The sequence below is a fragment of the Drosophila pseudoobscura genome, chromosome 3 (genome assembly GCF_009870125.1).
Source record: "Drosophila pseudoobscura strain MV-25-SWS-2005 chromosome 3, UCI_Dpse_MV25, whole genome shotgun sequence".
Lineage (NCBI taxonomy): Eukaryota > Metazoa > Arthropoda > Insecta > Diptera > Drosophilidae > Drosophila > Drosophila pseudoobscura.
In genome coordinates this window covers 5,976,154-6,078,846 of record NC_046680.1, presented here as the reverse complement: position 1 = coordinate 6,078,846, position 102,693 = coordinate 5,976,154, and the positions used below count along the sequence as shown (strand labels likewise).

Sequence of the window (102,693 nt, the reverse complement as noted above, 5' to 3'; positions counted from 1 at the left end):
AAGTCAAATAGATTAAAGTTTTTCCTCACAGAAACTAGGCATTTATTCGAGAAAGAGAATATCCAAGGCACCAAGAAACCATTCACAGAAGTTGAGCATTTGAAATCGTATGCTGTTGTGGTTTAATTTGTAAGAAAAACAATCCAAGCAAAAATCTTAAATCTTCAACACCAAAGGAGATTTCTGGAACAATTAAGGACACAAAGCCGTAACAGGAAGCGAAGCCAACTCGGCTATGCCCTGCCCCATTCTATAATCTGAGGTGACCCATCGCAGATTTGGGGGGTTTTGGGGCGACCTTTATGACATCTTTATGACAAGCGTAGAGCTCTGGACCCATGTCTTGTGTCCGTGTCCGTGTCCGTGCTCTTCGCCTTTCGCAGCCGATGGGCAGCATGTGTTCTGTGATTTGGGTAACTCCGTGTTTCCGTTTAAACTGTTTCTTTTGTGGGTCACGGAACTGTACGATTTCCCGTTGTATGCAAATGACAAGCCGCTGCCAGCAGATCTGGTTTGAGGCTCGGGCTTAAAGTTTCACTGCAAAAATACCTGTTTCCCCCGGAATGGAAGCTGGAAAAACAAATTGGAAAGATGTCGAGCAAATGAATTCTCCGCCGATTTGTGTGCAAATTCAGTACACGTTTGCGTGCACGCGGGAGAGCGAAAAAGTGCAGTAAATGCTTCCCGCAGACAGAGAAAGAAAGAGGAACTATTGTAGGGCGACTCCCACAGTGATTTGATGCAATTTCATTTCATTTGTGCGAACTGAATATTTAACAGAACATTCGCTACATTCCTGCCGAGGGTGTGGAAGCACGCGCTCCCCCTTTGATAGGGATTTTACATTTTGATTGCATATGCAAGGGCTCTCCTCAGTGCAGATCGAAGGTCCTTGGAGCCTGCTGGGAAACTAACCTCTCTTAAAGTCGGTGAATGTCAGGCTTTAAGCCTCGCACTCTTACCTGTAGCTCCAGCGCCCTGACAGTTACCACCTGACATTGACATTCAGCTTGGAGAGAATCCTTTGACAAAGTTTCAAGCTCGTTGAACAGGCATTTTCCTTTGTCCTGGGAGTTGCATGCGCTCTCTAATTGGCCGTAATGTGGCTGCCACACGCACACACGGAAGCAGCGAGTGGAGGAGCGACTTTCAAGAGCTGGAGCGGTACCAACATAGCAATGCATTTCATTGCAAAAGCATTTTCAGATGCGAAAACTTGCTTACTCAGTTATTTGTTGTTGCCACAACACAATTACAGTAGTGTGATGGTCGTAGTGCAGGGGGTGTGGCATCATTACCATTATTGCGAGACGGCTGCCAGGCCCATGACTCCGACTATTAGTAACAAGGCGGAGCAGCGGCCATCGGTTGCCTTACGGACAAACTTTCTCCCCACTTGGCAAAACAAAAGTTTTCGAATTGTTCGTTCGGTACGAGTATTCGTGTTTTTGAATGCGTATGCGTGTGCGTGTGCGTGCTGTGCCTCGGGCAGTTTTTCTTGTCAGGAAATGCTTTCCATACATCCCCGATATGGCATATGCAGTGCAGCTATTTTCCTGTCGTCTAACATTATTGGGTTTGGGGTTTCGTTGTGGGCTTGTGGGTGTTAGGTACAAGTGGAGTACAAGTATTTGGTGTCCGATCTCCTTGCAGTCCAGTGCTGGCTCCCAGAGTAGCTCTGTTCATGGCGATAATCTATTGGCAGGAGCTAAAGCTTGCACTTTATTTATAGCATGCCCCATTGTGCGGTGCTCTACTCTCCATTATGGCCTTTAACCACAAGAGAACACCTGCTGCCGCAAACAGAGGCACACAAAGCAGAGGGAGAGTCCTGCTACTGTCTCCCCCTCCCTCTCTCTCTCTCCGGGGTCACTTAATGGTGGCGCCGACCGATCCATGTCCGTGTCCATGTCCATTGCAGTGTCTGCCTGTGTGTCAGTGTGTCAGTGGCTGTGGCTGTGGCTGTGTGTTTGCTTAGAGTCTAGAGTCGTCTCCCCCGGCCCCGCCGAACGTCTGTCATCAACGTAATTATGCTGTCAACAAAAAAAAGAAGAGAAAAAGCACAGCGTGAAAACAAACGGATGGACATCGTCATGGACATGGACAGTATGCGGACGGATGGGGATGGGGATGGGGATACAGCGGAGGTCCAGGTCATCGTCATCATTATCAGCTGCTTGTCGTGTCTTGGGATTCCGATTCTCGCTCGGTTCTAACGATGTGCGAAGGTATTAAATGTTCAGCACGTTCCACTGCCACTAACTACCCCGCTCCTTCTCTCCCTTGTGCCTAGCCCGGGCCTCAAGCTGTTTTGGATTGTCTGCCTGTCTATCTGTCTATCTGTCTGCGTAAATATTTATTTAATGTTTATTGGCACGCACTTTCCACGTCGTCTTCTGGTTGACTGCCCAATTGTGCCGTTAAGCATTTCATAGTTTTTTGTATTCAATTTGCAGCTGCTAAAAGCCAAAGAAAGCGTACAAAGGGGTTGGCTAATGAATAGATTAGAGGGGGAGCAAAGGCCGTTCTGCTGTACTGCTGCACTTTGCTGCTGCCAATGGCAATAGGAGCGTGCCGGGCCTCTCCCTTGGAACTACTTATAACTTGAGATTACCCCCACAGCAGTAGCGGCGGTAATTGCTGTTTTGGGAACAAAAGAATCTCCATCTCACGAATTTACATGCAAAGTGAAAGAGTGGAAAATGGTTTTAAATGTGTCTCTGGGCCACAGTACTGCCATTCCGAGATACACAATGGATATTACAAGGATTCTGTGCGACTCAGTGACTGTCTGCCTCCTGGCTTCATCGTAATCAGCCTCGAGGTTTATTATACAGTATGACATACTGTACTGTGCGAACACACATGTTTGTTTGTTCATGCTGCTGCTGTGTGTCAAGTGCTGCAGTAAACACAGTGATGTATGGCAGGGAGGGGAAAGGAAAACTTATGCCAGGCAAAAAAAGGCAGAAAGTTTCCGGCCTACTACTCGAAATGATGAATGTGCTCCTTGTGTCCCCGCATTCGCAATTTCATTCGCATCAATTATTTTGTTTGTGCCCTTCTGCTTGTGTTTTTATCTCGTCCTTGTGGCTGAAATTGGCAACATATTCCGTTTGTTTAAAGCTTTAATTTTGTCCTTACTTTCGATACCTGGGAATGGATATGGAATTCATTAAAACCCTTCACCGAAAATTTGAAACCTTCTGGCCGGCAGGCAGGGGAAATACAATAACGAAATTCATGGAAATGTATCAACGAATGGAAGAAGCTAAGCATCTTAAGAATTTTCTTATGAAATGTCGTGCAGCTATTTCCATCTGCAGCAAAACTTCATAAGCCTCTTTTCGAATACGGGAAACCCCAACGGGGTCTACATCGCTGTTAACAGAGCTCTGTTAGAAAATTTCCCAAAACAAGAGATAACAGCAGCATCCCGATGCTGCCACAGGACACCCGACTCCGTGTCGTGGCCACAGCTCGGAAAATGCTGCTGCTGTTAGTCTCAGACGCGATTCCACGGCGAACGGAAGTCCTGCCCTGTGCGGTGGGGAGAAAGTCTCACAATAACTTCACGCAAAATATTCGGGAAAATAATGAAAAAAAATATTACCCCTTGGAGTGCGAAAAAGTTGTTTAAATACTGAATAAATTAAAGCAAATATTTAGTGCCATAAAAATGATTTGTCAAATTATTAATTCAAATATTTCGATATCGGATTAAAGGAAATACTTCCTGCGGCTGGCCTAAGTAAGTTTCGAAGTGAATAATTCAAAATGCAAAGTGTCTTTCATCGCCGAAGCAAGTCCGAATGTATCACACGAAATGGCAAATTTCCTATCGGCCAAAATAAATGCAAAGCCATAAATCTCGGCAGGCCGTAGAATTCCATCTAGCGCCGGCACTTTTACTTATTGCTTTTGTTGTGAAACTCATTTGCACCGACGAGTTAAATGCAACAATGCTGATTTATGACAATTTCCACGCCCTGGCAGGAGCCACAGGGCAAGTCGGGGGCCAAAGGACCAAAGGGCCAAAGACCAAGTGCGAGAAGGCCAACAAGGCAGCGTGGTGTGTTCCGCCCCCTCGTTGCTGGTGTGCCCTGTGACAAATGTGGCAGAACAGAAGAGAAAATTAATTTCCCGAGCCCCGGCAGGAGATCTAATAAAATTCAATTATTCGTCGAAATAATTGTGTTTACAGAAAATGCAAATTGAAAGCAAACAAAAGCCAAAGTCGAATTTATATTTGGAGTTCAGTTTTCAGTGGCATACAAATTTTAATGGGTTTCCTCGATCCCCCCTTGAAGCTCCTTCAAGGCCGCGCCAGTGTTATGGAACTCCTTTCTCAGATACTTCGCCGAGGAGGGAGATACTCCCATGTGTGGCGCTGCACTGCATGATGTAATTAGCCGTCCATTGGACCAACGCTTCCGCGTCATTTGCTGCCCTGCAAACTTTAGTGTTATTTATTTTACATCTCCCCACCTTGGTGGCCATTAGTGGGACTCTACACAGTGTGTCGGAAACTTTTGGCTGCACTTACCTGCCGCACTTTGCCCCCTACCAACCAGGATAAAGTTTATCGCTTAACGCCCTGGGATCTCCCTGCCCTATCTGACCCGGAATACCGAAAACAGGGTCAAAAGAGCTAAGTTGTTGTCTAATAACTTTAAACATCGCTGCGGCCAGACTATCGTCCGCCTAATGTGCGTGTGAAAATGAGGACCCCTGGGGTCCAACTAAAAATATATTATAGTTCCCCTAAGAATGTTGCACAAGGTTTTCATTTGAGGGAAACATTAAGTTGACAAATTCCAGAAGTCATCCTTTTTAAAGTCGCTTTAAGCCCACTGGAGTTTCTTAATTAACATGCCCTTCACGGCGTGCCTCTGCTGCTGCATTGTGAAGGCCTTCCCTCCTCCCCCCTTTCTTTTCCTACTCATTTTGGAATTCTCCAAAATAAAATACAATTTAATCAGCATTTGCTGAACGCGTAGGATCCGAGAGTCTCTGATTATAAAATGCTTTTTGCTAGATTTTCATGCCTGAAGAACTTTCGGTGAAAGAGAGTTCCAAGGACATCCCCAAGAATGTGGCACTGCCCCCGAAGGGATTGCCAAGTGAGGCATGACTGTGGCATGCCCCACCCCCGACGTTGTAGTCACACTTTATGCCCGATTGATGCTCGGATGCGGAGGCCTCCGCATCATAAATTGAATCATTCCAGAGAGGACCACTCGCCGGGCTCGGGCTTGGGCTTGGGCCCACGCAATGCTTTTGGCCCATAGCTTTAATTAAATTTTCTATGAGCAGATTAACAACAATAAGTGCTGGAATGCAAATTATGCCCATGGGAAGGCGAGCGCGAGTGCGTGAATAAATAAATATTTTAGGAGCGAATAAAAAGAAAGTTTGGCCCCCGCGCACCACCGGAATGAGGTCTGCCGCAGCGCGGAAACGGAAGTGGGAGGAAGCTGGCGGGGTCCAGACTCTTCCGCCATTAATATTTATCATTTCAGCCTTCTTTGGCTGCTCGTTTAATGGCTCTTTAAAGCCGTCTATCCGTTAGACCGTATCCGTATTAAATGGCAACTTGTGTCGGATTAGCGCCAGGCACTAGCAGCCACCGAGCTGCTTACGCTCAGTGCCAGCAGGTCCGGCTTTAAGCCTTATTAAAAGCAGCACTTTCATCTCTTTAATCTGCTGAAAGGATTTCCATTTCGAATAACCATAATTTTCCTGCTTTAAGTCTTACCATCCAGCAGAAAGTTCTTCCGAACAGAGAAAACTTCTGGATTGCATTTGCATTTGGATTGTAATAGAATAGCTGGAATTTGGGGGGAACCTTAACTCTGGGCTTGACTTTTGGTAGTCATCAGCTGGAGGACAAGTATTCGGCCATAATCAGCTGCCGTCTTTTTTTGGGGGTCAGAATTAATTCGAATTAAAGTGAATTAAAGCCATGGACAGTCGATTTATATGCTTGATCAAACAATAAAGAGAGGAAAGACTGGACTGAACTGAACTGGAGATTGGTTTTGTGTGTGTCCGAAAGCAGCCCAGAAACCGAGTGTAAATGGCAACAACTACTATCTGTCATCATTTGCTCTGTTCTTTGAGCCGTGTGCATGCAGAGTATTTGCCCATAAACTATGCAGTTTGTCTGCATCTTTCCATGAGCGTCAGTCGCTAAGTAATCAAGATAACATCCCCCTGGTTGGTTTCTAGTATTTTTGGGGACTTGCCAACCAACTCGAGCACGTCATGCTTTCCGTTTTTCATTTATTTTTCCATGATACGCGTATCACACATTTCTGATTGAGTATCTCAACAATTTTCAAGTACTTATCTAAGGAATCCCTTCAGCGAGTGCTTAAATTTGCATTATTCATTTATGAGCTTGTCCTTTGATTTATGGAGCTGCTCCCCTGCCACTTCGCCGTTTACCATGCGAGGGTGCCCCCATTATTTGCTCATGGCACACATTCATTGTATGTGGGATTTGGGGGGCATTAGCCAGGCCGCACTCCATGGATCCTAACTCCGCAATCCTTGTTTTTTTCCAGCTTTTGCTTGTGTTTTATTTATCGAAACAGAGCGTGTTTGTTTGTTACGCGTACGAGTGCGAGATAAGTATACGCACTCGATAGACTTGAATAATACGGCTAATTATAATCGCAGGAGGATGAATGATGATGGGGCTATCGATGATATGTGTGCCTCCGGAATTTCAAGTCAGTCTGCCTACCCACATGCCACGTAATGCCACAACTAGTGCTGCTCGCATAAGGTCAGAGCTCATTTGCCGGGCTTAATTAATAGAAACCGTCAGACCATCAGGCTATCAGGCTGTCAGGCGATTGGCGATTGGCATGCTTCAACTGAAAGGTCAAGCAAAGAGCCAATAGCTTTTCCATGGAGATATGCTTCCTAATTATAGTTTTGATGGGGCTTTGATTGGAAGCAGTCCAAGTTCTCTTCTGGAGAGCTGCATCCAATGGAACGAAATCGTCTCTGGGTAAATTGAGTGGAATGAGCGCTGCACTGAGAAGTGAACAAAAATCTCGCTCCTTTCCCTCCATCGAAATGCCAAGCGAATTTTCATAGGCGGCATCTGTAGCCACAGGTGGAGACTCATCTTTGGGGCTCTCGTTCGCCCGTTTTGCGATAAGCAAAACATCTCCAATTACGATGCTCACATGGATGCAGAGGACACAGCAGCAGCCGCCCAATTTCAAGCACAATCAACTTTAACCTCCTCCTGCATTTGTGGATAGCTCCTGTGGTCTGGGTGTTCTGTGGTTTCTCGTTCGGTGGACGGGGGACGGGGCAAATGGAAACGAGCAGACGATCCGCCATCCGCCATCAGACGATGATGCTGTGTGCCACAGTTTGACTTTTATGCCAACAACATTGTGTGCCTTCTCCCCCCACTTCACTGTTGCCTCTGAGCAGGAGCCAGGGCTCCGACTCTATCTAATGCACGCATCATTTGCTTTCCATACGTACGTACGTACGTACGTGTACGTGTACGTGTACGTGAGAGCGACAACATTAAATAATCCATTTAATGTGGCGTGCATATCATATCAAATGCTATCCAATGACAATCTCTATACAGGCCTGTACACCCACCATCCCGCCTTCTGGAGCGGTTTGGGGCCCAGCTGAGCACAAAATCAATGACTCCCAACTTTTTGGGGAAGTGGCATCCATTCATCCTACTGGGAGTCTTCCGAGCAGACGAAAATTAAAACCGAGACCCAAATTGAGAATCGTGTAAGCGAATTTCGATGATGCTACCTTTCGGCGTGTCCTGCCACCGGCACATCCGTTAACTTCGCCTTCTCCTGGCTTTTTTAATTGATGCCTCCCTGTAGAGGTTCACTTATTATTTTGATGAACTGAAACTGAAACGGAAGCTGGGAGTAAGCCGAAGGGCGCGGGTGTGCCACTTCGATGGGTGTGTACATGCGAGTGCGATTCGCAAGGCTGCCGCGGGCGTTTGTGTATGAGTAAAGCAATTTCCGTAATGAGTTTCTCTCCTGCGAAGCACTTAAAAGTATTTCGCGTATGTTCCTTTCGTTTCCTCCTCGTCTCCCAGTGTGTGTGTGTGTGTGCGCCTTAAATTGCTTTTGGGCCTCTTGTTGCTGCTGTTTGTTGTAATGCGATTAATTTTGATTAATTTGTTGCCCCTTTTTCCCACAATCTCGTAATCCACTTATGAATCTGGATTTTGAATACTCTGATGTGGATTTTTCTTTGATTTGCACTCGTGCGCTGCAGCAGGTCCATCTTTGGTGCTGCTTTCGAGCCCAAAAAACAAATTAATTAACTACAAATATATCAGAGCACTTAAGCGGTGAATAAACGCTTTGACACAGCATCAATTAACCGAACTACGGGGGCTGTCGACACCGACCCGACACCCACCGACACCGAACCGCCCAATCGAGTTAATTACTTAATTTATGCGCGGACTCCTACGACCCTCCAGCTGGTCCATGCCATGGTCTCACTTTCAAAATTGGATTAATTTGTTTGTGCCACCGAGTCGAAAAAGCCGCGAGGAATGCCGCCAGTGACGCTTTTGGCCTGCAAAACTGTCACGGCCAATGTTCCATGGCAGGGAGGTGGAAGTGGGAGGTGTGGAGCGTGGTGCGTGGTGTGGGGTGCGCGGTGCGGGGTGCGGGGTGCGGGTTGCGAGTGTCGATGCGTGCGTCGCATATTTTGGCGCCATTGACCAAACAGCTTTTCCGGCTGGAAAAACTCGAAATAAAATCGCATGAAATTGGTCTACGGATGAGAGAAGAGTTGAGAGCTCTTGCGATTGACCATGGCTAATGCCTTTCCTGTCCTCCGCCCAGGCCCACCCCTGACTACTTTGATGGGTTCTCTGGAGTGCCGCCAATAATTAATGCACCTTTCCCTTTTCGGATCCCCATTTCGCGTTTGGGGTTGACAATGTGACATCCACAGATAGTTGCTCTGGAAGATATATGATAGTTTCACTAATCGTTTTTCTTCATCGGAAACAGACGGATATTAATAGACCGCCGAGAGCCAAGGACCTGCGTCCTCTCTTTCCACTAATCTGCGAGGATAACTAATTTGCCTTTAAAAGTGCGTTTCGCTGATGCGTGTTGCATGCTACTACTAAAAGTTTCCATCGAAACTTTCTGCACATTTTGCGTGTCGCCAAAAAAGGTTTTTGAAATTTTTGCCCCGGCGGAGCGCCAACGGAAACGAAAGGCGAGCAACCACGGCAACGGCCAACGCCAGCGGCAGCGGCAGTGGCAGCGGCTACACAATGGAAGCGCGTAAAATAAAATTAATGTGCAAACTTTTTAATTGGCAAAACAATAAAAAATGATAATAAATGGAATTAAATGACTCGACTGCAAAGCAAAAAAAAAAAGAAGCAAAATGTACCGAAAAACTTTTGGGCCCAGAACCTAAAGTGTCCCCCAAAAATGGTTGACCAAATTGAATCTCAAATTTCATTTGTTCTGCTGTCAAATAAATTTGTGCTTTAATTTTCGGCGGGTTGAATGTTTTATCTGTAAGCAATTTCCTTTAAAAGAATACATATGGACCTACGGGAAGCTTGACCTTGGGCCTAGTTTTGTTGCAATGTAGATACATTTCTGAAATATTATCAATGCATTTTTTATTCAATTAAATTAAATAACAGCAACAGCAGCCTTGAGCACCAATTGAGGGAGTGATTTATGGCCTTATTATGAATTTGAGCCACTTACACAGACACACGTTGCGACGTGTCGGCTGACAAATTCACCAACACACGCACACATTGCAAATATTTGATGGGAATTTTCGACGTACATGTGAGTTGTGGATTGCATATTCATTATAGATAATCACGATTTAAGTGGACGGTCGGTCATCATCACTCTGCCTGCCGTCACGTGCCCGCCATTAGGCCGGAGTCAAGTCGTCGTCCAGCTACAGGATAATAAATAATATTTTAATAATTGAGCGGCGAGCGGGAATACGAGAGCTCGGCCACCACGCCCACAAGCACACGCCGGTGGCTGTGGCGCTTATTAATTTTTCATTTCGCTGCAGACATTCGGGGCACAGCGCCCCTTTCCGCATTTTTCTGCTCCAATGAACTTTCTGCATAATTCTCGCATAAAAAATGATGGCATGGCCAAAACTGTAACATGAGCATTACCTGAAACGGTTATCTCTACGTGTGTGTGTGTGTCTGCGAGCGTGTGTGTATGTGTGACCATAAAACAGTATTTTGGGGCAGCCGAAACGAGCTAAAAGGCAAATGCGCTTTGGGCCGCAAAACCTATAAGGCTTAATGTGTGCCTCCAGGCCCGTGGCCAATGCGATTTGGCTGAAAACAAAGTGAAGCTTTGCTGATTTGCTGACAAATCAAAGCGATTAAAAAGTTTGCAAATGTCAAACAAGAGTTACATATGTACATAGGCGGTAGACCCTTTCATATCATTCACTTTTATGGAATTTCCGATCCATTTGGACTCGCCCCAGCGGCCCACAAAACTGTTTACTCAGGGCTTTCCGCCACCCGTCGAATGGATCTGTGGACACACAAAAATATGAGCAGGCATGCAAAATGCCTGTCAATGAGGATATCCTGTAACTGTAATGAAAAAAGGAAACGCCCACACTTATAGATGACAAAATTTAAGAAAACTCCCCAATGAATGGGACGGCCGTCAATGGCCATTCGATGGCGCCTGGCTAAGCCGGAAATCGGGTTAAATGGAACATCTTATCAAAGTATTTTCATTAATTACGTCGATTCAATTAGTTAACAGGGCGGCCTGGAAAAGGCATCACTTCAGCTCATTGGAAGAAGTCAATTAGCCACATTGTCGCTGCGGTCTATTGGGGGCACTCTAACGGGCCTTCGATGGACGCCCATAAGGCTGACGAAATATGTATCTAATAAATATAAGGGCATTACAATTTATGGCAGCTTTAAACGACTCTTAGGGGCGGCCTATGTGGCGTATGCTTAATATATTGAGTAAAATTCCATCTTCCGAGAGGGCCCTGTCGACGGCGGTTCTTTAATATTTCTCCACTCATCTTGAATGCCGGAAATAGTTGGTCTCCTCCCAAAACATTGTTGACCCGAAAATAGCTGTATATCGTCCTGAAGGTCGTACAGAATTGGGGCACAGGACTCTGGAAATAAGTGTCAACTGGCACGGGCAAAATGAACAAAATGGTTGTGCTGCAGAGTGCTGGGGAGGCCCCAAACTGTCGAAACGTGGCCATAAATTTACGTGCAGCGTAACTAATGAAAACGTTGCTGCCGCCGCCATCATTGTCCTCCTGTCTGATGACCGGAATGCAGGCCAAAACTTAATTAATCTCATCAATTTGGGGACTCGTTTCCGTGGGGATGGGAGAGAGCGTAGTAAATTTATAGGGAAAATAACCCATTTTTCTGCAATGCATACATCAGGCACTAATCCCTAATAGACAAAGGTAGAGAAGCCAGCATATGGCCACATACCACCTACTACTACGTCCAGCCTGGAATGGAATTCCGAGTGTGGAGGGATAGAGCAATCGGTGTAGCTATTTTGTTGGAACTTAAATTGGTTTCTGCTTTCAACCGATCTTTCAACGTGTCTGTCTTAGAAGGCACGCACACACAAAGAATACATTTGTTCAGGTAAAACTATGCACTTTTTTGTAAGCTCCCGTCGTTCTCTCCACCAGAAAATCAAATGAAGATTGAGAAGTCCCTGGGATAGACCCGAGATACTTGGTGCTGTTAAGTCACGTTCTACTCGGAGCGTTCGAAAGAATAGCTAGTCTGAGAGGCAGTGCCTCAGTCTAGGAAGGCCGTGTATGCGATACCACTTTTTTGTCGGTGGGCACAAGATGCGCGCTAAGTTCCTTCTCGGGGAGTTGTAACCAAAGACCTGCATGCGGAGAGCGTTCACTCACAGTCCATAAGCAACTTCCTTAATTTGCGTGCACCATCTCTAAGCTGGATGGCTGGTGGGTGCAGGGGCGGCAGTCGGGGGGAGTGTGAACAAGGCAAATTCAACACGGATAGCCGGCGGGGGAGCTTTGAGTTTTGGGGCAGACAGACAGACAAATGTCTGCTCATTTTGATGCACACTTTTACTGCTCATTAAATTCGCTTAAGTACGTACATTTACAATTCACGTCCCCTCCGTTTCCTCTGCTGTGTTTTCCCACCGTACAATTTCCCTACCCCACTAACGGAAGTTTCCACTTGTGTTCCATTTTTCAGTTCTACCGCAGAAGAATAACAGTGCAGCAGTTACGGCCGCAACAAAGTGTGAGACCGAAACCGAAACCGAGACCGGGACCAGACCTCGCCATAAACCCGTTCCCCGTGCAGCAGAAGCCGGGCGGAAATTAGCAGCCACATCAATTTCCAGCTCGGACTTAATTAAACGCGTGCTGCCAGTGCCCAGCTACGTTCCAGGACGAATTCTCGCCGGAAATTAATTGAAATTTACAGTCCGCAACGACTGGCAACAGGCGGAAAACAAATGCGCTCACCATCGTAGTTCCAGCAGCTGCTGTCGTGCTCGGTTGCGCCTGCGCTGTCGTTGTTGCACTGATCCGTCTGATACATCCAAAAAGTTTGCGGAGAAATGGCTGGGAGAATACAACAGGCACGAGGCGGCCACACCACCGTCCCAGCCACCACCTCCGCCTCCGCCACCGCCACCGCCACGCTTTTGATGCTGCTGCTGCTGCTGACGAGCTGCGGTAAACTTCAACAGGCGTTGGGCCACACTGTTAATGGGGGCGAGCAACTAGCGGGGCCATGGGGCGAGGGAGCAACTACAGCTATGCCAAGGACGACACTGCCCTCTACGGCTTCAAGCGGCAATTTAAATTCCAAATTTGCAATGGAGCCAGCAGCAGCACCACCCACCGAAACCATAAAAACCATAGAAGAGCAGCAGGTGACAGCCGCAGTGGAGGGCGAGGTCTTTCAGGTGACACCAGCAGGCGCGGGAAAACCTACAGCAGGCCAATTACCTTTAAGTATGCTTCCGACAGCCGCATCAAGTGCAACCGGAACTCTAGTATCCACAACAACCGAAGAACACGAAGCTTCTGCTAAGTATTTTTTGTTCGGCATCCAGCAGCAGGATATAATGATAGATGCGGCAATAACAGCAGAAAGTGCTACAGAAGCAGAACCGAGAGCAGCGCCAGGTGTGGCAATCGAAAGTGCTGAGGCCACGGTTGCAATAGTGGAGGCAGCCGCAGAGACCGGGGGACAACGGATGCCAGTCATGCATGCACAAGACGCAACAGAGACACTAGAGTCAGCAGGGATTCCCTTACAAACAACAGTTTTATCCGGGGAAAATGTGCAACCAATTGCCTCAGCAGCAGTAGTAGGAGTGGGTGCTGCAGAGCCACAGCCAGCCACAGAAATGTTGAAAGCATATAATGAAACTACAGCTGGAACAGCACCAACAGCTCCAATAAGAGAAATAAAAGGGAAGCGCGTGGCGCCAACGACACCCACACCCACACCTACACCCACACCCACACCCATGCTGACAGCAACAAGAATAAGGGCGGTGCCACCGCATGTAGAAAATAAAAACGTTGGCCAGCCTGGAATCAAATTCAATATGGAGATGTTGACTGCCACACAGAGCTATGCAAATGCCACTGGGGCCGGGGCCGTGGACGGGGACGGGGACGGGTCGGCGTGGGGCGAAACACAACAAACAGATCCAACGACGATATTGACAACAATAGAAACAACGCCTCAGACAGCAGCCCCCCCGGGAGTGGGGAAAACCGTGCCAGCACCCAGATTATTGGGAGGAGCCGGTATAATGTTGCAGCTCCTGGCCAATTCCGTGGGCAGCTCCTCTTCCTCTTCCGCTTCCGCTTCCCCCTCACCCTCACCCTCGCCAGCTCCCACATCCGTGTGGCCAGTAAAGCATGCGGCCGTGCTGGAGGGCGACGTCATCCTGGGCGGCCTCATGATGGTGCATTCGCGGGAAGACAGCATCACCTGTGGCCCCATCATGCCACAGGGCGGCATCCAGGCACTGGAGGCGATGCTGTATACCCTGGACCAAGTGAACAAGCAGCAATTGTTGCCGAACGTCACCCTGGGCGCCCATTTGCTGGACGACTGCGACAAGGACACCTACGGCCTAGAGATGGCAGTGGACTTTATAAAAGGTGAGTGTGCCGTGCAGAGTCCATCCATTTATCGAGTTGACCTTGCGCCCAAGGCGATTACATCTGAAGATTGCAAACATTAAAATGGAAGAGCAGGACGAAAACATGAAAAAAGAAGCCTTAGAGCCAATGAGAGTTTTGAAACATTTTGCTGATTCTTCAAAAAACTTTCGGTGGGTGGGGGGTGCTTTCTCCGCTTTCCCGTCCTGCGTGCTTTACCAACGGCTTTGCTTTTTAATTTAAATTACATTTACTTTACTTTTTATGCAGGGCCATAAATTGCGGGAAAGTTTTTTAGAGGGCCGGCTTATAAGTCCGGATAAAACTCTTGGTTGTCGGGAAAAGCCTGTAAATGCTTATATATTTTATGTGAACGGATGAATGGATAAGTGGATTGCTTCTATCCATCCTCCTTCGCTCTCCCCCAACCCTTCCCCTCTACAAAATCGTTGCGTGTATGCAGATTTACGCCCACCCAAGCGATTTATTAGCTTATTTTGCTTTATAGTGTGCATTGGTTGTCCAATTTGTAATTCAAATGAGAGTTTGGCAGCTGCGAATGCCCCAATGCTTGTACTCTTGAAGAGGGTATACTCGAACTGGGCAAAGGTATGCCAGCTCCACAGCAGGAAACTGCCCAGGGCACGCCCGAGGCGGCAAGGAAAAGAGGAAAAGAGTCAGTTTGGGGTTTTGCAACATACTGCAGTTAATCTCGCCTTTCTTCTAGGGTATTTGGCGGGTCGAACATTCTCTCCTCACCCTTTTTTCCGATGTGGTCGCCACACCGTGGTTTCCCCATTTGCATTGCCACCTGCGGTAATGTGTATGTGCACTTTATCTATACAAATATTGAAATATTTTTTATATGGCAAACAGAGCCACTCAAATTTTTTTTGTTTGCTTCTTTAACAAATTTATCGAGCGGGTGAGAGGGTAGGGGGAAAAATAAAGAATTTAAAGGCAAGTGCGAAATGAAAAATGTGTTTCATTTAAATGCTTGCCGTCCTTTTATTTCGCTTTGTAAGAACTTTCAAAAGACCGAATAAATAAATCATTCTGTGCGAAAGCAATATTTAATGGTGTCCGAGGTGCATGAGTCCTGCGAGAATTAATCGACCAGATGCCGTTTAAGGAAGCCGCAGAATACGGCGCTTAAAGTGCAGTGTCAGGGTACAGGAAGTGGAAGCCACGTTTATGCATGGTGTAATGCTTAGGTGTAAGGCCACTTCCGGCCGGAAGCAAGAGGAGGAGGATAAGGGAGCTGCCCATTTTGGCTGCTACGAGCCGCCTTTTCTCAGAAAGGGATCATCATACATTTAATATAGGAGTAGATTCTTCTTGGAATGACATCTTAATCAATTGTGCCTCCCTAATGATTTCATTACCCTCTATTTGTCAATTTTGTTTTGCTCAACAATAAAGCCAAAAGAAAACCCCAAAAACCACAGAAATAGATACCACAAATAAAATACAGGCTGATGGGGTGTAAGAAGGATTCTTGCACACCCAAAACCGAATTTCGTTGGCTTAATCTCCCTCCTCGACAGTCAGGGGGGCATTTGCTTGGGTTTTGGAGCTATAGCCAATAATCAGCCACAGAGATGCGGCACAGAGTGCAGGAGTCTATTCAATTCATGCAGATGCAACAGCCAGCAGAAAGCGGCGGCCATTCATTTGTCTTCATTAGCGTCCTGATTCAGATCTAGAGACTTTGAGGGCAATGGGAGCAAACGGATTTCGTGTGGAGACTTTCGTGACATCAGCTGAAGTTTTTTTTTCAAAATGTGTCCATGTCGTCTCTTTTTACCCACGTAAAATATAACAAAACGAGGGGGAACGTTCTGAGTTGCTGCGGACACCGCAACTCTACGGTTATACCCGATACTAAGTCAGTATGGCTCTCCTCCGGCAGACGCCGCTAATATTTAACGACACGACAAAGAGTGCGTGCGAGAGAGACAGAAAATCAGTATGAGCGTGACGTCGGGCGCTGCGTAGCCACTGCAAATTGATTTGTTCCTTTTGGCTATAAAAATGATCTGATCTGATCCAGATTCAGCAACCGGATAGATATGGTCATTATCTATGATTCTGCGTTTTTAGTTTTCTCAAATCTGCAATATTGTGGATGCAACAGATTTTCGTCCTTTGTGGGGGCGGATGGGGGTGGGGCGAAATTCTGAGATATACGTTTTATAGTGACATCTTAAAGGAGTGTGTGTACCAAATTTGGTTACTCTAGCCTTAATAGTCTCTGAGATTTGTGGTTGCCTCAGATTTTCGTCCTTTGCGGGGGCGGAAGGGGGTGTGGCGAAATTTGGACAGGAAACGGTCAAGGTCCGATATCACAGGAGTGTGGATACCAAATTTGGTTGCTCTAGCTCTTATGGGTTCTCAGATCCTTGAACTCATATTTTGCAATTGGCAAAACCGACCATGAAACCTGTGTGTTAGAGTGAGACAGAGCGAGAAAGAGTGAAATTGTTTTCGTGATTCTGGCTATAATAATTATACGATCTGGTTCAGATTTTGCACTCTGTAAGATATAGTCATCTTCTACGATTCTGCGTTTTTAGTTTTCTCGTATCTTTAAAATTGTGGATGCCACAGATTTTCGCCCTTTGTGGGGGCGGAAGTGGGCGGGGCAAAGTTTTTAAATATTTTTGTAGCAGTGACATATCACAGAAGTCTGGATCCAAAACATCGTTGCTCTAGCTCTTATAGTCTTTGAGCATTAGGCGCTGAAGGGGACGGACAGACGGACAGACGGACGGACGGACAGACGGACAGACGGACGGACGGACAGACAGACAGGGCTCAATCGACTCGGCTATTGATGCTGATCAAGAATATATATACTTTATAGGGTCGGAAACGATTCCTTCTGGACGTTACACACATCCACTTTCACCACAAATCTAATATACCCCAATACTCATTTTGAGTATCGGGTATAAAAACCTAAAACAACCGAGCTAACATTTATGTGGAATCTATGTATGTGGACTTTATTGGGTGCTAAGTTTGGTTTGTGTCCTCGCTAGTGCATGTAAAATCCATGCAGAAAGCATGTAAAATGTCGCCGTCACATATACGCATGTCGTATGTATGTGTAGAACGGCATCAAAGAATAACATTTCTGTGGAATCTATTTATGGGGATGGTGCTTAACATTTACGGAGCTTTGGGTGTTATCCAGTCTATCACGATGTCAAATATGTGTAGGATCTTTGCAGAAATCATGTAGAGTTTATATTTGGAGCCTCATTAACCATTTACCTATCATATATGTATGTATCTCATATAACATATTTGCATCAACAGAAATAGAACGCGAATACCCATTATATTCTATCTCAAATGCCTCTCTAGTTAAAAGGCATGTCGATATGTATCATATCCCTTTGTTCGGCATTATATTCATTCCTCGTGCATTATAATCCCAGAATATAGGGGACTCTCTCATTTTATGCTGCCATTTCTTTATTATAAAGCATAAATCCCTGAAGAGACTGTTCAAAATATAAGTTCGTATGTGTGTATGGTTTGTGGGAGGGCTCAATGCCCAATGCCATCGAATCAGAGGCGGGCCCCTACTGACCCAGTTCTGTGGCAAATTGAAATTTTATTTTGGCCATACATACACACGCATATCCTGGTCCTGTGTCCTACCACGCACAAGGCCCAACGCACGACGCACCCTCATCAAAGGGCGCATAAAAAAATTTATCTACCATGAAGCGCTGTGTCAACCCTGACCGCCGAAGTTGTTTTTGTCCATTCCCAGTGATGCTGCCACTGCCACTGATTCTGATGCTGCCACTGCTCATATCATTTTAATTCGATGGGAAGCCCGCAATCTGCTGCCCGCGTTCGTCTGCCGGCTCGGCTGGTCGTTGTTGCTGCTGTTGCCACTTAATGGAATTTGCCGCTTATGCGTTCCGCATGCCGCGCATTATCCTTTCTACGCCTGCCTGCCCCTCCTGGCCCTCCTGCCAATCCTCCTTTCAGCCATTTCCTCTGAAATCTGAGCTCTTCCTCGCCCGTTTCCTTATTTTTTTCCGTGCTCAGTGCTGTGTGGCTCTGCTGTCGGGCCTTCCTTCAGTTGACATGTTGCCTGTTTGGCAGAAACTTTTTTCCCTCTTTGTTTTCCTTGTTGTTTCTTTTGGGCCAGCTTGCGCCCTCTGTGCGGCTCACAGCCTCTTTGGCTATCCCCTAGACTCCTCCCGTCACATGTGTGTGCCTTTCGGGTGCGTGTGCGGGTACGTCTCTGTCTTTTGACTTTGACTTTTAACCAGATGCTATTGGGGGACGACTGCTTTGGCCATGAAGTCTGGCTAATTTAAATGCCTTTAAGCGGGGGCTAAGCACTGCATTACTCGTATATTCATTCACGCACTTTGCTTGACATTTTATTCAAATTTAAACAATGACTATAATTGCTGTGTCTGTATCCATGTCCGTGTCTGCCTCTGCTTTTGGCTGCCACAAATAAACGTTTGTGGGTGTGTCTATAGATATGTATAGGGTTTTGTGGTGTCTTTTTGGGAAAAGTTTCAAATAAAGCCATCCACAGGGCGTAAGGTCCTGAAAATAGTCAAAAAGCCAGTTAAACTCTGGCTTGCTTCATTTTCAGGGGCATGTTTGTGGCACTAAGCCTGTAATGTTATATGCCAATTCTATTATATTTGCCTCGCCTTTGGGGCATGATACTTAGCAGGAACGAAATTATAATGGGGCTTCGTTGAATGCAACACAATCCACCTGACGATGGCCGCCCCCCTCCGAAGCATGACCCTGTTTTTGTTTTTCGCATCGTTTTCATTGATTTCATTGTTGCGAATCCTTGGCGACTGCCCTACGGCATCCGACTGTTTACTCGGCTTACAAAGCTGCTGCTGATGCTGTCTGTTGGCGCTGCCACTTCCACTTCCACAGCCATCTGATTTCTGCTTGCGGCACTGCTGTCCGCTTAGGCGTTGCCGCATTATTAACATTGTCCACAGCGGTGGGGTCCTCGTGGCCCAGCTTCCTTTTAAGTTATAAATTTTGTCAGTGATTTTTGTTGACTTAAAAAAACAGTAGCATTACGTATACGCCGCGTCAGACCCTTAGAGGTTCGCCATGCATTGCACAAAACGCTCCACTTGCAACATGCGGCGCATGGCGTCGAGTAAATCGGAAACAAGTTCGAAGACTCCGTGCACGGGCAGAAGAAATTGTACGTGGTCTTTGCATTTGATTTCCCGGAATCCTCTGCATAATGACAGTAGGGGTCCTTTGTTCTGTCGTGTTCCCCTCCGAGTATAACAGATATAACAGTTTGCCAAGTGGCACAGTGTCGGTAAAACAGGGGCCTAGCCGTTGCACGCAAACAAGTGTTTGTTCCATTCATAAATCCGACCGACGACACGAGCACGAGCACCAGCACGAGCCTGAAGTGTCCTACAATTTTAGTACACTCCTTCGTGTGTCCTGGCGGCTGTCGCTGTCGCAGCCATCGCCAGGGACTTTCAGTTGCACGCCGGTTCTCCACCAACGCAGACGCTCGCGGAAGGTAGTCCTTGGAAGAGCTCTAAGAACAAAATCCCTTATCAGACGTAACATTCATCAGCTGAGGTGGTAGCAAGTGAAACGGTTTAAGTAAGTCCCGGAGAGACTTTACCTGGCGAAAACCACAAAGATATGTTTAATGGAAAGACAATACACGAAACAATTAAATAAAAACAGTTGTGAGCTAAAATACTAAAAATTTACATATATTCAAAAAGTAATCAAATGGAGCACTTTAATTCAAATAAATACACATCCCGAAAATAAAACACAAGAGTTCTGAAAATGTCACAGCAAATTATCAAGAAATGAATATATAAAAAAAAAAATAAAGGTCTCCACGTCAGACAGCCAACGACTTAGTTAGTATAGGCCACTTGCTTTGACCCCTAATTAATTAAGTTGCAACTGGCGTGGCCGCCGCAGACTAGTAGATATACGGAGACGTCGCCTTCCAGAAACATAAATCTTATCAAGGCCTAGAAATAATTTTGTTATCAAAATATAAACAGGGAAAGTGACTCCGCAGACGAGGGATTTTGGGCCACAAAAAGAGGACAAAACAAATATTAATTAATATAAATTCAAAATAATTTCAAGCGGAGGCGGCGGCCCAAAAGGGAACGTTGGGCCCTGGCTCTGGAGCCACGAAGAAAAAGTTGTAGAAAGTTTTGTGTTGATTTTGATTTTTGCTTTAGTCCCTTACCTTTAATTATAAGTTGTTTTTTTTTTCTCTACATCGGAAATAGAAAAAGTTTGATGCTCTGAATCTAGAGTTGGAGTTTAATTAAAGTGAAAGAGAGAGGCAGTGGCAGTGGCAGTAGCACAGGCGGAGATTACACTCTCCTTCCACTCCCTCCACTCCCTATATTTAAAGAACCAGGTTTCGGTATGGTATCAAATGTAGGCCTAGCCTTGTAAGAACCGACTGTACGTAAATCTGTGTAAATTATTATGCATACGCCGCGTGTGACGAGTGTATGTGTGGCGCACGTGGTGCTCCGATAAACTTTGATGCCAGGGCAAGGCAATTAGGAGCATTTGAATGTAATTTGAAAATTATGCCAACATCACAGCCAGGCAGGCGTCCGATAAGAGGGGAAGTGGGGATGAAGTGCTTTAGAAAAGTACAGCCAGTATGTGCTGCTTTCAGGTTGATTGCCATTTTCCGTCGACCCCCAACGACTATGTGTCTGCGTTTGTCTGGCCACAGGATATTCAATTTCCTCCTGCTGGGCTGGGGCTGTTGACATTTTGTAATTTTATTTTCATTATTTTCGCACTTCCTGTCGGCATCCGAGGCACACCGCTTGAGGGATGGGATGGGATGGGGTTCTGATAATTAACAAAGTCTCCCGGCGGCTCCTAAATTCTTCTCTCGGTCTGTCAGCCCTTAATGATAGTTTGGGGACCCAATGGAAAAGCGAGTGGCAGCGCACAAAGCTTTAGTCACGTAGCTGTGATAAATGTCCTAACCAAAGTCCAGGTCCCGGTGCCGATCCTGGTCCCGCTGGTTGTTTGACCTTTGTTTAATTAATAAACCAAGCGATTAATAAACCGCTTCCTGTCGAACTCCCACTGCACGCATTAACTCAATTCCGTCGACAGATTTCTAGCGTGGTCTGTATATTTTAGATTTAATCAGCACTCTGCTCTGCATTAACATTTCCGAGAAGTTGGAGCTTAGCTTATCCATCATCTTTACATCTGCAAGCCAAGCTGCTTTTCAGAAATTTAAATTAAAATGGAATATGGAATAGCTGTATGCGTTTCACTGGAAAATATGCTGTAAATTAAGAATTTCCACAAATTTTGTGCTTTCTCTCGACTAAATTGATGTTTCAAAGCAAAAACTTTCACAAGGAATTCATTCAAATGAGTTTCACAATTTGCAATGAGTTGTAATGAGCTGCGGACTGCGGACTTAATTTGAAACAACTATCTTTTGCGCTTGCAACGAAGTATAACGAAGTTTTCCGACGCAACTCTAATGAGCAGTAAGTGGCATGTGACGCAGAGTAATTGGCAAGGCAACCATTTCATACGGATTTCCCGCGTTCTGAGGCAACTCGACCCACGAGTAAATAAACTGCGAAAACTTTGGGTAGCAGACGGTAGAAAAACAAGAATTAATTATGGAAGCATGCAACGCGGGGCGTTGCGCAATAAATATAATTAATAAACGGCTCTTAATGAGGGTGCAACGCGATGATTCCTCCCCCCCTGGCCACACACGGCAGTCCCTTCACTTAGTTATGGCGTGGCAGAGTCATAAATGGCGGAATGATTGTTGCTACCTGTTGCCTGCCCCACAGACAGCCACGGCATAAACTCTCATGAGGAAACTAATTAGAAACTCAAATGGCAGCACTACCGACTCTTAGGCAAATACGGAACGCAGAGAAGGGTAGAGCTGGACGCAAGGGTGGGTGCTGGGGACGCAAGGGCGTCATTGTGGCCTTTCCACCGAAACGGAAACCGAAATGATGCAACTGCATCAAAGTTTAGTTCGCGCGTAAAGTTTGGGCCATCAAAAGTTTCAGCTTGAAACATTGCCTGCGGGGGGAGGGCAGGAGGTGTTGCAAGTGTGAAAACAGGATGTTCCGCTAAGGGATCCCACTGAAAGCAGGCAAAAGTTTGAGAGCAACTGAGTTGCCGAGTCGGACAAAAGGAGAAAAACTGAGATTCATAAAAATTACCATGAAGTATGACTTAAGTTGGAAGCTATCCCTCAGTTAAGGGAAATTCACCTGGAAGGGATTTCCGCGAAAGTTTTTATCCAGCCAAATGTTGCTGAAAAGTTTCCCCAAACATTGTTGGTCTTTAATATTAAAACCTGTGGTTATGACCCCGTGGTTATGAAAGAGCCACCTGGACAGCGATTCACCCTCAGATTTCGAATAGTGCTGGGATCCGAACACCAAAGAATCAGAATCCTGTCCTTCTTCAAACTTTTGCTGTCGTGGCTGCTAACTTCTATGATGATTAACTTATGAATGCCAGGAGAAGAGGGACCTGAGCGAACTACTGTCTGTCGGGTTGGAAAAACGGTGTTTCCTCTAGAGATTGGAAAATATAATACCACATCTGAAGCGTTTTTTCATGTCGGTGCTTTAGGAACAATTCGTTGGTTTGTTGGTCCAATAACTTGCCAGATACGCCCCACTAATTATGCAATTATATCTTTTCACTCCCATTCCCACTCCGATTCTCTACTCCACTCTCCACCAAGCTCTTGCGCAGGCTTTCCTCTTGTTTTTACGACTTTTTTCGGCTTGACGGAAACTTTGCCAACTGTGCGGGAGTTCTATTTTTTTATGGCCACGACCAGTGGCACGACAGTGGTCAGCGCTTTCATTTTAATTGTATTTAGATAAGACTTAATGGCGTTGGCGTTTGGCGTCGGGTGACTGGCTGGTAGCTGGAAGCTGGAATTTAAAAGTTAATCAAAAAGTACAGCAGAAATATGCTAATTTTCCCAGGAGTTAACTTTTCGGATTCGCATCGCTGCAAATGACTCATTTTTGTTGGCAAGTGACAATCGCAAATGATTTGTTGCTCCGCTATACATACAAATACATATACCCGAAACGTGTGATATTTGTGTGTGTGTGTGTATGTTTGTCCCTGCAGAAAAGTGTGCTATAAAATATTTAGTGCTTAGTTGTGCGGCCTCGGCGCACGCCGTACATTTTCACCAGTTACGCTCAGGATTACGGTGCGGAGGAAACCAACGAAAACGGAAAGAATGTGAGGAGCGTGGCGGTAGAAGAAGAACGAGAGCCAAGCATGCTCGAAACTGCTAAACAATAGACAATGCCACAGCCAGCAGAAGGCACAAGGCAGAGGGCAGAGGGCGCAAGGCAGAGCGAAGGCAGCCCATAATGATCTTTTTGTTACACATACGACTGCACTTGTGTGTGCGTGGGGAGGCAGAGCAAACAAGCAATGACACACGCACATTTCAAGAACAAGTGCAAATATACACACACACACAGACATCGAGAGCGAGATATGGTGGGAGGGGGGGAGAAGGAGAGAGCATTTATTTTTGTTTGTCATGACTTTGCGCTTTCGCCATGAGGACAACACTGGGGCAACACACACGCCATTTTTTCGGGTCTTTGTCTGTCGTTTTTTGGCCCCGTCGATGTTTGCATTTGTTAGCATACTTATTTTGGCTAGAGACAACGTGGGGCACGAACAGGGTGCAAGGGGGCAGTATTATTTTGTCGCTACAATAAACAAAAAGAATCCTGCAGCAGCACCGCCTTTTGACAAATGTGTGCGTGTGTGCACGATCACATGAATTACTGTATGCATACGAAATAGGGAGGAAAATGGGAAAACGTGAAGGAAAAACAATATATGTACATAGTTTTTCCTCTCTACGACGTTTTAAAAAAAACGCGATTTATTTTTTGAGAAATGGTTAAAGGAAATTTTCGTAGCAAAGCTTGCCTATTTCCCGCACAACAAATTATTTTGTGGTCATAAACACGTCTCTATGGTCAGGCACACACGCAGCCATTTGATTGGGAGGTGGGCGAGCGGCGAGGAGCGACGGGGCGACGGGGCAGTACGAGTAAGTGGCCAATGGATTTTTTCAATTTGCGTTACTTTGCAAAATGTTATGCAAGTCACGCGTCCACATCTTCCACATACACAAATACATATTAATACACACAGAAGTAAGTGTGTACGTATATATGTATATATATTTCTAGATGGAGAGGCAGACTGTAATTCACAATATCATGTGCTCAATGGGCTGTGAGCCATGGCCGGGGAAGCCAGGGGCCGCAAAGGCGGCAAGTGCGGCAAGGAAGGCAAGGGAGGCAGCCAGGCAGATGGAGAGCTATGCAATAGCTGGTAACTGGTACTGGTGCTGGTACTGGTGCTGGTGCGGTTACTGGTTCTGGTACTTTGCTGCTCTTTTGATTTATGCGACATTTCCACACATTTGCCTCCCATTAACATTCTGCTTCGTCTGTCAGCTTGTTTTTGTTTTTGTTGTCTTTCCCCCCCTCTTCCCCTACCACCTCTTCCTATTTCCATTTCCTGTTGTTGTTCTTCTTCTGGGGGTGTCAACATTTCGTGTGTGTGCTGGCTGTTTCTTGGCCTTCTGATGGAAATTGATTGCCCATACTTGCAGTTGCAGCCACATGTCCTTAAAAGCCACTTCCCTCACTCCAGCAAACAGTTGCCAGCAGCTTGGCAAATGTGCTTATTAAGGGCAAAGGCTTGATGTAAAAACAGCTAGGGACACTGCAGTCCCTGCAGCTGTCTGCTTGCACAACACGAATGAATAATTAACAACTTTTCTCACACTGCTGCAACACAGAATAACCGCAACTTTTCTTGGCTTTGGTTTCGGTGTTTTCTGGATGTTGGGTATTCAGGTTGGATTGGGTTGGGTAGTCAGCCGCGCCACAGGGCGTATGTGTAACGCAAACGTGCACACAATTAGATCTACAGAATATATCAAAACATTCCCGGAAAAACCTCTTCCCTCTCCTCTTGCCCCTAATCCTCAAAAAATACTAACTAGCCATCGCATGATGGCACGATTAGTGGGGGAAGCAGCTTTTAGAGCTCACAGAGATTCCCCCAAAAATTCGAGGGCTTTCGGGCCTGCTGTCATGCGTGGCATGTAAGAAAATGTCTGAGTGGTTGTTGGCAGTCACCCCTCTGTCTGTCTGAGGGCGAGAGCTGCTCTCTGGCAGCCCCAAACCCATGTACGAACAATATTTACGCTGAAACTACAAGCATAAGCCGAAAATAGAGCTGAAGCTATCCCTCTTCCTGGAAAAAAGGTGCAGAGACCCCAGGTGGGCCAAGGAGGGGAAGAATTGAAATTTATATTTACGCAGCCCATAAATTTGTCGGCTTCTTGGCTTCTCGGCATGCTGCATGTTTGTGTTAGTGTTTATATTCGTAGTATAAATATGCTTGCCTGTGTGGTGTGTCTGTGTGTAGCGGCAGCCGCTGACAAAGATGTGGCACACGGACTCACGGCACGTCATGTTGGGGTACTGCTTCTTTTGGCTAACCCACGCACGTCTGCCCCCAATGAAGAAGTTTGGGGCCCGCCCCGAGAGTGTGCGTGTCTGTGGCATGTAATCAAATTAAAAGTTGAAGCAAGAAACTGCTTTTAAAGGCATTAAGCTGGCGTCAGGTCTTCAATGTTTAATGTGTGACTGGAGTCGGGGAGGGGCAGAGAGGAGCAGGGAGAAGGTACAGTGAGGGTGAGGAGGGTTGGGGTCCTCATTAAGTGCAGCCAAAGGACGAAGCGAATTCTTTACAGCTTGCAATTTTCTCTCAATTGACAGATGGCGCTCCTCTCCTGCCCCTCTCCTGGTGTCATGTGCGAGAGTATTCGAGTCGAATGCGATGCTGACACGCAATCAGCCACAGGCCGCGGCCGCGGAGACTCCCACAAAAGCGAGACGAGCAGCGGCAAAGTAACTGAGATAATAACTTAATTACATTTTTGTGTGTGCTCCCACTCACGTTTGGCGCTATTTTTTGGCAATTATATTGCCCAACGCTGCACCTGGCCACCGCTCCGGCAGACCCGAAACATGTGTATTATCAAACGACAGTCATTAGGCGCCCGGCCCCATCCACCTGCCCATACACACTCCCCATTCGCTTCACCCATGGCTCCATCTATATATATCCACCCTAGGTCCTGGTGGCCTGGATGGATACCTGAAAGCCATGTTAGTTGTCATTTATCCCGTGAATGTGGTGCGGTCTACACGTGTACACAGACACTAGAGAGAAACAACGGAACCATATGATGACAGGTGGCTGATGGCATTGGGGGGGCATGGCTTTGAGGTGGCCCTAAGCGAAAATAATTAAGCCACGTTATGCGAAGAGCATGAACATCCCAAAACTACGATGTAGAGAAGCAGCAACTGCCATAGATGGTAGCTTGACGCAGATGGAGGGAACTATGCGAAAACCCCCCTTCTGTAAAAGGATTCTGAATGAGCTCCCACTCTAGAAGCACCACCTACCCGCTACCCGCCTCCCGCCTCCCGCCTGCCTCCGCTTGGCCACCTTAATTGCCCCTCGACAGCCATGTTTATGGCGTCTGCTGCTTGGCTTTTACTTTCACTTTCGCCCGACGCCATTAGCCGCCACAGTTAACTGAACGTTGGCCTGGCTGACAGACACTCCACTCCTTTTACCACATTCCTTGCGGCACACACTGTGTGCCTCATGTCAGGGATCTCTTTCTGTGTGTGGTTGACTGCCAAAACGGCATTTACGCTCGTGTTGCGCTCTGTGTGGGTAAGCGTCCGATGATTATGCATATTTAGAGACGTCTGCGCCGGCGCCTAATTGAATATATATGGAGCGGGGTCTGTGGTTCGGTTCGGGCTCTGACGAGCGTGTCAAGTGCGGCGTAGGGGTAAATTAATTGGCTTTCAAAGGCAGCTCGAGGACTCTTCTCGCCAACCGCAAAGGATTGCCAAATTGCCAGAACGTCAGCATTCACTCCCCATCCACATTCTCCGAGTAAAAGCTCTGCAGACAACTGCAAACGGAAGTATCTTTTTGCTAAGAATAATCGAAAATCGGCTGCCATTGACAGTTGCAGCATTCCATGGTGCATCAGGCGGGGAAATGTACTATGGCGTACGGCGGTGGGGCAGACACAACTCATGCGAAGAATTTGAAAAATTCAATTTACAAATTTCTCATTCGGTTAGCAGCTACTATATATTCTTCCTCGTGTTGCATGCTGCATGCTGAATGCTGCATTCTGCAATTGATGGACAAAGACAAGCGAAGCAATCAGTGCGCTCTGGAGGGCGAAAGTGCTTTGCAGAGCTCTGCGGGATTCCAGCAATTGATTTCCCTTTGAGAGCATATATGGCTGGAGCAGAGACGTTGAATCTTCTTCAATCTGCTGCTCATTAACTTAAGTTTGATGGCTCAATCAGACCGCCAATCAGAGGAAAGCAAAGTCGATTTTGATTTCCATTGAAAGCAAAGCGAAATCACATTAAAAAGCCTCGCATTGAGTACTAAGAAAGCTCCTCCCTTTGCTGCCGCTTTGACTTCCTCTTGGAAGCCTAATTAGAGCGATCAGAGAGGCCCAGCCAAGCGGGAACTCGAACTGCTTTCACTCTTTGCTTTCTTTTACGGCGTGAGCTTTTATTAAAAGTGAATTCACGCTTGGTCTGGGACTCTGCGGAGACTGCTACTGTGACCTTGTCGCCGCTGCGGCTCCACATCGAAAGCCGACATTGGCAGCCTTGCGGCGTATTTAAGCCATAAAGTACAATTTGGGGACATGGACTTAGACACGGCCACGGACACAGGCACGGAAGGAACAGCAGCACCAACACCAGTAGCACAAAGTCAGGCAACAGCCGAAAGGGAAAGGCGGAAACGTGCGACACATTTGACCCTTTTTCCTGGCCCAACCCTGTCAAATGCCACAATGAAAATTTACGCACATGCAGCTGCTGCCGTTGATTTTCCCCTTTCTGTTTTTCTCTCGTTTTCTATATTTCCTCCTTTTATTGGTTCCATATTAAAATGGCCTGTCAAATGGCTTGAAAACTGCTGCCGTTTTGCATTTGTGCCCCGTGTTTTTGTTTGTTGTCTCACATTCCGAAAATCGTTTTCAAAGTTATATCTACAGTGTCGGTACAGTGCGTTTCACAATGTTGGAGACAGTGCTTCCAAGTGAAAATTCCCCTTTAAAATTTTGCTGCATAAACCTTAATAACTACGTAGTGATCTACATATATAATCTATTCCTATAATGTGTTCTGTATGACTTCCTTACTGCTTCCAGACCTGTACGTTTTCATTGGTGAAATCCTGCGAAACATGCCAGTTATTTTAGAGCGAAAGCCTTCTTTGGAATGTTTGCCTGAACAATCCCTCTCTTTGTTTGTTTGGTCGCTTTTTCGGTAACAATTTAATGTGCTTAAAGAATTTTGACACAATTTTGACAATGATATCGGAAATGGCGACCCTTTTCGCTCGGGCTATCCTTTGAACCCAGCACGGAGTCACAAGTTCCCGAATCAGCAGTTGGCGAGGTGAAAGGGTTCTGTCCTGATCTTCGCCCCCCCCTGCCTGGCAATTATACATTTTCCGGGCATAAACTGTTCTTATTATTGCCCCTCACAGAGCTTTTGTCTAACGAGTTTTAATTCTCGGTTGTTTTTGGGGCGGGGCCATTAACGCCTTCAGAAGAGCAACTATTTGCAGCTGCTGTATGCATAAAACGCGCCAAACATCGGGGAACGAACCCAGGACTGGCTATTTTGTCTGTTTTCGGTTGGTTTTCCCAGCGTTTTCACTTTCGCTGTCGCTTTTCCCTGCTATCTGGCGTATCGTAAAAATAGAAATAAAAATATTTATGCAGCTCGCTCTCTTCGGCTACGTTTCGGGAGATTTTTTTATGAGCCCGCGCTGCGAGCTATTAAAAGCAAACAAAAAAGAGGGAACCATATTTCGGAAATTGGCCACCGAGCGTAAGGAGTAAGCAGGCTCAAGGTCGAGCATAGATTTGGACCCGGGACCGGGACCGAGACCGGGACAGGGACCTTTTTTATTAATTCCAATACATTGAATCCGCCTCTCCATAGACAAAGAGCGTGCTTTAGCATGGAAAGCCGATTAGGCCGTAAGGCTGGGCTGTGAGTAAACCTTAAAGCCTTTAAAAGGCTTACAAAGTTGGCCAGCAGGATGGCTAATAAATATTACATTTAACGCCGGCTGCTGGTGCGGGATAACGGGAGCGGAAATGCCGAATGCTCCAGATGCCGTGGGACAAGATGCCGCTCTGCTCCTTGTCGTCGACATTTTTATTTATGAGCTGGCAAATTATGCGCCATCAACGCGACAACGCGAAAGCAAGGACAATTAGAAGCTCAATTGCTGTGTCGGGGTTGGGGTCGGGACCCCCTGCTCATCCCCTCTATGCTTCAGCAAAGGACATCCTGAATTCCCCGTCAGCTCGGGCTTAACAAATTACTTAGCATAGTTTTTGCAGCGTCCATGGCCATGGCATTGTGGCATTTCTGAAGGAAGAAGAATTTCTTGGGCAAGAGTCACCTTTAAAAAGAATACACAGAAAATTTTCTTTAATTTTATGGAAAATTTAAAAGAATTTTTTGTTGCGCGCTCATTAATTCTCGGCTGTTTCTAGACCACAGCCCAAATCATTTTCACACTCACCAGCTGCCGACTATTTTCGCATGAAAAACTTTAATGGGTAATTTTCCCACAAAAAACTTTCTGCGCAGCCTCTGGATGCCCCCAAAAAGAAAAAAGAAAGAAGAAACCCTTTTACGATGCACTAAATCCAAACACTCGCCAAGTTCTGTTCGAGAACAATGAGCGGGCTTGTCATAAAAGTTGAAAAATCAAAATGGCATTTCCCCGACACCATCAAAATGGCATTTCACATCACTCGCCGCTGCAACATGCTGGCAGCACTCTTAGCCGGAACAACCGCAAAATGCGTGAACATGAGCACGAGCCTGAGCGTGAGCATGCCCGTCCCCATGGGGCCTGGAGTGTGTGTCTGCTGTTAACTCATTAAAAACTGCCAAAAAGAAGAGATGTGGAGTGGCAACTGGCAGCTGGCCGGGAGACGGGGACAGAAGAGTGTTGCGTATGCGTAACATTGTTGCCGCTTTTATTGCAGATGCTTGAAGCTGTCAGCCTCGTTCGTGATGTCTAATCAAAAGCGTTTTAGCTGCCTTCTGAAGATAAGCATAGCCCCAAGTGCCACCCACATGCTCGCACATATGTGGGACTCTTGTGTTGTTAGGTAACTGGGGAACGGCGACTCGGTGACATCCCGACTGTTTGTCATAATAATAAAAATGCCAATTTGTTTTATGGGCGACAAGTTAAGCCCTCGTTCTCCCCTTTCCCCGGCTTCCCCTTCCCTGCGATGACTTTGATGTTGATTTTTGTTATATTACGATGTTGCTGCCCCAAAGAGCGTCCTTAGCCCGTCGCTTTCCTCCTTTGCACAGAAAAGGGGACACGTGCCGCTGCTTCGTCTGCACCCCTCGGGCGGTCAATTGGTTGCCTTCCGTGGATCGATTTTCACAGCTGCTTCAATTATTTAAAGTCAAAGTAAAGTACAAGCATCCACTACATCGGACCTCTTAAAGTTCGAAACTAAGTTTTCTAAATATTTAAATTCAATACATTTCCAAGCAGGCAGTCTGATGGGGTCATGTGAACGGGTACCTGAACCAATTCCGAAAAAAATCTGAATTGAATCCGTCCATCAGGCAGCTGGACAGAAGAGCAGCACTGGGCCATATGACACTCTGTGGGAGCCCCACTCTCAGGCCATAAATCAAAATTTGCCAAGCCATCGAGTCTAAAACCACAGACCACAAATACATACATGTGTTGCCTCTCGCCTTGATTTATGGCTCCATGTTCAAAAATGTTGAAAGATTTTATTTAGGTTTCAGTGCTCTTTAAATTATTAAAAAAAGCAAAACAATGGACACGTTTTTATGGTAACAAAAAACTCGGAAAAATCGCCTTACCTGTGACCTAAATACAGTCGAATTTCCATGTAACGAATCTAAATTTTCTTCTGTTTGCTGTTACTCGTACCAGAAATGTGTTTCAAATGGGTTTCTTTTGGACTTGTTTCTCATTAATTTCACACGAATCGAGCAAGGTTGAATCTCAGGAAATTGTAAATATTTTTCCAGTGGAAAAACTTAAATGGACTTTTCATCCTCTCTGTGGCATCGGCAGCAATGGTGCATAATGTATATCTGTTTTTTTTTTATTTGTTTGTTAGTTTTAATTTAACTTTGATTTTGCATATTTAAAAAACGAAAAGTTGTAAAAATCGTAAATATTTGACAAGCATCAAAGTTTTTGTGGACAATGTACATAAATTGACGCTTTTCCTTTATTATTTTGGGCTTTTCTGTTTGGTTCTTTGTTGCTTTGTCAATCTCTTTGTTTTTTTTTTTGTTTTGCCCGGCACCCAATTTGAATTATTGATTGGTGAGCGTTGCCCTCCGTCTGCTACTGCCCCGGCCCCTGCCTCTGCCGCCCACGTCTAACGCTGGAAAATGTCTAAATTTATGTGTCACCCATCAGGCCGGGCCTCGCCTACCTCCGAGGCACCTCCGACCCGCACCTACACTTAATGTATGCTCTACAGAAAAAATTGGCTTTGCAGGCAATTTGGTTATTCTGCGTTTATTTTTTGTGTTGGAAATTTTCGCCAAATATTGTTTTCCCCGAAAGCCTTTGTCTTTTGAGCCGCTTCTGTTGCTGCTGCCGTTGCCGTTGCCGTTGCCGCTGTCTTTACTGTGGCTGTTGTTGTATTTGGCTTCCGGCTGTTATCAGCCATCGACACTCGGGACACACTCATTTGGGGCACGTTGTCTGATGTTGGTTGTTGGTTGTCTCCTGCTCTGCTCCATGGGTGCGCCGATAATGTAATTTGGATGCCGGGGAATATTTTCAACGCTTTTCTGTTTGAACTTCAACTCCTGCTTGCCCCATGGTTGCCTGTGGGGCATGCCACGCCTCCACTTCCCAGGGGTGTTGACTTTATTGAACCATTTTTTTTTTTTGTTTCATTCCGAACTTGATTGACTCGTTGCCTGTTGTTTCTCCCGCTTCTGCTGCTGCTACTTCTGCTTCCTGCCGCACGTTCGCTTGCCACAAAATTTGCTTTAGTGTTGGCTTTAGACACTTAAACTCAGCCGCAGACCCCACCACTTCGTCCTTCAGCATATCAGTCAATTTTGAATGTCAATAAAATGGAAATTTTATAATTTTACTTCGCTCGTAGTGCCAGTGGCAGAGTGGCAGAGAATTTCCATTCCCGAACCACTTGGCGGGCGCTCTCCTGCGGCGCCTTCAGCTTAATGAGATTTCATTTATTGGCTGTTGATAGCGACTGTCAGGTTTCAGGCTTCAGGTTGCACGTTCCAGTGCTGGCTCCTGCCTGATGCTGGCGCTTAATGGCTGCTTCAGTGGCTAAAATTTGGCAAATAAAAGTTTATCTTTCATCGATACACCCATCCGATTGGATCATCAGAAGCTGCTGTCTTATATCTCAGACTTTAATTACGAGTAGGGTAAACCTCCTCCTCCCATACATCTATAATGTACTTCTGCTTTCATTGCACCAATATACCCACAAAATGCGAATTTAATCTTAAAGATATTCGATGTTTCTAGCTGTGATGTTCTCTCGTGTGCTTGTCACTTTTTGTCCCCTTTGTGTTTGCTTTAAAAATCACTCATACGCCCCACATGCAACCAGTTATTCCATTTTCTAGCTCCCTATCTCTTCCTTGCTTCGTATATCCTTTATCTGCCCCCTCTTTCTGTCTGTCAATGAAATTCTATCCGAAACCTGAATAAAGAGTGAGTTTTCTTGACCATCAACACATTTCCTTCAGTTTGATAGATTGATATTTATGCGTCTGCCTTTTTGATTTTATTCCCCATCTCCTGCTCCAGCTCTGTGTAAATATTCTGGCAAAATGTATCTCCATTGGCCAGACCATGGACAGCTTGAGAGAGAGAGAGAGAAACCGAAGCAGAGATGGAGACTGTATTGAACGGAAAGTTTCACAGTAACCACACGGGCCCTGCTTTAAATATTCTTTCGAAGACTTTCACCAGCATGAGTTTGCATGATTTGCCAAAGTCCGGATACCGGCTGGGACCTCGCAGAAGGTTGCTTTTCACATTCTTGCTGGTTGTTATCTGAATGGTTTCCCCATTTATGACGGCATTTAGTTTTTATTTTGAGTAAGCGGGACACAGAAATGCCGAGTGGCACGTACCACAAATACTCGTGTGCACATATGAACCTCTACCCCTACATACACATAACTTTTAATGACAGCCCACAAATGCACAAATGAGTTTTAATTAAAAAGCAGAAAAAATAAATGAGTAAAAAAAGGAAAACAGCAATTTTGTTGCACTCTTGCCGCCTCCATATGCATATTAAATGTTTCCACGACAAAACCCGGGCACTTTTGCATTTAAAGCAGCTTAAGTTAAATGGATGCTCGAGATCCCTTCGGCAAGCGATGAAAATTAATCGAAACCCTATTGGATCAGAGTATTTAAATCATTCATGCAAAGCCGCAGGTACAACGCTTATTGCCTGGTTCAATCAGGGCTGTTCACGCCCGGCCCGGCAGCTGCCACTCTTCAACCAGAAACCAAAATCGAGCCTACCTTTGAACAGTACTTTTCCAACGCAGACTCTCGAAGGTTTCACTTGATCTGTTTTTTAATATACTATTAATTAATTCCCTCGAAAAGGGACAGAAAAGTAATATCCCTTTGCGCTGGTTACTTTTTTACCTGGAAACAGCTGTCGTCAATACTTTTTGCAGCACTTGCTAGTGGCCAACGATTGCTACATTTTCGATTCACTTTCAATTTCCTTTTGCTTTTGGCAGGCACTATTAGTTTTCCTCTGGCAGGTTTTCTTCGGAAAATGGCCAACAGAGATGAGGTTCCTTTTTGGCAGACTTTGGGCTTGATCTTGTAAAGTTTTTTATTCGCTTGGCTTGCCAAAAATTAAACTTATTCGCTTAATGGATGCTGAGCTGCTTGGGAATGGCAATCCTTAAGCGGAATCTTTAAATTCACTTTGCGGCTTCCATTGCGATGGAAACTAATTTCGGCAAAGACCCATAATGATGAGGTTTAGCGAAAGTTGGAACGGCACGCATCAAAAATTAGTGAAATAAACTTTAAATGCGGAAGTTTTTGCGTTGGGAAATTGTTTTTCCGAGCACAACCAGACTTTTGGCCATTTGGCAGCAGCTCAATTGTTGGAAGTTAAATGGGATTTTAAGGGGAGGGAGGGGCGAAAGGAGCGCGAGAACGGAACGGACAAAGCGCGCATGTTTGAACAAATATTCAAGCATTTGGCCATTCAAGATTTTACAGCCGTGGCATCAAAAAGTTACACTTACATACGTCTCTTGAGCCAGCAGTCAAGTTAAATTTTATTTATACACAAAAAAATAATAAAAATGCATCGACTGCTTGCTCAAGTGTCTTGGTCTTGTCACTTGTCTTGTAACCGTCCTCGAATCCGGGAAATTCGGGGAACCGAATGGGCTCCGCCCAGAGCTCTAATTATTTACGAGTCGACACGAGGGCGGTAAAAAGTTAAATTATACGTAATATGTACATATCATAAAAAATAAATACAACATTTACGTGTGTGAATTTAATATGCAGTCAGAACATAACTTCTGCAGGATGTTCTACGGCGTGTTCCGACATTCTCAGGCGCCAACAGTTTGCACCTAATTCCGTAGGGGCTTGCTGTCGGCCTTTCGAGTCTGTAGGCGCCCCTGAGTGGCCACGTGTTGCCATTCACACCCCGTGCTGCTGGCTACCCAGGTGGAAAGAGCCCTTCAAATATTCATGCCAGTCGGTGGACATGTACGGACGGACATCGCATGATGCACCCAAGCGGTTAGCATCGGCTCTGGGAAAGCCCATTTGCTGTTTGCTGCACATTCCGAGGCGTTGCATTACGCCAAGTATACACAGTATCAGAGGGGAAGAAGGGCCGAACGGTGTGTATTGCTCTCAGCACTTAATCGGAAAGCATGATACATTTGGTGGTACTCTCGAGGTATCATTTTCCCAGCGGCACTTGGGCGGACTCGTGCTCCATGTGTGCGATTTAGTACATCAGCGATTATTTGTCCACACACACACCAATTACTTGGCCTAAATGAGCCCCAGATTCTCCACTGACTCCCTCGTTACCTTAAAGCCCTTGAAGAAGTCCACTAAAGGCTTTGGCTTTGGCTTTCGCTTTCGCTTTCGCTTTGTGGTCGGCACACTTGACTCTGCTCGAGTATGAGCCATTGTTAGCACCATTTTGCTGCAGTTTTCAATTTGCATTCCGTGCAACTTTTCACCGATACCGGCAATCCATTCTCCTCCATCTGGGGGTGCTGCTGCATGCCCCGGGCCGTTAAATTTCAAATTTGGTGTGTGATTTATGTGTGGACATGCGAGATGGGAGATCGGAGTGCATGTGTGGTTTAATTAACACTGCACACAGCCGTCAGTTTGCAATGTTGTAATTTCCGCCAAATGGACTCTGGAAACTGAGCACCGAGAGCAGCGAGGCGCCACCCCGCCATGAAAATATACTAGTTTTAGTACACTCGTCGAGTAGAGTATCCTTGCTGGGTGTCTGTCGTGCTGTCCTGCGCTGCTACTTTGCATGCTGTCCATTTCGTTTGGCCAAGTTCATAAAAATGTCATAGAATGCCGGCGGCATTCAGAGAGCGTAACAAGCATCAAGCAATTGTGTTTTGATTCTTTGTCAGCATTTCTATTTATATTTATATTTCTATTTTATGTTTTTATAGCTTTAACGTGTGCAGAGAGTCGTAGTCATCTTCTGTCTGTTTGTCGCTCAAGATATATGCATGCAACATTTTTCAACAGGACAATAAGAGCTGAAGTATTCTCAAATACTTGGAATACTCGTGCTTTGTTGAATATTTGCATAGAAATATTTAGCGAATGAATGTCAATTCAAATGAGTGCATAGCCAGGCACTCCTCGTCGGTTTCATCAGATTTCATCGTGACCCGTCAACCAATATGTAGTTTCTGGGGATAGCCGCCCCTGCTGGCATTTCTGGGTGTTTACCGATATTGGGGCACCCAACCACTCAGCCCTCCACCTGTGCTCGCTGGCAAGTGGCAAGTAAATATGAAATATGTGGATTACTTACAGCAAACACAGCAGAAAAGAGCAGTCTGAAGCCCTCTGATAAGCACAGATGGAGAAATTGGCAGCTAGGGGTCTGAGCTCCTGGTGCTCGTGGGGCACAGACTTGCGAATGTCAGTAGCCAGGATTATGACTTACAGGTGCCCTGCTAAAAAAAAGTGCTGTGCATCTTGGCCCAGATTCATGCAGTTAGTCAAAGAGGAGAGTGAGAGGGAGGGGAGGAGAGTGGAATATGGGATATGGGATTCCTACGAATTCCATTCCCCTTCGTCATTGAAATATTCATGGTAATACTTTTCATACTCTGTTTACTCGGCTCACAAACGAAACAAACCAATAAAATGCCACAAATACTTTTGGGGCAATATTCCATTAGGGCCAAACGGAGGACCGAACGGAATTCAATTAACCAAATAACCAAATGGCAGCGTACACATCGGATTTTATAGTGAAACACAAAAGAGTGCTCCATGCTAAATAGGGGATACTCGTGGCCATTGCTCGGCCACGGCATCAATAATTCAGCTCTCATATGCAGCCTTCGGCTCTCGACCTGGGCCAAGGGTGCGGTCAACGCCACAGATAGACCCTTGGAGTCCCCGTCTGACTAGAACACAGTGCCCCCTTAGGTATGGGGATTATTGTGTGCGTAGCTTGAACTTTTCCCGGATAAATGGTGCCGCGACATGCCAGCCGGTCGGAGGTGACCCGTGGCGAGGGCGGCACACAAAAGTTAATTATGAAACATTTTAGTGCCCAGTGAAAACAAAGTCTGGCTAATTCGTTTATGTGGCATGCAAAACTTAATTACACCTGAAAGCAGGAAGATATTGTATCTTCCGCGGAGGACATTCAATTAACATTCTGTCGGTCAATTCCGTCGCCGGATGGCCAGGTGGCACTCAGTGGAAGCATCTCATTCTTGTGGCGTTTTTCCCGCTCGATTCCCCGCTTCCATTGAACAGGCCCCATGCTAGAACACTGGACTGCACGGCACTTGATTGAGCTTGAGGATCGCCTGCAGCTGCCATGTGAAAGGAAACAATTTGCTGCTAAATTGCTACATGGCGTCGCCTGTCGATTTCCTGTCATCGGTTTTGCTTTAACCTTCCGCCTTTTCTCTTCCTGCTTTTAATTCCTGCCGTTTCCCCTCCTCTCACACCTGCCACTATTCTGCTATCCGCTCGCTAGTGAGTGTGTGGCGTGGCATGATAATTGTATATTTGATTGACACTGCCGCTGCTCTGATACCTTTATTGCCATTTGATTGCCTTTTATTATAATTTAATTGCACTTTTCAATCGACGGTTAATTAAATTCGCTTTAAAATAACATTATTTTCGACTGCGTTTGTTCTGCGTTTTATTCATTAACCGGCGGCTTCTGTGTGTGTGGATTGAATGAATGGACATTCACACTTCACTTGATTCGCTTCAATTGAAATGTTGCCTTAATCCGGTGGACATTAATTGATGTATCTACAATATTACGCTGCAGTAACCGTACCTTTAATTTGCAACCCAGGCAACGTCCTCTTTCTCCTCTTCCTTCTGCCACACTCATTTCCATTAGGGTCCGTAAATACATAAAAAGCATCCGCAAATAACAATAAAAACCACAAAATATTGATACGAGCATAGGGCATAGAAATTGCCTTGCGATAGAGTGGCAGTGCCTGTGGCAGTGGCAGTGGCAGTGGCAGTGGCAGGCAGCTTCACGTGTCTGTAGACCCTTGACTCTGATCCGCCAGAGAGCTGAACTAAGCAAACATGAATGGGCCTGCCCTGCACGCTTCGGGCAAACTAATATTCAAAAAACAAATATGCCCAAACTTTGCCGCAGAAACTTCCATCTCGAAATACTTTAAGGCAAACTTTATTAGCCACCAAATACCTGAGATTTCGCCCCGGTACAAAAGTAAGCAAAAAGCCTCCGAGTCTTACGCCCGACGAACCATTAAACAAAGGGCATTCTTTGGCCTGTGAGTAGGGTCCTGCCTGCCTGCCGAGCCGCCTACAATGGAGAAATGTAATTGATTTCATGTGTTTGACGCGCTCAGCCCCTGGGGGCCCCGTGCAGAAGGTCTGCCTAATAATCCTATCTAAGGCACGCAGACAAACAAGCCCCCCGATACAGGAGGCCGGTGGCAGGAGGCACGAGGCAGGAGAGCAGACACATCAGAGCATACCGAAGCCGAGAAAAACCCATTCAAATTGCTCGAGCTGATTGCTTTGTGAGGCGAATACCAAAATGTGACTAAGTTTCGCCGCTCTGCTTCTATGCTCGAAGTTATTGTTGACTTAGCCTTCGGTTCGTCATAAATCTGAGTTCCTCCACGCCTGTCTGGATCTTATTGCCCGTTTGTACGATAATCAAATTAAAAATATATTCTCGCACAACTGTCAAAAACTCAAAGGAGCAGGTGCTCCTCAAGTACACGTGAAATTTGAAAGCTACAGATTACCTGCGCGGCGGCTGTCACCTCCCTGTGTTTCTGTCATGTCAACGAAATTTATCACACATACACCCACCCACCCACATCTGTTGGTGAACCCATTTGCATATATGTATGTGTGTATGGATGTCGCGCAGTTTTTCTACTCTTCCGATTTATTCATTTTTTTGTGTAGCATTTTTAGGGCTCCCCCGCTCCATGAGCAGAGGGCCCTGCTATTAATTCTGATTTTTTGCGCCAGAAAATTGAAGGCGACGCGTAATCTAGGAGAGTCGGGAGCGGGGGCCAGGACATTAGCTGCAGCCCAAGCTCTCAGGCTGAAGCCCTCTGAATGCGGGCTACATGCCACATACAGGGGCAGGCAGTTGATTGAATCTTATTTGATGTGAATTTTTCAAATTTGCTTTATTGTTTGTGGCTGGCACACATGTAAATGTCACATTTGGGTGTCGCCACATACTTTCCAGATGTCAGGAAAAATCTCTGTAAATGGAATGTGAAATGCGAGAAATGCGAGAAGTGGGCGGAAGAAAAGCTTTAGAAATGTACAGTCTGAAAAGGTCCCACAGTCCCAGTTTGGCCGCTATCGAGGACACACTTCCCAATCATTATATTGTATTCTCCGTTTGTGAGCTGAATGATAATTAAAAGTGGATATATTGTATGCATCTGAAACAAACCACTCAACATATTTGCTGTGTGCAAGTAGCATTTCCTTTTGAGGAATTACAAGGAAACTCAATTCGTGAATGCTGTTGAAAATGGCAAAAAGAATTCCCTGCACAGGCTCGGTCGTGTGCATCCTGCACGTTAATGGCCCAGTCGTTGATTTCCTCTGAATGGCCATCGAGAAGTGAATGCATCAGGATGGCGGCTCTGTTTATTTTGTTTTCACACAGCTGAGTATTTTAATATACTCATAGTCCATACCGTACTTTATGAGTACGCAATGCGGGAATTGCTAGCAACTGTCCTTCTGCGTATACTCCCGTGTACCGTGTCCCGTATCCCGTATCCAGTCGACAGTCTCTGAAATTGTCAATTTTATGCGAGTGTAAATCTTATCGATGGAAATCAATTTGCGCAACATTGCAGCGGAAGCTGGAAAGAGGAGAAAAAGAAGCAAACAAATTGATATCTTCTGTAGTCGGAAATTCTGCCGCTTTTAAAGCCATTTCAGCCAGCAATACACAGCATTTCAGCAGGACAATATTTCAACGTCTGGGCCCAAACAAACCAAAAAAAAAAAGGAAAACATGGAACAGTAGAAAATTCAAATCAGCGAAAAAAGGACAGGGAAAACGAACAAAATGCTCAATCAAATCAAAGTCTCTTCTCCCCCCCACAGAAAATGCAAAATAAGACAATGACAAAGCGGAATCAAATGGGATGAGATGGGTGGATGTCGTGGATGGGATCCAATGGATGGGAATATTCCGTAACATGGCGTGTACACAACAGTAGAGTCCAATAAAAACACATTGAGGCGAGTGTCAGTGACAGACTTTGTTATGCAAAAGATGTACAAAAATACAGCAGGAGGGTCTTGACTAAAGTAAGGAGAGTGGAGAGTGGCTCTTAAGACCCAAATACGTGAGGCGTAACATTAGATATTGCCATGATAATTAGTAGGATACACAATCGATAGATGTATCTACTCACTATCAGGCCATCGCTTTTCTTTGATGATTCCCCAGGAATATCAAAGGTTTTCCATGCTCTATTTAGAGCTTAGCTCTCAAAAGTGTCTGATCTACTTTTGTAGTAAACAAAACAAACAGCTTGACTTTATTGTAATACCCAAACCAGGACGAGCCCGGGGGAGAGAGACAGACAGCACACAACTGAGAAACAGAGAGTCAGAGCGAGACAATCACTGACAGAGCCTGACGAGAAATGTAATCAAAATAAATTACGAGCGTGTAAGCTGCCTCCGGTGTCTATTAAGCGCAATAAAAAGGGAGAACACCATTTGTTTAAGGCAATCTCATTATTAGAGGTGTCCCTGCCCACACCACCCAGAGGCCCGCAGCCTCTGGCCCCAATGCTGCTGCAAGCCCTGAATGTGACGGACCCCCTCGTGTTACCTTTTGGCGTCGTCGCTGCTGCTGTCGCTGCTGCTGGTGGCGGATAATGCCGCTGATTACGCTGATGATAAGTAATTCCGCAAACTCGAACTGCAGGCCATGTCTAAAGTGGCGTTAACGCGTTTGTTGATTAGTTCGCGGTGCCTCTGAGGGCACTGGGTAGAGTGGTTCAGGGGGGGCTATGACAGGGATACAAAGCAGCCGCTGGGGATGGGGGGACAGGCCGACAAGCTCATTACGGCGCCAACAATTTGATTAATTACGGTTTTGCAGGGTTCCCATTTTACGTTACTTTGCGTTTTCCCTTCATTTTGCCGCCCGTTCCCCCTCCAAAGCAAAGGATTTCTTGCAGTTCTTTTTCCTTTCAGCCGCCGGCGCGCCGACTCTTTGCGGCGGTGGCATACAAAATTTTATGCAAATTTAATTTACCTCAGGGCAATCATTTTTATGGGCAAATGCCCAAGGGCCACGCCCACTGCTACCCTAAATCGGGAGCGGTGGGGGTGTAGCTTGACAGTTTTAAGCCCATGGACCCTTTGGAGGCTTTACATTTTTTCTGGCATTAAAATTTTGGTCTGATTACGAAACAATTTTTGTAAAATTTTAATGAAAACCTAACTGGAAAATGGTCAAATTATGCATGACTTGGAATTATTTACTGTGACATTAAACAAAGCCAGAAAATGTGTAAAACTAACATTAAGTAATAAATGTACACGTATTTATTAATGAATAAATATGAGAAATAGTGAGAGCACAAATGAATATAAAGCGCTTTACAAAAAAAACGCTTTAATTCCGATTGAAATATTTAAACGAATCAAAAACAAATGGATTGCATGAAGTTGATTTTGTGCGGAAAATCACGAAGGTGAAACCTCAATTTTGTCAATTAAAATCGTGGAAAACATAAATCGTTTTCGTTTTCGTTTCCATATGCAGTTATTAAAAATGATAAAGCGTAAAAAGTATCCATAAAATGTGAGAGACCGAAGCAACCGAAAGCCACAACCACATTCAAAATGTGTGCCGCATATCAGGAGGATGAACAGCAGCCATCGAACTGTGAGCAATATCGGAATTTTACGAACCGAAATTCATGCATATCAAAATAAAGTCCGATAATTCAGTGCACAAAATATATACAGCAATATAGAAAACGGGAGAGAGATAGAGAAAGAGAAAGAGAGGTTAAGGACCAAAGCTAATGACAACATGAGAGTGGATTGCAGCAGCAAATGGCTCGTACGAATTTCTGTTTTTCTGTTCGTGGTGGTGCTCTCCGCGTGGCATCCACTGCGGGCCGAGAGTGAGGTGATTGGCGACATAGAGGAGAAGGCGGAGGGGCAGGAGAAGGCGGAGGGGCAGGAGCAGAGGATTCAGGCGACACCCAGAAGCAGAGTGCGACGCCATCATCAGCACCATCCTGATTCGTATCCGGCCCAGCATCATCATCATCATCAACATCATCATCAGCGCCCACACCAGCACGAACAGAATCATCGCAGCAAACACAGTCGGATACACAGCAGACAGAGTCACTACGATGCCCTGGAATTAGAGAAGCACCAACAGCAGTTGGGCAAACACTGGCGACAATGGAGGCAGTGGAGCAGCAGGCACCTGCAAGCCCCGGATTATGTGAATGATGAGCCACAAACGGTGGAACTGGACACGTCACAGTCAGAGCCACACAATCGGCGTCTCAGCGACGACCATCTCTATGATCAATTCGATGTGGAAGAGTACCAGCGCCATGGCAACATTGAAATGGCCGCTCCCCGGTCCGGACGGCATCGTGGCCGCCATTTGCCGCTCAAGAACACCAACAACTTGCTACTGCCCCTACAACTGGCGGTGGACGGGAGTGGCAAGTACATGCGCTCCCTGCCAGACTCCGTGAGTTTCCTGAACGATCGCCTGCACGCCGTCCAGCCGCAGCGCCACTGGCCGGTGAAGCGCGAAGCCCTGATCGAGGGGGATCTGATATTGGGTGGCCTGATGATGGTCCACTCGCGCGAGGACAGCATCACCTGCGGCCCGATCATGCCCCAGGGAGGCATCCAGGCGCTCGAGGCCATGCTCTTTACCATAGACAGCATCAACAAAGCCCAGCTGCTGCCCAACATCACGTTGGGGGCTCATCTCCTGGACGACTGCGATAAGGACTCGTATGGCCTGGAGATGGCTGTGGATTTTATCAAAGGTAAGCAGCAGCAGCAAATTTCAGCCACCGGGAGGCCACATGCGAAGCTCGCTTCTCGCAAATTTATATGCAAATTACTCCGTGTGTGTGTGTGTGTATGTCCTTTTACCCCCACTTTGTGTGGCTCTGACATTGGGCTTATGCTGATTTCATTGTTTGCATTTGCGTTTACAGTTTTTCGTTCAGTTTCAGTTGCAGTTGCAGTTCGGTTAATGTGGCTAAAAATGCAAAAGTTTTGGTACATTTACATAAACCCAACTCGGGGCACTGGTTAACCCAATGTAGTTTTTACAATATTTCATTCCACTTTCAGCAACCAAATGAAATACTCGCAGTAGCCCCATGGCGCTGCTGGATTTTCCCTTCATTCCATCTTTCATTCATCTGCCATCGTTGCATATCAATCAATTTCCAACTGTATTGGATGGCTGGAGATGGCCTGTTCGTTCCTTAAGCTAGCGTCAAAGATTTTATTAATAAACTAAATTAATAAATAAATTATGTGGCTTTCGCTCAGCGGGAAGCGGCTGAAGAAACGAAACGAGCTCTTGCTAACTAAATATGCATAATTCCCCAAAGACAAAACGGCTCTCGGCTTATTGGGGTTTGTGCCACAAAGCAGTGCGACGGAGATGGCGAGAGTCTGGTAGAAGTAGAGAGAAAGAGAGACAAATGGTTAGAGTGTGTGTTCAAGTGCGTTGGGGAGTTAGAGAGCGAAGGAAGATGGTATATAAAGAGCCGCTTATTACTTTTATCGGTGCAAACAAAGAGGCGCGAGGCAACATCTACACACATACACACACACACAAACACACAGATAGACAAACACCCACTCAGATGTACACACTCAACGATCCATAATCAATTGAGCACAGAAGGGAGCGGCGGCATCCTTGTCATCGTCCTGGAACACTTTCTAATCTCCATAATTTCATTATTTATTTGCGCGGCAAGGATTTATTCGAGCGACGTGCCACACTGCTGTTCCCGTCCCGCTCTCACGCGCCCTCTTTCTGTATCCATCTCCGTCTGCTGTTGTGTGTGACGTATGAAAAATATAATTTTCCAAGTCACTGAATTATATTGACAGGATTAGGCAGGCCGTAAACTATGAGAGCATCTCTCTCTCTCTCTATCTCTGAGCAGCTTGTACGCCCCACTATACCCCCCATTGTCCTTTGCGCCTCCCCACCGCCCACCGTCCAGGCACTGTACGAGCATTCTGGTTAATAATAATCTAGTTAGGCATCGAGTGAGTGCCCCACAGCCCACAGAGTTAATTAATTTGTATTTAAGAGCTGGCGGCAGCAGACGCTACTTCTCGCACTTGCGGGCGTGCCACTACGCCACCTAAATTGTGGTCAGTGGGGCATATAAATTGGTCAAAAGCAGTGCAAATGGGTGGCAGTTTTAGCCAAAAATTTAAGTGCGGGAAATAGTGGTGCGTATATTTTATGTACACGTACTTATCTGGTTTCAACATTAGGTATAGCCCTATTTGCATGGCCTTCAACAACATCCATCAATCGTTTAATTCCCCTGGAATTGACAGCAGAAAAATACAAAACCCACAAAAGCGATACAAATTGCCATCAAACATATGGCCACCATTGAACGTCAGCCATTATTTCCGGCATTCAAACGGGATTTATCATGCAGAACAATGCTAACATTCATAGCCAGCGGATATCAATGAATAGCCAGGCAAATATTGAAATAGAACAAAAACAAAAGCGCCAAAGCACTAAAGCAAACTAGACAGTTAGAGTGGCATTAATTAGGCATGCATATGCAGTTGTTTATATACTAGCCATTGTGCGCATAACTAGCCATCAGATACAGATACCATACACCATGTAGCCGTAAGTGCTGTTTCGACATCAAATATTTTGGGACAGGAGAGAGTTTAATTAATTTAAACACAAAACTGGCCGTCCACATGGCCAAAAAACTTTTCCATTTCAAAATTCAGTTGTAACTTTTCTCAGTATTAATGAAGCCATAAAAGTAATTATAACTTCGATATTATACAGCGGGCGTTGGTATCTACCACACCATCGATAGAGCTAGTGGAAGTACTAACTGTATTGTGTGTGGAGATACCAGGTGCAACAATCGGCTAAGAACTATCGACTAGTTGAAAGGGAGATGGAGATCGAAGCCGGGACTTGTTTTGAAATACATTCATCACGACTGGTGAACTGGTGAACTCTGTTCATTTGGGGCCTCCTACAGAGGTTTGCTCTGGTGGCAGAAGCCGGTGGAAGCCGGTCCACGGGTACTTTCAATGAGTATCCCTTTAAGGAACTTTCAACCGCAAAGTTAACCTGTACTTATGCCCCCTCCCACTCGCTCTCCTCTTTGCAGGCTCCATCAGCAACATTGACGATGCCGAATATCATTGCAACAAGACGCAAGTAAGGAAGGTCATCTCCGGGGTGGTGGGCGCCGCCTCCTCGGTAACCTCCATACAAGTGGCCAATTTATTGCGCTTATTCCGCATACCCCAGGTAAGTGTTATCCATGTGTGGTGTGTGTGTATGCCACAAAAGTGTGTGCCCAGTCTCGAAGGGGCAGAGATGCAATATGCGACCAGAAAGTTTTGTGGCACAGCAATTTTTGCTGCCAGTTTCAAAATGTTGTGCATTGCTCACAGCTGTGTGGCTGTGGACTCGACCCACAAAAAGTTCCCCCTGTATTTTAGTTAGTAATTAAAATTGGCCAGCAACCGCATGGATGCCATTTGGGCAGTGGACAGAACTTGTAAGTGCCCCTACGTGCTACTAAATTAGTCGAAACCAAAAAGGCAACAAATCACACAAACTGCAGCAGTTGCAACCGTATTTCTCTCTGTGTACTCGTATGGGGGTGGAATCACGTCGATGCCCAAAAGAAATTAAGTAGCTGCTACTGCTGCGACGGCTATGGCTCCTCGTACGTGACTCGGGGACCAAAAGTCGATATGCGACAATAACTAAGTAACCGGAGCCCTGACAGGATCCGGCTGGGGAGAGCCGTACTTAGCTTTACCTCCTGCAAGTACCCCATAAAACGCACAAGCAACGACAGCAGGAGCCGCCGTAGGAGGAGGAGCAGTAGAGGCGACAGGCGAAGAAAGAGCAGTAGGAACAGCAGCAGGAGAGGAACCATCAGTGGAAACCATTTTATGCAGACCCGGGAAGCTGCCTCCTTCCGAAAGAGAACTCATAAATCAGACATAAGCATTTGATTGCATTTCTTTTGCTTGCTCCCCAAGTCTGGGCTATAGTGAGAGGAGGGGGGGCTCAGTGTACAAGCATTTTTCTACAGCTTTCATTTCCTCTCCTCCTGCAGAACGGTTGAGATTGTGGTCAATTGCAGATCAGGCAATTCAGCTCCGTTGCAAATTATTTCTCAGCTCTCGATATCACTAGAATATAGATGCAGCGAAATCTCTAGAGGCTCTGACAAATATTATATTTAATGAGAATCTGTTCAAGCTGTCGGGATTCTCCAATTGTAATCCATTCCCTCGGGAAAATGTTGAGCTCCGCAGCCCTGAGCCCTGAGCCCTGAGCCCTCCCCCCATCAGACTTCAGTCAATACCTTTTGGAGAAATTCATTATTCAAGCTGCTGTCCGTTCCACCGATGCTCGAAAGTGGCTCGAGGAGCAAGCAAGCACTTGTTTAACTTGAATGGTAATGACACTTAATTAGAAATGAAGTAGTTAAACACTTGCAGATGACTTGGCAGATGACTTGCTCTCGACCTCCCTATCGAAGAGTTATTTGTGCGTAAAGTTGGTTTCTGTTTGCAGTTTTGGTCAATTAAAATGCCATCCTCTGTGCGAATTTACTTTTGTTGCATTGTTTATGGTCTCCGTGCAGCATGAGAAGAGTACGCACCTTTAAATCGCGAAAAACAAGGGGATATTATGGACAGAAAATTAAGAATGGTCAAAGGGAAAAAGAATCCCCTTCATCAAAGGGAATTTCGTACAGCACAGGGCACTTTGTCAACATAATATTGGTGCCTTTTTGTAATGAAAATATTTTCGCATCATGTCATAATCTTCCGCCGCCAGGTATCCTACTTCTCGACCAGCCCAGAGCTGAGCAACAAACAACGCTTTGAGTACTTCTCCCGCACCATACCCTCGGATCATTACCAGGTGAAGGCCATGGTGGAGATTGTGATGCGGATGGGATGGAGCTACGTTTCGATTATCTACGAGGAGAGTAATTACGGCATCAAGGTGGGTACCCCTCAACGCTCAATTTAAACATTGTAGCACATCCGAGTACGCGGATAAAGCCCGCGCGGTGTTGCATGTATCCCGTGCGTTTTTACTACAACATACAATCCGCTCATGCCGATGTTGTTGTCTCGTTTGCAGGCTTTCGAGGAGCTGGAGGAGCTACTGGCGCGCCATAACATTTGTATTGCCATCAAGGAAAAGCTGGTGAAGGATTCTGGAGTGGCCGAGGATATTGCATACGATAATATCGTGCAAAAGCTGTTGACCAAGCCACGCGCTCGAGGTAAGTGCCGTGCAAAGAAAGGGAGAACACTTAAGCGGGGAAGCTGCTGTCAAGGCAACAGGCGAAATGCAATTTTCAATGAAAATGTCAACGGAAGGCGTGTCCCAACAAACGAAAACACAGCAGGAAAAACATTTCCCAACGCCTGCCAAATGAATGTAGTGCGCAGGGCATGAACTGTGACATTTTTGGGGTTTGGGGATTGTGGCACGGAAATTGTACAAATTAAACGAAAACATTTAAACATTTTTCCCTTGTTTTCTGTCTTTATTGCAAATTTCACAGCAGGAAATTAAAATGCATATACATCCCATTGACTCTTTCTCGACAAATAGGAAATGGAAAGTGGGGCAGAGATTTTCACATAGAAAATTAAACTAAGTTGTTGGCAAACAAATTTTGTGGTCATAAATTGAAAGATAATCAATACAGGTGGCTGGCACTGACAATCCAATATTCTGTATTATTAAAGTATTACCAGTATTATTATTTTGACCAGTAGTTTTAAAGCCATTAACAATATAAGCTTTCAAAAGTATATCCCAGACAGGCAGTCCGATATCAATCAGGACAATTTTTCATCCTAAATTCAAATAAAACAAGTTTTTTACCCCGGAATCGTCGTATCGCACCAATCTGCGTCAATCATACGCCCCGTGGAACAGAGCAGAAACGTACACAAAAAAATACAGAAGAATAAATGTCAATCAAATTTAACTTTCGACTGCGTCCCAACTCAACGGCACATTGCAAAATATTAATCAAATGCCACTTACAGGCGGGGCTCTACAGAATAATATATTTAAAAATAATTACCCTCTAAACCTTTTATGCATGTCATTAATCAGGAGAAGAGAGAGTCGGTGGGGCGATGGCGATGCCAATAAAAAGCACCAGTGCCGGCGCCAGCGCTAGAGCCAGTGCCCCCGCCAATAACAATTGACTTTTGTCTAGGGCCAAGAATATTTGATTTGCATAAATGTGCCATCTAGAGTCGTAAAGCGGGGGGTCGGACCCGGGTCCTCCACATAAAAAGGGTTCTTCAACAATCATTATTTATTGTGATTTGTGATTTGACGCCGTTTACTGGTTGCCTCGCCCGCTCCTACTTCCAACTCCTGGCTACAATCCTTTTTCTTCTTAACGATTAATCAATTTGACAAAGTATTTTCTCCGGCATCAGTTCTTTAATTTTGCATATGGCGGGGGTCCGGGCTGGGCTCTCTCTGAAAAATGAGAGCCCCAAAACGGGTAACTGCGACTGCAAAGTGCCGTCAGGGGCAAAGTTAACCCTTGCAAAGAAACCAACACACACATACACACACACACACGCACACATGTCAGAGCTTGAGCTGGAGGTGGAGTTTGAGCTCTGGGGGGGGCTGGGGCTCTAACATGTTTTTGCTTTTTATCGCACTTTTGCCAAGTTTTATTTCTTGCTTTCTTTTTAGCCCAACATTCATGCTGTTCAATTTATGCAAATTTCTTCACACTTCACACATTTTATCACAAATTTGCTGGTAAAAAATTAGAAAACTTTTCATATAAATTTGCTTGCAATGTTCAAGAGAGTGTGTAAGTAAATCAAATTTGATGTCTTCTCCAGAAGTAAATGCATTTTAATTAGTCTGAAAAGGCAGTCAGACAGCAACTCTAAAAAGTAGTCTTTTCCTCAAGACACAGTTTCCTGCGTTTGAATGAGTTTTCTTCTTCTTTAAGCGGCTCTTATGAGGCTGCTTCTGTTGCTACTGTAGAGGCGAATCGATAATGGGGCGTGTCGGAGAGGCACGAGAATAGCTGCCTGTTGGCTGCGGCCTGATAAGAAGTGACAACTGCCACTCACAACGATCCCAGTCAGCCACAAAGAGGGCCAGGAATTGAGTGGACGGCAGCCCGAGTCCATAACAATGGAATGGATAGAGCGACAGAGAGACAGAGACAGAGAGAGAGAGAGAGCTGCTACCAAGAGCCGCTGTCAAGAGTCCAGTATAGTATCGGGTATAACTGGTTTCTGTTCTGGTTTTGAATGCGACTACTTCGCAACATATAAACGCACACAAAAGAGTATGGCCTGCAGCTTACCAATGCTGTATCTGCATTAACTCTTTTATAGTGCCCTCTGATATACGTAAAGCATCCTTTGTGCAAAATTATCCCCAAAATAAATATCAGCAACAGAGTTTCCATTTCATGTCCTCGCTGCCTCGGACTTGTTTCAAGGCATATTCAATTGAAAATTCTGCCTTTTGCAACGTTCATATATTGACACATTTTCTAAATTAAAGGGGGAAATTGGTTGGTATTACTGCGGTTGACATGATGATGATGCTTGACCACTGCTATAACCCTATGGAATAGAATATTTAAAGACATATTTGTTGATACAACAAATGTGGTGGAAGCCTTCTGCTTGACTCTGTTGATGCCACTAAGCCGCTTATTCTGTATTTATTGCAATTAAAATTAATTTGAGTTCTTTTTCCTTTTAAATCCTTTGCGTGCTGCCTGTGCTTTTGTGGATAGGTGCCATCATCTTCGGGTCCGACCAGGAGGTGAGGCAGGTGATGCGGGCTGTACGGCGGGCCAATGCGACGGGCTCGTTCTCCTGGATAGGCTCCGATGGCTGGAGTGCTCGAAATCTTGTTTCCGACGACTACGAACCAGAGGCAAGTAAACTATTGCTTCGTCATATAGTGCCGATGACTGAGCGAGTTCTGCCAGTCGGAAATTATGAGGTCTAAATGGGCGAAACGGTAGCAGCATTTGATAAATGATTCGCAGCACCAGGAGCAACAGCAGGAGCAGCGGCAGTTGATGGCGATGTTCCAGACACACAAAAGGCGTGACAATGCGTGCTGACTGTGGCTGTGGCTGTCTGGCACTCCGAAAGCGAATAAATGATGGTCCGAGGAAATAATAGAAAACAGTGCGCGTTTCATCGCGTTTTTCCTATGATGAATTGTGGCTTAATTGAAATTAATTGTCCGTCTGTGTGCTTACATTAATTTGTGAAACCGTTTCAATCGAGAGATGAGCGCGTGACTGAAACGGGCACCCATCTCTAGCTTTTGTTTTGCGACAATTTAATCAAGCATTCGCCGACGTGGTCGCTCTTCTTACAAACAGGTGGAGGGCACCCTCTCCGTGCAGCCGCAGGCGAATCCAGTGCGCGGCTTTGAGGAGTACTTCCTCAACTTAACTGTCGAGAACAACCAACGCAATCCGTGGTTCGTAGGTAAGTCCCTGCCACAGCCCAGCCACGCATAAATGCGATTACAGTCGTTACCCTTAGAATTCTGGGAGGATCATTTCCAATGCCGCTACCCAGGCAGCACCAGCACCCCCTACAACAACTACACCAAACAGTGCACCAACAAAGAGCGACTCTCGCGGCAGAACACTGACTTTGAGGATCAGCTGCAGTTCGTTAGCGATGCGGTTATGGCATTTGCCTACGCTCTTAGGTAAGTTCAGAGCCGAGAAATGGCAGAAACGCACATAACTCCACATTAATTGCTCAGGGACATGCATCACGACCTGTGCGGGGGAAGGCCCTCGCTGTGCGATGCCATGAAGCCCACCAAAGGGGCCGACTTGCTCAAATATTTGCGTAAAGTTCAATTCAAAGGTAAGAAGGGATTAAATGTTGTCTTTGACATCTAGACCAAGTGGAGCAGCGGGTAAATGAAATCCAAGTATGCACTGCATAGGATTGATAAGTCGTGCTGGACGACGCTCGGTGACAATTTCTGAAGGGAAAGGAAGATTATGTCTTCCATGTGAAGTGCTTTTCACGATTCCATCATCGCACCATCGCAGGTCGAGTCTCAAGTGTTGCGCATATACGTATACATTTAAGTGGAAATATCCCGCAAGCATTTCGTTGTGGTTGGACGTGTACATGACGGCATGGGTCTTAGTGTGGGAACGGAACGAGTGTCCTAGCCTGCGTACACGCATTGGCTATGCTTTCGAGTGGAAAATTGACTTGCTTGTCATCGTCATTGAACTCAATTTGAAATTCAATAAATTATACAGACCGAGAGGGCGGCATGGAGAGGGTAAGCTCCAGCCAAAGGCTTCTCTCTAGCTCTGACTGACACAGATAGTCAATTTTCTGATAAAGCATCAGTTCCGTTGTGGCCCTTTCTTTCAAGGCTTAAAGCCATAAACACTTTTCCCTCGTTTTACCCATTCCGCAGGCCTCAGCGGCGACCATTTTCGCTTCGACGTGAACGGCGATGGACCGGCCCGGTACAACATCATCCACTTCAAGCAGTCGCAGATCGGCCAGTACCACTGGGTGAAGGTGGGCGAGTACTACGAGGGCGAGCTGCGTTTGAATATGTCTGGTAAGACAAGAGACGTTCTCCAAAGCAATTTCCATTTGTATTTACATTTTTTGACTTTGATTTTGGTTTTCATTCCATTCTATTCCATCTACACAGAGGTGAAGTTCAAGCGACTGAGTCCGAAGCCACCAGAGTCCGTCTGCAGTTTGCCCTGCGATGTTGGTCAGGCCAAGAAATATGTCGAGGGCGAGAGCTGCTGCTGGCACTGTTTCAATTGTACAACTTATCAAGTAAGTGCCGGCCACTCGGTCCAGCTGCGTTTGCTGCTGCTCCTACCATCTAATTGAATTGCTGGAGCTTTTCTCCCAATGGAAACGGAAGCCACTGCACCAGAGAGAATCGGTGCAAGTACAGTGCGAATGGGGAGTGGGAAAACGAATACCCAGAGGCTCCTCGGTGCTGGTGTCGACAGTACAATTAAAATAGGCCATAGAAGTTCCACTTCCGTTGATTTGTGTGTCTCCTTTGTTTGTATCACTTTCGCAGATTCGTCACCCTGATGACGAGACCCATTGCCAGCTGTGCAAATGGGGCACGCTGCCCGACGCCCACAAGCAGTACTGCCGGGCCATACCAGAGGTGTACCTGCGACCAGAGTCTGCCTGGGCCATTGGGGCCATGGCATTTAGCTCCACGGGTATTCTGATAACGCTCTTTGTAATGGGCGTATTTGTCAAGTGAGTGCAAAAAAGGGAATTTTCAAACTCTCGTGTGGTGTCGGGGAGGGAGTGTTTGAACACATATCCTGTGTAGTTTTCCGATTCGGGAAACTTTGTCCATGCAATTCATGGCAATTAAAAAGTTTGCAATAATATTCTAATACAAGTACCTATGCAAGAAAGCTAACCAACAAATCATTGCCTAATTGGAGCTTCGGAGGCATACATACATGGTGTACACATGACTGAAGTTGATAACTTTTCTCCTCACTCCACACTCTATTCCGCAACACAGGCACAATGATACGCCCATAGTTCGAGCCTCTGGACGGGAGCTGAGTTACATCCTGCTGGCCGGCATTTTCATGTGCTACGGCGTCACCTTTGCCCTGGTCCTGAAGCCCAGCAACATAGTGTGCGCCATTCAGCGGTAAGTTGTGCAGATGCCTCCCCCCCTCCCAAGCGGGTGGAGATGCGATACGGGTGTGAACGGATTCTTTTGTACGCGTTGCAGGTTCGGCGTGGGCTTCTGCTTCACCGTTGTATATGCTGCACTGCTGACCAAAACGAATCGCATTGCACGGATCTTCAAAGCAGGCAAACAGTCTGCCAAGCGCCCCTCGTTCATTAGCCCGAAATCTCAGCTGGTGATTTGTATGTTCCTTGTCACGGTCCAGGTGAGTGGGCGTGGAGGAGGGGAAAGGCGAAGGGCCCTCCCTGCATTTGGCATGGTTTCCTCTCTCTCCGTCTGTCTGCATCATTCGCAGATACTCATCAACGGCGTTTGGATGGTAATTGCTCCATCACATGCCATGCATCATTATCCGACACGCGAGGATAATATGCTCGTTTGCGACTCGTATATAGATGCCTCCTACATGATTGCGTTCTTTTATCCAATCGTTTTGATTGTAATTTGCACTGTCTACGCGGTCCTCACGCGAAAGATACCAGAGGCATTCAACGAATCGAAGCATATCGGTGAGTACCGATTGATTGAGTCTTCATCGAGGACGTGGGCCCGCACTGGATCGAAAAAAGCCTGATTCCCCATACTCCTTACAGGCTTCACCATGTACACGACCTGCGTGATTTGGCTGGCATTTGTGCCGCTATACTTTGGAACCGCCAACCATGTGCCCCTGCGCATAACCAGCATGTCGGTGACCATCAGTCTGTCCGCGAGTGTGACCATCGCATGTCTGTTCTCGCCCAAGGTAAGTAATTGGGAGGAAAGTGTGTGTGTGTGGGGCAGCGATGGGGGACGGATTGGGTTAAATGCCTTGCCAGTCGGTCGATCGCCCGGTCGACTGGTAATTACTTCATACATATTGTATATTAATTATTTTCAATTTTCCTTTATTCCGCTAACCGATTTCACAGTCGTTTCCGCTATAATTTGTAAATTGAATTTCGATTCAGTCCCTTGCCTTTCTTCTGCTCCCTCTCTCCTCTCTCTCTCTCTCTCTCTCTCTGGTAAAACGATAAACGGACGCAAGTAGTTCATTAAAATGGCATGAAGGCGGAAGCGAAAGGAGACGATGATAAGAAGGCGCCAAGTGGCGGTTAAGTTTGCAAACGAATACGTTATGCCCGCTCCCTGGTAGTGGTCGGACTATTCTTAATCATCGCTTCTCCTCGTCGTACACTTTATGTTCAATCGTGGCCAAAGTTAAAATGTCATGGTCCTCTGAGCTGAAAAAGGTTGAATGGGCCTGGACTGCACACACAGCTATGGCTCACAGCTCATAATGAACCATGAGCTCCTTTGCTGAAGGCCAACAGGACAAGCAGGACAAGCCAAACATCGAAAACCATTCATGACTTCAAGCTTTGTAGGGATGGGGATGACATGCATTCGGGAGAGGTGCAGGCAGAGGGTGCACCAGAGGTGGTGTAAAATTGCTTTGCGAAAAGGAATTGCGGAAAAACAATTTCCTTGGCTAATTAAATGAAATGAAATCACACAGAAAGCAGTTTAGAAGCTGCGACAAAGTTTCCCCCTGGTTGGATACAAGTGGAAAACACGACGTTCCCACATGCAGATCCAGAAACAGCATAAATAGCCGCATTTTATGGTACTATAACCCTCGACCGCTGGGAGAAAGAGGCTATAAATACTCAACGTTGGGGCTATTATTAAATGTCAGGGAATAAAGTAGCTTGCGACTGTGCAACTGTGCGACTGTGCGACTTGGCTCCTTGGCCTATAGCCTAGACGGAGCCAGAGGCAACTTTCCTATCAGATGTCACCCAATGCACATTGTACACAGACGGGGGCTCGGTTGTACAAACAGAGGAACACCTTGGGCCATAAAAATGCAATTTACAATTGGTGTGGCAAGAGTGGAGCCACAGTAACCGCCGCATGCCACAGGAACACAAGCCGGGGGATCATTGAACTACACTCTGACCATAAAGGTGCCACCAGGCACGCCTCCTGCTCTCCAACTCGAAGGGGGGGACACACAGAGGGGGGACGAAACCATGTTGGCGGCAAGCAATTTTAACTTCCGACTGCCATTCCCCCATTTCACGCTGACTTATGTGGCGGCCATAGCTCTACCTCTGCGGGAGTATGTAAGTTTTTTCCCCTCATTTGTTTGCTTGTTTGCTTTGCAATATAGGCACAAAGCGGCCACAGTAGCACCCACAATAGCACACGGGGAAGTACAATAAGAAACGCCATCCAAATGGCGTCCAAACAATGTCAAAGTACGGCCGGAAATGTCCGAGCAATATGTAGCAGGACGCAGCGCAAACGAACGCAAGGGGAACGTAACGTAAATTAAGACGGACTCGTCTCAGTGGCCTTTTGTTTTGGCCATTGCGAAGGGGAAATGGCTAATGACACTAGGACTTAAGGCTGGGCACAGGGTGGGCGTGCCTGGTCACGCAGTTCCTATTAATGGAAACCATTAACTAGAGCTTCCAGATGAAACTTATTTGAAGAGTCATGTCGTACAATGGTTGAATGCGTAGTGTGGAAAACGAGTAGTCGCAAATGATTCCCATCTAATTGGCAATGATTTTATTTGCCTCGAACTGTCGTTACAGCTCTACATAATACTCATTCGTCCGGAGCGCAATGTGCGGCAGAGTATGATGCCTCCGCGCCATGGCAACATGCACCGCACGGCAGGAACAGGACCCTCGTCGATGATGGCCGCAGCGGTGGTGGGCGCCGCCACCTGCGCCCAGGAGGAGAAGATACAGAGGCACATCACGCCCACCAATACGGGTAAGCATTTACGAGATAATTTGTGTTTGTTTGCCTTTCCATTTTTTGGGCCCTTTCCCCGTTAACTCACCGTCGCAGAGGCCTCGCTGAAGACGAAAAAATTATGCGAAATGGCCACGCAGACGATTTCCAGCATCTTCACATCGCTGGACATCAACGCCTATAACCAGATTCCCTATGCCGATCAGTTTGTGCCAAATAATACGGCGTTAGAAACGAGCACGCCCACGCCCCCAGCCAATGGAGACAATGAGGAGCACGTGGTATCCAACAACAACAAAATCAATCAGATGCAACACGGCCAGGCATCCGCTACCAATGTTGTCTCCACGGCCGTCAATGGTATACCCAGCGCGCCGGCAACCACAGCAGCAACAGCCGCGGCAGGAATTGTGGGAACAACAGCAGCAGCAGTGACTGCGATAGCTGCCACAGTGACTACAATTGCAACATCCACCAGCACAGATGCAACAGGAACCACCAATGCCACCAATGGCAGCCATCGGGGGCCCGTTCTGCAGACAAACTTATAACTAAACGCTCAGGAACTGCAGCAGCAGCTGCTAAAGGAGCAGCATCGACAGCGGCAGCTGGAGGCGCTGGACCCTCAACAAGAGCAATTGAAGGAAGAGCAGCAGCAAACAATGACGCAAGGTTCCGGCAGCGATGGGGGCAGCATAGGTAGTGGAACCGCCTCCAGGAAACGGGCAGCCATACCCGTCTAAGGTCCACCATGGAAGCATCCAATAACAATACGCGCGAGTAAGTGGCAGAAAATGTGAATATACTGTAAGTTTTCTAAATGTCCAACAGGACGGTACAGGGAGAGAGGCAGCACTGGGAACCGGTTGGGGAACGGGAACGCCCTCTCATGTTCCTGCTAAAGAAACGATAACTATATCAAACTTTAGAACTTTAGCAGTATCATGTGAGGGCTGGCCCAAGGGAACTGAATGAAGAACGTAAGAGTATATATCCGCTATTCCGCTCCCCTTAACCGAATAAATTCGGTTTCCAATGATGTACGCGTAACCAAACCAAACGATTTGTCAAACAATTTGTCAGCCATTAAGAAGTAAATGAATATTAAGTGTTTATCTTTAAGCTTGTCTATCCCTTTCTTCAAGGATTGTTTGAAAATATTGCAGAAAGGAATAAGATATAGAGATGGAAACGTAAACGGAAACGGAAACGGAAAACAAAAGAAAATGAATGAAAAATGTGATATAATTTCAAAAATGTGTTTTCTAAAACTACGATTAGCTACGAGTAAGCCATTTAACTATCTGAACATACAATTTAAGAGTTATGCATAGGCCAATGTACAAGCTGAAGGTACAAGTAAGACCTGTACCGCAGCACTGGAGAAACAGTTGACAAGGGGGCGCAATTATGTTCCCAAGGGGCTGGGACCCAGCCCCTTTGGAATGTAGCGGCGGGAGTGGAGCCACAGCCACGTACAACAATTGCAATTAAAATTGCATTTATTGTGTTGTTTGAGCCCAGCAACATGGTAGATTTAATTGTTGCCCAGCTAAAGTGTTTATATGTACATATATTTATATATATGAATAACCTCTAGCCTCTAGTTCAGTGTGTATAAATATTAATGTTAATTGTGCCGCTTACCATTTGAATGTTTTTGAAATGTGTTGACTCCAAATAAACTATATTTGCATATATAGAATTACATCATACACATGTCTAAGAACAAATAGATCTTAAAGTTTAGCCAAATGATGAGAGTTCAAGAAGTTAGTGCAATGTATTTGAATCTCTGTGTGTGTTGCGTTACGTGTACATAAATAAGCAAACGAAATCAAATGAACATTTTTGAATGTCTTTCCCGTTGGTTGATCACTTAATTCGTAGCTAATAACAATAACAATAATAAATTATTAACCATGAGTATACATATTTACGAATAAATCAGAACTACAGCTGATATCAATGGAAATAAAATACTTCGTGATTCATGTCCTCTCCTTTCATTGGGTGGTCAGAACCAAGGCTTCAGCTGGATCCACGCTCAGCATTTGAGCGCTGAAGGTAGTTCTATGAAGGGGATATTTATTATCTCCACATTCCTTCTGGAATATAATCCCACTTACCCTTCGGACTTGGTGGATTCCAGACTGCGGACAAGCAGCTGCAAGTTCCCAGACAGATTCTTGTCGAACTCCCGCAAGTCAATAGTTTTGGTCTCGGAGCCAAAGTTGATTACACCCACAATAGTGGGAGAGTTGGCGAGCGATCTAAGTAAATAAAACATCAGGTTTTTTACTTCACTTGAGAACGATTTCACTCACCGTCGAACCACAAATATGTCCTCGGTTAGAGCCAGATACTTGGTGGATCCGTTCTGCAGGGTCTTTGATGATTTGCGTAGAGCCACCAGCATCTTGTAGATCTTCAGATGGGAATGTTCTGCCGCCAGTTCTGTCTCCACATTGACCGTCTCGTAGTCGCCCGCCAAGGGCAGCCAGGTGGTGGGTCCATCGGTGAAGCCCGCATTGCTGCCACCCGTCCACTGGAATGGCGTTCGCTCGGGATCCCGAGTGTACATCTCGTAGATATCCGGATTGGAGTTGCAGCCCCAAGGATCCACAGTGTCCTCCCAGCTGATCTCGCCATCGGTCATGCCGATCTCCTCGCCCTGGTATGTCACACTTGCCCCTGGCAGGATCATCACTAGCATGTTCATGCCATCAATGTGGTCCACTCCATATCGACTGGCTGCTCTTCGTTTGTCGTGGTTTCCCAGCTACATGTAAAGGAATGGGGATCGTGAATTACTGTAACTACTATCTAGAGAGACCCTCAACATACCACCCAATTGGGCGTGCGCCCAGCGGGCATATTCTTCAGCCACAAGTCGATTGCCTCCTGAACTGTCTGGGCACTTAGACCCTTCTGATCCATCACCGTTATCAGGTTGAAGTTGAAGGGCAGGTGGGCACCCTCCGTCGTCCGATTGCCATAGAACTGCATGGTGAACCAAGCAGCAGAGTAGGTCTCTATAAGAAGGACACTCGTGTCGCCCCCATATATCCTCTTGTGGTCGTCCAGCACCGTGCGCCATTGGTAAACCATGTCTATGGTCTCTGGCCTGTCTTCAATGTACGTCGTGGTCAGATAGTCCCGATCATCTGGATCATCAGTGGCTCCTGTCACAGTCTCATCGGGGTACTGACCATCTGCATCGGGCAGGACCTCGAATAGAGGCGGAAGTGCATCGCAGCGGAAGCCAGCCACGCCCTCGTTCAGCCAGTAGCGAAGCACGCGCTTCATCTGCTCCACCACAAGAGGATTACGGTAGTTGAGATCGGGCTGCTGCACTGCAAACTGGTGCAGATAGTACTGCTGTCGCTCCTCGTTCCACTCCCAGGCTGTGCCACGGAAATACTGCAGCCAGTTGGTCGGTGGCTCCCTCTTTCCCGTCTCAGCATTCACCTTTCCGTCGTGCCACACGTAGTAGTCCTCGTAGCCCTTCTCCCTTTTCACCGACTTTTTAAACCACTCGTTCTCGTCACTTGAGTGATTTGGAACAAAGTCCAGTATGATCTTCAGATCCAATTCTTTGGCTTTCTTGATCAACGCTCGGAAGTCGTCTAGAGTTCCGTACTCTGGCTGGATGTCGAAGAAGTCGGAAATGTCGTATCCAAAGTCCACCATGGGCGAGGCAAAAATGGGTGACAGCCAGGCGGCAGTCACGCCCAGATCCTTGAGGTATTCCAGCTTGCTCGTGATGCCATTCAAGTCCCCAATGCCATCACCGTCCGAGTCCTTGAAAGATCGTGGATAGATCTGATAGAATTGCGCTGTCTCCCACCAGTCTTTGGTCTCCGCTGCTCCAGAGCTCTGCACTTGACAGCCCTGACCTTGGCCAATGGCAAACAACAGCAGAGTCAAGAGCCCCAGCCGCAGCCGGAGCACAGTTTGGTTCCAAATCACAGACATTATATACGACGCTCCGGCTCTTCTTTGGGCTTTTATACTCGTAGACCCTCCAGCTAACACTTACTCGAAGGTTAGATAAGCTCTGAAAAGGAAAATACCAGAGTAGTGTGGCTGAAGAGCTTTGAAGAACGGTGTCTTGTGTGGTGGGGTATCCCGCCTTTATCTTTAGGGCAGTAGCTCAGTAGCGCAGGAAAAAATAAGTGATAATCTTTGTCAAAATTTCGTCCATAGTTATTTCATACATTGTGTAAGTGTATAGAGCATTCGCTTTTTCTGGGGAATCAGCAAATATTCGACTCTTGAGTGTTTTGCCAGTTATACAATGGAGGCCAAGTACTTGATGTACGCTTATCATTTGAACTCATACAATCAGCCTGCTATGGCCTGATCGCATTCATATAAAAGAGACAGCTTTGGGTTTCCCAACAAGTTAATAAAATGCACAAAGCACGACTAAATTTTCTCAGTACACTCCTCTGCCTGGCAGTCCTGGCGAATCCATGCTTGTCAGCGGCGGTGAAGAGCAAGGATTGGTGGGAAACGGCGCAGTTCTATCAGATCTATCCAAGATCATTTATGGACTCAGACGGTGATGGCATCGGAGACCTGAATGGCATCACGAGCAAACTGGAATACCTCAAAGATCTCGGCGTGACTGCTGCCTGGCTGTCACCCATTTTTGCCTCACCGATGGTGGACTTTGGCTACGACATTTCCGACTTCTTCGACATCCAGCCAGAGTACGGAACTCTGGACGACTTCCGAGCGTTGATCAAAAAAGCCAAAGAATTGGATTTGAAGATCATACTGGACTTTGTCCCAAACCACTCCAGTGACGAGAACGAGTGGTTCAAAAAGTCAGTGAAACGGGAGAAGGGCTACGAGGACTACTACGTGTGGCACGACGGAAAGGTGAATGCTGAGACGGGAAAGAGGGAACCGCCCTCCAACTGGCTACAGGCCTTCCGTGGCAGTGCCTGGGAGTGGAACGATGTGCGGCAGCAGTACTACTTGCACCAGTTTGCGGTGCAACAAGCGGATCTCAACTACCGTAATCCTCTGGTGGTGGAACAGATGAAGAGGGTTTTGAGGTACTGGTTGGACCTTGGGGTGGCTGGCTTTCGCTGTGATGCGGTTCCAGTGCTCTTTGAGATTGAAACAGATGAGAACGGACAGTATGCGGACGAGGAGGTCAGTGGGTTGACAGACGACGTCGACGCTCGCAATTACTTGAAGAGCGACCTCATCGAGAACCGAGCGGAGACCATCGACATGGCCTACCAGTGGCGAGTGGTGATGGACGACTACCAGCGCATTCATGGCGGCGACACGAGGGTCCTGCTGATTGAAACTTACGCACCTCCCGCCTACACCATGCAGTTCTACGGTAATCGCTCCGTGGAAGGCGCCCACCTGCCCTTCAACTTCAACCTGATCACGGGGCCCGCCAGCGACGGCGTCTCCGCGAGCTCCATCAAGACAGCCGTGGACAGCTGGCTTAATAACCTGCCCCCGGGTCGCACGGCCAATTGGGTGATCGGCAATCACGATCAGCGGCGGGCAGCCAGTCGCTATGGAGCGGCCAATGCGGACGCCATGAACATGCTGGTGATGATCCTGCCGGGGGCCAGCGTGACCTACCAGGGCGAGGAGCTGGCAATGACTGATGGCGAGATCAGCTGGGAGGACACACAAGATCCGGCTGCATGCAACTCCAATGCCGATATCTACGAGCAGTTCACCCGCGATCCCTCCCGCACTCCCTTCCATTGGACGAGCGGCACAAATGCGGGCTTTTCAACGGCCCAGAAGACCTGGCTTCCTCTGGCCCCGGACTACGCCACTGTAAATGTGGAGACGGAGTCCTCGGCCGAGCGTTCCCATCTGAAGATCTACAAGGCGCTGGTGGAGCTCAGGAAAACATCGACGACACTGCAGAAAGGATCAACGAAGTATGGGGTGCTCAAAGAGAATGTGTTCGTAGTGAAACGGTGAGGGAGTGATCCCAGGGGAGTCCTACCAGTTTAATGTAACGTTTTTCCTCTTCCAAGCTACCTCTCTGGCTCCGAGTCCATCGTTTGTGTGGCCAATTTGGCCAGCAAGGGAATCACAGTGGATCTCTACGAGTTCGACAAGACCTTGCCAACGCATCTCAATCTGCTCATACGTAGCCTGCAGTCCTCCAAAAAGGAGAAGTAAGAAAGTCTTGCCTACAGTAGTTTCTAAAACACGCTGAGTCTCTCTCTCTCTCTTTTGTCAATCCCTTCAGCGCATTGTTCGAGGTGTATGAGCTGAGTCTGGCTGCCGGTGAGGCCTTAGTGTTGAGCACCATATGAATCAATTGAAGCAGCTGAGCCTTTTCCGGGTTCGATTGAGCCCCTTTACTGATGCGATTTCCCATCGCACTCACTTCAGAAATACTTTTATCTTTGACTCAAAGCAAATATGCCGCGGCTTGCATAAATAAATGAATAAGTACAGAAAAAACAAACAAACCACTCCACCACACACACACACACACACACACACAAACTGCTACGGGTACATCCGCATCCCTTGCTGCCGCCGGATGGGGCTGAAGTGCCCCGAGTACTCTGTTAATTCCCGCTCGGGAATGCCGGGGTTCGCCATTTAAAGTGTTTACACACAAATTAAAGTCAAGCACAAGTCTCCCTCCATCCATCCATTCTCTGTATTCGGTGAGTATTTTGTATTTTATACTTTGTGTGCTTAAAAAGAACCCATGAGTCAGTCGGGTTATGCCAGTATGTGTGGCACAATGTACAAGAGTAAATACAGACGCCAACCAGAGACTAGGCCCATAAAACAACACTGTCTGGTCTGGGCAGGGGTGCTGGTTCTGGTCCTTCTTCTGGTTGTGGTCCTGGTCCCCGGCTTGGGGGTGCTCTTTGAAGTCGAAACCGTCGAGAGTGGCTCGATGAGTTTCCTAAGTGGGGTCGGCGGAACATGCTTTAAGGGCGATCGATTACGAATCTCTCCGATAAGTCCTATAGCAACCCATTTGCAAGTCAACCGAAAGAAAAACTTCAATTGCGTTATAAATAATTAAATTGCGTTTACACATGGTAATTGGTAGACTCGCTTTGGAAGAGTCTTCACGTTAAGTATACGACACAGTTGCTGGTATCAAAGATTTTTCGAATATTCCAAATTGTTTTGCCCAAGCCTGACTTGGGTGGGAGAAGAGGCTGTCGTACTGTCAGTGCCTGAACTTCTTGGGTTCCCAGTCCATCTACAAGGCGAGTATATACCTGATTTGAGTGGATTTCACGTGCGATTAGTTTTGATAACAATTACGAGATTGAATTTCGTGGAAAAGGTAATAATATAAAATGGTTTAAGGTGTGGCCTGACACCTTTTACGCATTTTGTACCTTAAAGAGTGGGAAAATGGATACTGTAGCACCGAACCACAGATTCCTTTCCAATTTCGAAGCAAAAACTAAACATCATGGAGTTTAGGCACCCGATTTAGTGCCCAAAAATCCAGGTTTTAAGGTCCGATTTATGTGATTTCGATTTAATGGTATTATGGATTCGGCCAAAAAATCAGCAGTCTGTATCAGGCCGGGCGCAAAAATGAATAAAAAAGAATCGTGTAAATGGCTGCGTGACCCGTCAGCCCATTAAAAAGGTCACAGACACAAAGCAGCGGCAGGAGATGTGAATGCACTGAGCCACTTCACCCTTACGCACGTGACCAGAAACCTTAAAAGATATTAAATTGTGAAAATGGAAACCGCATGACAGACGGATTCGGTGGCAGAGAGGAGTCCCACCTGATGGCAGTCTTCAGCCTTTTTGTGCATTTCATTTTCGTACAGATAATGAAGGTAATTTCCCAAAGAGAGAGCTTGAGAAGCTTAAAAACGCACAGAAATCATTACATTTAAGATGATTTCCGCAGATTTACGGTTCCGATGGCATAGGACCGGCAAAAACTTTGTGACTCTTCCTATTGAAAAACTTTTTAAAAAGCATTAAGTTCGTTGTAATCGGGGCACCCGGAAAAGCGCCCAGAGCTGTCCTCTTGTACATTTAGTTAACGTATTCGCAGCTCCTACAACGTTTGCATATTAATAATGTTTGCCAGAAAGGCCTCATATTTGAGTTTCGCCAGGATGTCCAGGGGTGAGCCGCTGATGGGATTGTCTGGCTGAGGTTTCTGGATCGGCACGTGCCAGCGGGCCAGGTACGAACAGGAGCTGGAGCTGGAAGCTCATTTACTCGCTGGCGGCCCTCGTTAATTGCACCACAAACAGGGCTCATAACTGTTGGCCAAAGGGTTGACTTATGCTCGCCCAGATTCGGTGGCATTCGGAATGCCTCTCACGTTGCGTTTCTGCTGGGTTAACAGTGAATCCCACAGAGGACACGCTGATGACAGACCAATTGTCGCGAACGGCCCGTGCGATGAGGCTGGGAAAGCGTTAACAATGATTTTGCAGTTCTGTTTAAGACAAACTATTTTTAAGAGCATCCTTAAGTTGGTAAGTTCTTTGTTCCTTCAATGTTGCAGTTTTCTCGCTAACGAAGTTGAAAATTCATTGTAATTTTACTTAATTCTGTATGAGTAAATTAAAAAGCCAAGCAGTCAAAAGTTACTCTCCCAGTAGCTTGTTACTCTCACTAACGTTGAGTACCCACAGAATCACACCCCCCACGCACACACACAAGCTGCTTGCCTCATTTCCGCGACACCTTCTGTGGTCTATCGGGTCTTTTTTTGACAGGGAGGCAACGCTTCGGATGCGTGATTTGTGTGTCTTATCAATCACGTCTAATGGAATTTCTTTCTCTCCACGCCCACGGGCTCGTCCTTGAGTGAGGACGAAGTTCCCTCATAATTTGTAATAAGTTGGCCAAGAATACGACCTTAAATTGAAAAGTTGTCCAATGTCGTTCGCCCAAATACGAATACGAGAAAATGTGCGCGTGTGTCTGTATTTTTTGCTTTTTGAACTTATGATTAGATATAGAATACTCTACACCGACTCCAAAATAAGGGCCGCGTATGGTTCCAGAGAGAGGCTGCTCAGAGTAACGCTGTCACTGCAGAGACAAAGTCAGTATATTAGTAGAAACATTAGATGATAATGGCTGAGAGCTTACCCCGCAGATGCCTGGGCCTGAGGATTGGACACCTTGATCTTGTAGTTGCCGGAGGCATACAGTACACCGGCCACATCCACACCCGTGACCTTGGTGTCCAGCACATTGGCCACTAGCACCATGGCGGGCTGTCCAGTCAGCGATCGCTTGATGGCCAGCACATTGTCACCCACATTGGCATACCTTGTGGAACCAAGCTGCAGGGTCTTCAGCTGACGCAACTGCACCAATTGCTTGTACAGGCTCAGGTGGCTGGTAGTGGAGGCGTTCTCCGTCTTGGCGTTGATGGTCAAGTAGTTGGGGTTTATCGGCAGCCAGGTGTTACTGTTAGTGGAGAAACCGGCGTTCGCCTCATCGCTCCACTGGAAGGGCGTTCTGCCCGGGTCGCGTGTGAATTCCTCGTAGATATCCGCGTTGGAGTTGCAGGCCGACGGATCGCGCGTGTCCTCCCAGCTGATGTCGAGATCTGTCATGCCCAGCTCCTCGCCCTGGTAGGTGATACTCACGCCAGGAAGGAACATCTGCAGCATGTTCATTAGGTCAATCCGATCCTCGCCATATCGACTGCCCACGCGACGCTGATCGTGGTTTCCCATCTTAAAGTAAATGCAGCATTCAGAAGCTTGCGGATCTTGAAGCGTGTTCGAGCACTTACCACCCAGTTAGCCGTCTTTCCGGCGGGTATTTGTCCCAGCCAACTATTGATAATCTTCACAAATCCGCCTGCAGTGAGTTCAGTATTGTTCTTATCCCCATTTCCGCCCACAATGAATTGGAAGTTGAATGGAATCTCTGCTCCTTTCGCCGTTCGATTGCCGTAAAACTGCATTACGTAGTCCAGCTGAGAGTAGGTCTCCACCATAATGACGCGCGTGTCTCCACCATGGACGCGCTGGTAATCGTCCAGGAGTGTCCTCCACTGAAAGACCATCTCTACCGTCTCGCGCAGATCCTGGGTGTGAATGTGCTTCAGGTAGGCCGAATTATCAGGATCATCTGTGTAGCCGCTCAGCGGCTCGTCTGGATAGCGTCCATTGGCATCGGGCAGTGACTCAAAGCACCAGGGGACGGCATCCATGCGGAAACCGGCAACGCCCCGATCCAGCCAGTAGGTCAGCACACGCTTCATTTGTGCCACCACCAGGGGATTGCGGTAGTTGAGATCGGGCTGCTGCACGGCGAACTGGTGAAGGTAGTACTGTTGCCGCTCCTCGTTCCACTCCCACGCACTGCCACGGAAAGCCTGTAGCCAGTTAGAGGGCGGCTCTCGCTGCCCAGTGGTGGAGTTGACATAGCCATCGTGCCACATGTAGTAGTCCTCGTAGCCCTTCTCCCTCTTGACTGACTTCTTGAACCAGTCGTTCTCGTCACTCGAATGATTCGGGACAAAGTCAAGGATGATCTTGATGTTCCGCTTCTTGGCCTCAGCTACAAGCTGGTCGAAATCGTCCAGTGTGCCATATTCTGGCTGGATGTCGAAGAAGTCGGAGATATCGTAGCCAAAGTCTACCATTGGTGAGGTGAAAATGGGTGACAGCCAAGTGGCCGTGACTCCGATCTCCTTAAGGTAGTCCAGCTTCGATATGATGCCCTGCAGATCGCCAACGCCATCGCCATCAGAGTCCTTATAGGATCGTGGATAGATCTGATAGAACTGGGCAACCTGCCACCAGTCCCGCGTCTCCTCCGTTGACGCCGCCGCCCTCTCTTGGTACGAATCAAGGCTGAGATCTATGGCAGCAGCGTCGCCGGCCGCGCAGTACAGCCCCAAGAGGAGAATAGTTACCAATAAGTTGTGTAGAAACGTCATGACTGACTGAGAAGCCCCAATACTGGAGTCCCCTTTTATAGCTCGTCTCTAAAGTAATCTGGCGATAAGCTTGAGTTCTCGTATGAGTGCTTTTTTTATTTTGAGTGCTTAATTAATCGACAGCTGCTGGAATCACGTGTGGAAATTTACCGGGTTGTGAGATAGAGCGCCACTTGAGCCAACCAGAGATAAATACCGAGCACCGGCAGATGACGAATCTCTCCGTTGGTGGCATAAGCAAAGTACGAAGAGGTTGATTGAAGTACAAGTGAATCCTTGGGTTGCAATTGAACTGAGGTAGAATTGATGAGATCGCTGCCGCAGAAAAGTATTTTATCAGTCCTGTAATTAGTAATTTCAAAGAAATAACTTACCCCACTTTGACTTTGGATCGCTCTGTGACCAGCACAACTTGCAGCTGTGCGGGCAAATCTGAGAAGCTCTGCTGCAGGTTGACGGTCTCCACTCCATCGTAGATATTCAGCACAGTCACGAATGTGACGTCATTTTTGAGATATCTGCAAAGTCGGTTCATTACTATTAAGCCAAATTGGTGAAGGAGTTTTCTCACCTTTTCACTCCCAAAACAGCGCCACTTAGGGCCTTCACGTCAGTGTCTCCCCGCTGCATGGTTTTCGCCTGCTTTCTCAGCTTCCAAAGCTGTTTGTAGACATTCAGGTGGCTCAGAGGCTGGGTCTCTTCCAGATTCACGTTGATCTGCCTGTAATCCTCTCCAATGGGGAGCCACGTCTTGCTGGCATTACTGAATCCCGCATCAGTGGCATCGCTCCATTGGAAGGGAGTACGTTCCGGATCACGTGAGAACTGCTCGTAGATGCTTGGGTTGGTGTTGCAGGCGGAGGGATCGACAGTGTCCTTCCAGGAGATCCACACATCTGTCATCCCCAGCTCTTCGCCCTGGTAGGTCACACTGGCTCCGGGCAGAGTGGCAATCAGTATATTCAGCATGTCTATACGATCGCTGCCCAGACGGGAGCCCACTCTCGGCTTGTCATGGTTGCCCAGCTGGTAACACAAAACGGATTAAGGACTATTGGTACCGTAAAACAGGGACCTCCACTCACCACCCAATTTGCGGTACGGCCTTTAGGCATATGTTGGAGCCACTTCTTCACGGTGCTGGCATATTCCCCGGCATTGGATGAGTTCGTCAGCTCACTTATCAGCAGAAAGTTGAACGGCAGCTGAGCGCCCTCGGCCGTGGCATTGCCGTAGTACTGCATGACGATATCAATGGGTGAATAGGTCTCGGCCATTAAGATGCGCTCCTCGCCACCGTTCTTTCGCTGGAACTCATCCAGTACCGCACGCCACGAGTAGACGAGGTCAATCGTCTCGGGTTGATCGACGGTGTAGATGTGCTGCAGATAGCCGTAGTCTTCGGGATCATTGTCCCAGTCATTGCGGGGCTCATCGCGGTACTGATTCTGTGAATCGGGCGCCATCTCAAATACATGTGGCACTGCGTCGATGCGAAAGCCGGAGACGCCCTTGGCCAGCCAAAAGCGTAGTACATTCTGAAAGGGATCCAAAGTTTATAAGAGAATCTGCTAACTCACGATATCCACTCACATTCATGGCCTCCCGCACTTTGGGATTGCGATAGTTAAGATCCGGCTGCTTCTTCACAAACTGATGTAAATAGTACTCTTGTCGGCCCTCGTGCCACTGCCAGGCGGAACCACGGAACACACTGATCCAGTTGCTCGGGGGATGGCGAGTGTCGTTCACCATGCGCCCGGGATGCCACACGTAGAAGTCCTTGAATTCTGGATCCCCGGCCGCAGAGCGCTTAAACCACTCGCATTCGTCGCTCGAGTGGTTGGGCACGAAGTCGAGAATTATTTTGATGTTCAGCTGCTTGGCCACCTTCATCAAATTCTCGAAATCTGCCATGGTCCCAAAGATGGAAGCTATCTCCGTAAAGTTGGCAATGTCATAGCCAAAATCGGCCATAGGCGAGGTGAAGATCGGGGACAGCCAGGTGGCCGTAATGCCCAGCTCCTTGAGGTATGACAGCCTCTCCGAGATGCCTGCGCAATGGCATTCGCATTATTAGCTGACCTCTCTTCAACACTATATTCTCACCATTCAGGTCGCCCACGCCGTCGCCGTTGCTGTCTTTAAATGACCTTGGATAGATTTGATAAAAGGCCCCGGTCTGCCACCACTTCAGTTCCGCTGCCTGCTCCTCGAGGTCCACGAAATTCGCGTGGTAATTGGGAAAGGGCTGGCCCTGCACCACAGCTAGAAGCTGCAGCAGCACTAGGGCCACAGCGACCGAGCGGTGTTTAATCATCATTGATGGACTGCCTTATAAAAGATTTGCTAATATGTATTACTAGAACAAGAACTGAACAAACAAAAGCAGCAACTGGTGGATCGCATCGAGTGCGAAACATATTTATACGAAATATAATTATGTAAAGAGAAAGAGAGCGATTGCTCGCTTAGTCGCTTGACGTGCGGTCAGCGAGAGAGCATAGTACAGTGCAATCTCCCTAGAGCATACAGTAACTAGATCACATTGACTTTGTAAATGACGAGAGCATATGTTGCTAGCCCAGTGTACACTCCTTTGAGTGTGCACTGTACTTGAATATTTTTAAACTGCGCAGCAGAGCAATAGAATGAAAACGATGCGAAAAGAGAGATGCCGAGAGCCCATTGCACACACTGCGTGACAAAAAGCTGTTTATCGGTGTCTGAGATTCTCGTCATACCGTTTTACAAATAAATTGATGTGCTATGTTGTTTTAGTTATTGCGGTGAGTAATATACACTAGATTTGTATACTATCTGTACTGCGTATGCGTGGGGACTTGTTATATTAGTATTTTAATACAGAGCATCGACTGCGAGCTGAAGCCCAAGTCTCGGTGCGCATACAAATCACACTCGCTGTATTCGTACGATTCCTGAACTGTACTTATTTTCCCTTTTGCCTATTCATCCTTTTTTGTCCCACCATCGCAACTTATGGTAATTACCACAAAATACGTACATACATATGTATGTATGTATGTACATATGTATATGTATACTAACAAATTGAGTTTGAATATTTTAATAAATCATATAATTTGTGGAATATTATGTTTATTAAAGTAAAATAAGTACTTAAACCGTAGTGGTGGACCGCAGCACAATGGATTCGTGTGGCATGAGGGTGACACTGCTGGCCGAGACCTGATCGCCCACCTGCTTGATGGACTTTTTAGTGACAAGGGCATACTGGAACTTGGCGGGCAGACCACCGAACACCTGGGTCAGATCCACATTCTCGATGGAGTCGAAAATGTTGAACAGCGAAATGTAGACGTAGTTGCCGCTCAGGTAACTGAAATTTGGAACTTATTTATATCGATTCATGGGTTAGATGAGGTCAGGACTAACCGCTTAACGGCCAGGACGTAGTTGCTGATTGCCTTGATCTCGGCAGAGCCCTCCTCGATGGTGGGCTCCTTGCGGAGCTGCTGAAGCCGCTTGAAGATGTTTAGGTGGCTGAGAGAGACACCGCGCTCTGTCTTCACGTTACGCTCGGCATAGTCTTGGCCCACCGGCAACCACGTGGTCGATCCGGTTGTGAATCCAGCCATCTTATCGTCCGACCAGTGCATCGGGGTACGAGCGGGATCGCGTGACATGGCCATGTAGTTCTCCTCATAGCCGTTGCAGGCCTGCGGATCCACAGTGTCCTCCCAGGACACGTAGCCATCGAGCATGCCGATCTCCTCGCCGTTGTAGGTGATACTGCAGCCGGGCAGCGTCAGCAGCAGGATGTTGAACAGATCAACCCGATCGGCGCCGAAGCGGGAGCCAACGCGGTTCTTGTCATGGTTGCCAATCTGATCGGGATATTATGCGTCACCGATTGAATGTCATGCGAGTGCGGTTGGAGTCTCGCGATAGCACTTACCACCCAGTTGGCGCTCTTCCCAGCTGGCATAAGGTTAAGCCAGTTGTTAATCAGGTATTCGTAGTGATAGGCATCGGAGTCGTAGTGCAGATTGCTAATCAACTGGAAGTTGAACGGTATCTGGGCTCCATCCGCCGTGCTATTGCCATAGTAGTCCATGACGATCTCAATGGGTGACCAGGTCTCCACCATAAGGATGCTACGACAAGATACAAACATAATGGAAAATCGTTACGATGAATCAACCACTTACCGCTCATCGCCCCCATTGTCAGCTTGGAACTGTTCGAGGATCTCACGCCATTCGAATCTGTAAGTAATTAATAAATATCGTGAGTTTTTCAATGTTCCTATTATTATTCCTGTAGAGACCGACTTACACCAGGTGAGGGGTCTCTGGCTGATCCACTGTGTAGATTTTGTGGGTGTAGCCATACTCATCTGGGTCATCGGTCCAATCGTTGCGGGGCTCATCCGGATAGTTGCCATTCTCGTCCGCCTCAATCTCGAAGGCATGGTAGATGGCGTCCACGCGGAAGCCGTCCACACCCTTCTCCAGCCAGAAGCGAAGGACATTGTTCATCTCCTCGCGCACCACGGGATTGCGGAAATTGAAGTCGGGTTGCTTCTTGTGGAACTGGTGAAGGTAGTATTCCTGGCGGCCCTCATGCCACTCCCAGGCCGATCCGCGGAACACACTCACCCAATTGGTGGGGGGAATGCGCTGCCCGTTGTCATCGACGAAGCCGGGATGCCAGATGTAGTAGTCCTTGTACTTCTCCTCGCCAGCAGCAGAGCGAATGAACCAGTCGCATTCATCGCTAGAGTGATTGGGAACGAAATCCAGGATGATCTTCACATTCAGCTCCTTGGCACGGGCAACCATGTTTTCAAAGTCCTCCATGTCGCCGAAGAGTGGATCTACGTCCTTGAAGTCGGATATGTCATAGCCAAAATCGGCCATGGGTGATTTGAGGAAAGGCGACAGCCAAGTGGCGGTGACGCCGATCTCCTTAAGATATTCCAGTTTCTCTGTGACGCCATTCAAGTCACCGATTCCATCGCCATCGGTGTCCTTAAAGGAGCGCGGATAGATCTGATAGAACGAGGCTGTCTTCCACCAGGGAGCGGCGGCATCTACGGCCAGAAGGCCAAGGCCGATCAGCAGGAATAGGCTCGACCAAGTGGTCATTGTTAACTGAAAATGGTACGGTTATAATACGTTTCTTATATACGGAACGATTACCCCAACGATAGCGCCCCAGCTATAAACTATTGGGCATTATGGCTTATCATTTATGACTTTCTAGTAAAAAATCCAGTATTACCAGCTGAGAGAAATATATGAGGAGACCTTTGACTGAGAGAAATGCGTATGACACAATGTTGGGTCAGGCGCTGGAACTGATTAACTGAGACGGGTACGGGTTCCGAACTGATGCAAAATTTGCCAATAGGGAATGCTATTGAAGGGAAAAAAACTTAGAGCTGAGGCCTCGCAAGGAGGTGGCTACCTATAGAAGGGCTCCACTTCAAGGACTCATGACCTACACTTACTTAGTTTCAGTTAGCTAATCTCAGCACACAGCTACCTTATCGCAACCTTGAACCCCCAAGACAGTCGTCTTTTATTTGCCCAGCCCTATTCAAAATACCCCCCAAGAAGTGAGACAATAAATTATTCATTCCAAAAAAATCGGTAAGATAAGATAAGACCAAGTCAGAAGTTATATGCAACTCTCACTTTTCGCTGCCAATCTGTTTCATGATCTCCGAACGTGAAACCTTACCGCTGCTGCCAATAAATACCAAAGTTGGTATCATATGAACCTGGTCGCTATCTGGCCAACAACGAAGCCGAATCCGTTAAGTGGAAGCCAGCGTGGTTGGGACCATAAATCTGCCATATACCACTAAGCTAATCAAAAATAGTGGGCTATATGTTGGTATATGGGGGGTTTATCACGGCACAAGTTATCATTAGTACATCGATTGGGTCTGCCGAGCTGGTGTCCATAAATAGGGGCCCCGAATAATCCCATTGGTCATTGGCAATCGATCGAAATGGGTGCGCTGGTCAAAATTCTTACGCTCTCCTGCCTTCTGGCCCTCACGCTGCCCACGTTGGCTGAGGTGGGATGGTGGAAAACGGCCCAGTTCTATCAGATCTATCCCAGATCCTTTAAGGACAGCGATGATGATGGTGTGGGCGATATCAATGGTGAGTGCTCGTAATAGCTGCAGAACAAGTTCTCAACTGATTTCTTCTTAGGCATAACACAGCAGTTGGCTTATCTGAAGGAAATTGGCATTACGGCCACCTGGCTCTCGCCGATCTTCACTTCGCCCATGGCTGACTTTGGCTATGATGTGGCCAACCTCACCGATATTGATCCCATCTTCGGCACAATGGAGGACTTTGAAAGGCTCTTGGCGCGCGCCAAAGAGCTCGACATCAAGATTATCTTGGACTTTGTGCCCAACCACACCAGCGATGAGTGCGACTGGTTTATTCGGTCTGCGGCTGGCGAGGAGGAGTACAAGGACTTCTATGTGTGGCACACCGGGAAGGTGGTGAACGGGATCAGACAGCCACCCACCAACTGGATTGGCGTGTTCCGTGGATCCATGTGGACGTGGCACGAGGGTCGTCAGGCCTACTACCTGCACCAGTTCCATGCCAAGCAACCGGATCTCAACTATCGCAACCCTAAGGTGGTGGAGGCCATGAAGGATGTCCTCCGATTCTGGCTGCGCAAGGGTGCCTTCGGTTTCCGCATTGATGCCGTGCCCCATGTGTACGAGGTACCCGCTGATGCGGATGGCAACTGGCCCGACGAGCCCCGCAACGAGAACTCCAACGATCCCGAAGATTACGGCTACCTGCAGCACATTTACACCACCGACCAGCCGGAGACCATCGAGCTCGTGTATGCTTTCCGCGAGGTGATCGAGGAAATTGACCAGGAGCTGGGCGGGGACGATCGCATTCTGCTGACCGAGGCCTACTCCCCTCTCAACATCCTCATGCAGTACTACGGCAATGAAACCCATCTGGGCTCGCAGATCCCCTTCAACTTCAACCTGCTGGCGAATATTGGCTTCGACTCCGACGCCTACCACTACTCGGAGCTGATCCACAACTGGCTGGACAACATGCCCGAGGGCCAGGTGGCCAATTGGGTGTTTGGCAACCACGACCAGAGTCGCATTGGATCCCGCCTGGGTGCCGACCGCATCGATGCCTGCAACATGATTGTGCTAACCCTGCCCGGAGTCAGCATCACCTACCAGGGCGAGGAGATGGGCATGACAGACGTCTTTATCAGCTGGGAGGACACTGTGGATCCCCAGGCCTGCCAAACTAACGAGGAGGAGTTCGAGAGCCACACCCGCGATCCTGTGCGCACTCCCTTCCAGTGGAGCGACGAGAAGAACGCTGGCTTTAGCGATGCCCAATCCACATGGCTGCCCGTGGGCCTGGACTACAAGCTGGTCAATGTCAAGCGGGAACGCGGCATTGCCCTGAGCCACCTGAACATCTACAAGCAGCTTCGTGCCCTGCGCGATGAGCCCACCCTGAAGCAGGGAGATGTCACCGTCACCGCCATCGGTCCCAATGTTTTGGCCTTCAAGCGGTAAGTGGGGGAGACCTCTATGATTAATTCATTTACTAATAACAACTCTCTCCCTGTCTCTCTCTCTTTCTCTCTCTCTCTCTCTCTCTCTCTCTCTTAATGGATGAACAGCTCGCTGGCTGGCCAGAAGTCCTACATAACTGTCATCAACATCAACGATGATGTTGAGTCGATCAATCTGGACTCGGTCTTTACCTCAATCTCGTCGCAGCTACAGTACGTTGTGGTAAACGACAAGAGCGTCCGTCGGAAGAAGTAAGCAGAAACAGTCCTCTAATCCCTAAAATATATCTTAAACCATTTCCTTACTTCACAGTGATCTGACTTTCGCCAACTCCGTGCTGCTTATGCCCAAGGAAGCTGTTGTGCTGAGCACAGTTTAATAAATTTTAAAAAATTAAGAAAATTATTTAAAAATGAATTTTAGTCTTTCTGCCAGGGGGTTATCTTTATGAACACCCCACGCATATTAATATAATCAATGATTAGAGGCTCATTTAATTTATGGGGCAATTAGGCCAGATTACCATTACTCGCGACCGATTGCTAAGTTAAAGTTCTTTGGCGCAATGTATGTAGTCACAAGATCGGAATATTGGCATCAACAGATTCGAGGTTATCGATCACGTTTATTCCGAATTGGTTGCATAAGTTTACAGTACTTAAGCCATATCTTCGGATCTCAATTGGTTTAGTTTACAATTCCCTTGGGTGCCCTCAACGTACATGTTGATGTGTTGATCGATTTCTAGAGCCATGTGGACACCGGCTGATTGATTCCGCACTGTTTATCTTTATGAGGGGACCCCAAGCACACCTGATTAGGAACAAATAAATACGAAACGTTCCATTCCAGTAGATTATAATTTATTGCTGGTGGTTCAGGATCAGGCGAGCCAGCGTAGTACGACAGCTTCGTAAGGCATAAGCAAAATGCGTTCTCTGAGATCAACGGTTTGCCTATGGGAAAACCGAATTAGATCGGAGGAGGATAATAAATACGATGAGAAGATCTTACCCTTGATGGTGCGAGGAGTAGGCAGTGGTGAGGACATACTCAAAGACCTTATCAGCCAGGCCATCGATTATTTCCATGCCGTTGCCCATGTTGACCAGGATGCGATATTCCTCACTGTACTTGTTTGTTCTGCAGAGGGAATTAATATGAGTATCATATAATTATAATTATAATTGGTTTCCCCTACCGTATGATCTGCAAGACTTGATTTGTGACTGCCTCATAGGAGAAACCGCCTTCCTGCTTGAAAGATTGGAATGCGGAGCTGCTCTTCAGCGCCTGCATACCCTTGAAGATGTTCAGAGAAGATCGAGCCACTCCCCGTTCGGTCTGCACATTGAAGCGCTCATAGTCCGGATTGAGGGGCAGCCAGGTGTTCTCGCCCTGGGAGAAGTCGGCATTTCGGCCCGCTGTCCACTGCATGGGTGTGCGCTCCCCATCTCGATCTTCGCACGAGTCTCCGGCGCACTCCACATCCACATTGGACATGCCGATCTCCTCGCCGTAGTAGGTGATCGATGCACCGGGAAGAGCACTCACGATCACGTTCAGCAGATCAACCTTGTGGGCACCCATGCGGTCGGCCACCCGATTGGTGTCGTGGTTGCCCACCACCCAATTGGCTGTCTGATGTTCCGTCCACATGGTATTCATCCAGTAGTCGATGGAGCTCACCACATCCCGCGCTGTGGAGTAGCCGCTGAGGTACATCAGTTGGAAGTTCATGGGGAGCTGGGTGCCCAAGTGGGTGCCATTTCCGAAATACGCACTGAGCGTTTCTACAGAGGAGAAGGCTTCGGCCAGCAGAACTCGGGAATCACCTCCATTCTCCGTTCGGTACTGGTCCAGGAAGGCACGCCACTCGTACATCAACTCAACAGTAGCGGGCTGATCCTTGGTGTAGATATGGTCATGGTAGTCGTACGCCTCCGGATTACTGCTCCAGCCACTGACAGGCTCGTCAGAATAGGAGCCATCCGCATTACGGTACTCGTAGATGTGTGGAACTGCATCAATGCGGAATCCATCGACGCCCCGATCCAGCCAGAACTTAAGGACATCCAGCATGTGCTCCCGCACCATAGGATTGGTGAAATTGAGGTCCGGCTGCTTCACCTGGAATTGGTGCAGGAAGTACTGCTGTCGTGTCTCGTGCCAAGTCCACTGAGGACCGCCAAAAACGCTGATCCAATTGCTGGGCGGCTCCCGTTCACCAGTCACCGCATTCACCTTGCCGTCGTGCCACACGTAGAAGTCATCGTAGCCATCAACACGGTTCACCGACTTGTCGAACCATTCATTCTCATCGCTGGAATGATTGGGCACAAAGTCCAGTATGATTTTCACCCCCAGCGACTTGGCTTCCACAATTAGCGCATCGAAGTCATCGAGTGTTCCAAAGATGGGATCAATGTCGAAGAAGTTCGAGATGTCGTACCCAAAATCCGACATGGGTGATGTGAAAACGGGCGACAGCCATGTGGCCGTTATGCCGATCTCCTTTAGGTAGCTCAACCGCGATGTGATGCCTTTCAGGTCGCCGATGCCGTCTCCATCGCTGTCCTGGAAGGATCGCGGATAGATCTGGTACAGGGATGCGTTCTCCCACCAATCGATGTCCGCGCACCCGGCAATGGCCACCAACACTGCGACCAGAAAGAGATGTACCCACTTTGGCATTTCGCAGGCGTTTGAGTGGGACAAATCAATCGATTTCCTAAATTAATTGCCGGGCATGTCGCACTTGCAGCTGATAAGACCAGAAATTGCTCAGAGCAATAGCTAATCTGACAACTTTTTTATCGCATACATATACATACATGTGTTCGATTAAACAGCGTGGGTTGGGTTTTTCTTCGTGGGCTCCATTTCCTATTCCTAAGGCACCGCGGCAGGTCGTAAAATGAACATAAAAATGCTTAAGAAGACGAAGGCTTCCAGGGGGAGAGACCTTCCGAAGGTTGATTAAGAAGTTGCAGGCTTTCCTATGGATAAAATCACATTTTACAATAACTTTTCCAAATACTTATCAGAAACTTCAAGCAAGTGTTTCCACGTACATATATATATACGTACATATGTACATATGTATCTATGTACATTTTTATACCAATCAAAATCGTATGAGCTCTTATCGAAAGGAATCGTCTGTTTTTCATACTCACCTCCCATATAAATTATTGGACTTCGGCTACAAGCTAATATGATGCACATTTCCATAGATATTTTATCATTAAACGAGGGGGAACGTTGGGAGTTGCTGCGGTGACCGCAACTCTACATTTATACCCGATACTTAGTCAGTATGGCTCTCCTCCGGCAGAAGCCGCTAATATTAAACGACACGACAAAGAGTGCGTGAGAGAGACACAGAAAATCAGTCTGAGCTTGCCGCCGGGCGCTGCGTAGCCTTTGCAAATTGATTTGTTCCTTTTGGCTATAAAAATCATCCGATCTGATCCAGATTCAGCAATCTGATAGATGTGGTCATTCTCCATGATGGTTTTTAGTTTTTTAGTATCTTTAAAATTGTGGATGGCACAGATTTTCGTCTATTGGGGGGGCGGAAGTGGGCGGGCTGACTTGTAACGGTGACGGACACAGAAGTCCGGATATGTCTTTGAGTCTTTGAGCACTAGGCGCTCATAGGGACGGACAACCAGACAGGGCTAAATCGACTCGGCTATTGATGCTGATCAAGCATATATGTATGTATGTATATACTTTATGAGGTCGGAAACGATACCTTCTGGACGTTGCACACATCCATTTTTACAACAAATCTAATATACCCCTATACTCATTTTGAGTATCGGGTATAAAAATCAGTCGTTCGTTGTACTTATTCGAATAGAATAAATTTCGTTTGACACAATAATTTCACTAATCTTGGCTGGACTTGGGTACAGAGTCGCTGCCAATGCACCACCAAACAGCTCAACCCGGCTTGAATTAAATTAAAATTGTTCTGTGTAGCAGATACGGATTTCATTTCATTCTTGACACTATTTAATTTTCTGTCAGATTAATTTGCCAAATTAAAAACAATTACAATTTAATCAAAATTATACAGATCTGACTCATTAAGCAGCAGATTATTTTTAATTGATGTAACAGTTTTTTCCCACAATGCAGGTGCAACAGTTGTTTCAATTGCTGTATGTACAAATGAGGGGAATCTCTGATTAAATTCACAGCGTTTCAACTTTGGCATCAAGATACTAAGCTTTATTTTAATAGGTTGATAAACTTATTTGGTTTTTAATGGTATTTTCACTAAACAAATTTTCGCATTCATGATAAGAACTACTATAAATCAGTTTACATTTCAGTTGTTGGGAAAGGTAAAGAGAAGATAATCCCCATACATATCGTCAATATTATTCACTCAGAGTTTTGCTATTTGGTAATACATTATGCACGGGTTTGTGTAGGTCAAAAATAATATACTTCATTGAGTTTATTATCAAGTTTTTTCTAACAAATTGATAATTTATTTGTCTTCAAAAGTTCAATCAGTGATAATCACGTCAATAAAGTACGAGCATTCGAGTGAACAAGAAGTATGTTTATTTTGTATCACATTTTCAATGCCCCTCAGAACATTGTCATGGCTAACTGGAAAATACTTCCCCTATAGTCATTTTGTAGAAGATACGAGCTTCGAGTATTAAAGCATTTATTAAGAATTTTTGCCGCTAGGATTTCAAATGTTTTGACTGGTCGGTACCTATCAGCTGACTAATGTCCACTTCACAGAGCCACTCAAGGAGATACTACCTTGCTATATGTAGGAATATTACCAGAAATCAGAAACCATTTGAGAATTAGTTAATCGCTTTTACGTAAAATTACCTCACCTTGGAGTGCGAAAACAATGACAATTTGAGCATTTGAGTGGAAGCATGAGAACTGCGGGCACCATGAGAACCCATGCTGGGGCCGGGTGTTTGCTCAGCAATTCAAATGGCCACTTCAGTCGTGCCCGATCTCGATAGGAGCTGCCCTTATCGTCCGGTATAAAAGGCAGCTGACAGCTCTATAGTCCGAACAAAACCGAAAAAAATGCGAACGCAATCAGTTGTTGTGTTCCTGGTGCTGGCCGCTGTTGGCCTGGCCAGAGCCACCGAGTGGTGGGAGAGTGGCAACTACTACCAGATCTATCCGCGATCCTTCCGCGACTCCGATGGCGATGGCATCGGTGATCTCAATGGCGTCACCGAGAAACTGCAGTATCTCAAGGATATTGGCTTCACGGGCACCTGGCTGTCGCCTATTTTCAAATCTCCAATGGTGGACTTTGGCTATGACATCTCAGACTTTTACCAAATCCACCCCGAGTACGGAACCATGGAGGACTTTGAGCGTCTGATTGCCAAGGCCAAGGAGGTTGGCATCAAGATCATCCTGGACTTCGTGCCCAACCACTCGAGTGATCAGAGCGAGTGGTTCAAGAAGTCGGTGGACAGCGACCCCCAATACAAGGACTATTACATCTGGCACGATGGCAAGATCAACGAAGAGACCGGCGAACGGGAGCCACCCAGCAACTGGGGCTCTGAGTTCCGATACAGCGCCTGGGAGTGGAACGATGTGAGACAGCAGTACTATCTGCACCAGTTTGCTGTCCAGCAGCCTGATCTGAACTACCGCAATCCGGTAGTAGTTGAGGAGATGAAGAACATCATTCGCTTCTGGCTGGCCAAGGGCGTCTCTGGTTTCCGCATCGATGCGGTTCCGTACCTATTTGAGGTGGATCTGGATCGCTATAACCAGTACCCCGATGAGCCGCTGACCAACGATGCTGAGGCCTGTCCTGACCCTGACGACCACTGCTACACGCAGCACATCTACACCCAGGATCTGCCTGAGACCATTGACATGGTCTATCAGTGGCGGGAGGTGGTGGACACGTTCCAGGCGGAGCACGGTGGGGATAAGCGACTGCTCCTGACCGAGGCATACACCAGCTTCGAGAACATGATGCTGTACTATGGCAATGGCGTGCGTAATGGCTCCCACATCCCCTTCAACTTTGACTTCCTCTCGAACGTCAACAACGCCTCGACGGCGGGCACGTATGTGACGCACATCAAGAAGTGGATGGATGCCATGCCAAAAGGTGTCTATGCCAACTGGGTACTTGGCAACCACGACAACAAGCGCGTGGCCTCCCGCTTCGGAGTGCAGCGCACGGACCTGATCAACATCCTACTGCAGACTTTGCCGGGACATGCGATCACCTACAACGGCGAGGAGCTGGGCATGACCGATGTGTGGATCAGCTGGGAGGATACTGTGGATCCTCCGGCCTGCAACTCCGATCCCGAGCACTACTACGATCGGTCCCGCGATCCGGCCCGCACACCTTACCAATGGGATGCTTCTTCCAAAGCAGGTGGGTTGCTCATTAGTCGGAGCTCTCCTCTGGCCAACGTTCTCTAATTTTTCTTGGGATCTTTGGCAGGCTTCACCAGCGCCGATCACACCTGGCTGCCAGTGTCCGACGACTACAAGACCAAGAATGCTCTCCAACAGTTGCGCGCTCCGCGTTCACATCTACAGATCTTCAAGAAGTTGTTGCGCGTTCGCAAAGAACCGTCCTTCCGCCAGGGAGATCTGAACATTGAGGCCATCGATGATGATGTCATCATCTACTCGCGGTGAGTAACGCAAAATGAACCCCAGCGCCCCCCATCACAAAAGCCTTTTTTATTTAGCCAAAAGAGCGACAGCGATCTCTATGTGATTGTCCTCAACCTGAGCGGAACGGCCAAGACCATTGACATAACCAAGTACTTCAAGTTGGGTAGCCAGGCGGAGGTTATCACCACCTCCCTGAACTCCCAGCACATCGACGGAGATGTCGTCAATCCCTCGGCGTTTGTGGCTAATCCCTACGTGGGCACAGTCCTCGTTGCTGTTAATTAAAGTTATATTTTGCAATCAAGTATTGTTCAGTGCTATTAAATTAAATAATTTTCCTCAAATTAAATTGGTTATCAATTCTCTTCCAAGGCCTAGAAGTATGCTGTTCCCGTGATTTGAGTTGAATACTACTGTTCGGGCGAAGCCCGAGTGTAAATTTTATACCATTGTTTTATTGCCTATCAATTCACTTTCTTTTCTATTTTGGTCATTATACTAAACTAACGTAACGTAAGCGTAGCTTTATCTATGCTCGCTCAGCAACATGCTCTCATTTAATCATCTATTCTTATCTATGCTCGCTCTTGTTATCTTTTCTTTCCTATGCCGTCGCTAAGCCGTCAGCAGCTGCGCCTGCTCTAGCAGTTACCGCTTGATATAGTTGGAGAACAGACCCTTTTTGTCCCCAATCTATTACTTTGGCTCGAGATCGGCTCGCTTGCCTCATCCAAGTGCGTCACTCTAATACTATTGTAAAAGGCTCTGGCATCTTCGGCCACCCTCAACACACAAAATACCTATAATAAAATTTATAACGTTTTCGGAAATTAATAATTTGTGAAATTATTGAACAATCATAGTCAGCGAAAAAGCTCGTTGTCTCAACAACTACTATTAAACAATTATTTTTAAAGCTTATAAATGGTCTCTTCTAGATAAGAATTAACAGTAATGTTAAGCATGGACCTAGAAATATAAAAAATGAAAATCACAGGTCATGGAATTTATCAAGCAAAAAACTATGTTTATTGATCAACTTTTGATCTAGTTCCTCTCCCTTAATCGGATATGAAGACCGTTGATAGACTTAAGTGTAATCGCGGAAGACAGAATTGGATCGTATTTGTGTCGATATGCCTCTTTCTTAATTTTCTCCGCTGTGGGCAAGCCCATAGTAGTATTAAGATATCCGTCTTTAGACTCCAGTCCATCTACGGCGGGCAGAACCTCAAAGTTGCGCACTATCTTGGATACCACGGTCTTTATCTGCAGTATGGCGAACTTCTGGCCAATGCAGTTGCGGGGACCGGCACTGAAGGGCACGTATTCGAAGGGACCGGGTTTTTCCAGCTCAAATCGTTCGGGTCGGAATTTGTGGGGATCCTTGAACACACGATCATCGTAGCCGAGCATAATGAGTGCCAAATTTAGGGTGGTACCTTTTGGCACGAGGTCACCATCTGGAATAGTTAACATAGAGAGCCACAGAGTTACAAAAAGGCTCCTGTTGAAAAGTTTATGCATTTACCAATTAAATGATCCTTTTCGGTATAGCGACCAATGAATGGTACGCTGGGATAGACGCGCTGGGCCTCTTTGATGAACAGATCCAAATATTTCATTTGTGCGATTTCCTGGTAGGTTGCGTCTCGACCCATTTCGGAGTCACCCATCACTTCGCGCTGTTCATCGAATAATTTTCGTTGCTCGTCTTGGTGTCTGGAGAGCAAATACATAGCAAAAGAAATTCCCGAAGTGGTCGTATCGTGGCCTGCAAATATAAATGTGGAGACTTCCTCGTACAGCTCTTGGGAAGTCAGAGGGCGACCGTCAACTGTTGCTGAGAGTAAGGTATCCAAAAATGCCATCTTCTTTCCGGAAAACTCATCGCCCTGGCTTGTTGAAGCGGTACCGTCTTTGTGGGCCTTGACGCGCTTCTCGATGACATCGTGGGTAAAGTCCCGCAGGGTCTTCAGCGTCTTACAATAGGCGGGGTAGTCGGGAGCCAATCGATAGAGCATTTGATTACGCTTCCACACACTGAAGGACCTCACGCTCACGTTTTCGCATATGCTACATTAGGACGGATCTGATGTTCAGAGAACGGAGATGCGAAGTCGTTAAATACTTACTCCCTGAATGCTTGCGCTATGTCGGACGTTCGGTTTTCCATTGCGTTAATGGACACTCCCATGGCTGTGTTGCAAATTACATCTAGGGTCAAGTAGGCAACCTGATCCTGAATATCGAAAATACTATCCCCAGCTGACACATTTTTCAGTTTCTGCACGAATTTGGTGGAATATTCGTCCATCACCTTGTGGAAGTCTTGCAGGATGTTGAAGTGGAAGGAGGGCGTAATAATCTTTCGATGCTTGTGCCACCTACTGCCCATGCTATTGACTAGGCCCAAACCCAACCATGGTTGGGTTAGAGCATAGTTATAAGCTTTTTTTATCAGGGTCTGACTGGTGAGTATATACTGCGAAGGAAAAGCAGATGCCTTATTTCCGTTAGATGTTTTCTTTAGGAACTCACCTCTATGTACTTGGGCTTTGTGACCACTATATTGGGTTTGGGTCCTATCCAGAAGCTGAAGTTATCCTTATCGTATTGGTACCACCAAGCAAATAGCTGGTCGAGAATTTCTAAGGAGAGTGTATGTCGCACTTTCATTAAATTTGCCGCTATTTATACACTACTCACCTGTAGGATTTTTACCCATCTGATGGGCATTGCCGACGATGGCCAATCGTTTGGGTCCATGGAACTTTTTCAACAATCGTCTTCGCCGGAATGTTGTCAACTCCTGGTAGAGCCACACGAGCAGCGGCAAGGCCAGAAACGCATATAACACCAGCCACATTTTCGATCCCGACAATATGCCTTTCAGTGCTCGGTAAATTAAGAATATGGCATTAGATTGGGGTCTGCGCAAGTCTTAAATAGAAGCGCAACCAACACGATTCTCATATTTTTCGTCTGTCTGTTGACAACGTCGACTAGACACCGTACGCTCATCATGATTCGGCAGTTTGTAAGCTTTGTGTCTATAACAGTGATAAGTGTGGGGGGCGAGCACCGTCATTATGGCATTGCCATTTATGCCAGTGGGCATTTCATGATGATTCTCAGAAACTTTCTGTTTCTTCTAGAACTGGGAACTTATACATATTTTGTGCTTGAGAATGAATGTGTTATGTATTTACGTAAATATCTGGAGCTAAATCGTATGCTCACTTGTGTGTTGTACTGACCTGCGCAATTGAGAAGTTGTTTTTATCTGTTCTTTCATCAATCCTAAAAATATGCTGTTCCCATTAATATTGGCTCCAAGTAGTGTATCGTTCAGTTTACGGTACACGAGAAAAGAACATAAAACTTTTTGATTCAAACTAAAAACGAGAACATAAAAGAAGAGAATTATTATATTATATTTTAACAAGTGTAACTATAAATATACATAGTTATGTTTTATAAATTATAACTTAGCACTTTCATTTTTTTTAGCAATAATCACCCTGTTTTTAAATATCCTCTTAAGTATGCAACATAGTCATGGCATACTATACTATGGAATACTATGGTATAGGCAGCTGTTATATACATATGTACATATGTATGCATGGCTATGTATTCAACCGCATCGATATCTCTTGTTCTCTACCGTCGCGTCGTTCGCTCCCATACATCCACTACGCGCGAACATACACACCAACTATTTATATGAGAGCTGAGAATAGCAAGATGATGCCAGATAAATGCCAGTAGCAATACCGTTTACTTTAATATCATTGCCTAAAACCTTTCTTTGAGGCGAAGGTAAATTCCATTCTCTGACTTCAGGCTCATCGCGACTAACAGAATGGGATCGTATTTGTGTTGTTGCAAGTCGCGTTTCCTCTTCTCTGTAGGCGGCAAGCCTAGCGTAGTTCTTATGTAACCATCCTTGGAGGCAAGCTCATCCAGGGCAGGCAGCACCTCAAAGTGGCGAATAATTTTGGATACCACCGTCTTGATCTCCAGCAGAGCGAACTTCTGGCCAATGCAGTTGCGGGGACCGGCACTGAAGGGCACATACTCAAAGGGACCGGGTTTCTCCTCCTCGAATCGTTGGGGTCGGAATTTATGGGGTTCCTTGAACACACGATCATCGTAGCCGAGCATAAATATTCCCATATGGAGTGTGGTACCCTTAGGCACGAGGTCTCCGTCTACAAACCGGAATTACAGAATTATCCAAGTTAATTTTTTTAAAGTGAGCTATTTACCAATCACATAGTCCTTCTCGGTATAACGACCGACGAATGGAACACTGGGATAAACGCGCTGGGCCTCCTTGATGAATAGATCCAAATATTTCATTTCAGAGATTTCCTGGAAGGTTGCTTCCCGATCCAGTCCGGAATCACCCATCACATCGCGCTGCTCTTCGAATAATTTTCGCTGCTCATCTTGGTGTCTGGAGACCAAATATAAGGTAAATGAAATTGCCGAAGTGGTTGTATCGTGACCTGCAAATATAAATGTGGAGACTTCCTCGTAAAGCTCTTGGGAAGTCAGAGGGCGACCGTCAACTGTTGCTGAGAGTAACGTGTCGAGGAATACCATCTTTTTCCGTGAAAACTCATCGCCGTGGCTGGCTAAAACGGTACCCTCTTTGTGGGCATTCAAGCGCTTCTCGATGACGTCGTGGGTAAAGTCCTGCAGGGTCTTCAACGTCTTACAATAGGCGGGGTAGTCGGAAGCAAATTGATATAGCGTTGGATTTCGCTTCCAAGAACTAAATGTTCTTACTTTTATGTTGTAACACATGCTATATAATATAAAGAGAAGCTGCTTTTAAGATACATTCAAATTTAGGTCCAGATGTGAAGATTTGTAAAAATGCCGTGGCTTCACTATCGAAATTGGCGCAATACACCCAATACGTACTCTTTGAAAGCTTGTACTAATTCCGAGTCTTGGTTTTCCATTGCATTTATGGATACTCCCATGGCTGTCTCGCAAATTATATCCAGAGTCAAGAAATGGGCCTGCTCCTGAAAGTCAACAATGCTGCCCCCACCCGACACGTTTTTCAGGTGCTTGATGAACTTTGTCGATTTCTCATTCATCACTTCGTGAAAGTCCTGCAGGACATTGAAGTGGAAGGAGGGCGTAATCATCTTTCGATGCTTGTGCCATTTGCTGCCGGTGCTGGTGAGGAGGCCCAAGCCCAGCCAGGGCTGCATGAGGCTATAGACTTCAGCTTTCGATATTAGTGTCTGACTGCTTAGTATGAACTAGCGAGGAAAACAAAATAAACCAACTAATATAAGCTAGAAAATGTGTATGTCGCTTAATTACCTCGAAGTACTTGGTTCTGGTGACCATTAAATTCGGGTAGTAGCCGATCCAGTAGCGAAAGTTATCCTTGTCATGCTGATACCACCATTCAAACATTTGGCCAAGAATCTCTGTAAAGTTGAGAGAAGAAACTTATTCTTAATCGGATTAAATACAGTATATTTCAAGCATCTTATCTGATAAGAAGGTTTCAAAGGTGCTCACCCACAACAAGCAGATCAAAGTCTTCTTGTTATCGTTGCACAAAGTTTCTACGTTATCGAGAGACCAAGGACCATGTACTCTCTAAACTCCATTTCCGCTCACCCACCTGGAGGAGTCCTGCCCAGCTGATGGGCATTGCCAACGACAGGCAAGACCTTCGGCCCCTTGAACTTGTTCAGTACTCTTCGTCTCCGAAGTGACTTTAGCTCCAAATAGGCCAGCCAAAGGAGCGGCAGCGCCAGGACCAAATACAACGCAAACCACATTTCCGATCCGACCAGCACAACCGAACAGCGCACGAAACTCTGCGATTATGAGTGGCCATCTGGCCAGCAATAGCGATGGCACTGAAGTACCCGAGTCGAGCCGAATGGTTTAACTTATCATCCGATCATGTTCGATAAGACGGTAAATATATATATCAAGAAGCTATGCCTTATCTTTACACCAAAAAGCTATGACTTAAACTAACGAACCTTCTTTTTTTCTTATATGTATTTATAATATATCTATACTCGTATCTTCCTTCGTTGACAATCACTTTCACAATTATATGCAAGACAATGAAAACCTACCTAAATTATCGACCATAAAGTTCTCTCTGTTTATCTCTAGCGACTGAGCTTTAGATAAGTGTGGACTAGGTCAGGTTGTTTTTAACAGCTGAGTGACTAGGGAAGTGATCTTCCAAGCTTTTCTACTTGCTTATGTGAAAGCCGTAAGCCCAAGCGTATGCCACGCAATCTTTTCTTTGGAGTTTAGCAATTATTGAGCTTCTTGGACTCTCGACTTAGACTAATCTGCGGAACATGAATTTTATTAAATAAGCAAAACGAATTAGGATATAATATTCAACAATAACGTTTATTCTAACCCGTAGAGTCTAGTGCCTTTCCTTAAGGCGTATAAAGAGACCATTCTCGGCCTTCAGGGTCAAAACAGCAGAGAGAAGAGGATCGTATTTGTGGCGAAGCAAGTCGCGCTTCTTCCTTTCTTCAGGCGGATATCCTAGGCTAGTACTTATGTAACCATCCTTGGAGGCAAGCTCATCCAGGGCAGGCAGCACCTCAAAGTGGCGAATAATTTTGGACACCACCGTCTTGATCTCCAGCAGAGCGAACTTCTGGCCAATGCAGTTGCGGGGACCGGCACTGAAGGGCACATACTCGAAGGGACCGGGTTTCTCCAGCTCAAATCGTTCGGGACGGAACTTGTGCGGGTCCTTGAACACACGATCGTTGTAGCCAAGCATGACGAGTGCCAAATTAAGGGTGGTACCTTTCGGCACAAGATCGCCCTCTGCAGGATGAAGAGAAAAGTTATCAAACGGTTTATTTCGAGACCGCCAATAAGCTACCAATAATGTAGTCCTTCTCAGTATAGCGACCAATAAATGGTACGCTGGGATACACGCGCTGTGCCTCCTTGATGAACAGATCCAAATATTTCATTTCAGAGATTTCCTGGAAGGTTGCATCACGATCCATTCCGGAGTCACCCATCACTTCGCGCTGTTCATCGAATAGTTTTCGTTGCTCGTCTTTGTGCCTGGAGAGCAAAAAAACTGCAAAGGACACTCCGGAAGTGGTTGTGTCGTGTCCTTCAAACATGAAAGTAGAGACTTCTTCGTAAAGCTCCTGAGTCGTAAGCGGGCGACCGTCGATCGTGGATGACAGCAAGGTGTCAAGGAAGGCCATTTTCTTGCGAGAGAACTCATCACCTTGACTTGCCGAAACGGTTCCGTCTTTGTGGGCCTTGATACGCTTCTCGATGATATTGTTGGTAAAGTCCTGCAGGGTCTTCAGAGTCTTGCAATAGGCTGGATAGTCGGGAGCCAAGCGAAAGAACAGATCATTACGTTTGAACGGATGAAAGGCTCTCATGTTGATGCAGTAGCACATGCTATAAGAGAGAAGACCAGCTGTCAACAGAATTCATAAGTCAATACTGTCAATACTTACTCCTTGAAAGCTTGAACAATGGAGGAGCTGCGATTTTCCATTGCGTTCACGGACACTCCCATGGCAGTGTCGCAAATGACATCCAGAGTCAAGTAATGGGTCTCGTTCTGAAAGTCAAAAATACTGTCGCCGGCTGCCACTTGCTTCAGCTGCTTGATGAACTTTGTAGAGTTTTCGTTCATCACTTCGTGAAAGTCCTGCAGGATGTTGAAGTGAAAGGAGGGCGTAATCATCTTTCGATGCTTGTGCCATTTGCTGCCCGTGCTGGTAAGCAGGCCAAGCCCCAGCCATGGATGGGTAAGGTTATAGATATCGGACTTGGTAATCAGTGTCTGGCTGCTGAGTATGAACTGGAGAAAGCATAAACAGAATAATTCTGGGAGATTTTCGATGGAGAGTTGGTTGTACTGCTTACCTCCAAGTACTTGTGATTGGTGATGATCAAATTGGAGTAAGATCCTATCCAAAAGCGAAAGTTATCTTTGCCATACTGATGCCACCAAGAGAATACCTGGTCGAGAATCTCTATAGGGTGAACAGAACAAACTCATTGTTAGTCGGAGCACAGGCAACACATTTCAATTGGGTGCGCAGTTCACATTCAGATTCTAAAGGCTTTCAATGTTTGTACATATGTACGATTGAGAACGAGTTTTTCATTTAGATTGACACGCAATGATCTGTCGAAAATTTTCACATGAAATCGCAGTTAATTTCGTCTGTATCACACGTAGTTTTAGTTTAAGTAAACACTCTGACCAAAGTCTCGATGCTATCTTCACAGGAGATTGTCTGGTGAGAAAAGCAAATAAAGAGCATGTACATATGTTTATGGGTGTTCGAGTACATGGGACATAGGCTTATCAGCTGCTATGCACTGTTTCTGTTTTTATAGTTGTTGTTTGGCCGCAAACAACCCAACTGGAATAGCACTGCCGCTGAGAAAATTACAAATGCAGTCATCAGTCACAACGCTATTCGAGACGGGTTGTTTCAGTCGTACTCCGATTCAGGAGATAAGGAGATTCGATGGACCAGCACACACCTGTGGGATTCTTGCCGGCCTGGTGGGCATTGCCCACGATTGGCAACCGGCTCGGGCCCTTGAATTTATTCAGAGCTCTTCTGCGCCGAAACGTGCTCAGCTCCAGATAGGCCACTAAAAGCAGGGGAAGCGCCAGAAACAAATACAACACGAACCACATTTTCGATCGCGACTCTGTCAACCTCTCCGTTCGCGGGGGACTACGAAAATGGGAGTGTAATATGGTCGGCTCTGGCTTTAAATACTAATGATAGCGTTCGACTCCTCAATCCCGCACGCTCTCCCGCCGCTCTCTCTTTATCACTCTCTATATCGCAGGTCAGCTGCCAAATCTTGGAGTAACTCGCTGCCTTCATATGTATGAATACACATTCACATAAACATACATATATATATATAAGTATTTTGATGCGTTCAGCGTGACTCGGCATTTACCAATTCAAGTTTTTGACTATTTTGACCAACATTAGTTTATAACGGAGCTGAAGTTGGTAAGAGAGCGCAGTCATTGTGAAAAGCACTATACCGATTCTACACAAAGTTCCTTTGATTTTATTATCGCACAAGAAATTCCATCCACTCTACTCGAACTCAGTTCGAAGAGCAGAGCTTTATATTGGTTACTACGGTTCGGCATATCCACTTATGATTATTTCTCTGTTTATTTGAGAAAGAGAGGAAAACACACCCGAAAAAGGTAAACAAATGTCTGGCACATATGCACATACATATGTACATGCGTGCATGCCTAATTTGGAGCCAGAGAGAGTTGAACTGGTTAATAAAAAGAGAACGAGAAATCGGAAATTAATGAAAGAGTATTGTTCTACTACTATTCAGCTATGCCCAAAAGTATGCCCTTTAACAGAGCGTCCAATCAACAGCCGAATGAATGCCATGTTCAATTGAAACCTTTTTATACCCGATACTCTAAATGAGTATTGGGGTATATTAGATTTGTGGTAAAAGTGGATGTGTGTAACGTCCAGAAGGAATCGTTTGCGACCCCATAAAGCATATATATTCTTGATCAGCATCAATAGCCGAGTCATTTGAGCCCTGTCTGTCTGTGCGTCTGTCCGTCCCCTTCAGCGCCAAGTGCTCAAAGACTATAAGAGCTAGAGCAACGATGTTTTGGATCCAGACTTCTGTGATATGTCACTGCTACAAGAATATTTCAAAGTTCGCCCCGCCCACTTCCGCCCCCACAAAGGACAAAAATCTGTGGCATCCACAATTTTAAAGATACGAGATAACCAAAAACGCAGAATCATAGATAATGACAATATCTATCAGATCGCTGAATCTGAATCTGGATCAGATCAGATCATTTTTATAGCCAAAAGGAACAAATCAATTTGCAAAGGCTACGCAGCGACCGACGTCACGCTCAGATTGATTTTCTGTCTCTCTCGAACGTGTCGTTCAATATTAGCGGCGTCTGCCGGAGGAGAGCTGTAGAGTTGCGGTCTCCGCAGCAACTCCCAACGTTCCCCCTCGTTTCGTTTTAGAATAGTTCTTAAATAATTTAGTAAAATTGGTCAAAATTGCCAATTTTGTAGTATATAAATCAATTTATTGTATACAATAATTTGTTCTTCGAAAATCTCCTCGTAAAAAAGTACTTTCTGTGCCAATACTTCAGGTTCGTGTTTGCTTGTAGAAATCATTAATATTTGTTTAATTAAATCAATAATAGCTCATAGATAATATATTTCCTCTGACTGTGTTAGTCATACCAACCCCCTTTCTTTTCTGTTTCTCAAACAAACACATACTCGTAGTAATATCAGTTGATTAACAGAACAAATAGAACAACCTTTAGACCCACGCGTCATTACCGCACAGTAAAGTGAGTCAAGTTCTTTGCCTTGGCTAGGCCAGAACTAGTGTAATTCGATTCACCAATTACCGAAAGGGGCATGTCATAAAGAACTACCATGTTAATTGAGAGATTGATAGTGTTATTTGATGCGTTTACCGAAAAGCAATTGCTGACTACCAGAAAACAGCACAGACAAACACACCCACGCACACACACACACACACAAACTAGTTGGCTGAAGAAAGTTAAGGTAAGATAAGCTATCGATGGGGTTATCGGTGGGAAACATTTGTCACCTCCATAGTACGTATAATCAGACTTCGAAGTAGAACAAACAGTTTGAAAGTAATAGCCGAGGAGCACAGTTAATCGGGATCATGTTTTTGATTGCAATTGCCATAATTTTGGCCACCATTTTGGTGTTCAAAGGTGTCAAGATATTCAACTACATAGACCACATGGCTGGCATTATGGAAATGATACCAGGACCAACGCCCTACCCCTTTGTGGGCAATATATTTCAGTTCGGTCTGAAGCCAGCGGGTGAGTACCATTCCATCCGCCTGCCTATATTTATGTACTCTTGAAGGTTCGTTGGATAATAGCTTTTTCTGATCGAATTTAACATGTGCTGAGATGGGAATTGTGCATTTTATTCATAAAAAGTGCATTCGATTTCTTCCGGGACTGGGATGTACGCTTCGCTTTTAGCTTAACGATTTGTTTTTGATTTTCTCGCTGTATTGTATGTTGTCGTACTTGTTGCAATTTTCATCAAGTTCTCGGCGCTTTTCCCAAGTGCTTTTCCACGGCACAGCTGAATAATTCGGTATTGTTTTCCCTTTGCCATGCACGTGCCTAAAGCAATCATTCCAAATGCACAATGGCCTGGGGCTTGCACAGAGAATGGATGCTGCACATCAACTGATAGTTTTGCATGGTCGGATGGTTGCTTCCCGGCAGAGCCTGTTGTCCATTGTTGCCAGCCAGCTTAGACTGCTCTTCAATTGGATTCGCCTCCTCAAATGCATGAACCGTGAAGAAAAGTGAAAAGCGAGTATATTCACCGGTTGAGGCTCAACTTCAATCATTTGCCAGTGCACTTTTTGATGCATTCAATGAGCTCCAACCATTCCATAGCGACTTCCATTTATAACCATATCATATTTTGGGGCTCAAACTTAATCAGGGAGACTTGAGGTTGCCAAAACCCACAGGCTGCATTCACATGTTGGCATTCACATTTCGTTTCGAACATTGGGATATGGGTTCACCAATGCCGCAGTCAAGTGACAGCTACCTGAAATGTACATATATGTGGATGCAGATGTACAAATCCAGACTACAATCTCAAGTGTAGTTTCCACAACAGACTTGTGATGGAAAATTAAACTTTTTAGTGCCTAACATTCTGGCTTCATGTTACTTTTTCCACAGAGTATCCGAAAAAGGTTTTGCAGTATTGTCGGAAATATGATTTTCAGGGATTTCGTTCACTGGTCTTCCTGCAGTATCACATGATGCTTAGTGATCCAGCGGAAATTCAGGTGAGTACTCACTCCAACACACACTCGCACTCCACATTTACGAGTATGGCATTGTGTTCGACTTGCAGAACATTTTGTCGAGTTCATCTCTGCTGTACAAGGAGCACTTATACTCCTTTTTACGACCCTGGCTTGGCGATGGCCTCCTAACCAGTTCCGGTGCCCGTTGGCTGAAGCATCAAAAGCTCTATATGCCGGCCTTTGAACGGTCGGCCATTGAGGGCTATCTGCGCGTGGTTCATCGAACAGGCGGCAAATTTGTGCAGAAGCTCAATGAACTGACAGAGACGCTGGAGGTTTTCGACGCTCAGGAGCTGGTGGCCAAATGTACTCTGGATATTGTGTGTGGTAAGTGAAGGATTCGCTTTCGAACAGAGCAGAGCAGAGCAGCGCGACCCATGGAAAACTTTGCACATTTGTCATGTCGGAGTTTTCTGGGGCAGAGCCTCGCTCTCCTGCGTTTGGGCGCTCCGCTCGTTTATTTTTTTTTTTGTAATTTATTATGAACGTTTTACAAAGAAGATTTATTGCATAGAAAATGGCTACAAGTGCCGCAGATTGTAGGAAAAAGTTTTGGCCGCTCGCAAAACCTGCGGTTGAGGTACATTCCCTTTTCATCTCCACAATACGAAACATTTTGATATTCTACGGTTAACATGGTTTTTGAAATATTCCTCGACTAACTGGAGTAATTTATTAACCATTTTGAAGTTTCGTCTAGCTTCGTTTAGCCTCTACTTGACCATACTCAAGCCTTAAGTTCTGCCTTTTCTGTTCCCTCTGTTCTTTTACTCAGAGAACGCCACTGGTCTGGTCAGCAACTCACTCAACGATGAGCCGTCCGATTTGCATGGGGCCATCAAGGAGTAAGTATAATCTCCGTCAGGTCATCCGCCGAAAGTCGAGTCCTTTTTACAGTCCTTACTCATCCCTAGTCTCTGCGATGTCGTCCAGGAGCGCACCTTCAGCATCGTGAAGCGTTTCGATGCCCTCTTCCGCCTCACGTCGTACTACATGAAGCAGCGAAGAGCACTGTCTCTGCTCCGCAGGGAAATCTACCGAGTAAGTACCTCAGTACAAGGGATTGCCTGGGTGTGCTTTAATATTCAATATTTTCCTTTAGATTATCACGCAGCGACGCCAACAACTGGCGGATGAGAACACTTGTGGGGAAAGGACCAAGAAAATCAATAAACCATTCCTTGATGTCCTCCTGGCTGCTAAGCTAGACGGGCGTGCCCTTAAGGAACGAGAGATTATAGAGGAAATATCCACATTTATATTTGCAGTAAGTGCTCCAAGCCAAGTGATCTTCAGTTTCGATAAATGGTTTTCATTGATATAGGGCCACGATCCAGTTGCTGCCGCCATTTCCTTCACCCTGTACACACTCTCCCGGCACACGGAGATTCAGCAAAGAGTTTTCGAGGAGCAGCAGCGCATCTTTGGACAGGATCTCACGGCAGAAGCGGATATAGGCAGGCTGGATCAGATGCGCTACCTGGAGCTGGTCATACGCGAGACACTGCGTCTGTACCCGTCCGTCCCGCTGATAGCGAGAACCAACCGCAAACCCATCGATATCAGTGAGTAGTTGGACATGGAATCAAAGTCCTATGGAGAAACATTTCAGTCTACGTTCCCCCTCTTGCAGACGGCACAAAGGTGGCGAAACGCACCACGGTCATTATGTGTCTGATTGCCATGGGTTACAATGAGAAGTACTTCGAGGAGCCGTGCGTCTTCCGTCCAGAGAGATTCGAGACTGCAGGCGCAGATGTCGGCATCGAAGCCTTCAAGAGTGTCCCCTTCAGTGCTGGGCCCAGGCGTTGCATTGGTAGGGTCTCTTCCTAAGAACCAACCTTATCAACTGACTAACTCAATCATTTATCCGTTTTTTAGCCGAAAAGTTTGCCATGTATCAGCTGAAGGCCCTGATATCTCAGTTGGTGCGCAACTTCGAGATCCTGCCCCCTGTAAATGGCTTGTCTTCGGGCATCAACGATCACTCCCAGGTAGAGTGTGTTCCCCAGAGCGAGTACGATCCAGTGCTGAATATTCGGGTGACTCTCAAGTCGGAGAATGGCATACAAATCAGGCTGGGCAAACGAGCATTTGTGGAGTGATTTAACCCAAAGCGTTATATACTAAAAATTTAAATTATATCCATACTGAAAATGTCAAGGCAAATGTATCCCGGTTTGGTCTACAGACTTAGTCTATTCTCAGACATTGCAAACCATTGTTTGCCATAAACCATCAAAGTTAACTTGGAAAATATTTCATTTTGATTAGCACTCCATTAAATAGTCGCTGCTAATGAATATTCATTTGAAGGTTTGGCAGTTTCGTTTTATATTTTTGTTTTATTGCATAATTCACACAACCTACATACATATGTGCATAATGGTATTTGATAATCCCAAAGACAGCTTACCAGTTCATAAAATAAACCACAGAACAGCACCATCTTTGCTGACCTTTACTTGGGTCGGTTGGAGTGTGGCACATCATAATCAGACTTAAAATCGGAATCTTCTGGGTGGAATCATTCTTAATTCATGATAAATGTGGAGAAGAAGAGAGTAATAAATAAAAGTCCACTCATCTAAAATTCGACCTTAGATAGATAAATTATATATATTCCTTCAGGCACCCCAATAGCGACAGGTTACTTTACCCCTTAGACAGTCATAACATACTCGTATTTACGATTCTGGTTTTGTCACATCGAAGCGAATCTAATTGAATCTAAATGTATCAGACAGCCAGATTGGTCAAGACAAAGGGGAACACTTTTGAAACTCCTAACCCAAGTAAAATAGAAATGTCTAGGAATCTGAAATCTGCAATTATTACCAGAATATTTTAGTTACAGATTCACCGGGATTACATCCACGGGATGTGTGTAATAACAGCCGTGGGCAAAACCTTTAAAGCTATTCTTGTTTGATATATCACCTTGAATAATTATATTTGAGCTTAGATAATTGTATTTATTTTTACATCATGCTGTTCAGAACCTAACCAAGAAGCAGCAACTAAGAAAATTCCGAATCCAAACTTGCTGTTCCGAAACGTTCCGAAGTCATAGTCGAGTATGCGCCTATTCCTTGCTGGGGTGGGCCTGGATCCAGGCCAGAGACTTCAGGATGGCCTCTGGGATTGGTGGGGCGACGGGCAGAAGATCGCTAGAGGGCTGGTAGCCATTCTCATCGGCCTTGTAGGCGACGCGAACGTGGACACCCTCGGGGGAGACCCACTCGAAGACGCCATCAATGTTGCCGTGCACATCGCCGCTGGCCTGGGAGGCAGAGCCGTCGCTCAGGGACACCACTGTCTTGAAGCCATCGGGATTCACCTCATTGATCAGCTCCTTGACCTCGGCATTCTCGTTGGCGGCCACAAGGGCGGCAAGGGCGCAGACAAGCAGCTGCAAGGGTTGATTATTATTACCTGGTCCTATGTAACGCTATCCAGGCTTGGAGATACTTACGATCTTGAACATTTTGATTTGGACTCTGATTTGATTGTCTGACTAGAGAACTTGTGAGACTGATGCCAAAATAAATGCGATTATCGCTTTTATACGCTAAAGTCAACCTTCAAGCTCAAGCTCGAGGCTGATGCAACCCGTTTTCAATTAACATTTCGGTTTCGTTTTCCATAATCTTTAACAGATCATCCTATGTGTAGAGTTTGGACGATTAGGACAATAAAAACTGTGTGCTGCACTTTTTTGTACTCTTCTATGCAAATTACCGCCATTATTATTCTGAAAATATTATCTGAGCTGGTTCTGTGATCCATTTAAGGCGACTTCCAGTGGCAGTTTAGATATTTCGTTGATTATAATGCGCCGCATAATTATCCAGACTATAACGGAAATTCTAAGCAAGCTCGTGCAGACAGTAATTAATTCATAAGAAAGTCAATATTCCAGTTTAGAATTGTGGCATGCTCGATCTAGTTGTTGCGTCAGATTTAACATATACTTTATAATATACCTCAAATTTGTACTCAAAATGAATTTAAAAAACCTCTCCATAGCATATTTTTTGGAGCTCTTTTAATTTTCGACGGTAGGATTAGAAATTATATGTTCAAAACTTTTAAAATGTCTTCAAATATACAAAATTAGTGCACTTCACCCGTTTTTCTACTTTTGACAAATGTACTTTTTATCAATTTCGAGCTTTAAATTAAGCAATATTGAAATATCATTATTTAATCATCATTATTATATAATAGGTATCCCCGAAATTTTGCAAACCAAGAATCGTCTGGACTATAAATCGATTAACGATTGATCGTTGGACAAAGTCAGAAATGCTTTTGGGACTCTAAAACATTATCCTACCAAACATACCATGTTGTATATGGCTAAGTCGTTGACAACTACTTCCAATTTTTCACTTTGCTATATACTTAGTATAATGGTATGTTTTATAGTTTTACGTAAAGCATCGAGCATACGTTTATGGTAGCATAATCTGAGAAAGACTTAGAATTCCTGTGGTCCATTTATTATTACCTAAATTGTTTCCTTAATTTTTGACTCCAATAAAGTTTCATTCTATTTAAAAATTTATTTCGATTGTTTTCTTTAGAAAATATTATTTATTTTCAGTGTACTGTTCATATTCTAAGTTGTATGCAGTGAGTCGGGATAATCCATTCCCAGACTTTCTGCTTCGAGTCGAAGTGATGTCCTTGTCGATGATGTGCCTATTCCTTGCTGGGGTGGGCCTGGATCCAGGCCAGAGACTTCAGGATGGCCTCTGGGATTGGTGGGGCGACGGGCAGAAGATCGCTAGAGGGCTGGTAGCCATTCTCATCGGCCTTGTAGGCGACGCGAACGTGGACACCCTCGGGGGAGACCCACTCGAAGACGCCATCAATGTTGCCGTGCACATCGCCGCTGGCCTGGGAGGCAGAGCCGTCGCTCAGGGACACCACTGTCTTGAAGCCATCGGGATTCACCTCATTAATCAGCTCCTTGACCTCGGCATTCTCGTTGGCGGCCACAAGGGCGGCAAGGGCGCAGACAAGCAGCTGTAAGGGATATCCGTTATTCGAATTGTAGATGATCCAAAAGTGCTGGTGGGAACCGGAATACTTACGATCTTGAACATTTTGATTTTGTTTCAGGCAATAGAACTTGTGAGACTGATGATGATCTGGGACCAAGCATCGCTTTTTATAGGCCGAAATAAAGCCGCGGAACTCGAAGCTGATGCAACCCGTTTTAAATTAGCATTTATTCTTAGCATAAGCGGTGCCCGCCCATATGGACTGAAGTATCATATGCAAATCTTCCTGATGTTTAATCGTATTCTAAAATCATTCTCCATCCACGTGATGTGCAATGTCCAGGAGAGCGAGCGCATTAGCAAGCTCCATGTTTAGTCATCTGAAATATAAGCTTGAATCAAACGGAAACAGTCTTTTTCTATGACATACGTGCATTTAAAAAATGTTCTATTGAAAATGGTTTCATTCATATAGATATGTTTTTTAAGAATTAATTAAAGATCCGAATCAAAATTTCTCTTTAATGTAGTTGCGTAGCATATTTTTCGGGGTCTTCGAAACCTTAATTCGAGTATGAAATCATGACAACTCTGTCAGAAAGCTGCATTTTTGTTAAAGTTAAAAGCTATTAGGTGTGTTTCAGAAATGTTTGATACTCTGAAAATTATATTGGGAGATTACTTGTTTCATTTGGTCTGATTATGAATAGAGGGAGGAACACTTCCGTACTTCTATGTTTGCTATAAAAGTATATACATATACGAATCAAAGGTCTTTACTAGCTAGGAGAACGAGTTTTTTTCAGGATTTAGTCCATTTCTCGTGTTAGGAAATAATTTTAGGTGACAAATATTATGACTTATTGGACTTACGTTGCCAGGTCCTCATAATTTATTTTTACGGTTTTGGGTTGTTCGGAAAGATAAGCAAATGTCCTCCCAATGTACCTTGAAAGGCTTATACCATTATCTTAATTTCTGCTATGCAACTGTTCTACGTCTCTAGTTATAAGTAATTTTATACCCAATTTACAAGTTCTCTAGTTCAAGGACAGAACACAGGTTGCTCTACTGCACCTTTCGTGCATTATCGCTATTAGAGCATGTCTCATTTTATCTTCTATTCAGAAGCTTAATACCAGTTTTTTGACATTTGTTTCGCTGTTGTCGAGAGGAGAATTTATTGGCGCAGTATTGGCTAGCTTTATGGATATATCCGCCATCGAAGCCCGAAATAAAAAGCTTTTTTCGAGTAATTCGTTGTGAGAAACAAATGGATTAAGAATCATATATAAAGACTGTGCTCGAACAGAGTTAGTTATCAGTCAACGTTCGTTCACGGAAAGACAGAAATCAAGGATCAAAAATGTTCAAGTTTGTAAGTTGCTCAAATGATTACTTTTGGACTCAAAGACTCAACTAATCACGGATCCCTTACTTACATATTGGCCGTTTAGGTAATGGTCTTCGCAGTTTTGGGATTGGCAGCCGCCGTTGCTCCCGTTTCCCGCTCGGACGATGTCCACGCCGAGGTCAAGGTCCTCAGCTCGGACGTTCGGGCCGATGGCTTCGACACCGATCTCGTGGTTGATAACAGCATTCAGCAAGCCGCCAGCGGTGACATCCATGGAAATGCCCACGGTAGCTTCAGCTGGATCTCGCCCGAGGGCGAGCACGTTGATATCAAGTATGTGGCCGATGAGAACGGCTACCAGCCCCAGGGTTCCGTGCTCCCCACGCCACCACCAATTCCAGAGGCTATTGTCCGTGCCCTTGCCTGGCTGGAGGCTCACCCCCAAGCTCCGGAGCACGGAGTTCATCATTAAGGCTACCGCTGGATATGGATCGATTAACGGACTGTCCTATGGATGCATATCTCCCTAGTTGTGTAGCCGTACTACTTGATTTCCAGAAAAATACATGCATATGCCTAAAGCAGTAAAAAACATTTCATAGCCTTTTTTAAATTGGAAAAAACGGACGGGAACGTTCAGTACTATATATGCGGTTTTATGATTTAATTAAGTAGTTACACGTAATCGCTGGAACTGATATAGCCGCCGGATGCCGGATGCCGCATGCTCTCTCTCTCTCTCTCTCTCTGTCATTAAGGCGTTTAAAGGGCAGTTGCACTAAGTTTGAAACTTACTATTTACCTACTACTACTGTTAATTAGTACAGTTGACTACGGATTGGAGCTCAATTTGACAAGCCCAATAGGTCATAGAACTGTATTACTCCTGGCGGATTTTCTAGCAAGGAATTTTACAAATAAAAACGTAACTTATACAAAAATAAGTGGCCAATACTAGGTTCTGTGCCAACAGCTAATACAACTCGTTCGGATAAAGGATTCTATGGATTTGCTACCTCCTAGGCCCATAGCTCAAGAAAATATTCCCCGATTTCAGTATATTTAGTCTAGTAACTGTGCGTTAATTAATTGAATGTTTAATTGTATGAAGAACTAAGCAACAAATAAATGTTTTCGTATCGTAACGTGCTATAATTTTAAATGCCAATGAATTTGGCTCATTTTGATGAGCTTCAAACTTCTTGTATTTTGTAGATTCGATGAACGTTCAAATATATTATAAGCTTAAGGTCCATAGACCAATTGTTTCTATGGAAACTATATAAAATATGACACTTTTTTGTAAGGATGTTTGGATGATGATCTAAGTTCATTTAAGTTAGACTATACACAGATTTAATGGGATGTTGACCTTGTTCAATTTAATATATAGGATTATAAAAATAAAAATGTTTTAGTCAACTTTTCTATGTGAAAGGGATTAAAGCTAAAATCCCCAAGATTATCTGCTCGAGCACCAATATTCATTTCTTAGATGAATAACCAACATTGGCAGACATGTTCCAAAATCCATGTCAGAAAAGGCGGAAACATCGAGATCAAACAGAGACTACACAATAAATCAACTTAGGCGCTAGGAGGAACATTTTTATGTCAATGCTTTGATGTTAAGCATCAGATTGCAGAATCTCTGTGCTGCGGAAGATTTGGTTTAAAGTAACGACAGGCAACAGCAAAATCGATTTAGAAGTTAGAAAGAAAGAGGGGAGCTGTTTTTGGAGGCTTGATGAACTTGTTTTGCTTTCGGGATGCTGCCAGACCCGTTTGCACTTTTATTGATGCGACTGTTTCATTTTAGCATTTATTAACAGATTATACGCGTATATAGTAAGTGACACCGTTGTTTGGCATTTGCTCAGCTGTCGCCATGTGACGATTTTTTTGGTGCAACTGTTGTTGTCGGTTTTATGGGTGCGGGCGCATCCAACATGTCATCCCATAACTCAAAAACACAATTGAATGCAAGTTGTAGCAATTTGTTAGGTGAATCAACTGGATTAAGAACCATATAAAAAGACTCGACCCGACCAGAGTCAGATATCAGTCAACGTTCGTTCACGGCACGACAGCAATCAACAACCAAAAATGTTCAAGTTTGTGAGTAGCTCAAAGGACAGCCGAGGGACTCGAAGTTCTAATGGGTGAATCTCCATCTTCTCCGCCTAGATGATGGTGTTCGCAGTTTTGGGAGTGGCCGCCGCCGGCGTAGCGCATGTTCCCCATCCTCAGGTACCCCACCCAGTGGGACGCTCCGAGGATGTCCATGCCGAGGTCAAGTCCGAGCACAGCGATGTTCGCGCCGACGGCTTCGATGCTGATCTCCTGGTGTCCAACAGCATTCAGCAGGCTTCCAGCGGTGATGTCCATGGCAACATCCACGGCAGCTTCAGCTGGATCTCGCCCGAGGGCGAGCACGTTGAGATCAAGTATGTGGCCGACGAGAATGGCTACCAGCCCGTGGGTGCCGTGCTCCCCACTCCACCACCAATCCCAGAGGCCATTGCCCGTGCCGTTGCCTGGCTGGAGGCGCACCCACAGGCCCCCGAGCCCGTTCACCATTCCCATCACTAAGGTCCCACCCTGATTACCGATCGCACCATGGACTGTTCTCTGGATACCTTTCTTTACCTAGTTTATAAGAGTTCTTCTTGACTTTCAAATACATGCAAATGATTGCTAATGATTACAGTAACGAGATCATGACTTTGACTTTGCTACTTTCGATTGCAATCAACTGTAACATAACGGTTTCGATTCCGACCTGTCCAACGGGTTTGCTACACTCGAATTTCGCTTTCGATTCTCGCAACTTTTTAGCACAATTAATTGATGTTTTATTGCGCTCAATAAAGATGTCATGTCCGCCAAAATAACACAACATTTTAAGAAAACGTGTTCTTCGGTGCTTTATAAAAGTAACAAAGGGTATATGAAGTTCAAATAGATCATATCATGTTCAAACTCCAAGTCATCTCTGGTATCTTTGCCACATATTTGCTGTTACTTTTTATACCCGATACTCAAAATGAGTATTGGGGTATATTAGATTTGTGGTAAAAGTGGATGTGTGTAACGTCCAGAAGGAATCGTTTCCGACCCTATAAAGTATATATATTCTTGATCAGTATCAATAGC

The 102,693-nt window shown here is 46.0% G+C and overlaps 17 protein-coding genes and 1 long non-coding RNA gene across 22 annotated transcripts; 7 read left to right on the top strand and 11 right to left on the bottom strand.

The window, feature by feature from the left end:
- The first annotated feature begins 3,490 nt into the window (after window positions 1-3,490).
- Window positions 3,491-58,047, top strand: mtt (mangetout). 2 transcript variants are annotated; one of them, XM_015183716.2, is made up of 18 exons: window positions 3,491-3,751; window positions 12,278-14,214; window positions 45,666-45,808; window positions 47,363-47,533; window positions 47,675-47,819; window positions 50,343-50,485; window positions 50,946-51,054; window positions 51,112-51,283; window positions 51,341-51,447; window positions 52,022-52,171; window positions 52,268-52,401; window positions 52,658-52,848; window positions 53,126-53,260; window positions 53,345-53,507; window positions 53,598-53,811; window positions 53,896-54,047; window positions 55,888-56,071; window positions 56,150-58,047. In XM_015183716.2, the coding sequence occupies exons 2-18, from the start codon at window positions 12,648-12,650 to the stop codon at window positions 56,602-56,604; spliced, it is 4,335 nt and encodes a 1,444-aa protein (XP_015039202.2). In that variant the 5' UTR covers window positions 3,491-3,751; window positions 12,278-12,647; the 3' UTR covers window positions 56,605-58,047. The 2 variants fall into 2 exon arrangements, with proteins under 2 accessions (XP_015039202.2, XP_002138233.3); XM_002138197.3 differs by lacking the exons at window positions 3,491-3,751; window positions 12,278-14,214 and adding exons at window positions 19,695-19,857; window positions 42,035-43,298.
- On the bottom strand, window positions 43,749-44,392 carry LOC117183571 (uncharacterized). Of its 2 annotated transcripts, none has more exons than XR_004468682.1 (2): window positions 44,132-44,392; window positions 43,749-43,941 (listed from the first exon to the last, which is right to left on the bottom strand). It is a non-coding gene; the product is annotated as an uncharacterized lncRNA (long non-coding RNA). The 2 variants fall into 2 exon arrangements; XR_004468683.1 differs by having other exon boundaries at window positions 44,146-44,385.
- On the bottom strand, window positions 57,812-60,046 carry Mal-A8 (Maltase A8). The gene is made up of 4 exons (XM_001360266.4): window positions 58,901-60,046; window positions 58,381-58,835; window positions 58,183-58,326; window positions 57,812-58,126 (listed from the first exon to the last, which is right to left on the bottom strand). Exons 1-4 carry the CDS (start codon window positions 60,029-60,031, stop codon window positions 58,060-58,062), a joined length of 1,797 nt encoding a protein of 598 aa, XP_001360303.3. The 5' UTR covers window positions 60,032-60,046; the 3' UTR covers window positions 57,812-58,059.
- A 408-nt stretch (window positions 60,047-60,454) lies between these two features.
- Mal-A7 (Maltase A7) lies at window positions 60,455-62,526 on the top strand. The gene is made up of 3 exons (XM_002138195.3): window positions 60,455-62,022; window positions 62,083-62,226; window positions 62,301-62,526. The coding sequence occupies exons 1-3, from the start codon at window positions 60,470-60,472 to the stop codon at window positions 62,365-62,367; spliced, it is 1,764 nt and encodes a 587-aa protein (XP_002138231.3). The 5' UTR covers window positions 60,455-60,469; the 3' UTR covers window positions 62,368-62,526.
- Window positions 62,527-64,980: 2,454 nt separating this feature from the next.
- Mal-A6 (Maltase A6) lies at window positions 64,981-66,989 on the bottom strand. Its single transcript, XM_001360265.4, has 3 exons — window positions 65,820-66,989; window positions 65,165-65,760; window positions 64,981-65,104 (listed from the first exon to the last, which is right to left on the bottom strand). The coding sequence occupies exons 1-3, from the start codon at window positions 66,972-66,974 to the stop codon at window positions 65,038-65,040; spliced, it is 1,818 nt and encodes a 605-aa protein (XP_001360302.2). The 5' UTR covers window positions 66,975-66,989; the 3' UTR covers window positions 64,981-65,037.
- A 55-nt stretch (window positions 66,990-67,044) lies between these two features.
- Mal-A5 (Maltase A5) lies at window positions 67,045-69,372 on the bottom strand. Its single transcript, XM_002138194.3, has 6 exons — window positions 69,084-69,372; window positions 68,568-69,028; window positions 68,060-68,512; window positions 67,546-68,000; window positions 67,349-67,492; window positions 67,045-67,289 (listed from the first exon to the last, which is right to left on the bottom strand). The coding sequence occupies exons 1-6, from the start codon at window positions 69,295-69,297 to the stop codon at window positions 67,121-67,123; spliced, it is 1,896 nt and encodes a 631-aa protein (XP_002138230.3). The 5' UTR covers window positions 69,298-69,372; the 3' UTR covers window positions 67,045-67,120.
- Window positions 69,373-70,074: 702 nt separating this feature from the next.
- Mal-A4 (Maltase A4) lies at window positions 70,075-72,121 on the bottom strand. Its single transcript, XM_002138193.3, has 5 exons — window positions 71,295-72,121; window positions 71,168-71,224; window positions 70,915-71,113; window positions 70,392-70,843; window positions 70,075-70,335 (listed from the first exon to the last, which is right to left on the bottom strand). Exons 1-5 carry the CDS (start codon window positions 72,104-72,106, stop codon window positions 70,116-70,118), a joined length of 1,740 nt encoding a protein of 579 aa, XP_002138229.2. The 5' UTR covers window positions 72,107-72,121; the 3' UTR covers window positions 70,075-70,115.
- Window positions 72,122-72,954: 833 nt separating this feature from the next.
- Mal-A3 (Maltase A3) lies at window positions 72,955-74,969 on the top strand. Its single transcript, XM_001360263.4, has 4 exons — window positions 72,955-73,135; window positions 73,187-74,552; window positions 74,664-74,807; window positions 74,869-74,969. The coding sequence occupies exons 1-4, from the start codon at window positions 72,979-72,981 to the stop codon at window positions 74,933-74,935; spliced, it is 1,734 nt and encodes a 577-aa protein (XP_001360300.3). The 5' UTR covers window positions 72,955-72,978; the 3' UTR covers window positions 74,936-74,969.
- A 178-nt stretch (window positions 74,970-75,147) lies between these two features.
- Window positions 75,148-77,270, bottom strand: Mal-A2 (Maltase A2). The gene is made up of 3 exons (XM_001360264.4): window positions 75,758-77,270; window positions 75,571-75,699; window positions 75,148-75,512 (listed from the first exon to the last, which is right to left on the bottom strand). The coding sequence occupies exons 1-3, from the start codon at window positions 77,248-77,250 to the stop codon at window positions 75,440-75,442; spliced, it is 1,695 nt and encodes a 564-aa protein (XP_001360301.2). The 5' UTR covers window positions 77,251-77,270; the 3' UTR covers window positions 75,148-75,439.
- Window positions 77,271-79,610: 2,340 nt separating this feature from the next.
- Window positions 79,611-81,565, top strand: Mal-A1 (Maltase A1). Its single transcript, XM_002138192.3, has 3 exons — window positions 79,611-80,968; window positions 81,038-81,233; window positions 81,291-81,565. The coding sequence occupies exons 1-3, from the start codon at window positions 79,636-79,638 to the stop codon at window positions 81,499-81,501; spliced, it is 1,740 nt and encodes a 579-aa protein (XP_002138228.2). The 5' UTR covers window positions 79,611-79,635; the 3' UTR covers window positions 81,502-81,565.
- A 652-nt stretch (window positions 81,566-82,217) lies between these two features.
- LOC6898149 (cytochrome P450 4e2-like) lies at window positions 82,218-84,635 on the bottom strand. Of its 2 annotated transcripts, none has more exons than XM_015183714.2 (6): window positions 84,477-84,635; window positions 83,926-84,383; window positions 83,758-83,867; window positions 83,352-83,701; window positions 82,748-83,292; window positions 82,218-82,679 (listed from the first exon to the last, which is right to left on the bottom strand). In XM_015183714.2, the coding sequence occupies exons 2-6, from the start codon at window positions 84,083-84,085 to the stop codon at window positions 82,264-82,266; spliced, it is 1,581 nt and encodes a 526-aa protein (XP_015039200.1). In that variant the 5' UTR covers window positions 84,086-84,383; window positions 84,477-84,635; the 3' UTR covers window positions 82,218-82,263. The 2 variants fall into 2 exon arrangements, with proteins under 2 accessions (XP_015039200.1, XP_002138227.1); XM_002138191.3 differs by having other exon boundaries at window positions 83,926-84,376.
- A 342-nt stretch (window positions 84,636-84,977) lies between these two features.
- LOC6898148 (cytochrome P450 4e2-like) lies at window positions 84,978-87,106 on the bottom strand. Of its 2 annotated transcripts, none has more exons than XM_002138190.3 (5): window positions 86,879-87,101; window positions 86,569-86,678; window positions 86,155-86,504; window positions 85,491-86,035; window positions 84,978-85,433 (listed from the first exon to the last, which is right to left on the bottom strand). In XM_002138190.3, the coding sequence occupies exons 1-5, from the start codon at window positions 87,036-87,038 to the stop codon at window positions 85,018-85,020; spliced, it is 1,581 nt and encodes a 526-aa protein (XP_002138226.1). In that variant the 5' UTR covers window positions 87,039-87,101; the 3' UTR covers window positions 84,978-85,017. The 2 variants fall into 2 exon arrangements, with proteins under 2 accessions (XP_002138226.1, XP_033233755.1); XM_033377864.1 differs by lacking the exon at window positions 84,978-85,433 and having other exon boundaries at window positions 85,534-85,733; window positions 85,828-86,035; window positions 86,879-87,106.
- Window positions 87,107-87,609: 503 nt separating this feature from the next.
- On the bottom strand, window positions 87,610-90,002 carry Cyp4e2 (Cytochrome P450 4e2). The gene is made up of 5 exons (XM_001360262.4): window positions 89,779-90,002; window positions 89,149-89,258; window positions 88,734-89,083; window positions 88,130-88,674; window positions 87,610-88,071 (listed from the first exon to the last, which is right to left on the bottom strand). Exons 1-5 carry the CDS (start codon window positions 89,936-89,938, stop codon window positions 87,656-87,658), a joined length of 1,581 nt encoding a protein of 526 aa, XP_001360299.1. The 5' UTR covers window positions 89,939-90,002; the 3' UTR covers window positions 87,610-87,655.
- A 1,937-nt stretch (window positions 90,003-91,939) lies between these two features.
- Cyp4ad1 (Cytochrome P450 4ad1) lies at window positions 91,940-95,621 on the top strand. The gene is made up of 9 exons (XM_001360261.4): window positions 91,940-92,146; window positions 93,041-93,150; window positions 93,219-93,498; window positions 93,947-94,016; window positions 94,086-94,212; window positions 94,274-94,438; window positions 94,496-94,736; window positions 94,805-94,987; window positions 95,053-95,621. Exons 1-9 carry the CDS (start codon window positions 91,981-91,983, stop codon window positions 95,274-95,276), a joined length of 1,566 nt encoding a protein of 521 aa, XP_001360298.3. The 5' UTR covers window positions 91,940-91,980; the 3' UTR covers window positions 95,277-95,621.
- A 499-nt stretch (window positions 95,622-96,120) lies between these two features.
- Window positions 96,121-96,752, bottom strand: LOC4803601 (Larval cuticle protein 4). Its single transcript, XM_001360260.3, has 2 exons — window positions 96,647-96,752; window positions 96,121-96,583 (listed from the first exon to the last, which is right to left on the bottom strand). Exons 1-2 carry the CDS (start codon window positions 96,656-96,658, stop codon window positions 96,257-96,259), a joined length of 339 nt encoding a protein of 112 aa, XP_001360297.1. The 5' UTR covers window positions 96,659-96,752; the 3' UTR covers window positions 96,121-96,256.
- Window positions 96,753-97,747: 995 nt separating this feature from the next.
- Window positions 97,748-98,380, bottom strand: LOC6898147 (larval cuticle protein III/IV). The gene is made up of 2 exons (XM_033378351.1): window positions 98,274-98,380; window positions 97,748-98,205 (listed from the first exon to the last, which is right to left on the bottom strand). The coding sequence occupies exons 1-2, from the start codon at window positions 98,283-98,285 to the stop codon at window positions 97,879-97,881; spliced, it is 339 nt and encodes a 112-aa protein (XP_033234242.1). The 5' UTR covers window positions 98,286-98,380; the 3' UTR covers window positions 97,748-97,878.
- A 1,073-nt stretch (window positions 98,381-99,453) lies between these two features.
- On the top strand, window positions 99,454-100,131 carry LOC4803600 (larval cuticle protein 2). Its single transcript, XM_001360259.4, has 2 exons — window positions 99,454-99,561; window positions 99,641-100,131. The coding sequence occupies exons 1-2, from the start codon at window positions 99,550-99,552 to the stop codon at window positions 100,007-100,009; spliced, it is 381 nt and encodes a 126-aa protein (XP_001360296.4). The 5' UTR covers window positions 99,454-99,549; the 3' UTR covers window positions 100,010-100,131.
- A 1,417-nt stretch (window positions 100,132-101,548) lies between these two features.
- LOC6898146 (larval cuticle protein 1) lies at window positions 101,549-102,253 on the top strand. Its single transcript, XM_002138188.3, has 2 exons — window positions 101,549-101,655; window positions 101,725-102,253. Exons 1-2 carry the CDS (start codon window positions 101,644-101,646, stop codon window positions 102,127-102,129), a joined length of 417 nt encoding a protein of 138 aa, XP_002138224.2. The 5' UTR covers window positions 101,549-101,643; the 3' UTR covers window positions 102,130-102,253.
- Window positions 102,254-102,693: the final 440 nt, after the last annotated feature.

What these genes read in the sequence shown, in the direction of transcription:
- LOC6898148 (XM_002138190.3), bottom strand. Translation starts at nt 87,038, where the DNA reads ATGTGGTTTGCGTTGTATTTGGTCCTGGCGCTGCCGCTCCTTTGGCTG. An exon ending in GCTGGGCAGGACTCCTCCAG is followed by an intron (nt 86,679 to 86,878) that starts GTGGGTGAGCGG and finishes TCAACTTTACAG; the next exon opens with AGATTCTTGGCCAAATGTTT. An exon ending in CCAGAACCAAGTACTTCGAG is followed by an intron (nt 86,505 to 86,568) that starts GTAATTAAGCGA and finishes TTTCCTCGCTAG; the next exon opens with TTCATACTAAGCAGTCAGAC.
- LOC6898149 (XM_015183714.2), bottom strand. Translation starts at nt 84,085, where the DNA reads ATGTGGCTGGTGTTATATGCGTTTCTGGCCTTGCCGCTGCTCGTGTGG. An exon ending in CAAAGCCCAAGTACATAGAG is followed by an intron (nt 83,702 to 83,757) that starts GTGAGTTCCTAA and finishes TTTCCTTCGCAG; the next exon opens with TATATACTCACCAGTCAGAC. An exon ending in ATAGCGCAAGCATTCAGGGA is followed by an intron (nt 83,293 to 83,351) that starts GTAAGTATTTAA and finishes GTCCTAATGTAG; the next exon opens with CATATGCGAAAACGTGAGCG.
- Mal-A4 (XM_002138193.3), bottom strand. Translation starts at nt 72,106, where the DNA reads ATGACCACTTGGTCGAGCCTATTCCTGCTGATCGGCCTTGGCCTTCTG. An exon ending in CCAGAGACCCCTCACCTGGT is followed by an intron (nt 71,225 to 71,294) that starts GTAAGTCGGTCT and finishes AATTACTTACAG; the next exon opens with ATTCGAATGGCGTGAGATCC. An exon ending in GGAAGAGCGCCAACTGGGTG is followed by an intron (nt 70,844 to 70,914) that starts GTAAGTGCTATC and finishes TATCCCGATCAG; the next exon opens with ATTGGCAACCATGACAAGAA.
- Mal-A3 (XM_001360263.4), top strand. Translation starts at nt 72,979, where the DNA reads ATGGGTGCGCTGGTCAAAATTCTTACGCTCTCCTGCCTTCTGGCCCTC. An exon ending in TGGTGTGGGCGATATCAATG is followed by an intron (nt 73,136 to 73,186) that starts GTGAGTGCTCGT and finishes ATTTCTTCTTAG; the next exon opens with GCATAACACAGCAGTTGGCT. An exon ending in AAGAGCGTCCGTCGGAAGAA is followed by an intron (nt 74,808 to 74,868) that starts GTAAGCAGAAAC and finishes CTTACTTCACAG; the next exon opens with TGATCTGACTTTCGCCAACT.
- Cyp4ad1 (XM_001360261.4), top strand. Translation starts at nt 91,981, where the DNA reads ATGTTTTTGATTGCAATTGCCATAATTTTGGCCACCATTTTGGTGTTC. An exon ending in GTGATCCAGCGGAAATTCAG is followed by an intron (nt 93,151 to 93,218) that starts GTGAGTACTCAC and finishes TTCGACTTGCAG; the next exon opens with AACATTTTGTCGAGTTCATC. An exon ending in TTGCATGGGGCCATCAAGGA is followed by an intron (nt 94,017 to 94,085) that starts GTAAGTATAATC and finishes ACTCATCCCTAG; the next exon opens with TCTCTGCGATGTCGTCCAGG.
- mtt (XM_015183716.2), top strand. Translation starts at nt 12,648, where the DNA reads ATGGCTGGGAGAATACAACAGGCACGAGGCGGCCACACCACCGTCCCA. An exon ending in ACGCAATCCGTGGTTCGTAG is followed by an intron (nt 51,055 to 51,111) that starts GTAAGTCCCTGC and finishes CGTTACCCTTAG; the next exon opens with AATTCTGGGAGGATCATTTC. An exon ending in GCTGCGTTTGAATATGTCTG is followed by an intron (nt 52,172 to 52,267) that starts GTAAGACAAGAG and finishes CCATCTACACAG; the next exon opens with AGGTGAAGTTCAAGCGACTG.
- Mal-A6 (XM_001360265.4), bottom strand. Translation starts at nt 66,974, where the DNA reads ATGACGTTTCTACACAACTTATTGGTAACTATTCTCCTCTTGGGGCTG. An exon ending in GAAAGACGGCTAACTGGGTG is followed by an intron (nt 65,761 to 65,819) that starts GTAAGTGCTCGA and finishes ATTTACTTTAAG; the next exon opens with ATGGGAAACCACGATCAGCG. An exon ending in CAGGCCCAGGCATCTGCGGG is followed by an intron (nt 65,105 to 65,164) that starts GTAAGCTCTCAG and finishes TTGTCTCTGCAG; the next exon opens with TGACAGCGTTACTCTGAGCA.
- Mal-A8 (XM_001360266.4), bottom strand. Translation starts at nt 60,031, where the DNA reads ATGTCTGTGATTTGGAACCAAACTGTGCTCCGGCTGCGGCTGGGGCTC. An exon ending in GACATATTTGTGGTTCGACG is followed by an intron (nt 58,327 to 58,380) that starts GTGAGTGAAATC and finishes TTATTTACTTAG; the next exon opens with ATCGCTCGCCAACTCTCCCA. An exon ending in GAATCCACCAAGTCCGAAGG is followed by an intron (nt 58,127 to 58,182) that starts GTAAGTGGGATT and finishes TCCCCTTCATAG; the next exon opens with AACTACCTTCAGCGCTCAAA.
- Mal-A2 (XM_001360264.4), bottom strand. Translation starts at nt 77,250, where the DNA reads ATGCCAAAGTGGGTACATCTCTTTCTGGTCGCAGTGTTGGTGGCCATT. An exon ending in CAAGTCTTGCAGATCATACG is followed by an intron (nt 75,700 to 75,757) that starts GTAGGGGAAACC and finishes TTCCCTCTGCAG; the next exon opens with AACAAACAAGTACAGTGAGG. An exon ending in TACTCCTCGCACCATCAAGG is followed by an intron (nt 75,513 to 75,570) that starts GTAAGATCTTCT and finishes GTTTTCCCATAG; the next exon opens with GCAAACCGTTGATCTCAGAG.
- Cyp4e2 (XM_001360262.4), bottom strand. Translation starts at nt 89,938, where the DNA reads ATGTGGTTCGTGTTGTATTTGTTTCTGGCGCTTCCCCTGCTTTTAGTG. An exon ending in GGCCGGCAAGAATCCCACAG is followed by an intron (nt 89,259 to 89,778) that starts GTGTGTGCTGGT and finishes TTCACCCTATAG; the next exon opens with AGATTCTCGACCAGGTATTC. An exon ending in CCAATCACAAGTACTTGGAG is followed by an intron (nt 89,084 to 89,148) that starts GTAAGCAGTACA and finishes TGCTTTCTCCAG; the next exon opens with TTCATACTCAGCAGCCAGAC.
- Mal-A5 (XM_002138194.3), bottom strand. Translation starts at nt 69,297, where the DNA reads ATGATGATTAAACACCGCTCGGTCGCTGTGGCCCTAGTGCTGCTGCAG. An exon ending in AAGTGCGGGAGGCCATGAAT is followed by an intron (nt 68,513 to 68,567) that starts GTGAGTGGATAT and finishes GATCCCTTTCAG; the next exon opens with AATGTACTACGCTTTTGGCT. An exon ending in GCCGTACCGCAAATTGGGTG is followed by an intron (nt 68,001 to 68,059) that starts GTGAGTGGAGGT and finishes TTGTGTTACCAG; the next exon opens with CTGGGCAACCATGACAAGCC.
- Mal-A7 (XM_002138195.3), top strand. Translation starts at nt 60,470, where the DNA reads ATGCACAAAGCACGACTAAATTTTCTCAGTACACTCCTCTGCCTGGCA. An exon ending in AATGTGTTCGTAGTGAAACG is followed by an intron (nt 62,023 to 62,082) that starts GTGAGGGAGTGA and finishes TCCTCTTCCAAG; the next exon opens with CTACCTCTCTGGCTCCGAGT. An exon ending in CAGTCCTCCAAAAAGGAGAA is followed by an intron (nt 62,227 to 62,300) that starts GTAAGAAAGTCT and finishes CAATCCCTTCAG; the next exon opens with CGCATTGTTCGAGGTGTATG.
- Mal-A1 (XM_002138192.3), top strand. Translation starts at nt 79,636, where the DNA reads ATGCGAACGCAATCAGTTGTTGTGTTCCTGGTGCTGGCCGCTGTTGGC. An exon ending in GGATGCTTCTTCCAAAGCAG is followed by an intron (nt 80,969 to 81,037) that starts GTGGGTTGCTCA and finishes GATCTTTGGCAG; the next exon opens with GCTTCACCAGCGCCGATCAC. An exon ending in GATGTCATCATCTACTCGCG is followed by an intron (nt 81,234 to 81,290) that starts GTGAGTAACGCA and finishes TTTTTTATTTAG; the next exon opens with CCAAAAGAGCGACAGCGATC.